We start from the raw sequence: 141,898 nt of genomic DNA on the forward strand, positions 1-141,898 counted from the left end.
TAGAAATACAGTAAGAAATTAGACAGTTTCTGCACATTTGGGGCTGGGGCTGTAGGGATGGACAAGACGTGCTGGTTCTCTCACTTCATCCTGTGGTGTCACAGTTTTCTCTGTGGCAACCCCAGGGGTTTGGGGCAAGTCCCATCTTACATTTTCCCAGTCCCAGGGTCAAGGACACATTATATAGTTACTTCTACGTAATTTAGATTCTGTAACTCTTTTTTTTTTTTTACCACAAATCCTCACATTATTTTTTTTATTAATGTGTTTTTTGATTGAAGAAACTGACAAAAGAAAGGAGATTTTCAGCTTTAATGTCTGTGGGCCCTGCTCCCGGGCTCTCAGGGGAGCTGTCCTTTAACTTTTCCCAAGGTCAGAATGATTTGACCCAACTTCAAAGCATGGGTTCTGTTTCTGCCCTGAGCACATGTTGTATATCTCTTTAGTTGACAAATAATCTTTAAAAAAGACCGTTTCAAACATAAAGGTAAGACAGCTTTAAGTTCCCATGAGATCACAGCCAGGCAGCCTTGCACACACTAAAAGCATAAAATAAAGTCTGTAACTTTCTGGAATGTCCTCGTCATGATTATTTGTAACTCTTCAGGTGAAAAAAAAAACACATATAACCCTGTATTGCATGTTCTTTGCCGGGAGATCTCTCTTCTTCTGAAGGTGCTATACCCTCAGCCGCTGTCCTCACTCGAGCTTGCATAAAACTCTCTTTCCTTCTTTTAGAAATTCTAACAGGTTTGGTCAATTTGCATTGACAAAAATAAAATGATACTGAGAAAGTTTAGGAATCTGAAGGAGAATAGGATGTGATCCATGAAGAAGGCCTTCCACTCTCCCAAGGAAAAAACATAGGTGGTAAGACAACACACACATGAGACTCACCATCTGGGGCCTAGAGAAGAAAAAGCCCATAGCTTTGCTATTGGGAATCAGTGCTCTTTTCCACAGATGTGTGCCTGTGTCTGGCAGCCCCCCACCTCCATTCTCCCCAGAAACCCCCTGAATCTCGCACACACACCTGGGCTTCTCAGGGAGATGCCTCACGTGTGGAGGCACAGGACAGGATCACCCCATGCCTTTAGTTGACTATTTTATTGAAGAACATGCATATATAGGATCTACTGTTGTTTAGTGTTGGTTGGGAATTACATGTATTTGTCATTCAAGCCCCGACAATTCTTATTTTGAAACCACATATCCTTAAGCTAAGATCAGAACATAAAGAATAAAGGCAATTAGGCATTCTGCCTTTGAATTGGGGGAAGTATCTTAGGGCAACATAGCCTACGGGGCGTAACCAAGTCAGGTTTAGAGCTGGCGGGGGCTTAACACCACCTTGTATTGGAATAACTTGGGACCACCTACAAGATATGCTCCATTCATTTAAGATATCAATACTTATTGCCTGTTGCATGCATGTGCCTGGCAGAGCTAGTCAACTGACCTATGTCACAGCAGGTTGACTGACCGAGACCGAGTTGGACACGTTTGAGGGTAACATAAAGGCCTCTGTGCATCTGAAAGATGAGGAGGATGAGGACCGGAGTTTCTGGGGACAGCGTGTTGCTGAGCTCCAGGGCTCCTCCAGTGCAGTGGGCTTCCTGGCCAGCAGGTACAGAGCTGCAGGTGCATCCAAAACCACTGAGCAAAAGTGTGTCCTCCTCCGGGAGCTCCTCTGCATGTCCTGCTTTATGTGGCTGGAGCTATTCTGCAGGGGACTCTTCACCTGGGTCAGGTATCCCAGGGGTCCCAGGGCTATGCCATGGACAGCATGAAGACCAGAGAGAGCATGGACACTTGGCCACCCCGGCTAACAATGTTGGGTCCCAGGAGATCAAGGGCTGGTTCACAGACATCTGGGGAGCAGATCCCAGTCAGCGGGAGCCCCGTCCGCAGCACGGCTGTGGCCCGAGGGTCACATCTTACACAGTGTAGAAGCAAGTGTGGGTAGACTTCCTAAATGTGTGATTACGGTGTCCACAGGACCACTGATGAGAAAGAACAGTTGACATGTAACACTGGCCATTGATTTTCCCACTTCTTCATCGTCTTCATTATCACACAATCATGCAGACGACTTAGAAGGAGAGGCATTTTACAGTTGATGTTTCTTCAAGAACATGGGTGAGGAGAAAGGAGTTCTTACTATGTACATTCTATTGGAAACTTGATATTAGGCCTCCTTTTTCTGGTCAGTTGGGAGGGGGCTTTGCCATTCCCAATTGCCTGGGTAGATAATTTCCACCCACGATGAGCTTACTGTATTCAGATCACATACTGGCAAATATGTCATGGAGCTGGCTGGTGTGTTGGGGGAGAGTGGAAGGGCATGCCCCTTTAAGGCTGGGGGTCCGTTTAGAACCAGATGGGGTGGGGGCCACACTGGACAGACAGGACCTCCCCCCGGGGGACCACTGCACACTGGTGATGTGACGGTCCTGTTGAGGCGGCTGAGAGGGTCTTCCTTACACCGAAGGGCTGAAGAATGCAGGGCTGAGGACCCAGCATGGACTCCCCAGTGTCAGAGAAATGGGGGAGACGTGAGAGTGGTGAAGTCAGGCAGGCTTCGAGACCATGGTAAGACCTGCCCGAGGACGGATTCGGACGTCCTGGTCACTCACTTGTCTTCCCTGTTGGTACCTCTCATCTCTTTCATCAAGAGACACAGGTTTTCAACCAGCCGGCCTCCTGTCGTTACATTGCTCATCTTCCTGCCCTGGAGCCTGAAGTTCGGGAACAGGTGCATTTCCCGCTCACACGCACGTGACGTTTTGTCATAACCTGACTTGTGTTTGTAAGTTCAGCCCCGCCCCAGAGTGGTCCGCATGCCAGGAGGTCTTTGATCTGCTTCTGGGTCAGCCCTCAACATCTTTTCAATGAAGACCCTATTCCCCTAGCGCCGAGAGGAAGAGGGAGGCCGTGAACCTCCTGGCACTGATAGAGAGGCCGTCCTCCCAACAAGGCTCCCTGGCCCATGTCTCCGGCAAAGCCCTGAGCGGACGTGAGAGCAAGGAAATGAGTGCTTCCACAGATGTCCTGGAAGGTGTGGGAGCACAGTGGGGGCGTCTCCCCACCTCTCTGGGAGCCGGGCCTGCAGGTGACCCTGCTCCACCTCCACCACCTATCGCTGTTAGGACAGCGATACCTTTAGCACAGGACATAGGTCTGTTCGGGGTTTGGGGGGAAGGTTGGGGTTAGTCAGCCAGGCCAGTGAAGAAGCTGAGTCCCCAGGTCTCCCTGTGAGACCACCCTGATCACATCTGCCACTCTTGGGGGCCCATTTTCCAGGAGTTAGAGTGGCTTCTCTCATTGCCAACGAGAGGTCATGCATGGTCTGGTCGGGCCCCTCTGTCTGGGGCTCTGGACACTGAGATGGCCTTCACTTGGGGTCAGGTCTGCAACTGTAGGGACAAAGGGCTGCGACAGAAGTGTGTGTATCCTAGGCTCGCCTCACAGTGGAGGGTGGGGACTCCTGACGGCCAGCTCCTTCCCCAGCAGGATGCTGGCGGCCGAGGAGCTTGAGGGGCTGGCAGAGATGGGGTGCCCGGAGGATGGGGGGGCTGGGGCCCACCTCGAGGACACAGTGGTGCTCCCGCTCTCCGAGAAGGATGGCCAGGTGGAGCAGATGCTGGTGAGTGGCCGTGCTGGGACGGGCGGTGGGGCTTCTTGGTCCACCTGCCGCTGGCCCATCCTGCACCTTAGACCAGCGTTCAGACCGCCCTGGTTTCTTCCTCCGGGGAGATGCTTTAACCCGGATAATGATTCTTGTCACCCCTCCAGGAGGGCCATGCGGTTCACAAGAGTCTTTTCTTTCTGCAACTCTGTGTCTCAGTAGATGAGAGACAGGGCGGGGGTGTAAGGGAGACCTCAGTGTCTCTGTTAACTACCCCGATCCAAGAGAAACTACGAGACTGTATGAACTTGGTTCAAAGAAAATGAGAAAGTGTCGGTGACTTCAAGTGTGCGCCCTCAGCCTCCTCGCCTGTCCCCGGAGGGGGGTCCGCTTCTCCCCACCCTGCTTCCATTAGGCCTCTGCCTGTCTCCCTCCCATGGTGCCATGTGTCCAGCGGCCGTGGTCACACAGCACAAGACCAGACCTCCCACCACAACCCCATTTATCCTAGAAGCAGTGTCACCTAAAGGGTCCCGTGGGAAAGCTGGTACACTGCATTTAAAATGCTGTGGCTTCTGCTAATTTCTGAACAGTTGATAAAATATCCACGTCAATACAACACAGGTTTTTGCTTGTGTTTTTGGGAATTCAGAGGAATTAGCCGCAGAAGCAAGGGGAGTACCTGGATTTTCTGAGTCCCAGGCCCACCCCGAGGGTGGGAGGCATCACACAGCCTGGGGTCCTCCGGAATCTGCGAGAGGTGTGGTGATTCCATACTAACAATCGAGAGAAGGGGTATCCCCAACACCACGGGGCAGATGGGGCCCCCAGTCTCGGGTTGGTTGACTCCCCGAGCAGGCAATGAGCTCAGAGGCTCCTGGACAAGACAAGAGGACGAGTGACAGATGCTCGATGGAGTCTCAGGCTGACCCCACGGGCTGGAGGGGGAGTGCCCCGGGTGACCCCACGGTGCTGCGTGGTGGGGGACAGAGGACCGTTTCCAGTTAGCTCACAGAGCCTGCAAGCAGCCGTCTGACAGCCCGTCTGCCCTTCTCTCCCCCTCGCGCTGTCCCTCGATGGCAGTGGCTGCAGCAGCAGGTGGCGGGACTGCACGAGGTGGTCAGGAGCCAGGAGTCCCAGTGGGCCGCCGCCGAGCGCCAGCTGCAGAGCCGGAGAGACACTCTGGCACAACAGAACCTGGAGCTTCGGGCCGGGCTGAAGACCTCAGGGCCCCCGCGGCCGGGAGCTGGGGAGGCAGTCACGGGCACCCTTGGCCCGAGAAGGAAGTCGGACCCTCTGGTCTCAGACGGCATTCTTGCTGTACCTCGAGGCAGCATCACGGTAAAGGTGGACACACGGTCGCCAGTGCCCGTGGTGACCTTCAGCCTCCAGGAGGTGAGAGGGCTTGCTGTCTGCTCCCCTGCTGCACCCCCGTCAGTGGCAGCCAACAAGCACCGGAGCCCCAGCACGGGCCTGCTCCCCACGGACGGCTGACAACCTGTTAGGGCCGCCGCCGGCACTTCCCGGGCGTCTCTGTTTGCCTACTGCACTAACCCCAGCCCTAACCCCACCGATGGGCATGTGGCTGGTGAACTGGACCACCTGGATTTGGGCCCCCTCTTGCTGTCACCAGAGCCAGCACACAGGCCCCCAGGGGTGCTCTGTTCGTGCACCAGGACACTGTGTGGGGACGAGATCCAGACCCCCCAGCCCCACCTCAGAGTGAGGGTCCTATGCTTAGAACCAAGTGGCAGGACCACTGGCTTCCATGTCTGGGCTGTGGGGCCAGCTGCAGGGCTGAGGGACCGAGCGGCTGTGCTGGAGAGGCTGTGGCCCAGGCTCCACTGCCATGTCTGTCCTCTGGTTCCTCAGTACGTGTCACGGTTACTCAGATCATCACAGTTGTGCACAGATGTTGACATGAAATCATGTAAATTCTGGCAAAATAAAAGTGGGCTAATTTTCAGTGGATTCGGGGAAGTGCCAATATTCTTATCTGCACTTATTGTGTGAACTTTTAAGTCTTACAGTTCAAGGAGTTAGGATATTTCAGCTGTGACACAACAATTCACACTCATACACACAGATACTCTCATTCTGAGCCCATGTGCTTATGAATTTCCAAATATCTGTTGACTCTGCGCACCGCGCTGGTGGGGTTATTCATGAGGAGAGCATCTGCACTGAGAAGGACACTCCCGATTTGAAGAAAACAGCATGGCTATGTGAGCCTCACGTCACGTCAGGTACACACAGGCTCAGAGGTAGGGACAGCGTATCAGTTGGGGATGCAGGAGAGCACAGGCCTGAGGATTAGCCGCTCTGGAAATGGGACCATAGGCTGTTCCAGCCCTCTCCCCTACCCACCTCCTGTCCTCGTCAGAGGGCTGGGCGGTGAATAACAAAACCCCACATCCCACCACAATTCTCATGCTGGTTCTGGAGTTTGCTTCAGAGCAGAGAAGCTTGAAATTTTGCATTTCGAATCTTTGATAAATTGTGAGAGACAACACTAAAAATAGGTCACATTTTCTTTTTTCTTTAATATTTTCCCAGTTAAAGACAGATAATCCAAGGAAATAAATGTGGGTGTTCTTTATCTTGTAGTGTTTAGGAACCTGGGGTATTTTGACATAGTGAGCAACCATAAGAAACAAGCCATGTTTGCAATGTGCTGTGTTCTGTGAGCATCTTCAACAGGTTGGGGGGAGAAACCAGTCTAAGACCCCTCTCCTTCCATGCCTATTTTTTCCTAGCACCTTGCAATTGTTGTTGAATGGTTACATTTTGAATTTGCCTTACAGGTACTCTACCTTCGAAGATGTGAATGTTTCCTCTGAATTTTCTTTGTGATAAATTGCCTTTTAGGTATCTCAATCGGCTTTTGGGAAAATGTTACCTCTGTCAGCTGATGAAGAGATATTAGTGAAACATGCAGGCCGCAGAAGTCATAGTGCTACTGTCACAGGACAAGGACAGTCATCTAAACATGACCCTTCTTCCCAGGTGACCCTCAGTGTTTATGATCTTTAAAAGGAAGTAGATGTATTCCCACATCTCACTGAGAAATCCTGCCTCCTTGAAGTAATCCTTGCTACCCTGTCCTTGTAAATGCAGGGATCCAGTCCTTGCAAACTCAGGGATCCAGTCCTTATAAACTCAGGGATACAGTCCTTGAAAATTCAGGATTCTAGTTTTTGCAAACTCAGGGATCCAGTCCTTGCAAACTTGGGGATCCAGTCTATGCAAATTTGCATATGACACCCACTGCTCAATACTTCACATGCCCTTCTTAATGTCCATCACTCAGTTATCCCATCCCCATACATCCCCTCAGTGACCCTCAGTTTGTTTCCAATGATTGAAGAGTCTCTTATGGTTTGTCTTCCTCTCTGTTTTTATCTTATTTTATTTTTCCTTCCCCTCCTCCCATGATCCTCTGTTTTGTTTCTTAAATTCCACATATGAGTGAAATCATATATTTGTCTTTCTCTGATTGACTAATTTCGCTTAGCATAATATCCTCTAGTTCCATCCACATTGATGTAAATGGTAAGTATTCATCCTTTCTGATGACAATTACTCCAATTGTGTGTGTGTGTGTGTGTGTGTGTGTGTGTGTGTACCACATTTTCTTTATCCATTCATATGTCCATGGACATCTCAGCTCTTAAGTTTGGCTATTGTGGACATTGCTGCTATAAATATTGGGATGCAGGAGCCCCCTTCAGACACTGTTTGTATCCTTTGGGTAAATACCTAGTACTGCAATTGCTGGGTCGTAGGGTAGCTCTATTTTTAATTTCTGGAAGAAACTCCACACTGTTTTCCGGAGGGGCTGCACCAGCTTGCATTCCCACCAGCAGCGCACGAGGGTGCCCCTTTCTCCACATCCTCACCAACATCTGTGATTTCCTGACTTGTTAATTTTAGCTTTTCTGACTGGTGTAAGATGGTATCTTGTGGTTTTGCTTTGTATTTCCCTGATGATAAGTGATGCAGAACATTTTTTCGTGTGTCTGTTGGCCATCTGTACGTCTTCTTTGAAGAAATGTCTGTTCATGTCTTCTGCCCATTTCTTGACTAGGTCTTTTTGTTTCTTGGGTGCTGAGTTTGATAAGGTAGGGATTTTAAGCAGCCACATCTTCTCATATTGTTCACCGCCTATGTCCTATGGCTTTAAAACCATGGTGTTTCTTGGGTCACTGCTATGCTTTTCCTCTATTTCCACATCGGCTTTGTTTCGGGGCCTCCATGTGGATGTTACTTGATCTCTATGGCACTTTCCTTATTCGGGTGAGCTCCTCTGTAACATAGACTGGCAGCCAGCATGTTGGTGACCACCCCAGCTTTGCATCTTCCTCATCCTTGAGAAGCCCTGCCGTGTACTCAGCCAGCATGGGGTAGCAGGGTTAATGTGAACCAAGAAGAGCCCCAACTCATCAAGATGACCCGATGTCCTGACGTTCTTTCCCAACGAGACTGCTGAGTATTTCACTCCTGAAGGAGGATCTGGAATCTGCTCTAACTCAACCATTTATTGCAAGTGGGAAAAGCTACTTTTTGGATCATGTGGGCAGAGAATCTGAAGTCCTAGGATGAACTGCATGACTCTCTGGTGCTCTTAAGAGATGCAGCCTTGTCCTTTGTTCCTCCACTGACCTGCATTAGTGACATGCACACAGCATAATTGCTTCATAAATGAATGTCTGAGTGAATCAATCCATGGCTTAGCCATAAACCATCCATTTTTGAATTGTGCAAAGGGCAGAAAAATTCTTATTATACATTTTCAAATTCAGTTTTGAGCTATTTATTTTGCTGTGGCGGCTAGGCTTTTCTACAGGATCAATCATAACTTTCCTGAATCCCACAAGAGCATGGGCTATAGAATGAGAAATGGGACATGTCCATAGTTCTGCTTTGTGGGGTATCAGAACAGAGTTATAATGGTGTAGCTCCTGTCACAGCCAGCATGATGTGTTTATGATATTCTTGGGTAAAGCGACCGTTATTAATGTGAAAGCACTCCCACATTTGCTTTCAGCTGATAAGTAAGAAGATAGAAAGAACAGAGGCAGGGGAAATAAGATCATGTGAAGATGGAGATGAAACTCTTTCTAGAAGTCTTCAAGACAGAAGTGCAATGCCTCCCACCCGGGGGATGCCCTCCGAGGAGAGACCAGCCGCATTTGTGGATGAACAGGTGACGCTTAGAAAACTGCTTATTTATACTGGCTGTATTCACAATTTACATTCCAATAACATTCCACTTAGACCTAACTAGAATACTCAATTTATTACTCAAAATAGCTTCATTTATTTACAATAATTGTATGGCGGGAACCCTGGGTGGCGCAGCGGTTTAGCGCCTGCCTTTGGCCCAGGGCGTGATCCTGGAGACCCGGAATCGAATCCCATGTCGGGCTCCCGGTGCATGGAGCCTGCTTCTCCCTCTCCCTCTGCCTATGTCTCTGCCTCTCTCTCTCTCTCTCTCTCTCTGTATGACTATCATAAATAAATAAAAAAAAATAATTGTATGGCCATAGATATAAAAAAATGGGGTCTCTTGGTATTAGCGGTAATGCTGGGGAAGCAAATGAATGGAGTTGATGCTCCTTTGCTCTGCCATGCTCAGTGCATTTCTGCATTTGAAAACACGGCTTACCTGCTGGCGCTGAGTGCAGTGCTTTGGGTGGAGTCCTGGGACTTTTTTGGAAAACTTTGACAGTTGCAAGTGGCTTTCTGCAGCAGGCAGCTTTTGATCTGAAGTGACAGGGTCGGGTTTTGTGATTGTCCTTGCACCCAGGCCACACACCAGTCATCCCAAAGTCTGCAAAAATCAAGTGGCTGGAACTCACCAGTGCCAGCCAAGGACGCAGAAGATGTCAGGCTCAAGGAGGACAGCCCAGCCGCTGATGAGAATGGTGAGCACCTCGGGGGGTGGGGGGGTCCTTCCTCTTTGCCTCTTGCTTTAAGGTATGAGCTTTTATTACATGTGCCTGCCTGAAATCTTCCTGTGGCAAGTGCTGGCAACATCCTCCTGCCTGAATGTCTTTTCTGATTCCCTTGCTGGGTCCTCAGTGTTTTGCCAGCGCTCCTTAAACCCCAGAGAATGCACACCCAGTGCTGGTTCCCAGGGGCTGGCATCAGCCTTTGCCTTTTCTTTCGGGCAGGCTCACCTGCCTGCACCTTCCTGACCCCTCTTTTCCGACTCTTGGAGGCAGAGCCCCTCCTTCCCCAGCAAGCCTCTGCTGCCCAGCAAACCCATTTTGATGCCAATAAGGTTTTTTTTTGCTTTTTGGGCTCATCTCCCATTCATCTCTGGGCCAGAAGCAGCTTAAAGGCAGAGACAGCATCTTCCCATCTTCATCTCCCGAACCTAACACTGAGATCGAGTGACATCCAATAAATATTTATTGAATGCATTTATCGAATAGTTCATGTTTCTTACAAGATCAAATGTCACTTGTTAACCCAATGTTTGTGTGACTGACCTTCTATTTGTAATCTCATGAAAAAAAAGAGAACATGTTCACTGTTGGTTTAAATTGGACTTAGAAATTACATTAGGATTTTTAAGATGTGTGTGCATTGTCCTTTAGAATTCAATTTCTTTGCTTTTTCAGGCACACGTTCATTACCTTGCAAAGGTCCTGAGGGTGGGCTTCTCCCCCCAGAGCACAGTGATGGGTCTGTCCACGCCCCACCTGGCACTGTCAAGCCACAGGTGAGTAGGGCTGAGGCTGGAACCAGCCCCCAGGACTGAGACTGTCATGCCCGCCTACCTCCTTGGGAAGAACAGAACACTAGCCTGGTTTCAAATGCCCCTACTTTCTGGGGATGGTCAGCCTTCCCAACAAGGAGCAACATTTTTTTCTCTTAGATTTTGAAGTTGCACATAATCAATACAAGATTGCTATTTTTACATCACTGAAGAGTTCTCAGATCAAAATTTATATTGTTTTTATTTTATAATTTTTAATTAAAATAGAACCAAAGGCAAATATAGCAGAAATACTTTAAGCTCTAGTGAGCAGTCCACTTGTTATGTGCTAAATTTAATAACAAATGTCAATGAAATGAAATAATTTTCTCCATGGGAGGAAATTTGGGATGTAAACTTATTTAAGATATAAAAGTAGGCAATCAGGGGAAAATAGGAAAATATGGGGCCCACTTATCTCCAGTTCTCCCAAGAAAAGCCTGTCTGTTTTGCTCTTTCCAACATCATCAACGCAAATGTATAAGCTCCTGGGATGCTTTCCTTATTAGTGTGTAACTGTTTTCCCCACGAACATCCTGGCCCAGGTCTGACCAACAAGGAGATTGGGACATAACCCTTCACAGAAACACACCATGTGGCCAGCTACCGCCCACCACCCAGTGCATGGACCCAGGGTGCAGGGCTGTAAGATGTCGGGGTGACAAGCTTTCTCCGGCTTGGAACCGCACATTTCCTGGAACCCACATGGGACCAGGGTTGTTCTCTTCCCACAGAATCCTCCTGCAGAGCCAGGACCTTCCCATATGGAAGCAGAGAGAAAACTGGAGCACAAAGAAGGAGGGACGCAGCACCCAGATGGCATGGTAGGTGGGCGCCCCTGTTTCCTAGGCCAGGCTCCTGTGCAATGTGCACTTGTGCCTTGGGTGGGACCCAGCGGCCAGGTGAGCATCCCTCGGAGGGGACTGTTGTAGGGTCTGTGTCTGCCAGTTTATTTCTAGGACATAAAGCCACACATGTTCCAATAGGAAAAATGTCTTAAAACTGATTTGCCTCTTATTGTCCTAAGTCTGTCTCAGCCTCCACATTTCAGCCCCTGAGGAGCCCTTCCGGTTGTGAAGGACACGTCCGCAGGGCTGTGGTTGTCCCAGGAAGCCGTGCAGAAGGTGTGCACTGCAGCCATCGTGTCTGGTGTCTCGTATGCACCTGGGGACACGGCAGCAGTGGTGGCAGTGGTGCTCGCAAGAGATGGGCCAGCGTCTTGCTCAACAGCCATCATTCTAAAATTGATTGATTGATTGATTGATTGATTGAGTGGGGGGAGGAGCAGATGGAGCATCTCAGGCAGGCTCCATGCTCAGAGCGGAGCCCAATGTGGGGCTCGATCTCATGACCCTGAGATCATGACCTGAGCTGAAATCAAGAGTCAGGCATTGACCCACTGAGCTCTCAGGTACCCCTCAACAGCCATCATTTTGAGCCATTTCCACTGGCCTGTGGAGTCCTCCTCAAGCAGAGAAAATATTCAAATAAGTGAGCGACAGGGAATGCTACTCGCAGGGACAGCTTGAATTCATGTAAGTGTTGTTTCTCAGTGTAGTCGTGATGCAGGTTTCTAGAGGGGAAAACCACATAGTTTAAAGGACTCACCTTACCCTCTCAGCAAGTAGGTCTGTGAGAAGGAAGTAATAACTCCTTAAATACTTATTGAGTAGGTATGTGGATGAATCACTCAATCTTAGATGCCTCAAAGGCTGTGGGGTAGGAACGCAGCTCACGGTCTCCGCCCTGAGGCCTCATGCACCTGTTGGCCCCCGTGCATTCCTCGTGCCCCCCACCTCATTCTCCCAATCACCACCACCTCCCTGTCTCTCTTGCTTTGGGTCTGTCTCTTGTGTGACTTGCACTGGATAGGCTGAAATTTGGTCATTTCTCCCTTTTTATAATGTAAACAAAAAATTATAGCTGATTTTAATATTTTTCTTGTGTGGAATGTTTAAAACATTACCCGTGCTTTTTCATTTCTGAGAAGTTCTTGTTTCTTTAAACCTCATTGGAGTTTTCATTGTGGGTTACCCAGTTAATCTCCTAAAATTGAACTGAACGCAACCTCACTTCATTTGTCTGGTTGGTCTGGGACCCAGGCAAACGAGGTTCTGGTTCAAACCTCAAACTGACGGCTGTTCCATCGTCAGCAGGTGGTGTACACTGCTGGCTTTTGCTTGATGGATCAGTGAAGTGGCTTTGAGAAGCCAAATATGAGGTTTTTAGTTCCCTGCATCTTCCCTCAGTTGAATGAACTGTATTCCTGAGCTACGGTCAAGAGTGACAAGGTCACAGTGTAATTAATAACAGCATATTTTACCATTTGGATTTTTCATATGCACAGATATTAACCCCCCCAGATCTTTTTTTCCTCATCTGTTAGTAGTTACGTGAATGGTATTTTCAAAAGTCCTAGTTCAGCCTTATGCCTCTGAAGTTACACAGTTTGCCGATTGTTGATGGAAGTCGGTAAATCTTCAGGTCAGGGTAGAATGACACAGGGATGAAAACAAATGTACAAATAGTGATTTTTATGTAGTAATGCCTGCAATTTGTATGATCTAAGATTCCCAAATTCACCAAACTCAATGATTGTGGGTTTTCTAGACTGATGGTGAATGACTTGATGATATAGGCAAGTTTTCATAACATAAACGTAAGAGAAACAGATGTGTGAGGGTAAATCGTAACATTCCTTATTCACAGCGAGATTCAGGGATGTGTTGAGGTTTGGGGGCTGGCCGAGTTCGTATTTGTGAAGATAAAACACTTGCTGTTGACAGCGCCGGGCAGGCAACAGGCACATAACGCTTCCGAATGGAGTAAGAATAATGAAACCACAAGAATCAGGCTTTAAGTAATTTTTCATGTCGGAACTTTCGTGTTTCCATGAAGGTCGTCCAGGGGCTTGGCAACGGCTATGATGTCATCCCCTTGTCAAAGGGCACCGGCAAGGACAGAGGCGCTGGCAGGAAGGCCACTGTCCTGCGGTATTTAAATGGAGACGTGAAGAAGATCTTGCCAGATCAGAGAGTGGTGAGTACAGAGTCTTCTTTCTTTTTTAGAATCTTTTTTTAGAATAATCAACGTCATTGTTTTGTTTTGTTTTGTTTTTTGTTCTTTTTAACCAAGCTTTGGGATGAAAATTCAGGGAGTTCTGAATGACCACAGAGCTCTTCTCTGGTTTCTGTTTTTGTTTTACTGGTTTTAATTAGAGGCACCTGCTTACTGCTCTGTAATTTTACCCCAGCTAAAGGCCTATGGCCATTGGCAAGGGCGGATGTTAGAATCCTGATGTAGATGAAGCCCTGGAATCACTGTCATATGTCCTTTCTCTGGCCCGAGGTAATCCCACCCCCCTTGTGTAGTAACAAGGAGAATCTAGAAGACCCCATGTACATGGTGACTTTTATGATGTCACAGTCCATTGAGTAATAGATGATACTGGTCTCATCACCTACTTCAGTATTTCAAATTCTGAACCCGGAGTCTCCTGAAGTTGTTTCTCAGCCCAGAGCCGCACTGCTGTCATTGGAAGGAGTGGCTCCCCACCTTGGTCTTTGGCATGGTCCCAGGACAGTCATGGCGGCTAAGGGAAGTCGTAGCAGGGCACCTGCTGAGTGAGTGAGCGGTGCTCTTCTCCACCATCCTTTCTCTTTGGTTTTGAGAGGAAACAAAGCCCTCAGCCTGGGGTTGCACCTAAAATCATTCTAATGATAGAGAAATAAGCACTTTTCGCTGTGTCTCGTTTTTGGAAAAATTATGCATGCAGGAAGAAAGCCTCAGGAACAAGAGGGCAGGCCAGTCCCTTCACTCTCAGCAGCACGGTGTGTGCAATATTTCCACTTTATCAGACACCTTCCCCCAGCTATTCATGGAGCCTCCTTTCCTGTTCTTGTTCCTGACCCACATAAGCTGACTAGGCCAGGCCCCCCAAACTAGGGGTCGAGCAAAATGTCAGCCTTTCAAGTTCTCACTTTGGAAACATTAACATGAAATAGATTTTTGTTTCTGTGTCCCTCTTCTGTTTAAATTCTCCTCCGTCCTGTATGGTTCAGGGCCGCTCAGCTAAGGGGAACCCTTCCTGCTTTCCCCATCACTATCCTTGTCTACAACTGCTCTTCCCCACAGTCCCTCTCCACTTGGTTGGAAACCAAAGGAGTCACACTGATTTGAAACTTCACAATTGGGCGATCAGTTCCAGAGGCTGGGCTTGGGTGTCTGAATGACATGGGAGCTGGTCTGTGTTATCTCAAGCTGCTGGCACATGCTTTGTCCGAGCTGGGTGGTTCATGCTCATGGGGCTCATGGCTCATGCTCACCATTCCTGTCATGACATCACAGGGCCTGGGTAGGGTATAGATCCCCCAAGGCAATGAGTCTGGGTGGGTGAGTTTTGGGTTTCAGATTCTGCCCAGGTGAAGGACAGGGCCACCCCATAGTCAGTAACCTCTCAGAATAAGGAAAAGTCCCAGTGTCTTCCCATGGACAGGGGAGGCCTCTCCCACCTGCAGGAAGTACTTCACTAGGTTAAATCCAGGTTCAAAATGATAACACAAACAGCATCCCAACACGGGTGTTTCTGGTGCTTACAGATTTACTATTATGCAGATGCTCAGATAACGCGCACAACCTATCCCAACGGTTTGGAAGTTGTGCAGTTTCCTAACAAGCAGACAGGTGAGTGGCACGTGGTTACCTGCTTCCTGAGTGCATGTGAGGCATATGTGCTTTAGGTAGGGATGTTAGGCTCACCTAATTGGAGCCTGTTATGCAGATTCTCCACGGCAACAATGGTCCACATAATTCAGGGCTTCAGTTACGTCGTGAAAAGCCAAGGATCCATTTGTTCCTGATTCTTATCCAATAGCTCTGAACCCACTGCTTGAGTTGGGGCTGTGAATGCACCGAATGCCTAAGGAAATGCCATCAGAACTTGCTGTCTGGGTTTGCGTGTTCACGTTCTGTGTCGGATGGGTAAACACGATGAGCCACTTGCCAGACGAATGGCATGCCACATAGCTTTACGTCTGCTCTCTCCACAGCTGTCACATTCTTTCTGAAGTTCTGAGAATTTCATGCTCTGGTTAAAATCCGAGATTTTTGGTTTTGTGAATTTGCTTCATCTTGTAACAGTTTAATTTTATCTCTCATTATGCGGAGTCCCTATTTTTTTCATATTAATGACTATGAGGGCCTGCAAGAACCTGCTTTCTAAATGGGTGGGGCACACCAGTTGGCGATTCTCCCATTTAGAGGACACTGTGTCATAGCATCCTCTTCATTGTCAAGTCACCATTGTCTCCCACCAGTGTCGGAATGTGAGTTTTCCTCTGGAGTAAACTTTAAGAGAGTGTACAATGGAAGTAGGTCATTGTCCCAGTGTCTTCCTTGTCTGTCATGGTCACCACCACCATTTGTGTGAAATAGGAGGCATTCCGTCTTCCTGAGTAGCTGCCCTCTTGGTTGAAACAAACAGAGCCCTGACCCCAGGCTGAGCTTTGGAGTTTCCCAAAGCTTGTGTTCTTGGGATGGGCTACTGCTGTGATGACGGAGCTTAGTGTCTCCCAGAGCTGGCGTGTGCAGTAGGGCCTGGCTGGTGGTCTCCTTCTCACCAAGCTGGTCTTCATCAGGTCTGCCCCACCACCACCCTGCAAGCCTTCTAAGGCTGTGGGCTGTGCCCAGATGGACCCAACAAACGGTGGAGGTTGGTCTAACCTCACAGACATCATCAAACAAAGTGCAGTGGCTTCAGGATACTTACTAACGTACAGCCACTGCAGTTTGTTTCTGCCTTTGAAAACCCAGCTCTTCTGCAGGCGTGTTTAGCACCAAGGATGCTCATCATGCAGAAGGCCATAGGTCTGTTTTTTTTTTTTTTTAATTTTTAACATGTTGTGATCAGTAAATGCAGTCATTTAGTTTAACTATACAGTGGTTATTGTTTCTGTACAAGTCTTATTTATAAAGTAGGTTGAAAGAATATGCTAGAAAATGAGTATTTTGATCTGGGTTTCATTCCTTGGTTTTCTTCTTCTACTTTAAGAAGTCTAACCATAATTGCAAAACAACCCCAAAAAACCTTAATGCCAGAATTTCCATATAAGGGTGTCTCTGCTCTCTCCACAGGAGTGGTGTTGGTAGGGGATGTATAGTCCACTGCACAAGAGCACCGTTAGTAGGAGATCATTTTAGGGAGATACTGAACTGTGGACCACAGTTAGCCACCTTTGACTCCTCCCTGAGTGACCCCAGGGGGGCTGACCTCTTTGAGTTTTATCATCGATATCATGTGGAGGAGCACCAACCCACGGACTGGTCAGGGACCCACGGGCCAGTAGGTGGTGAGTGCCAAGAACAGAGGCTGACACCCACACTGGCTCTGGATGTCCAGGGTGCCATTAGCAGTGCTGTAGCCTTGTTAGAGCTGGCCAATGTGGCAGGCGCTGCATGTCTGGGTTTCCCTCCCCCATTCCCCAAATCTCAACTGTAGCAGCTGGCTGGGGAGCTCCAGCTCGGGAAACCACGAGATTTCCCAAACTATTCTCAGAACATTTGCCAACCACACCATTAACAACAAAAGTGTTCTGTGGCCCAGCAAACAGATTTGGAAAATGTTGGATTATGTGAAGCTAACCCTTTTCCTCTCTATTTCATCTTTAGTATTGTGTTGGTAACTGGGGCTCCCTGGGAAGGGATAGTAGGAAGGACCATTCCCTATTTCATAAATGTAGGTCACCACAGAATGCTTTTTTCATGGACTATTAATATGTTCCTTAGGCTCCTTTTAGGGAAAATATGTAGTATCTCAATAAGGAGGAGGTTTTGTTGCTGATTTCTTTACTTGGGTCTTTAAAAACTCAGCAAAGGGGTTACATAGACATGGATGGCATCTCCAGCACGGGATGTGATGTGGAGATATATACTTGTATGAACACTAGGATGGAATTTGTATCTGATATTAATTTCTTGGTCTTCCCCACTGAGGTGAGGGTGACAATGCTTGGTGCTGGTTGTGGCAAAGACCAGAACTCTTTGGGTCATGCTTGTCCCTGTCCAAGCTAATCCTGAGCCAATTCTGGGGTCCCCTACTATTCTTGTCCGATGCTCTGCTCTACCTTGCTGCTAGGCCCGCACTCCAAGCACTAACCTTTTCTTCTAGACTCTATCGAGGCTGACGGTTTACATGTTAAGTGAGTTATTAATCAGAATGCCAAGGAGACCTGCCAACTCCAATATGCTGTGTGAAAATTCCTTGCAGCTAATTTCCCGTGGACTTTGGGATGGCCTTCTGTCCTTACGGCTCTGTAGCTTTGTCTCCCAGCCTGCCTCCAACGTTCTCAGTCTGGCCCTCTGCATTCGTGGAAAGCTTTCTGCCTTTTGGGTCTTGTATTTTTGTGTTGTTTCCTGCCTGGCTTCTAGCAGCAGGAATGGTTAAATCTGGCTTCTTTGCACAGGAAAACTGTCATTTTCTGATCTGGGGCCAATTTGAAACTGGATCCCATGCTGGGCCGAACGCTTCCATGCAACATTGCTAAATATCCTCCCTGACCCCTGTAAATAGTTCTGAAATTGCCTTTGGCACGATTGGCAAGTCTGGAGAGAGGGTGAAACTTCAAAAGTGCCCTCAGCAGTGGCCAGGACAAGGGTCGAGTTTGTGAACGGCCACCAACTGTCTCTGTTCAAAGACCAGCTTCCTTGTTTAATGTGCAAGAGATGTGCTTTGATTCCAAAGGCTCATTGCTTTGCATTTATGTCTTTAAACCATGACTGTGTTTTATACCGCTCAGGTGCTTCACAGATTTGTTGTTCTTTATGGATTAGTTTGGGATGGGTTAGTACTGCCCTCTGCTTTTCAGACCAATCAAATTGAAATTGTACAAAACCAAGACTTCCCCTTGTGAGGGGCAGGGTCCATTTCTCCCAGTCTGTAACCCACAGAATTAAAACCACCCTCAACATTAGCCATCCCATTAACCAACTAGCACGCAAATGACCTCCATTCACACCCAAGTCTCCTTTTCTCACATCCAGGTGGTTTCCTGCCCTTTCCCTTTGAAGGAAGTGGGATTAATCAGCCCAGGTTGGGTGTGTCAAGTACAGGGAGTACTGCCTGTGAATCCCCAACAGCGGGCAAGGAAACTTCCAGAGCTGAAGGAGCCTCCTGTTTTGTTGGCGTGGTACGAGTGTGGGTCACCAGGCATGACAGGAATGACAACACAGTGCTGCCCTGTTGGTGTGATACCAGAAATCATTCTCAGTGTGATCCTTTCCCCTTCTGTTTAAAGTGTGTTGACTTAACTTCCTCCCCTCAGTGATGGGTGTGTGCACAATATTTGGTAGACACGGTCTATATGGCTCGTATTTACTTCATTTTCAGTGTATTCAGCGTCCTGATCCCACGTGAGCTGGAGAGAAAGGTACACACTGTAACTGCTGGCATTACTTTCTTTTTTTTTTTTTTTTTTTTTTTTTTTTTTTAAAGCAGATTTAATTTTTTTTTTTTTAATTTTTATTTATTTATGATAGTCACAGAGAGAGAGAGAGAGAGAGGCAGAGACACAGGCAGAGGGAGAAGCAGGCTCCATGCACCGGGAGCCCGACGTGGGACTCGATCCCGGGTCTCCAGGATCGCGCCCTGGGCCAAAGGCAGGCGCCAAACCACTGCGCCACCCAGGGATCCCCGCTGGCATTACTTTCTATGTCCGTCCATTAGCGCAGACTTTAACTGTGCTGTTCTCTTCCTTTATTTTTTGTTTGCTCTAAATTAAAAAAGATTATAATTTATTTTAATGTGATTTCAAACTTCCTGGTTGTACAGAGGACTCCTGTAAGACTCTAACCCAGACTCACCAATTTTTAGCTTTTTGTCTTATTTGCTTTGTCATTCTCTGTGTGTGTATGTATACATGTACATAAATACATAATCATGTTTTCTGACCTCCAGAGAGTAAGCTGTATCTATCAATATCCCTTTCACCAATCATACGTCTGCATGTTTACCGGTTATAAGAGATCAGGACCATGATCTCATCCCAACTTACTGCTTCTGCAAAGACCCTATTTTCAAATGAGGTCACATTCGGAGGCATTGACAGTTAGAACATCAATATAGGAACTTCAGGGGAACAAATTCCACCCATAACAAATCCCTAGGATTTCTTTTTATTTATTCTGCTTGAAATATGAGGTGCTTCTTACACCTATGGATTTACACTTTTATATCCACTCTAGAAGTTTCATAACGATTACCTTTGATGATATTGTGTTCTCATTTCTTCTTCTGGAACTCTTGACCCATGTCTGTCTCTATCTACTTTCTCTGTCTCCTTGACCATTCCCACCTGCAGAAGCCAAGGCTTCCACCTGCCCCATCTCCACCCTCCCCTGCCTCTCCAGGCTCACTGTCATCTGCTCGTTCTCCTTTTGTTTATTTTGGGAAGTGGTCTCTGGATCTTTTGTACATTTTCCACTGAGCCTCATATCTGAGGTCTAGTGGTTAGTAAGAGAAGTGAGGAAACGTCTAGCTAATGAAAGCTACATCCCTAATATAATAGTAAGAATAGCTCTGACTTACATGGCCCTCATTATGTGGCAGGGTTTCTTCTGGTGCTTTCCATCTACACATTTAACCTTTAAAAAAATCCAATGAAATAGGCGCCCTCCCTGTCCCCATCTTAGAGATGAAGAAGCTGAGAGCATCAAAGTTTGTCCACACCCACGTGCTGGCTTCATGGACAGTCTGGCTCTGAGCCCAGAATGAATGGGTCGTCCCTCAGGATCCCAGAAGCCAGACACAATCTGATTCTACCCTCCAGAGCATTATGTTCATGTTCTTAGTTCTCTGCTTCATCTGTGGCTGTAACTCCTCTTTCCTTCCTAATACTTTTCTCTTGACCAACTTTACAAAGGTCTTTGTGTTTATTATGTATTTCAAATTACTGATTTTTGGCTTTGTTGATGCTTTATACTATAACTTTGTGTTTTCTCTTTCACAAATTTAAGCCCTCTTATTTATTATATTTTATGCTTGACTTTACTTTCTTTTTAAATTCTTAAGGTAGAAATAAGTACTCATTAACTTTTTGCTCTTTATTCCCTAATATAAATATTCGAGGCAATAAATTCTCTCTAAGCACCTCTTTGGTTGTATCCTTCAAATTTTGTTAACATTTATTTTCTTAATGCAGTTTAAGTGTCTTTTATTTTTTTACTGTAATTTTATTTTGTTTTTTGCTCATGTGTTATGTTAAAAGTGTTTTTAAAATGACTTCCAAGTGCATGATGTGTTTTAGTTTTCTTATCGCTGTTTGTTTTAATTTAGCTAAGATGTGTCAAGCCATACCTTGCATTATTACCTTTTCTTTGAAATCCCTTGTCTCCTTGATGGCCTAAAGTGTAGTCATTTTCCCCCAAATGTTCCATATGTGCTTGAGGACATTATGTATGGTGCATAAATCTGTAAGTGCCTTTAGATCAAGGGTTTTAAAAGTTGTGTTTTCAAGGATAAAGAACCCCAGAAATGAACCCACAACTGGATGGTCAATTAATCTTCAACAAAGCAGGAAGAATATCCAATGGGAAAAAGACAGTCTCTTCAACAAATAGTATTGGAAAAACTGGACAGCCATATGCAGAAGAATGAAATTGAACCACTTTCTTGTACCATATACAAAAATCAACTTAAAATGGATTAAAGACCTAAATACGAGATAGGAAACCATTAAAATCCTAGTGGAGAACACAGGCAGTAACCTCTTTGACATTGGTCATAGAGACTTCTTATTAGATATGTCGCCTGAGGCAAGGGAAACAAAAACAAAAATAAACCACTAGGATTTCATCATCATTAAAAAAGGGGGGGATGCCTGGATGGCTTAGCAGTTGAGCATCTTCCTTTGGCTCAGGGCATAATTCTGGAGTCCTGAGATCGAGTCCCACATCGGGCTCCCAGCATGGAGCCTGCTTCTCCCTCTGCTTGTGTCTCTGCCTCTCTCTCTCTCTCTCTCTCTCATGAATAAATAAATAAAATCTTAAAAAAAAACCTTCTGCACAATGAAGGAAACAATCAACAAAACTAAAAAGCAACCTTTGCGATGGGAGAAGATATTTGCAAATGATGTGTGAGATAAAAGGGTTAGTTTCTAAAATATATAAAGAACTTATAATAACTCAAAAATCAAAAAACAAATAACCCAGTTAAAAAATGGGTAGGAGGCATGAATAGACATTTTTCCAAAGAAGATATACAAGTGGTCAACAAACACATGAAAAGATGCTCAACATCACTCATCCTCAAGGAAATACTAATCAAAACCACAGTGAGCTACCATCTCATACCTGTCAGAATGGCTAAAGTCAACAACACAGGAAAGAACAGATGTTGGCAAGGATGTGGAGAAAAGGGAGCCCTTTTGCACTGTTGGTGGGAATGCAAACTTGTGCGGCCACTCTGGAGAACAGTATGGAGGGTCCTCAAAAAGTTAAAAATAGAGCTACCCTATGTCCCAGCAATCACACTACTGGATATTTGCTCAAAAAACACAAAAACAGTAATTCAAAGGGATACACACACCCCTATATTTATAGTAACAATATCCACAATTATGTGCCTACCCTGGGCCAGTGCTGTTTTCGAGCTGGATGCATGACAGTGAACAAAACTGTAAGACAGTCCCATCTTGTGAAGTTTATGGGAGGGAGGCAAGCAACAGAGAGGTACAAATAAGTAAAAATTAACACATATTAAACTCAATAGAAAAAAATAAATAAACGTAATAGAAAAAAGTAAGAAGGTCAAAAATGGAGAAAGGGAGGTGCAGGCAGAGGGTGTTGTTATTTTATACCTGGCTGTTATTTCCCATACCCTGACAGTAGGGTGATCCAGGAGGTCCTTCCTGAGGAGGTGATACTTAAGGAGAAGCAGGGGCAACATGAGAGGGAGAGAGCTACAGGGGTACCAGGCGAACAGCATTCCAGAGAGAGCAGAGCAAGTGAAATGACTGAGGAAAATCAAGGAGGCCAGCGTGGTAGGGGAGGAGTCACAGCTGTGTAGAGGAGGTGAGGTCAAAGCGTGAGGAGCTGGAGTGTGTAGAACCTGCACTTTGATGCCGAGGAAAATCCCTGGAGAATTTTGAGCAAAAGGACAAGAAGCAATTTTTCTCAGTGTGTTGAGGATTTAATTCTGCCTCTGTCACATCTGCTGGAAGGTCTGACATCCACCTAATTTCCTCCTTCGAAGGTGAACTCTTTTCTTTCCTGCTGCTTTTAGGAAATGCTGTGTCTCCCAGCCCGTTATGATAGGGGTAGTTGCAGATGTAGCTGCATTCTGTGTGTTGGGGGCGCCGTGCTTCTCAGGTTGAATGACTCACACCTTCCATAAGGTGGGGGTCCAGCCTTAGCAGGGGCCCAGTTAAATGTGAATTTTAGGAAAGCAACGAGTGATTGTCTAGCACGAGCAAGTTCCATGCAATACACATGTGGGCATACTTATTCTAAAAATCATTAGTAGTGTATCCCAAACTCAAAATGTAACGGGGTGCCCTGGCATTCCCATTCCAAGTTCAGGGAAGTCCTCAGCTGTGGTCCCCAGCAGCATGACATTCCTGCACAGTCCCCCTGTCCCTCCAGGTGCGGGTGTGGGACCTCGCCTGCTCCCTACACTCCCTGCTGCTCATCACATTGCATTTCTCTTGTCTTTGTTACATCCTGGGCGAGTTCTTTAAGATTACCTCCCAGTTCATCGGTTGTCTCTTCAGCTGAATATTACGTGCTCTTCGATACGCCTTTTAGCTTTATTTTTAAATTTTTTTTTAATTTTTATTTATTTATGATAGTTACAGAGAGAGAAAGAGGCAGAGACACAGGCAGAGGGAGAAGCAGGCTCCATGCACCGGGAGCCCGATGTGAGATTCGATCCCGGGTCTCCAGGATCGCGCCCTGGGCCAAAGGCAGGCGCCAAACCGCTGCGCCACCCAGGGATCCCTAGCTTTAATTTTAAAGATCATATTTTTCGCTTTCATTTTGGTCTTTTTCAGATTTACCTAGTCTTTTTCTGCTAATATCACTTCTCTCTTGGTTTCAATTTCTTCCTTTAATTCTTGAAATGCTCTTACATGCATTCCCTTTGGAGTCCGTTTCTGGTGGCATCACGCTCGTGGCGTCGGAGTCCTGGTGCTGCTGGCGCTTGGCCACTTGGCCATGTGCTGGCTCCTTCCCCAGGTGGTACATTCCCTCACTGTTTTCATGGTTCCAGCTGTCGGCTTGTGTTGGGCGGCAATCCTGGGGGGCTCAGTTTGGGTCCATCGATCCAGAAAGCTTTGTGCCTGCTTCTGCCATAGGCACCAGGGCGCTGCCAGCCTGGGCTCCTCTAGGTTTGCGTCTCGGGCTGGGGTGTGCCCGACTCCACAGATTCCTCAGGATGCTCAGGAAAGGACAGTTATCCTGCTGCACACCCCTTGCCAGAGGTGGATGCTTCCCAGGGCATCCGTGCATGGGCGGGGGAGGGGGGCATGACCTCTGAGAGTGTCATCTTTAAGCAGGGATGAGCTGACTCCCCGCAGAGCCACCACGAGTCCAGCCTGGGACGTGATTAGCACCTGGCAGCAGGACAGCTCTAGCTTCTGTTCTGTCTGCTTCTCAGCAGCCACTGTGATGTTTGGTCTTTACCATGAGTGTAGGACCTAATTTAAACACATTCCAGGGTTATTTTATCTGGCATCATACTTGGCAGTGGAAATGTTTTCAGAGCGTCTGACCTGCCCGGTACCAGAGTCAAGGTCATCGTTAAAGAGGCCATCACGGATGGACGAGGGACCCCTAAGCAGGCTCCTTCCAGCTGATGCTCAGCTGTATCTGGTTGGACCTTTGACCTTCACAGCCTGTCCCTTAGGCTCCGACTTGGCAAATAAGTGGACAGGTGGACGCAAGAGCAATTGCTGTCTTCAGTGACGTCCAGCCAGTTTTTGACATGGCACGTTACACTTGCTCGTTCACGCACGCCGCGTCAGGTGGCTGATTAGTGTTAAGTCGGGTCGTCTGAAAGAGAGAGGTGCTTTGTAGACCTGTGTTTCATTGTTGTCTCTCAGCCTCGAAGCCGTCAGCGGGCCCACGCGGACGTCTCCAGTGCACCACAGCACTCTCTCCGTAGGAACTCCAAGTCCTGTCGTTGTCCTGGGAGGCACGTCTGTGTCTTCAAAACTGCTTCTTGTGATTGACATTTCCGGAGCAGAGTCAAAGGCCTCGTTTTCCACTCCTGCCACTTTATAGATGCAATCGTGTGTCGCACACACGTTCTTGTCAATTCATACAGATCAGCAGACCTGTGTGTTGAGGATGCACCAGGAAGTCAGTGGGCCCAGTGGTGCTCAGCTGTGTTGCTCCGAAGAAGAATCCCATAGTCCCTTCTGGGAGATTCCATCAATATATCACAGGAAAAAACAAAACAAAACAAAACAAAAACAAAAAAAACCAACTTCTACAGGTTTTTGCTATAAAGTATTTTAATGGGTAGAATTTTTCCTCAGTTACGAGATTTGTCACCAGCATTTATTTTTCTTATGTATATTTGGTGCTGCCTCTTGTCTGCCTGCAATTGCTATTAACAAAACAAAAAGCAAATGAATATTTTATTAATTTATTTATTTTTAAAATATCGTATTTATTTATTCATGAGAGACACAGAGAGAGAGGCAGAGATGCAGACAGAGGGAGAAGCAGGCTCCCTGCAGGAAGCCTGATGTGCGACTCGATCCCAGGACCTGGGATTACGACCAGGTCGTAATGAGCCAAAGGCAGAGAGATGCTCAACCACTGAGCCACCCAGACATTTCACGAGTGAATATTTTAAAAAAGAAAACAGAAACTGATCAGTTAATAAGTTTAACATCTTTTGTGCACAAACACACGCAAACAGGGATTTATACCACATGCGTGCAATATAACCATGCTTTTGTTCCTATAATAACATTAGATAGAGCTGGCTTTCAGCAGGTTGCACAATGAGCCCTGTGGCTCCCAAGGGTTCTCTCTCTCTCTTTTTTAAAAATTATTTTAAATAGGCTCCACATTCAACGTGCGGCTTGAACTCACAATCCTGAGATCAAGAGTTGCATGCTCTACCGACTGAGCCAGCCAGGCACCCTTAAGGGATCTCTCTGTCTCTTGCATGAGGTCGGAAGTCACCATGGTCTATGGAGGCTACTGTGCAGAGAGGCCTGGATCTCTACCACGTTCTCTGGTCTGAGAGCCCAAGTCGCTGTGAAAAAGTAAAGGTGAAGGTTGACAACAGTTACTCAAAGGCATTCAGAAGCCCAAGGTCACCTGCCGTGGGTTTGATGATTACCTTCTACCATGGAGCCAACGAGCATATGGAAAGAAAGAAACATTTTAGCTGGGGGGATAATTTGAACAAAGTTGGGAGAATATAAATTTTGTGTTCTAATGAGACCCAAGGAAATTAATCTGCCTGGAGCAAGATTATCAACTATAAATAAAAAATGATAGAGCAGGATACGAAACCAGGTCTGGAATACTAATGCTTTGCGGAGTGGGTCACCACAAAATATGTTTGAGCAGCTGAGAGATGCAGCTGGGACATTAGGGAGATTCATATAAAACGTTATATTTATATAAAAGATTATATAAAACATTAAAAACGTTCTTTTTATAACGTTTGTTCTACAGAAAAACATCACCCCGATGGCTCAAAGGAAATCGTGCTTCCAGATGGGACAGTGAAACGTCTGAGTGATGGACGTGAAGAGACTGTGTTTCCTGATGGGACAGTCGTCCACGTGGAAAGGTCAGTGTTAGGACAGGTTGTATGGTCAATAATTTCTTTAGATTATTTTAATTTTTGTAAAGGTGTAGGTATTTGTGTGAAAGGATAGAAAATGATGTCACTGACCCTGGGTGTTGTCTATGACCTTGACTTGGCTCCCTGTGTAGAGAGCTGGAATCTAGGCACTGACCCCTTCTCTTCCCTGACCTTGGCCATGCTCTCCTGGCAACCTCAAAATATCTGGCTTCAGCAAATGCCCCATCAGATCATGTTGGAAGCCCGAGTCCAGGGCAGGACACAGAGGAACAATTAGAGACTCACCGATAGGGCGTTCTCTCCCAGGGCCTGTTACCTCCGAACGCCCGATGTGTGTGGGGGCCAGACCCGAGCCGTCCCCACCTGGCAGCCACCTGCGGCCCCACAAGCCCTCCTGGACGCTGTAGCACACACACTTGCCACTTGTCTCCACAGCACAGTTGGCATGAGCTCTGGGTCACTTTTCTTGTACGATTCTTTATCACAGTCCCGTCACCCCCCTGCTACCCCTCCTCCCTCCTGCCAGGTAGAGCTTCCAGCACAGGACTTCAGGTGCATGAGCAGACCCGCCACCCCGTCCTTCTCCCTCGCACTTTTCCTCAGCCCAACTGAGTCTCGGTCAACACCCTAAACCCACTGTGTGCCTTCCCTGCTCTGCCCCCTCATCCACCAAGATCTGGAACAAGGATTCCAGACCTGGTCCTGCTGCCATGTGGCTCCCTCAGGTTGCTCTTGGGCAGCACCGGCCACCGTGCAGGTACCAGGTTGCTCTCCCCACTACCAGGAATGGCGACAGAACAATCATGCTCAGCAATGGGCAAAGGGAAATTCAAACGGCCGGGTTCGAGAGGAGGGAGTACCCCGATGGTACTGTCAAGATTGTTTACTGCACGGGCTACCAGGAGACCCGCTATGCATCCGGGTGCGTGAAGATCAGATATGAGCCTGGAAACATGGTCCTGGATGGAGGAAGTAGGTCATCCCTCAAAACCCAATGTTGCGTGTGACTTCCCAATTACATTTGTTTTTGCTAAAACAGACACAGGAAACTAACAGTATATTTCACTGCCCCCAATGATAGAGAACACGCAAAGCTTTAGGACAACCTAAGTCATCCAGAAATTGTGAAGGAAGAGACACCCCAGCCCCCAGGCTCCCTGGGCAGGACAGATGGTCAGATCAACACTAGTTGGAGAGCAGGGCTCACCAAAGAATGCATTACAGGACCCCCAGAAAGGCTGCCTCCTCTTTGCTCATCACTAGAGCTTGCTCTACCCTGGGACAGCCCAGTGGGGACAGAGAACAAAGCCGGGTGCTCAGCACGGCAACCCCCTTGGGCCCACTGCTTAGAGACACTGGCGGCTCTTCCTCTGCGCTTTGCCCTGTGCCCTCCACGACCTCTAACCCCCATGACCTTGATGAGTAGGTAGGAAGACAGTTCTAGTCACAAGTGAGCCCATGGGGAGCCTGACCCAGGGTCAGTGCCATGTGGGTCTCAGGGTCCATCACTGCGCAGGCAGTAAATTCCCTCCTGAGACACATGATCTTTTGGTCCCAAAGTCAGAACGATGACCAATTAATGCTTATTTTTTATTTTGTAGGACGCCTAGAAAATAAGCAGCATTTTGGCAGTTAGTGGGTTTTTACACTCAACGTGGAGAATCCCCCGGTCACAGGGAAGGAAAATCTTGGAAAATCTCATCATAAGATGTGGGTTTCTGTATGTGTTTTCAACAATATATACTCGTGTTTTTCTTTGATGGACATGAAAGGTCATGTTTTCGTGCCAGTAGTTATTTCAGTCCAGTGTCTATCGTGCCCACATTACTGGGGTCATCAGTATGTCAGTCACGTGTTTCGAGTGACCCAGGGACAGTGTGCTCTTGGCTCTAAAGGAATAAGGAGGCTCTCCGTGTGCAGCTGCCCTGGATGGATGCCTTTTCCTTTCCGATGACCCACGGCGAGGTCACTTGTCAGATTAACAGGTAGAACTAATCTGTTATGGAAAAGCTGCCTTTGGGTTGCCTTTAAAGAAAGAAAGAAAGAAAGAAAGAAAGAAAGAAAGAAAGAAAGAAAAGAAAGAAGAAAAAGAAAAAAGAGTGAACTTGCTGCTTGTTTGATTTTGAATCAACTTACTCCAAGAATTTTCACTGAAGCAAACAAGACGGGCCCTGCGGTGCGAGACAGAGGGGACGGAGCCTCATGTGTGCAGAGAGCGCGGAAACTGACACCTGTGCAGGTAGACTGCGTTGAGGCGCCAGGTGACGGGCCTGGCCGGCGCTTTCCCGTGTCGTGTGCCCAGCTCCCTAGTAGTCTGGCGGCTGAGGTCTGGAGCGGGAGGAGGACGGATTCACGGGGGTGCGCGGCCAGCGGGACACACTTGGGACGACACACTCCATGCTGCACCTGCCGCCAGCTGGATTTGCCTCGGGTTCCTCACACCTCCTTAGAGCTCCGTGCGAGGTGTGCAGTCTGATGTCCACACATGTGCCAGCAGTGTATGAACGCAGGTGGTCAAAACAGCAGCAGGAAGCACCCCTAGAACAACTGCAGTGAGCATCCGGGGCTGGGAAGGCGGACGGCTTGGCCCAGGTCCTGGGGCTCTGGAGGGAGGGACTAACAAGGACCCAAAGCCTTCCAGGCGGATGGGAGGCTCCCTACGTCATTCTGCTGTGCGTGCAGTCTGGTCACCTTGTTTCCCAGGATCGCAGTGAGGGTGGGTAACAGAAGATCAGTGATGGATTCCTCCCCTTTGTAACCTGGTGTTGCCTCAGAAACACCAGGGTCCCCCATCCATGCAGCATCCCCGGGGGCTCCGTGTGTTCCAAAGGACAAAGTCTGGGCTCAGATCATGGCACCCAAGCTCCATCACAATCAGGCCCTATCCGCCCTTCCTGACTCTGCCCTCCCACCTGCCAGAGCCCTCTCCCTGCACCCCTCCCCGGGTTGGGCCCCTTCCCCAGGACCAGCCCCATCTCATCCAAGCTGTCACTGTCATCCTTCAGAGGCCAGCGTGGCCACCGCTGCTCTGGGGAGCCTTCCATGATCTCCCTCCCAGTAGTGGGGCAGGCCCCCCAGTCCTCTGTCCCTTCGCCCCCAGGCTCTTCCCCAGCTGCGTTCCCACCACTTACTTACTGTGTCCCTCCCCAGGGCCCAGAGCGAATTGGGGTGGACACCAGGCCTCTTACATCTCTGACCCCACCCCCCCCAACGGTGATGATAGTGCCTGCAGATTTGGGAAATTAGTCCTGGCATAAGTGAGCAAGTCCGTAACATGACCCACAGTCGTCGTGACTCTGAGTATTGTTGGCTCCCTGTTTCAGGAGAAGGCTACACGCACCAACATTAGCGCTCGGTTTAATGCCCAGTTTATTCAATGTAACTTTAAAACTACTTTTTCTTGAGCATTTGAAGATTGGTTCTAATTAGATTAGATTTCCTTAAATAAACATGCATTTATAGATTTAGTGCGGCTGATTCTTTACAACAAACACCTCACAAGAAAGACAAAATCGGGAGGAGCAAGATGGCGGAAGAGTAGGGTCCCCAAATCACCTGTCTCCACCAAATTACCTAGAAAACCTTCCAATCATCCTGAAAATCTATGAATTCGGCCTGAGAATTAAAGAGAGACCAGCTGGAATGCAACAGTGAGGAGAGTTCGCGCATCTATCAAGGTAGGAAGACGGGGAAAAAGAAGTAAAGAAACAAAGGCCTCCAAGGGGAGGGGTCCCGCGAGGAGCCGGGCTGAGGCCGGGGCGAGTGTCCCCAGGACAGGAGAGCCCCGTCCCGGAGACGCAGGAGCTGCACCGACCTTCCCGGGGGAAAGGGGCTCCAGGGAGGTGGAGCAGGACCCAGGAGGGCGGGGATGCCCTTGGGCTCCCGGGGACACTAACAGACACCTGCGCCCCGGGAGAGTGCGCCGAGCTCCCTAAGGGCTGCAGCGCGCACGGCGGGACCCGGAGCAGCTCGGGGGGGCTCGGGCGGAGGAAGAGGCTCCGCGGAGGGGGCTGCGGGGCGGGAGCAGCTCGGGGGGGCTCGGGCTTGCAAGTTCCAAAGATAAAGAGAAGATCCTTAAAGCAGCAAGAGACAAGAAATCCCTGACTTTTATGGGGAGGAGTATTAGGGTAACAGCAGACCTCTCCACAGGGACCTGGCAGGCCAGAAAGGGCTGGCAGGATATATTCAGGGTCCTAAATGAGAAGAACATGCAACCAAGAATACTTTATCCAGCAAGGCTCTCATTCAAAATGGAAGGAGAGATAAAGAGCTTCCAAGACAGGCAGCAACTAAAAGAATATGTGACCTCCAAACCAGCTCTACAAGAAATTTTAAGGGAGACTCTTAAAATTCCCCTTTAAGAAGTTCAGTGGAACAGTCCAGAAAAACAAGGACTGAATAGATATCATGATGACACTAAACTCATATCTCTCAATAGTAACTCTGAATGTGAACGGGCTTAATGACCCCATCAAAAGGCGCAGGGTTTCAGACTGGATAAAAAAGCAGGACCCATCTATTTGCTGTCTACAAGAGACTCATTTTAGACAGAAAGACACCTACAGCCTGAAAATAAAAGGTTGGAGAACCATTTACCATTCGAATGGTCCTCAAAAGAAAGCAGGGGTAGCCATCCTTATATCAGATAAACTAAAATTTACCCCGAAGACTGTAGTGAGAGATGAAGAGGGACACTATATCATACTTAAAGGATCTATTCAACAAGAGGACTTAACAATCCTCAATATATATGCCCCGAATGTGGGAGCTGCCAAATATATCAATCAATTATTAACCAAAGTGAAGAAATACTTAGATAATAATACACTTATACTTGGTGACTTCAATCTAGCTCTTTCTATACTCGATAGGTCTTCTAAGCACAACATCTCCAAAGAAACGAGAGCTTTAAATGATACACTGGACCAGATGGATTTCACAGATATCTACAGAACTTTACATCCAAACTCAACTGAATACACATTCTTCTCAAGCGCACATGGAACTTTCTCCAGAATAGACCACATATTGGGTCACAAATCGGGTCTGAACCGATACCAAAAGATTGGGATCGTCCCCTGCATATTCTCAGACCATAATGCCTTGAAATTAGAACTAAATCACAACAAGAAGTTTGGAAGGACCTCAAACACGTGGAGGTTAAGGACCATCCTGCTAAAAGATAAAAGGGTCAACCAGGAAATTAAGGAAGAATTAAAAAGATTCATGGAAACTAATGAGAATGAAGATACAACCGTTCAAAATCTTTGGGATGCAGCAAAAGCAGTCCTAAGGGGGAAATACATCGCAATACAAGCATCCATTCAAAAACTGGAAAGAACTCAAATACAAAAGCTAACCTTACACATAAAGGAGCTAGAGAAAAAACAGCAAATAGATCCTACACCCAAGAGAAGAAGGGAGTTAATAAAGATTCGAGCAGAACTCAACGAAATCGAGACCAGAAGAACTGTGGAACAGATCAACAGAACCAGGAGTTGGTTCTTTGAAAGAATTAACAAGATAGATAAACCATTAGCCAGCCTTATTAAAAAGAAGAGAGAGAAGACTCAAATTAATAAAATCATGAATGAGAAAGGAGAGATCACTACCAACACCAAGGAAATACAAACGATTTTAAAAACATATTATGAACAGCTATACGCCAATAAATTAGGCAATCTAGAAGAAATGGACGCATTCCTGGAAAGCCACAAACTACCAAAACTGGAACAGGAAGAAATAGAAAACCTGAACAGGCCAATAACCAGGGAGGAAATTGAAGCAGTCATCAAAAACCTCCCAAGACACAAGAGTCCAGGGCCAGATGGCTTCCCAGGGGAATTTTATCAAACGTTTAAAGAAGAAACCATACCTATTCTCCTAAAGCTGTTTGGAAAGATAGAAAGAGATGGAGTACTTCCAAATTCGTTCTATGAGGCCAGCATCACCTTAATTCCAAAACCAGACAAAGACCCCGCCAAAAAGGAGAATTACAGACCAATATCCCTGATGAACATGGATGCAAAAATTCTCAACAAGATACTGGCCAATAGGATCCAACAGTACATTAAAAAAATTATTCACCATGACCAAGTAGGATTTATCCCTGGGACACAAGGCTGGTTCAACACCTGTAAAACAATCAATGTGATTCATCATATCAGCAAGAGAAAAACCAAGAACCATATGATCCTCTCATTGGATGCAGAGAAAGCATTTGACAAAATACAGCATCCATTCCTGATCAAAACTCTTCAGAGTGTAGAGATAGAGGGAACATTCCTCGACATCTTAAAAGCCATCTATGAAAAGCCCACAGCAAATATCATTCTCAATGGGGAAGCACTGGGAGCCTTTCCCCTAAGATCAGGAACAAGACAGGGATGTCCACTCTCACCACTGCTGTTCAACATAGTACTGGAAGTCCTAGCCTCAGCAATCAGACAACAAAAAGACATTAAAGGCATTCAAATTGGCAAAGAAGAAGTCAAACTCTCCCTCTTCGCCGATGACATGATACTCTACATAGAAAACCCAAAAGTCTCCACCCCAAGATTGCTAGAACTCATACAGCAATTCGGTAGCGTGGCAGGATACAAAATCAATGCCCAGAAGTCAGTGGCATTTCTATACACTAACAATGAGACTGAAGAAAGAGAAATTAAGGAGTCAATCCCATTTACAATTGCACCCAAAAGCATAAGATACCTAGGAATAAACCTCACCAAAGATGTAAAGGATCTATACCCTAAAAACTATAGAACACTTCTGAAAGAAACTGAGGAAGACACAAAGAGATGGAAAAACATTCCATGCTCATGGATTGGCAGAATTAATATTGTGAAAATGTCAATGTTACCCAGAGCAATATACACGTTTAATGCAATCCCTATCAAAATACCATGGACTTTCTTCAGAGAGTTAGAACAAATTATTTTAAGATTTGTGTGGAATCAGAAAAGACCCCGAATAGCCAGGGGAATTTTAAAAAAGAAAGCCATATCTGGGGGCATCACAATGCCAGATTTCAGGTTGTACTACAAAGCTGTGGTCATCAAGACAGTGTGGTACTGGCACAAAAAGAGACACATAGATCAATGGAACAGAATAGAGAACCCAGAAGTGGACCCTGAGCTTTATAGTCAACTAATATTCGATAAAGGAGGAAAGACTATCCATTGGAAGAAAGACAGTCTCTTCAATAGATGGTGCTGGGAAAATTGGACATCCACATGCAGAAGAATGAAACTAGACCACTCTCTTTCACCATACACAAAGATAAACTCAAAATGGATGAAAGATCTAAATGTGAGACAAGATTCCATCAAAATCCTAGAGAAGAACACAGGCAACACCCTTTTTGAACTCGGCCATAGTAACTTCTTGCAAGATACATCCACGAAGGCAAAAGAAACAAAAGCAAAAATGAACTATTGGGACTTCATCAAGATAAGAAGCTTCTGCACAGCAAAGGATACAGTCAACAAAACTCAAAGACAACCTACAGAATGGGAGAAGATATTTGCAAATGACATATCAGATAAAGGGCTAGTTTCCAAGATCTATAAAGAACTTATTAAACTCAACACCAAAGAAACAAACAATCCAATCATGAAATGGGCAAAAGACATGAACAGAAATCTCACAGAGGAAGACATAGACATGGCCAACATGCACATGAGAAAATGCTCTGCATCACTTGCCATCAGGGAAATACAAATCAAAACCACAATGAGATACCACCTCACACCAGTGAGAATGGGGAAAATTAACAAGGCAGGAAACAACAAATGTTGGAGAGGATGCGGAGAAAAGGGAACCCTCTTACACTGTTGGTGGGAATGTGAACTGGTGCAGCCACTCTGGAAAACTGTGTGGAGGTTCCTCAAACAGTTAAAAATAGACCTGCCCTACGACCCAGCAATTGCACTGCTGGGGATTTACCCCAAAGATACAGATGCAGTGAAACGCCGGGACACCTGCACCCCGATGTTTATAGCAGCAATGGCCACGATAGCCAAACTGTGGAAGGAGCCTCGGTGTCCAACGAAAGATGAATGGATAAAGAAGATGTGGTTTATGTATACAATGGAATATTACTCAGCTATTAGAAATGACAAATACCCACCATTTGCTTCAACGTGGATGGAACTGGAGGGTATTATGCTGAGTGAAGTAAGTCAGTCGGAGAAGGACAAACATTATATGTTCTCATTCATTTGGGGAATATAAATAATAGTGAAAGGGAATATAAGGGAAGGGGGAAGAAATGTGTGGGAAATATCAGAAAGGGAGACAGAACGTAAAGACTGCTAACTCTGGGAAACGAACTAGGGGTATTGGAAGGGGAGGAGGGCGGGGGGTGGGAGTGAATGGGTGACGGGCACTGGGGGTTATTCTGTATGTTAGTAAATTGAACACCAATTAAAAAAAAAAAAGAAATAGAGCCAAAAAAAAAAAAAAAAGAAAGACAAAATCGAATGAATAATGAGCCTACATTTTGCACGCTCCTGCCTCAGGTCTACCCTACAGCCAGGGTTATTTTTTCATTAGTCCATAATTAATTTTCATGCCTTCTTAGAATTATTACTGTATTTTGTATATGTTACTATATTTTATCTTTCTTAAAATTTTTTACTTTTAAAAAAGATTTTATTTACTTGAGAGAGAAAGAGAGAGAGAGAGCTCGGGGTGGGGGAGGGGCAGAGAGCATCTCAAGCAGACTCCCTGCTGGGGAGGGAATCCCATGTGGGGCTCGATCCCGAGATCACGACCTGAGCCGAAATCAAGACTCAGATGCTCATCCAACTGAGCCACCCAAGGAGCCACATCATGTTTTAAAATACTATCTCGGGACACCCGGGCAGCTCAGTGGTTGAGCATCTGCCTTCAGCTTAGATTGTGATCCCAGGGTCCCGGGATGGAGTCCCACCTCAGGCTCCCTGCTTGGAAACTGCTTCTCCCTCTGCCTATGTCTTTGCCTCTCTGTCTGTGTTTCTCATGAATAAATAAATTAAAAATCTTAAAAAAATAAAATACATACATCAAAACAAGTTTTCCTCAGTTTCTGGAGGCTGTGTGCACACATTCATATACACACTGTTGGAATCATCCCTGTTAATCAAGACAAGACTCCACCTGGTGCCTGCCAAAGGTTCTTTTTTTTAATTTTTAAAAAACATTTTATTTATTTATTCAAGAGAGATAGAGCACAAGTTGGGGGGTGAGCAGAGAGAAGGAGAGAAGCAGACTCCCCCCTGAGCAGGGAGCCCGATGCGGGATTCAATCCCAGGACCCCTGGATCATGACCTGAGGTGAAGGCGGACGCTTCACTGACTGAGCCCCCCAGGTGGCCGTAGGACAGAGGAGTTTTGGAGACAAAAAGCAGAGAGCAGTGCATGGAGCTCTGAATCTGGATGGAACATGCCTGCTGCCAGTTCTAGAGCTCAGAGCCTGACGGACAACTCTTGTTAAGGTTATGGGTGTACACAGCTCTTCCCAAATACATGTTGTTGTTCTGCTTCACATTGAACAGCCCCTTGATCCACTAGGATGTCTCCCCAAATGCCATGGGCCAAGGGTGTGGGGAAGGGGAACATGTCTGTCCCACTTTCCTGTCTGTGGCCCTGAGCTCCATGCATGCTGTACCACAGGGATGTACACCTGTTCCTCGGGGATGCTCACCTGTCCCTCAGAGATGTTCACCTGTTGCTCAGGAATGCTCACGTGGGCTGTAAGGACGCTCACCTTGGCCATAGGAACACTCACCTGGGATGTAGGGATGCACACCTATTCCTCAGGGATGCTCACCTCTTCCTCAGGGACGCTCACCTCTTCCTCAGGGACATGCACCTGTTCCTCAGGGATACTCACCTGGGCCATAGGGACCCACACAGTCTCACAGGTGTGCAGCCTGCCAACCACCTGGTGCTAATCCTGAACCAGAGAGACTGAAAGTTTGAGGGGAGCCAAGCCGACTGCCTCCTGCCCTATTCGAGCGGAACTTGTCTCTGTTAGATCCCTAATAAGCAGCCGTATTCGCCTGAGTTCTGTTGCTTGGAAGTCAACACTTAGTCTCCTGCTGCTGCTGAAACAAATCTCTACCCTCAGCGGCTTGCAGTTCTGGACGTCCGAATTTTAGTGGTTGGCGGGGCTGCGTCCCGGCTGGGGCTCTCGGGGGCACCTGCTTCCTTCCACCTGCTTCCGCAGCCCGCCTGTCCTTGGCCCGTGGCGCCCTGTCCCCCACCTCCAGAGCCAGGACGCACAATCGGCCCCTCTCTGACTCTGCTCCTGTTACCGCCCCTTCGCCGTGTGAGATGACGCGTTCACAGGTCCCCGGGATTAGGATGCAGAGATCTTTGGGGGGCATCGCTGCCAGCTGCAATGCTGCATGAGAGAAGACAATTAAGTGACATTCCATGTGAACGCGTATGACGCCCACATGGAGTATGTATGTATGACATGTATGTATGTATGTATGACAGCATGTATGACAGTCCGGAGTCCTACACAAGTTTCTGATCCAGTGTGGTGAGTATCTGAGACCAAAGATGTCCTAGCTCCGTCACTCACTCGGGGGCCACCTGCCTCTAATGAGCAGCTCTGTGGCTCCTGCCTGATGGCGCTGTGCATGCAGTGACGGGATTTACTGCTGGATGTTTCCTGCCCAGAACCCCGGCCTACTCGTGTCCACTGGGGACACCCCTAGGACTGCTGGAAACCCCTCAGCCTGCCATGTAGTCGGCGCTCACCTGAATCTGGGCTTTAGTGACCCTCTGTCACGTGTACCCCTGTGAGGACCCATCTCCCCAGATCAGTGTCCTCTTGCCAATGGCATCCTCCACTGGACGGGCTCCAGGGTTCTTGGGAACAAAAATACTCTCTCTCCTGAGACACCTTCCTTGACATCACGCAGTACATCCGTGACCTGGCAAATCCCCTCCCAAAGCACGTGGCGTGTGTTTCCAGGGCTTGAAAGCTAGAAAAGCGTGACCTCCGTACACAGCACCAGGACAACTATTTGAAATGCGATTCCAGCGTATTATTCCCTATTTGGGGTAGGTGGAGTTTTGTAAAAGAGAAACTGACATTGAGGTGTTTGGTTAAATCAAAGGCAAGATGAACGCTGCACTTCTGGTGGGAAGGAGGCGGCTCGCGGTACCCGAGATCCCCAGGGGATCTGCATCTGCGGGTCTGCATCCCTGCGTCAGCGCCGTCCGGCTCTCTGGACGCTGATCAGCAGAGAGACGTACGTAGAAACGTTGGAAAAAAACAAAAGAAAACCTCCTTACAAACCTGAAAAGAGACCCCATCAGGCTTGAGGGTGTCCAGCTTGTGTAGTCTGTGCAGATTTGATGATACAATACTCCCCAAAACCAAACCATTGTCAGTTTTTTAATGAAAATAATATCTTAGTTATTTTAAAGCTCAAATGTCCTATAAATGAATCGTGCGTGCCCTTCATTTAGGGACGCTGCACCGGAGGGGGGTGGGGAGGAGCCCGCTCTTCGTGACCCCGCATCCCTTCCCACTGGCCCGCCAGCCCTCCAGACCTCGGCCCGGGGACGCCCTGGCATCCTGTGCTTGTCAACACGGTGCCATCTGGCTGTGTGGCTTTGGAGCGCGTCTGTGGTTCCGCAAGGAGCGCCGCGGCTGAGCCAGGCGCCCCGCCGCCACCCCCGCCCGGTCCCCCCGGGTCTTCTAGCTCAGGGGCAGGGAGGGGCCTAGGAGGGCCTCAGGAAGGCATGTCCACCCCGGCTTAAGGCACTGATGTGCTCTGCACGGCTGCACCTTCCTGGATGCCTGGCCCCGGGCTCCCCGCGCTCTCACTCCCCGGGCTCGGGGGTCTGAGGCGACAAGGGTCCTGAAGCCCAGTGCCCGGCCTCTGGGGGCTGCTGTGGGCCACGTGGCGGGAGCCTGTGCTCTTCCTTCCGTCTGGTCCTGACCGTGGGTGGACCCCAGGCCGACGCTTCTCTTGCCGTCTCCTGCGGCAGGTGCTGCCCAGCATCTGGCGGTCACCGGCAGCCTCGGTTTCCCCACATCCCCCCGTCTGGCCAGCCTTCCCTTTTCATAGGCAAACCCTGCCTGCGGCTGCGAGGACCCCTGACTCTGTGGGCCGTCCCTCCACCCTCTCCTCGAGGACAGTCATCTCCTGCTCCCCAGGGCCTCTGGGGGGACCTGAGGGTGCTCCTGCCCCCCATTCCCAGGATAAGGGGTACCCACGGACCTAGGCCAGCCCTGTCATCCCCCTGCTGCTCGGCGTGGGCCAGGGTCTTCCCTGGATTTCTCCAGAAGAGAGAAGGTATTTCTCTCTTTACCCTCTCACCCTAAAATGAGATGTCAGACTGAACCCAAGAGACTCGGGAAAGCAGAATGTAGCTGTAGGAGGGGTGAGCGGGGCAGCGGTGAGCCCAGCAGGGGAGGGGATGGTCCCACAGGGACCACGGAGGTCCTGCCCCATCCTGCCGGAGCCCGTGACGCCCCTTGGTCCCTCGTCTGCCGCTCTCAGGCATTGTCCTATTGCAACGTCACCCCAGAAATTCACTGTAGGGAGACGGTGACGGCGGAGAGTGAGTCCAAAGCTAGCATCTCAGCAGAGGCCTCGGGACTTGGCTGGCGACACGGCCTCCCTTCCTGTCGGGGTCCACCCTGCAGCGAGCTGAGGGGCCTCCCACACGGGGGTCGGGGGCACCAGCACACACAGCTTCCAGCTGAACCTGCGAGTCGGATCGACAGACAGGAGGAGCCTTCGAGAAAGGGCAGCTTTTGGAGATGGCGGGCGGGTGGGGGTGTCCCCCTTCCTGCCCGTGTCCCCCTCCCCCTGCAGGCCAACACCCAGGGTTTGTCCCCTTCCTGCCTGTGACCCCTCCCCCTGCACCCCACACCCAGGGGTTTGCATCCATCTTGCCCGTGTCCCCCTCCCCCTGCACACCCACACGCAGGGGTTACCCCTTCCTGCCCGTGTCCACTGCCCCCCTATATGCCCACGAGGGCCCCAGGCTGCAACCTGGCTGTGCCCTACCTGTGGATCGGTTTCATCCCCGTGAGAGGCTGGGCTCAGCCATCTGCCCTTACGTGCTATCTAGCAACTTCCAGCCCAGGGTCCCCGCAGGTGGGAGGACTTGGCAATGGGGGCACCCTCTCCCACAGTGCTTTCCAGCCCAGTGTGACCTCCATGGCACAGGAGCTCACTGCTTACTTCCCCATTCCATCCAGAAGATTCTCATCATGACCTCCCATGCCCCTACGTGTTGGTCTTCCAACCTCGAAGTCCGGGGCAGATGGCATCCCGTTTGGAAATGCAGTAGGAACCTTCACCTTCACCTGCAAGACCTGCTCCCTCGGAGATGCCTCGGAGTCGGAGATCGCTCGTGGCCCAGGCTCCTGTACTTACATTTTCCCAGAGCTTCTTCTCTCCTGGTCCTTTTCTGGTAGGTGAGTCTTGGCTCTTGTGTCCACTTGCACTGCCGGCTCTGTTAGCACCCAGTCTGGAGGATCGGCAATAAACCCCCCAAATCCCCAAAGCTGGGAAACCCCCACCTCCTATTCTTCTTGCGGCCTCTCGTGGGACTGCCTCCTTTCTCCCCTGGGAGACTCTGTGTGCTGTGTTTGTACTGTCCCAGGTGCTCAGGTTCACACGCAGTGAAGGTGCAAGGACATGTACACCCATTCCAATCTCCCAGGAGTGGGAGACCAAGGATCTTTAAAAAAAAAAAAAAAAAAAAAAAAAAGAATGACCACATACCTCCTGGAGAAGTCTCTGGACTATGCAGTTTTGACTTTTCTACCCCAGCAAGACTACGTTTGTTTTCCCTCCGTGTCCCTTACACAACTGTGCACCTGCATGCAAACTCAATGCACATACTGTTTCCTTTTGCTTTTGAAGTCGACATTGGCCCATTATAACTTTGGTTTAATTGGCTCACATTCTGCTGTTTGAGAGATACATACTGCCGAGACTGTGCATGTTTGTCCTGCCACATGGTCCACGGCTGTAACACTTCAAATGCTCAAAATTATCTTTCCTTAATAGCACACACCTCACTCATCTCTGCAATGCTCATCCTCCCATCAGAGTCATTAAAACCTGGCTCATGGTGAAGGAGTGAGTACTTGAAGACACGGAGGGGGTGAGAGCTGACCTCTGATTTGCCAGTGGTGGCAGACGCGTGGTTGGTCGTGTTAGAGCGCACCTCAACTTTTGTGGAAAAGAACTTATTCTTTCTCTGCCAAATACTATAAAGTAGAAACCTGAAATACAAGATCAGAATGGTCTTGCTGCTCTTTGATTCCTACTTGACTCCTTTAAATCTTTCCTGGAACGAGTCTGGGAACACATAAATGTACTTACGCATGAAACCAGGCAATGAACAAAATATGCATTACAGCCTCATGCCAAACCTAATGGATTTTTTTATCCTCTTTTTTTCTGAACCATTCAGATTAAGCAATAGGATTTTGTTAGCCATTCAGGGGAGCCTGCAGGTGGCATCAGAGCCCGTAATCATATGTTGGCAACAACAGCAATGACTTTCTTATGTTCTCTTTCTATGGCTGCATCACCCTCCCTGTATCCTGCGTCCCCAGACTCAATGATTTCTTCTTGTCTATCTTAAATTTGTTTTGCTTTAGCCTTTTTTTATTGTGGTAAAATAAGCATAACGTGAAACATGCCATTAGTGACATTTGGCACATTCACACCGTTGTGCAGCCATCACCAGAACATTTTTGTCTTCTGAAAGGAAACCCCCTACCCACTCGCTGTCACTCCCCTGCCCCCCACCCCGGGCCTTGCAACCACCAATCTGTGTTCTGTGTCTGTTGATTTGCCAAGTCCGGACATTGTCTGTATATGGGATCCTACAACATGTGGCCTCTTGTGTCTGGCTTTTTTTTTTCTTCACTCCGCATAATATTTTCAGGTAAATGCTGCAGCTTTTATGTCTAAGGACTCTTCAGTACTTGCTTATGTGGCAGGAGTGGTGGGGACGCAGCTGGATCTGGAAGGTTCTGAGATCCCATGCTGGGATGGGAACCTATCAGTGAGGGGGGCCAGCCAACAGGGGGCCACTTTTTAAATATGGTTGATGGCTGCCCCCAGTGGGAAGCTGTGTGGTACAGTGTCTGAGTTAGGGCCCAGGACCTATGAATGACAGAGTCATTTGGGTATTTTGGGGGAGATTTTCAGCAATTGGCCTCACCTCAGATGACTGATCATGAAGTTGAGAAAAATAATTTTCAATAAAAAATGGTGTATTAAAAAACAAATTTTTTTTTTGGCTGGGTGCAGTATACTTTATTGATGGTACATGACAAGGTAGGGCTCCCCAAGCCCCTCCCCTTCCTCAGGGTCTAGGATGTAAATTGGAGGTCAGGAGATTCTCAGTGTGTTGGGGGATTAAGTTGGGGCAGGGACTCCCCAGCAGCTGAGGGCCTCTCTCTTCCTCTTGTTCTTGCTGGGGCTGGTGGTCCAAGAGGCTCTTACTCCTTGGAGGCCATGTGGACCATGAGGTCCACCACCTGGTTGCTGTAGCTGAATTCATTGTCATACCAGGAAATGAGCTTGACAAAGTGGTCATTGAGGGCAATGCCAGCCCCGGCGTTGAAGGTGGAAGAGTTGAAGTCACAGGAGACAACCTGGTCCTCAGTGTAGCCCAGGATGCTCTTGAGGGGGCCCTCCGATGCCTGCTTCTCTACCTTCTTGATGTCGTCATATTTGGCAGCTTTCTCCAGGCAGCAGGTCAGATCCACAACTGACACATTGGGGGTGGGGACACGGAAGGCCATGCCAGTGAGCTTCCCGTTCAGCTCAGGGATGCCCTTGCCCACAGCCTTGGCGGCGCCAGTGGAAGCAGGGATGATGTTCTGGGCAGCCCCTCGGCCGCCACGCCACAGCTTCCCAGAAGGGCCATCCACGGTCTTCTGGGTGGCAGTGATGGCATGGACGGTGGTCATGAGGCCCTCCACGATGCCGAAGTGGTCATGGATGACTTTGGTGGTGCAGGAGGCATTGCTGACAATCTTGAGGGAGTTGTCATACTTCTCGTGGTTCACGCCCATCACAAACATGGGGGCATCAGCAGAAGGAGCAGAGATGATGACCCTCTTGGCCCCACCCTTCAAGTGAGCCCCAGCCTTCTCCATGGTGGTAAAGACCCCAGTGGACTCCACAACATACTCAGCACCAGCATCACCCCATTTGATGTTGGCGGGATCTCGCTCCTGGAAGATGGAGATGGACTTCCCCGTTATGACAAGTTTCCCGTTCTCAGCCTTGACTGTGCCGTGGAATTTGCCGTGGGTAGAATCATACTGGAACACGTACACCATGTAGTTGAGATCAATGAAGGGGTCATTGATGGCGACAATATCCACTTTGCCAGAGTTAAAAGCAGCTCTGGTGACCATGCGCCCAATACGGCCAAATCCGTTCACTCCGACCTTCACCATCGTGTCTCGGGGACGCGGCCGGCACAGCACCAGACAATGTGGCTGTCTGTCAAACGGGGAGGAGCAGAGAGCCAAAAACCAAAAAGTTAACCTTTGGCCTTTTTGGTAGTGTTTTCACCTAAGAATCCTGAAAAGACTGTTCTAATAATCTTTTCTCATGTTTAAATAAGTGTACAGTATAATTGTAATATAAAGGATTTCTGAGCGCAGGCAACAGGCTGGGTGGTGTTCTCCCAAAAATCGGAGGAAATTAGTCAATCATATCATATAATTTAATCACCGCCTGAATGTGTTCTGCTTTGCAGAATCGTTGTATTTACATACACACCCCATCAGGTCCCAGTGACGTGGTCAGAGTGCTGGATGCAGAGGTCAGGGGCTGAGCTGTTGCTGTCTCTGGCGAAGGAATCCCTGGTTTTCCCCAGACCCTGTCACCTTTTTGTTTCCATTTCCAACATGTGGAAATGTTGCTTATTCTTTAGTTTCTGGAGCTTTTGAATTATCCTTCTGACATTCAGTCCATTCCTAGAAGCTCCAAACATAGCTTCATTGAAGGGAAAAATGAGAACAAAGTTCCCTGCCTGGAGACCCGGCACTTTGCCGTTGTCCAAGGGGACGCACGGGGAGATGCTGGTCTTGTCCGCGCGTGACTGAATGAGTGACATGAATGGAATGATCTTCTTGTGGGGCGAGCGTCTGCCCTTTAGCTTTGGCTTGGTTTTGGGGGCTTCTCTTGTTGACAGAAGTAGGTCTTTCTTCCTGCTAGTCATTTCCCTAGGCTGGGAGGCATGCTTATTTTCAGGGCATATTTTTACAGCTTTCTTTACAGCAGATTCGTCCTTAAATGTTCTACTCGTGAACTGTAAGAGGGACTCACAGGGAAGAGCACTGCAAACCTTGTTGAATCTGCCCGCATCCAGCTTCGTGAGGGAGATGCTGTGGCTCCCCTTTGCACCATCACGACATCCCGTCCTCTCGTTTCTCAGACCCTGCAAGTAAATCAGTTCAATGGTGTCATGGATAAGTTTCCTCTTTACCGATATGTCCGCTGAACAATCTATGGACAGGGCAGGGCTGAAGTTGACCTCTAGAAGCCATGGTTTCAAGTTGTCATCAATCAAAATATCAAACCCAAAGAGCTCAAAGCAGTTGGCTGCGAAGGGGACCAAGGGTGCGATGGCGAGCACCGTGAGAATAACCACCTGGGTGATTTTCTGCCACAAAAGCAGGTCATCCACATCCCAGCTGCGAAGGTAAGAGAAGAACCTGCTGAGGGTCCACTTGCAACCGTGACCGATCACTTCTTTGATTTTCTCATACGAGACCCCGGATTTATTGATGCTGCTGTTGGTCAAATGGGCATAGTTGTTCTGCAAATTACTGAGGTCAAACTTTTCCGTGGCAAACCGCACTAACCCTTCCTGATAGATATAAATGGTCAAAGGCTTAAAGCCGGTGACACAAACGTAGATGCGGAGGTCACATTTATATCTGCCCACAAGGAGGGGGTTGCAGATATATTTCTGTACTATATATGTATCGTCAAAGAGTAAGTCTTTAATGTCGCTGAAAATGATGATCCCCTTCCCACGAGAAAGTTCGGCAGGCTTGCAAATCCAGTAGCTGTGCTTGGCACCCAGCACGTGCTTCTCCCTAAAGTACTCGGCCACGAACTTATTGTAGTCATTGGGCATGATGAATGTCAGTGGGATGAACTCGTACAGCGGCGTGCCGTACATCCTCTTCATGTGCTTCAGGTGTCTGGCCAGGTGGTCCTGCCTGGTGAGCTGGGTGGTGCCTGGGTGGTGGTTCAGCCGCTGCCACGGCTTAACGTTGATGTGCTCGGTCATCCGGAAAGACGACGTCCTCCAGTACAGGTTCCAGTCTTCCACGTTCTGCTCTCCTTTATCAAATTTGTCCCACCCACGCTCCAGCAGGACACTCTGCACCACTTCTGGCGTGGTGTCGTCCACATGAAACACTGGTGGCTTCAGGATGGGCCCTGGAGGTCTGTCTTCCACCATCAGATAAGGCTCGCTTTTCTAAAAATTGATGATCACAAAAGCGTTAGCAGGTGGGTGGGGAGATCACAATCTCAAGGAGCTTTCACATAAAAGAGTCCATGTCCCATGGCCAGCTGTTTGGTCTGTGCCTTCCCTCACATCATACGGTCTCCCTGGATACCCACATTTCCACTACGCCTGCGAAAACTGACCTACCCCTCCCTGCACATTCCGTCTCTCCAGAGCTACCTGCCCATTTATTCCTTTTAGTGACATGTTCAAAGTGTTGGCAGTCACACCGTTGATGCTGCTGAGGGCCGCTCTGCTCTGTGCCTGGAGATGCAATGAATCCTGTTGGCCTAAAACCCGAACATTCTTTAGAAAAAGCAAATGTCACATTTTGCATTATTTTGAATTTTAACATGGAAAAAAGTGTGAGATGCTGGCATTACATGATTAGCAGGTGTCCCTTGGCCTGAGAGGCTCAAGGAGCTTAGACCAGACACCTATGATGACCACCAGCCCCTGCCTTGCATCCCCAGGGTCAGAGACTGGGTTCTCTCAAACACATGCTAACTTGCAAGAAAAAATAGGAAAAATTTGAGTTTTAAAAAACTCATTTTGTAAAAACAATGATTATGTCAAGATCATGCCTCACATTTTGCAAGATACATCAAAAGTGCACACTCAACAATTTTCCGAAATTTCAAAGGAAGAAAATAAGACCGTTTTTGAGAAAATCAAAACTGATGATGAGGCATGATGTTTTGTTATGACCTAGGGGGAAAAAAAAGTCTTAAGTCTTGGGTGGGTGGGGGGTGTCCATATTCTGAAGTCCTAAAACAACAAGCTCATCAAAAATTCCAAGTTCAGGCAATTTCGACTTGTTTCTTTGACAACATTAGGATTGTTCATGCATAATTTATCATCTAAGGAGGCAAACATAACTTACTTGGTGGAAATTCTGCAGTGTTTGAGAGATTTTGACAGATGCTAAAGGAGTAAACTTTGACGTGTACTGTATGTTCAGTGAAGTCAGTCTGACCAGAGAGAAGGTGGGTGGGAGGGAGGCCGGAAGGGAGAGAAATCCTGCTTGCTCACCCTTTTTTTTCCAGATTTGAAACTGAGAAGAGTCAAGGAGTGAAGCAGACACCTTGTTCCCAGCGACTTTGTTTCCGAATCTGAAGCCAACCGTAGAGAACAGCTGGCCTCTGGTCCTGAGGCTGCTAACAGGCTGGGGCGGTGGCTCCGAAACAATGTCCAAAAGAGCTGTGAACACAAGCAGCGTCAACATGCCTTGCCGGTGCTGTTACTGCTTGGACCAGGAGGAGCGCACAGAGTTTGTAAATGCGGCACGGCTATGAAGAAATCCAATCTTGGCGATCCACAGCAATGTTTGCAAACCATGTTCAATGACACTAATAGGTATTTTAGCAGAATGTGTGTGTGCACACACATGTGAGGGGTGGAGAGGAGGAAGATCCGGAGTCACAAATAATTATGGAAGCTGGATGAGACACAGTGGAAAGTGTTTTTACTCTTTCCAGCTCCAAGAAATATGCCATCTTTCCTCCCAAGCTTATTCGATCATGAAGCCCTCTTAAGATTGCTGTTATATCAGCTACCATTTCACAAAAGCGGAGTGGGAAATACTGAGTCAGGCAAACCAAACTGATTATTGTCCAATTTCTGGCAGTCTCCACCCTCCCAGCCCTGGAGGCTATCAAGAACAGTGTGGCATTGTGGTTGGAGCCTTGTTTTGTGGGGAATCAGCACTTGGTGGCTAAGAGCCTGGCCTCTTTCCCACCCCGCAGGTCAGTGGACAAGAACAGATCTGAGATGCAGCTCTCGAGGCCGGTCTGCAAACCCGGGTTCCCCCACCAATCAGTCAACCTCTGAGAGGTGGTGTTATAGAGTTGGTTTAATGAGAATTCGGGTACTTTGTAGGGCTGCTTATGCAATGCACCCACTGGATCCCATTTCAGCTAAGTATCTGTCTTCCTGTTAAAATTTCATGGAGAAATCAAATGCATCACTAAGAGTTTTTTCTGGGGCAGCCCTGGTGGCTCAGCGGTTTAACGCCGCCTTCAGCTCAGGGTGTGGTCCTGGAGACCCAGGATTGAGTCCCACTTCAGGCTCCCTGCATGGAGCCTGCTTCTCCCTCTGCTTGTGTCTCTGCCTCTCTCTATGTCTCTCTATGTCTCTGTCTCTGTCTGTCTCTCTCTCTCTGTGTCTCTCATAAATAAATAAAATCTTTTAAAAAAAAGAGTTTTTCTGCTCAATAAAAGTTCTTCTGGAGCTGCTGACATTTCTCCATCCTGCCTCTTTCAGACTCACGGATGCTGACAACAGCAAGTAGTTCTGACTGATTAAGAAAAGCCTGTGGGACGGGGAGGAGGCACAGGGATGAAAAACGGGTCAGGGATAAATTCGGAAGCCCTCCCTGGGAGAGCGTCAGGACCGGGTCTTTGGCGAGAAGAGGCCATCACGGGGGAGGCAACATGGGTGGTGGCTGAGTGAAGAGGAGCCAGCAGAGGACCCTCCAGGATGAGGCTTGGTGTCCAGGCTCCTTCCCGGTATTCCGTGGTGCACATGCCAGCTCCAGGGCTTTGGCCTCCGGTAGGTCGGAAGGAGGAGGTGCTGACTTCAAGGTGAGTGAGGATGTTTTCACTCTAGGTGAGACAGCGATGGTTGGGGGCAAAGCCACCTGCCCGAGGAGACTCGGACAAAACCTGTGGCACATGCTCTTGGGGCCTGGAGCCACAGGGCCTCGGCTCCTTTCTGGAGCGGGCCTCATGAGCTGACCATCACACCATGGTTGCATCTAGAAGAGATGGCTTTCCTCGTGGGTAAAAGTGAAGCTATCCACGGAGGTTTTCATAATAACCCATTTTCTTCCTGGCCTGAGCTGAGGGAAAGGAAGTCCTCATCTGTAGGAGGGAGGAAGGTGACGAGGTGACACTGCTCATGGCCACGGCAGGACCAGCCTTGGGAAGCTCCAGCTCCAGCTGTGGCCATGTGGTCCATGGATGTAGGAGCACCTGCGAGATGCACGTGTCCTTTCCCTGTGTTATGGTGTCCAGAGGTTGGCCTCCTGCTGCTGAAGGAGGAGGTGAAGGGGGAGAAGAAGGTGGAGGTGAGGGGGGAGGAGCATCGAACTCCAGCAGAGGGTTGGAGGTGTCTCCTCCATGGGGTGACACCACTAAGGCTGTTTGTGTAGGCGGGTGGTGGCTCCCGCTGTCACCGTTCCCTCATGTATTTTTGTATACAATTAAATACCCCGTGACCTTAAGAGGAGGGGCAAATCGCTGCAAGGCACAGGGCCTGGGGGTTGAGGAGGGAAGCAGGGAGGCCCTGCAGAGGAGGTGAGAAACACCCAAGACCAGGCCAGGGAGCAGGAGCTTCAGAGGTGCCAAGAGTGATCAGGGCCTGGAGGTGGGGCTTCGGGTCACAGGGCGGGGGCCACAGGATGGGGGTCACAGGGCAGGGGCGACCGTGTGTCCTGCAGGGAAGCGGCATCTCGAGCCTCTGCCATTGTAAGGGGAGGAGGCTTTGTATTTCATTACATGCGTCCGACCGTCTGTCCTGGCCTTGACAACCGGCCTGTTTACACCAAGGAGCCGTTGCCCTGGGACCAGCAGGGAGGTGGGGTCCCTGGCACCCAGTCCGCACACCTGCGCTCCACGCACACCTGCGGTGAATGTGCTCCAGCCCGGGTTGTGTGGGCTCTGCATGTCTGCGCTCAGGCCAGGAGGTCGGGGTGCTGTCGCTGTAGGTGCCCCCACCCTGGGGTCTCTGGCTAGGTCTCTACAGGGCCCTGCTCGCTGCCCCTTCCTGGTGTGGAAATGGCCACACGCCTGCCTCATCCAGCAGAGTAGGAGGTCATGAGGTCAGGGCCGTCTTTAGTGTCTTTCTGCATCGGCTGCCCTGTTTGCAGAACAGCTGAACGAGCCAGCAAACCAGGCGGCGTCGGGGCAGGGGGAGCATGGGGGTGACATTTTTTTCCTATAAAATTACAGGAATGCAAGCCGTCGTGGATTCCTCCTCCTTTTCAGCCGAGGGTAAATAATCCGAGTACAGACAGGTAGAGGATTCCTACTCTATTGCTCATTTCTGCCTCAGATTTCTTCTCCCTTTTTATAACATTATAACATCCCACGTATCTATAGGTCAGGAGCCAAGAGGTTTATGGCTAACTTACGTTTCTCTGTCTCGAACCCAAAATTCAGTGGAAAATTCTATTCCCAACTAAAATCGACATCACCAAATCTGACATTTTAGTGAATAAGCACTAGATCTTTCCACCTTCTGAGTGTTTAAGTCAGTAACTATGTGTTTAAACGGGTATTTGGACTTGAAAACTGTGACATACAAGCTGTATGGGCAGGAAATTGAAATGACTGTTATTATAATGAAATTAATTAAAGATACAAATAACTCATATAATAACAGCGGTGCTGGGTATTTTATTTGCACAGGCAGGGAGCCCTGGCTGTTTCCCAAAGGCATCCATTTATATTAATTGATGCTTGTAATAAATAATTAAAATATTAAGTTTGGTTCACTGTACTGATATTTAAAAGGCGAAGTAATGTACAATTCGGTGTAAATATCATATACAAACACACACATATGACATGAAAATTTAATATGAAATTGTTAAATATTTAAAAATATTTGCCATTTGTCCAGGGCTGGAGTGGAGGCCCTTGGCAACACGATTGCTGCAGCTCTAAACCTGAACACAGGTGGGACTGCTGGTCAGAAGGGCTCTCCTTACCCTGAAAAGAAGCCACTTAACATTGTCTCCCAACTTGAAAACACTTTATTTGGAATACAGTTCTCCTCCGCCCTGGGCAGTCACGCAGACATATCACGATTGGCCCAGAAATATATCAAAGTAATAATAATTACTAATAATACGTACACCCTGCCAGTTCACCGCAGAGAAATTGTTACCTCTGTACAGTCATGTTGGTAGAGTCATGCTCTCCCACCTGCCGCTCCGGACGCACTCTCCGGTGGGAGGCTAAGTGTTCCAGGTGTAGCCCCAAGGAGGGGCCTTGTGACGTGGGCACAGCCTTGGCAGGTGCACAGCCATAGATCTACAGACGCAGGAAACGGCGCGTCTGTCAATGAGGCTTGATGGATAAAGAACCCCTGTGTGGCATTCCAAGGTTAAGGTCAGGCTCCATGTAGAAACTTCCAGAAGGAAACCAGAACATCCTGAGCCAGTCTCCGAAGGGGGAAGGGTCCCCCGGCCCACAGGACGAAGTCCACATGCTTTAGGAGAGGGACAGCCTGTGACTGGGAACGTGGCTGGAACATTCCTAGGGTGCAAGCCCTCGTTGGATGGAAAACATCAACACACATTGCGACAGAACCACCATCTGACGACTCCGTGTGTGAAGCAGGAACAAGAAAAGGCCCAGCGAAGCTGGTGATGTGCAACTGGAGACGCACAACTCAGGGCAAGCCACGTTCTTGGCTCTTCCTCGGCTGGACCTGGGCCGATTTCACCAGAGCATCAGCAGCATCGGAGGAGCAGCAGCTACCCGGCTCTTAGAAGCCGCACATCCAAACGTATGACTGGGTCATTACTATAATCCTGGGGCTTTGTGGTCTCCTGAGTGTGGCTCAGCCTTGGTCACAGGGTCACACAGTCCCAGCCCACGGAGGGAGAGGCTTCTCTTCCCCTGACCTCAAGGATGTCCCTGGGTATGCGGGGCCCCACAGGAGGGACATCAGCTGCATTTAACGTTGCCATCGCTACAGGACCAGGGAGCCCTGAGAACGCCCCTGCGGGCCCCCAGCTTCTCCGGAGGACTGGTTCCCACGGATGCTAGCTCCCGGCACCTGTACACCCACCAGAGTGCTAATTCTTCCATCTTCTCCCTTGCAACCTGGGACCTCAAGATACAACCAGAGCCTATTCTCTCTGCGTGCACTATCTTTTCACGCATTGACTGCTTTGTGGGACCAACAGCCCCAGTGGCTGCCTTCCGTGTGGACCGGGACCCCGCAGCAGTGCTAGGCCCTGCAATCGAGCACCATGCATGGCTGTCATCATTGGATGGAGGCAGGAAATATTCCGAGGTCAGGGAGAAGGATATTCCTTCTCAGGTGACCCTAAAATTTGACACCGCAAATTTCAGAACCTTAACAATTAATTTCAACAGCATCTTCCCTGCTCTCACTTGGGATTACTAGGGACTTGCTATACGCAGCCTGTGTGTCCTTGTGTCCCACGTGAAAATGTGGTTTTGTTAACTTTTTTGTTAACTTGTTTACCATCCATGGTCTAGCCTTCAGCCATACTGTAAACATCTAGAAACGTCCGCCGTCCTGCTGGGTGTAAGTGCTGCCCATGAGACTGACACTTCACACTCCTCAGTGAGGTGACTTTCAAATTTAGAAGTGGTTCACACATTTTTATTGACTAGCAAACAGCAGTGGCTGTGGGCTCCCAGGGAGGCGAAGCCAGGTGGTGGAGGAGGGACTGTCCTCTGCAACCATTTTTTTTTTTTTTTTGGAAATACATTACTATTACCTTAAACTCAGAACAATTTTTACTTATTCTAAGTCGATGCCCCTGAACTATTTTTTGCATTAATAATAGGTTGTAATTGATGATTAAAGCCATCAGTTCCCTGGGGGCAAAGGCCACATCTGATGACACCTTGCACCCAGAGTCCCAAGCGTCACATCCATCTGCAACAAGCCCTGATGGAACAGAACTGACTCAGAGTAAAAATGTCCATTGTCCCAGGACTTGCAGAGCTGAGCCTGTCCCTTTGTAAACTGCACATAGGAAGGCAATGTCCTGTGGTGATTTTTTTATTTCCTACTGGAAAGCCTTCAAAATATCCTGTCTATGTCTGAAGGCCACACTTCCTAGCATGGCATTCAAGGCCTTCCCCCGAGTCCTCAGCCTCTGTTCAGCTGAAACCCCATCCCAGCCCTGACTTCCAGCTCCACACATGTCCCACACCAGGCCCCTGCTGTGGCCTCCGTGCATCCCTACTTCATGTCCCCCGCTCCCCTCCCCTGGGGCCCACGCCCTTCACACTCACCTTAGTGAAGGCTGCTCCCCTTACATTGCAGCCATCTGCATTCCAGGACATGTCTTGCTCTGCTCCAAAGCCTTAGCGTCCATTAGATCTTGGAAAACTCAGGCTGCTCAGGATGTTTGGCTTGACCCCTCCCACCCACTCCCTATGGGATGCCACAGAGTGCCCTCCTCCTGCCCACCTGTCACACAATGGGCTGGCCCTGCCCTTCCTATTGCTGTGGCCTTGCACACAGTAGGCACTCTATGTGTTTCCTGGACTGAAAGTGTGTTGAAGCCACACAACCCAGCCAGGGACTGAGTGCTATTCCCCTGGAGTCACACGGAATCTGGAGCGCAGGGGCCCCGCCGGTCAAAGCGCACGGTGGCTGGTCCTGGCGGCCCTGGCCCCCTGTGCTTTCGCAGACGGGTGGGTCCGGGGATGGAGGCCCACACTGCGGCCCCGTCCACTGCTGGGCGTGATGTCCATGCACTTGTCCCTGAGCCCGGCTCGGTGTGAGGAAGGCAGGCCCTGCTTCCAAGGGGGTCTGTGGTCTGCCTTCAGCCACTGCAGAGCCCAGGGGCAGAGCTGGAAGCGCCATTGCTGGTGGCTCAGTGATGCAAGCCTGCTCTCCTCACAAAGGGGGCACATCACCTCAGGAACTCAGGGGCTGAGGGCTTCAGAAGCCCATGGGAGGTGGACCCGGGCTTGTCTGTGTCTCGTCTATCTTCCTCTCAAGGGTTTTCTTCCTTCTGTGGGGACCACACTCAGCCCGGAGCTCAGGGGCCCCATCAGCTGCAAACCTGAGGATGCAGGGCAGCGAGAAGATGCAGGTGGGCTCCCCTGGGGACTGCCTGGGATCTCCTCGTGCTTTTCCCTGGTGGGATCTCAAAATAAGTCATTTCCACAGAAAAACAGGTGAGTTTCCAAAATGAATCTTTATTGTTCCTTTAAGCCAGTGTACCCCTGGGATCCCAGTCGGCCCCGTCCTTCCCTCGAGGCTGTGCGCTGCCCCCACACCCGCATTCTGTCCCCTGGGACCTGCTCGCCCCACCTGTGGACTTTGGGACGACACCAAGAGAATCCGCCCAGGATTTCTGCGTAGAGGCACCTCTACGTGGGATCTTTGTACTTGACTCACTCAGGCTCCGGCATCTTACTACTCTGTTGATTAATGTTTAATGTTTCAATGCCAAGTATTTAATTACAGACACTGTTACACCCTTGCAGGACCAATAAATTCCTTCACGTGATATATAAAACTGCTCAACACAACAGCCGGAGACGTGGGCTACGCCGTGCCAGGCGCAGGGAAACACCACAGATTTCCTAATTAGCAAACCAAGAATAAAAGTAATTCATTGTCTGCAGCCTACCAGGCATTTTTCTTTTTTGGTTTGACGTGTTCAGTCGTTGTTAATTATTTACTGTTACCCTGCAGCCATATGTGCCGGGAAATAATATAAAAACAGAATGATGGAGCCCATCCCCTAGCTGTCTTCACGAGCGTCAACGACGGTGGCGTTGGCTGTGATTTCAAGTGATGCACAGACGCAGGGTTGGCAATCCAGATGCAAGTTAGGATTTCTAGGCCGAAATCATCTAGTTTAGAGAGCTACAAATTCTGAATTCGTTCATTCGTTTAAAATTGTCCCCTTCAGTTCGAGATGTTTACGTCAGTTTGCGAGATTACTGGTAACTCAAGCAGTAAAACGATGCGGGGCGCACTTACCAGATGAAACATGTTGGCTTCGTCCAAAACAAACACCGTGAGCAAACTCATTTCCCCAAACTATGTCTTTTCCACGTTCTTCCCCTGGGTGGTGTCTCTGAATTTCTCACTGGGCTCAATTCTCCCTTGGATGGTGTTGCAGTGGGATCCTGTACCCCTCTGACATGGAAGGCCTAAGGGAAGCTGAGAGCCTCCTAGTGGCTGACCACATGGACTTTGGGCCTTGGGGTCAGAGAAGGGAGCCAGAGGAGCACCCCATCCCCGCTGGGACCACTTGCACTATTTCCCGGGGTTGGGGCTTGCTATCTGAGGCTCTGGGACCTCAGCAGTGTGCGCTGTTCATGGTGTCAATGGAGTCTCACCTTCAGGTGCAAGTGTTCCTTGCACCAGGACACACTCAGCTCCTCTGATAAGATCTAGAATAAGCTGAGTTCATTATGATGTTTAAATCTAGAACTTTGGCAGAGTCCAAGGAAACATTGAACCAATAAGTAGACTTTTCCCTTTCTTTAATACCTCAGTCCTATCCACCAAGTGAGCACCGAAACTCATCCCCCATGTGATTGATGGAGAAAGAATCTTTCCATCTTTCAAGCCCAAGGTAGAACGATGTGAAAAAGAGCATGATCAACGGGAACCTGGAAATCTTCCCCGCCCCTGCAGATCTTCCCAAGCAGGGACCAAGCTCTTGACACTTTCCGATTAAGATTCCCTGGAAGCTACTACCCCTAGCACAGCACCTGGTTCAGTAGTAAGATGGTGAATATTTACTGAGAATGGACTTTCATCGGTTGCTATGATCACTTCAGTACTTCTTGAAGGACGTTTACAAACATGATCCTTTTACAATCAAATGGAATCAAGAGAGAAATACATATAGTTAGGTATAACAAAGAATCCATGGTTTGGAAGTTGTTGCCCTCAGAGGAAGTGATAGAATTGATCCCCATGGGGCTCCATGCGGCAGGTGTTCTGTTTCCTGCTGTGGGTGTTGGTTATATGGTTGTATCCAGTTTGTGAAATTTTATCAAGCTGTACTTGTATAATTGTACATTTCCTGTCTTTATTTTAAAATTCAACAGAAAGTTCTGCAAAAATTAAGTGCATCTATCTTAGTTGAAGAATAACATCTGGAGTCCCTCAGCAGCTACGCTTTTTAGTAGAAAAACAACCGGGAGTTAAGAAATCAAGTTCTGTCCCATTTCTTTAACTAATCGGCTCTGTGACCCAGATGAGTCTTTAACCTTGGTGATTATTCCTGCGTTTCTCATCATTATCACCTAAGGAATTTGAACTAGAATAAACTTAATGCCCAACATTTCAGCTGCGTCACAATCCTCGGCCCCCACATCAGTCTCTAGCTGCTGCTTCGCTTCCGGAGAGAGTCTCAGGAAAGGACTGGAGATCCCCCCACCCATCTTCACTTCTCTCCTCTGGTTGAGCCACTTGGTTCAGGCCTTCATCTGAGCTGCTCTGGCCACAGACACAGGTGACGTTGTTTTGCCAAACCAGCGATCTGTTTCCCACCACCATCTGATCACATCCCCCAGCAGTGGACACCAAAGCTGACCTGTCGTTGAGACACTGTCACTAATGGGCTCTCCTGTGTCACTCTTTCAGGGGTCCTTGTTTGTCCCACTGGTCATTTTCTTCCTGGCTCTTCCCCTTTGCCCTGACCTCTAAAGTCGGAAGGTGCAGGGCTTTGCTTTTCAGGCCCCCTCACCCCGTCAGTCTCCTTCCGAGCCATGATTTTAACAGCCTCTCTATGGTGCTGACATCCCCGTTTCTCTCCCTCCCTAGACATCCCCAGATTCCAGCCCCAGATGTCCCACTGCCACTCACCAGAGCCACCTGGATGTCTGAGAACATTAGACCTCACATACCAACACCAGGCTCTTGATTTCTGCTCCAGGAACCTGCTCCTCTGGCAGGCTCCTCAGTGTAAGTAAGTGGCCACTTGGCCTTTCTGATTCTTCGGTGATTAAAACTTGGGGACCTTTCCTTCTGCCTCAGCATATCTCATAGACCCTGCCTTGCAAGCACATCCCCCATCTGAGCCCTCCACACCTTTTCCACTCACAGCTCTGGAAGCCTCCCGGCTACCAGCTGCTGTCCTTTCTTGCTCAAAAGATTCAACAACTTCCTAGTTCAATGGCTTTTAATTCTTTGTCTTTTTTTTTGTATATATATATTTTTTTATTGGCATTCAATTTGCCAAGACATAGTATAACAATTCTTTGCCAACAGCCAGAGTGAGCCTTTTAAAATTAAGGCATATTGAGACACTTGGGTGCCTGGAGGTTGAGCATCTGCCTTCAGCTCAGGTCCTGATCCCGGGGTCCTGGGATCAAGTCCTGGATCAGGATCCCTGCAGGAAGACTTTCTCCCTCTGCCTGTGTCTCTGCCTCTCTCTATGTTGTCTCTCATGAATAAATAAATAAATAAATATATTTAAAAAAAACTGAGGCACATCATGTCACTCCTCTCTCTTGTGAATTCCGTACTGGGGTGAATAGCATCCTCTGCAAATTCGTGTCCTTCCCAAAACCTCAGAATATGAGCTTTTTTGGAAACAGGATCATTGTGGGTATAGTTAAGACGAGGTGAGGCTGGGTAGGGTGGGCCCCCACTCAATAGGCCTGGTGTCTTTCTCAGAAGAGGAGAAAAGACACACAGACAGACACAGTGCTGCTGTCACAAGATGTGAAGCCCAGGCTGGAAACCCTCACCAGCCAGGTGAGGATGAGGATGAGGGTAAGACCTCGAAGGCCTTTGGCCCCAGCTCTGGAGTAGGTTCTAGTGTCCTGCAGAAGGCAGCAGAGTGACCCAGCCATCCCTGAGCATCCCCCCACCCCCTCAGGGCCTCCTAGATCCCCTCCCCCATGTGTGCACAGGACCCCATTTCCATTATACGCCCCACCTCTGTCAGGGGTCCCGGTAAGCAAACTGCCATAAAACACCCTCCTCCCCGGACGTCTATCAGCCGTTGGCTGTGCCTGCCTATGTTCCTCATTCAGGGACACGCATGAATATCCCTTTACATGTTAGGACCTAGAAACTGATTCTCCTTGAAAACCCTGACAAATCTTCTTTCATCCAAGATTGATGATTATATAATCTGTGTTTTTTTTTTTTGCCTTGGCTACCAGTAGACTTGGGCTCATTTTAGCAAATTGAAGGGACTCTCCAGTAGCCATAAGCCTAAATTTCTGACACATTGCTCTTTATTAGGTGGTTTTAACATTGTTATTTCTACAGTTAGCATTTTTCTTTCAGCTATCTCTCCAATTTTCAGGGAGTTTTTTTTTATATAATGTATTGTAACACACATCCATACATTATAGATTTTTTAAGCCTTGCCCCTATTAATTACTCTGAGCAAGTAACAGAAGTATGTGTTTGTTGCTGAGCCCTGGAGTTGGGTCAAGAGAGTTAGGATTGTTGGATCAAACCCAGTCAAGGTTTGTAATAACTCCATGAAGGCCAGGGATGCTTGGGAAGTGCTATCTTTTAACCTTCATCCAGGGGATGGACACCACATCGCACACAGCACTTCATGGTGTTTCACAACAACACTTTGTCTTAATGATTCCTTATGAAATGAGATAATTCTCATTGTATAGAAGGAATGCTAACAGCAAGATTAAATCATTTACTTTCTGCTACAATTCTGGCTTCGCGCTAGCACAGGTGAGGCCAGAAGTACTGGTGTGACCATGGGCACTGGCTGTCATCCTTCACCCACTGACCAGGCAGAGGAGACCAGAGCTATGGGGGGTTCTCTGTCCAAGCCCTGCACCAGGGTTCTGGGAACATTCACAAACTCTTCCCATCAAGAAATTCAAAGCATGAAGGGAAAAGAGAAGACCTGCATGTCATAGACAATCTTTCAGGGAGAGCCAGGACACCCAGGACACCCAGCCGAGCAGCTGGTTGGGCACATGGGCAAGTGCTGCCCACCGAGAACCTCCACTAGCACCAGCCAAATGCTCCCCAAGTGACCACAGGCCGTGTGTGCATCAGGGTTGACCTACAGGCCGCCTGTCACTCAAGGGGCCTTGGGCTCCTGGCAGCAGAGTTGTCTGGCACACTTTCCAGTGAGCATCAACCATAACAAACGGGATCATGTGCTCAGGCATGTGACCCCAACTCTGGTGACCCCCTTAGCCTTGAGTGAAAATTTTCAAGGCAGCAATATCCTTGCTGCAGGGACACTGGAAGATACTGCACTGTTTCCCTGTCCCCGTGGTATTGAGGCGAGGGTGGTCTTTGGGCCTAAAGTCCAAGATCAGGCCCTCTGCTCACATTCTTATCTTTGAGTGTCTAAACACGTCAAGCAGGCCCCTCAGGGAGGGAGGGTCGAGCATCCCCAGCACCGGTACTGAGAGTCCAACCTTTGCCTTTTATGTCAGGTCAGCCCATCCCCCTCCCTTAGACACTCGACAGCATGCTGCCCTTGGGTCAGGAAATAGTCAATGTCACCAGTTACCAAGGACACCTCCTCAGCCTTCCAAAAAAAAAAAAAAAAAATTAAAAACAAAGCAAAATAAGATAAAATAACATAAAATATCAGGATTACTTGCATCCCCCTGTGTCTGGGCTCTGATGCTGGATGCTGGCTTGGACAGGTGTCCCTAGAGGTTTCTGTGAGGCTTTGCTTATACTTCCTGGCTCTGCTCTCAGCCTGAGGGTCTTTTCCCAGATCTTTGACCTGGGCATACTCCTCAGTGTCATCTGTGTCTCAGCAGATGCCTGGTGGGGTTAGGAAAATCTGGCCCATTATCTCCAGGATACTCTTCAAGGGCTTCTCTGGAAGACATGAGGGATTCTTAAGGAAGTGAGATTGCCTCACTTTCAAAGGCTCTGAGCTGAGAGAGTAACCAAAATCAGTTCCAAATCAGCCTATCTTAACCTGATGTGCATCCAGAAGACACACATCGTTTATGTACAAAATCCTAAACCTCGAGTTGGAGGGACCAGGCTTGTCATCTACCCCTCACTGAGGGCCTTCTATGCAAATACCTATTGAACTTTGACTTTTTGTGAAATAATCCAAACTCCTTGTTTGGAGATGGTCAGGTAACTTACAGGCAAATGCAATGCAAGGCAGCCTGCAGTAAGTGGCAGAAAAGGGGAAAACCACAACACAAGATTCAGAGAACATAAAAACTCACTTTTGTCAAAATCACTGAAGGCCTCAAGTAGTTATGGAATTTTGTTTGATCCTAGGAGAGCAGAAATGATTCACATGGAGACACAAAAGGGAGGCCTGGCCCTCAGTTCAGAGTAGAGGAGAGATTAGGAAGATGTGAAGTAGGTGATGGGTACACAGAGGCAGTGGAAGAGTGGGTGAACCAGTTGGTGGGGAACCACAGGGCCTGCCCCTGGTCCAACAGACCGAGGAAAGAAGGCCGCTGAGGGCCAGCTGGGCCTGGAAGACAGGGAGGAGAAGCTGGGGACTTGAGGGGAGATTTAGTTGAGGGTGAGTGACATTGGAGAGGCCACATACACATTAATTCACAGCAGCTGAAAGTTTTATTCATTCGGCGTATCTCCTCAGTAGGCTGAAAACTGAGGGCCGTGTCTGAGTCCCCACCACATCACCAGCATAATGGGTTCAACTAGTATTGAATGAAGGAGGGGGTGAGGGGGCCAGGGTCTGGCTGGAATTTCATAGACCAAGGAATGGGTGAAGAATTCTTTGAATTATTGACAGACTTTCTTCACCATGAATGGAACATTCACTAAGTACCTGCTGGTATTGTATCCCGACACTGCAAAGGTCAAGGTTCAATTGAGGGAGATGCTCGTACAAAAAATAAATACAACAGAATGTAAGTTGCATTGGCTTGTGAGGACAGCCCACATAAGCTGGGTGCATTGGTGTGGGGGGCAGGAAGGTTGTCAAGGTGGAGGCAGCCTGTGAGCAAAGGTCTGGAGCAAAGTGCCCTGGAGAGGAGCCCGGCATCCTCCTGTGGGCCTTGGGACTGGACAAAGCTCTCCTCGTTGAAGGGGGCAGGGTACGAAAGGTTTTAAACAGAAGTTTGACCTGATAGAACTTTGCTGAGAGGCCTGGAAGAGTGTCAGGCTGGGGTGCAGGCTGGAGTCAGAGGGGGGTTGTCCACAATAGGAGGTGCAGAAATGTGCAGAAGGGCCACGTTCATGGGACGTAAAAGGAGAAGCTTTGGTGAAGACCAAGGACTGAGGATGAAAGGTGAGCACCGTGCGGTGAAGAGGGAAAGGAATACACAGCCCGGGGACACCAGCAGAGGTGCCAGAGGGTGCTGAGCTCCGGGGAAGGGAAGACGTCTCCGAAGGAGGCAGAGGCCAGCATTAGCAGCTGGCTAAAGACGACGAGGGTGGGAATAGACTCTTGGTAGATGTAGATTCTGATCAGAAGGTGTGCATGTAACAGGTAACAAATTCGCCCATGGTCCAGGCTTATCATCTCGTCAGCCCTGCAGATTGTAGTCTACAGCAAGCTGGCTCCCTTATCTGATGACTGTGGTGTGTGTGAGTGAGGTGAGTATTTGGGATAAAAGTATCTGAATGGGAGAAATGTTGATAACATCGTTGCATTTATTTAGAAACTCGTAGTTTATAAATTTCAAGGGACATAAACTCTGGTTTGGCTTTGTCACTCACTGACTCTGGGAGGGAGCCAGCTGACTTGCCTGGTTGTCAGTTTACCCAATTATAAAATTGTACTGTCAGACTTGTTATTTTTACATCCTTCTGACTCTTACAAACAACAAGCACGATGAGTACAACATGAACAGGTGGAAGCTGTTGGTTCTACCTAAGCCAGTTCCCATTGGCTGATTATGCACTCAACTTTCTGCCTTTGTGCTGGAGATCATGGATTCCTTCCTGCACACTCGCGATCTCCACTGGTGACGTGGTGAACTGAAAACGTACTAGAATAGAAAAAATTATGGTAGGTAACTATGCTGTGTCTTCGGGATGGCTAAATATTGCTGACACCATTGTGAGGAAGCAGCTATAAACTCTGAGGCACTTCAGGTAGAGCTGTCTTGCCGACACAGAGTTCCTGTGCTGCAGCGTGTGTCACCGTCACATGACGGTCTCTGTTTCTGCCTCCTCTGTTGGCTTTGTCTGTTCTGCAACAACTGGCCTGCCCGGGTTCTTGGCCTCCAGGTACTCAACAATCCCGTACGCCAGCATGGTCAGACTCAGGACGCCCAGGAGGATGTAGAGTTTGATGTAGACGCACAAAAATGTGCTGTATCCAAATGCGATGACGAACCCAAGTGCTTCCCACAGGCGGTAATTCGCAAAGGCAGCCTCCTTGTTCTTCTCGAACAGGACACCATAAAGAACTGCAGAGGACACATGGCATGAACATGTTGCTACAAAACCTCAAAGGATTTTTTTTTCAATTATTGGTGAAAACAATGCAGCTTTCCTGCTCCCCAATTTTCTCGACAAAATCAGGAAACATGTCCTTCTTAAAAAATTATTAAAATTATTAAAATTATTAAAATTCTTCTTAAAGAATTATTTCATGTTTATGGAAGTCTGGAGACATTCTTTAGCGGCGAAGAACCATCATACATAAAAGAAACAGAGTTCAAGCAATGTTAGCACTGGCAAGAGCTCAGGCCTGCCGATCACTTGGTGTGTGAGTGCGCAGAAAAGTAAAGTGTTGCTTAGAGGATCGACCTGTGTCAGATGAGGCATGGCTCCTCACTGGAGACCAAAAGCAAAGACAAACACAAGCAATCCTAACCCCCGGACCTCAGAATGTGACTATGTTTGGAGACGGGGCCTTTAAAGAGGTGATTAAGGTAAATGAGGTCATTAGAGAGGGCTCTCATCCCAAGACTGGTGTCCTTATAGGAAGAGGGGATCACAGCACAGATATGCATAGAAGGATGACCATGTGGGGACACAGGGAGAAGGCAGCTGTCTACACACTCAGATGCGAGGCCTCAGCAGAGGCCAACCTGTCCACATCTTGGACCTCCCACCTCCAGAGTTCCGAGGAACAAGAATGTCTGCTGTGTCAGTCGCCCATCTGGTTGTACTCTGTTGACAGCCCTAGCAGGCTAGTTCAGCCTGATAAATGCTTCTAGAGGAAAGTAAATGGTTTCTGTTCCAGTTTGTAAGATGGTAAAATGTTTGATATAACTGCAAGCTCCCCGTCTGCTGGCTTGTGTGAGGTGACCCATGTGTAGGGGAGTTAACAGCCAGGAAGCTGAAAGCATTCAGCAGAGAAGTGTTGATTCCCGGGGCCGTGCTGAGCATCCCAGCTGGTGCCCCGTGCTGGCCCATCCTCTCTCCTCTCCTGAGCTGCCCCAGCCACCATACCTTCCCCTCCAGCCAACGGACTTGCCTCTTCACCAAGAACACCTCTCCTTGTGTGCTCCATCCACCATAGCCCAGAAAGGGCCCTGCACAGAGGCTTCACTCTGCTTCCGTCCCCTTGGGGGACTTCACTCCATCATGGAGCCCCTCTCCAGAGCTGAACCTTCAGCCTGACTCTCTTACCTCCTCTTCAGCCTAGAAACAAAGCCAGCTCTTTCCCACATGTCACACAAGCTGGATTCTGGTCCTCTTCATCCCTCTACCAACACTCACTGTCTGTCTACACCTACTACATGGCAGTCACAGCACTGAGCTCTGCAGACATGAACAAGGCACGATGTCTGCTCTCAAGAAGCCCATGGCCCATTCACTGGACTTGGGCTCCGAACATTTGGATTCCCTCTCAGTGTGACCCATCTGTCCCATCTGGACTGTTCACTGCCTTGTCTCTCAACAGCTTCAGACTGACCCATTTCCTCCTTTCTTATCTTACTCTGCTCCATGTTACTCCCACATTTCTGCTAGGACTATCTTTGTAAAATGTAAATATGTCACATCACTCCCACACGGAGAAGTCTTCAGTGATCTGGCCTGGCTATGGGGTAGAAGAACAAGCATCTCATCATGAGGGCAGGTGCCTCTGTGACCTGACCTTGTCACTCCAGCTCATAGCCTGTCATTGTTGAGCATGCCCCTCAATATGGCCCCACTGACCCACTTCTGTGCCTTGTGCCTTCACATGTGGCAGGCCCTGTGTGAAGTCCCCTTGCCGGGCTTCTCCAGTGACCCCCCCCCCCCCAGCCAGTGATTCTTCAGTTAGTTAACATACAGTGTTATATTAATTTCAGGTGTACAATATAGTGATTCAACACTTCCATACAACATCCGAAGATCATCAAAAGTGATGATTTAATTTCTCCGTGATGACATCCCACCAAGCGTCCCATTCTTATCAAGAATAATTCCAGTGCTCTCAAAGAGTCAGCAAAAGAAACTATTGAATGACCACATGGACCAGTGGATGGACAATGACTTCATGAATGTAGCACCAATAGGTAAAACCCCAAGCCAATGTCCTGTGGAGCTACCATGAAGAGAGCTGCTTATTCTTCTTCTTTCCTTCTAATTATATTACCCAAAGCCCACCCTGGGAGAGAGTCGAGGTAACACAGGATGTGCAATCAGAGCAGAACGAAGCAGGCAAAGGTGCCAGGTTTGTCCGTGAATGAGACAATGAGTAAACCAAGATATCACTCCTGTAGCACCAGGAAGGATGGACAGCGAGCCCTCTGTCTGCCCCCAGCCTCAGGGGGACCAGCCATCATCTGAGCCATGACCAGAGCTTGTTATTCCTGGGGGAAGCTGAAGTCTGAAAAGATGTAGGGATTTTGCTAGGAATGCCCTTCCTGCATGGGCAGCTGTGGGAGGGAGAGCCCACATGGAACTTTCTCATACATTCCTTTACCAGCTTGCATCCTGTTCTTGCCCTTTATCCCTTGCCTCCTCCCTGAATTTCACAGGGGAGGGATGTAGGGTAGAGGAGCCTCTCCAGCACTGGGGGGAAGGTTTGAGGCCAACAGCAAGATCTCTTGCAACCCTGCTTAGAAATTTCAACACTGGGCAGCCTGGGTGGCTCAGCAGTTTAGCGCTGCCTTCAGCCCAAGGCATGATCCTGGGGACCCGGGATCGAGTCCCGCATCGGGCTCCCTGCATGGAGCCTGCTTCTCCCTCTGCCTGTGTCTCTGCCTCTCTCTCTCTCCCCTCCTCTCTGTGTATTCTAATGAATAAATAAAATCTTAAAAAAGAAAAAAAGAAAAAAAGAAATTTCAACACTCAGAAGGTTCTTGGCACTTGGTTACTCAGCTGTCTGCCTACCATGGGAGGAACTCAGGAGGGTGAGGCCATCAGAAATATGTAATATCAGATATACATCATAAACCACATTCATGTGCTTGGGAAAATGAGAGACCATTTGGAAGGCTCAGAAGAAAGTGCCCACGTGATCTGAGTCTGTGAAGTGCCCACCTTAATAAAAGTCCACCGACATTGTAAGTCTAATAACAAGATCTGGGATTTAGTAACTCCTAAGATTATTTTAAAGATTTCTTGTCTTTCTACAGATAGCCAACAGGTAAATGAAAAGACGTCCATCATCAGGAACTGCAAATCAAAACCATGATGAGATACCATCTCACACCTGTCAGAATGGCTAAAATCAACAACATAAAACAACAGGTGTTGGCGAGGATGTGGAGAAAGGGGAACCCTTGTGCACTGTTGGTGGGAATGCAGACTGGTGCAGCTGCTCTGGAAAACAATATGGAGGTTCCTCAAAAAGTTAAAAATAGAGCTATCCTAAGATTCAGCAATTGCATTACTGGGTATTTATCCAAAGAATACAAAGTACTAATTCAAAGGGGGGTACATACATCCCTAGTTTATAGCAACATTATTTAAAATAGCCAAATTATGGAAGGAACCCAACTGTCCACTGACTGGTGAATGAATGAAGAAAAGGTGGTGTTTATATACAATGGAATATTATTCAGTAATAAACAAGAATGAAATCTCGGCATTTTTTTAATGATAAGAGGGCCAGAGAAAGAGAGAGAGAGAGAGAGAGAGAGAGAATCTCAAGCAGGACCTACACCTTGTGCAGAGCCCCATGCAGGGCTTGATTTCACAATCCTGAGATCATGATCTGAGACAAAATCAAGAGTGGTTTGCTTAACCAACTGAGCCACCCAGGCACCCCAAAATCTTGCCATTTGCAATGCTATGGATGGAGCTAGAAAAGATAACGCCAATTGAAATAAGTCAGAGAAAGATAAATACTATATGATTTCACTCATATGTGAAATTTAAGAAACCAAACAAACAAGCAAAGAGGAAAATAAGAGACAGAAAGAGAGAGAGAGAAACTAAGAAGCTGACTCTTAACTACAGAGAACACACTGATGGTTACCAGAGGGGACAAGGGTGGGAGGTAGGGTTAAATAGGTGATGGGGATTAAGGAGTGCACTTCGGATGTTGTATGGAAGTGTTGAATCACTATATTTTACACCTGAAGTTAATGTAACACTGTATGTTAACTAACTGGAATTTATTATTTTTTTAAAAGCTTTTATTTATTTATTCATGAGAGACACAGAGAGAGACAGACACAGGCAGAGGGAGAAGCAGGCTCCATGCAGGGAGCCTGACATGGGATTCGGTCCCAGGTCTCCAGGACCATGCCCTGAGCTGAAGGCAGCACTAAACCGCTGAGCCACCCGGGCTGCCCCCAACTGAAATTTAAATAAAAATTAACTGACTAAATAAAGATCTCTTGTCTTTCTTTAGAGGATGACACTTAAAACTGGATCCATAAATGAGATGCTAGTGAGGAAAATCCATGTTTGAGACACGATGGCTATGAGCGGTGGGTGTTTCTATGTTCTGTGGCCAACAGGCGCAGCAGTGCTCTTAGCAGGTGCAGTACCAGAGTAAACGCACCCCAATTTCATGAATATTCTAGTAATAACTTCTAGTAATACGGCAACACTAACTTTAAGCTAATGTGTGGTTAATGGTCTATAGGTTGATGTCTTTAGATTTCAAGATTAAGTTTAGATTGTGATGATTATAAATTACCAAATTGGCCTTTTCAGGAAATTACAATCTGGATCCGATTTTAATCCTAACATAAAGAAAGCAACACATTGGACAGCCTGGGTGGCTCAGCGGTTTAAGCGCCTGCCTTCCGCCCGGGGCATGATCCTGGAGTCCCAGGATCGAGTCCCACGTCAGACTCCCTGCATGGAGCCTGCTCCTCCCTCTGCCTGTGTGTCTCTGCCTCTGTGTGTGTGTGTGTCTATCATGAATAAATAAATAAAATCTTAAAAAAAAGCAACACATTAATTGTGTCAAATTCCAACAGTTGCTTAAGGATATGGTGGGAAGAATGAAGAGAAAATAAATACTCTTAAGGAGAAAAGGAAAGGAGGTAAAATAATATTTCAACAATTCTGAAGTCACCTCACATGTAGACTAGGCTTGAACAAATAAGCAATGTGATGTGCACAGTAGGAGCCAAGTTTCTCCTTGTCAGAGAAGGAAGTCACAGATCAGCAAAGGGAGGGCTAGAATGAACCTGTGGTGCTCGAGAGGAGTCGGGGACCCCAGTGTGGACCTATCTTCGCTTAACTTACCTACAGACAGGCAGATACAGAAATACAGACACACAGGGATCCCTGGGTGGCTCAGAGGTTAAGCATCTGCCTTCAGCTCAGGGCGTGATCCCGGGGTCCTGGGATCGAGTCCCACAGCAGGCTCCCTGCATGGAGCCTGCTTCTCCCTCTGACTGTGTCTCTACTTCTCTCTGTGTCTCTCATAAATAAATAAATAAATACATACATACATACATACATACATACATACATAATGAAAGAGTCAGACGTGTGTGTGCCTGCTTTGTCCCCTGGAAGCCTTGTCCTCTCAGATGCATCTCAGATGCAATGAGCATGCCCAGCACTCAAATCTTATTTTCTAACACTGTTATCCAATAAAATGAACCCAGGGTCCTTGGAGAAATGGCTGATGGTACTGCTGGCCCAGGAGAAGGATCTGGAATAGTTTGTAATGCCAGCAAGCTGGGAAGTACTAAACCAATAATAGATGGGTATGTCAGAAGGACAGAGGTGCCAACAGAAAGATCCCAATGACCAAAGCTGGAATGATTAGAATAGCAAAGTAAGTAACGTAGAACCGGACTGTGACCTAAAGGATGTGATGAATACATGAGCCCATAAAGATGAAGACAAATGGTTAAATAAAAACTAAATAAACTGGGGAGAAGGGACAAATATTCCTTATGAAGGAATTATACATAATGGATATACAGATTCCTCCTTCAGCAGATGGAGATTAATTATCTCTCCCTTGATTGTTGGCTAGACATGATGACTGGCTCCCCAAAATTGGCAGTAGAAAGGGAAGAGCAGCACTCTGTACTGGAGGTGCCAGGCTGACCAGGGATCGATCATAGAGTCAGTGACCGATGTGATGAGAAAAGATGAGATCCCATTTCACTCTGGGGTCTTCCTACCAAAAACTCATAACTCCAGCCTAATCATGAGAAACATCAGACAACCTCAAATTAGGGACAGTCTCTAAAATGCCTGACCAGTATTCTCCAGAACTGTCAAGGTCAGGAACAACAAAAAATAAGAGAAACGGTCACAGATCAGACCAAGGAGATGTGGCCACTCAATGTAATGGGGACCAGATGGGACCCTGGGTGGGATACTGGGTGGGATCCTGGGTGGGATTCTGGATGGGATCCTGCGTGGACCAGGTGGGACCCTCAGTGGAACCTGGATGGGATTCCAGGTGGGATCCTGGGTGGGACCCTGGGTGGACCCTGAGTGGGATTCTGGGTGGGACCCTGGATGGGATTCCTGGTGGGATTCTGGGTGCGACCCTGGGTGGACCTTGGGTGGGACCCTGGGTGGGATTCTGGGTGGGACTCTGGGTGGGACCCTGGGACACACAAAAAGGGAAAACTGGAGAAAGCCAAATAAAGTCAAAAGTTTAGTTGAGTCAAGTGCCAACATTAATTTCTTAGTTCTGACAAATGTACCACTGTTTTGTAAGATATTGACATCAGAGGAAACTAAGTCAATGGTATATGGGAACTTTCTATACTGTCTTTGTAACTTTTCTGTAAACTCAAATTATTCCAAAATAAGTTTATTTAAAAAGAAAAGAGGGCAGTCCCGGTGGCACAGCGGTTTAGCGCCGCCTGCAGCCTGGAGTCTGATCCTGGAGACCTGAGATCGAGTCCCGTGTCAGGCTCCCTGCAGGGAGCCTGCTTCTCCCTCTGCCTATGTCTCTGCCTTTCTCTCTCTCTCTGTCTCATGAGTAAATAAATAAAATCTTTAAAAAAAATTTATTAAAAAGAAAGAAAGAAAGAAAGAAAAGAAGCCTTAGCCCCCTGGGTGGCTCAGTAGGTTAAGCCTCTGCCTTTGGCTCAGGTCATGATCCCAGGGTCCTGGGTGAAGCCCCGCATCAGGCTCCCTGCTTAGGGAGCCTGCTTCTCCCTCCCCCTCTGTCCCTCTCCCTGCTTGTGCTCTCTCTTGCTCACTCACTCTCTCAAACAAATAAATAAAATCTTAAAAAAAAAAAAAAAAAAAAAAAAGCAAAGAAGGCTTGCTCCCAGCCTCATCCTCCCCAAGAAGGCACCGGTGGGAGTGACCAGAGACTGACTCCTGTCCTTGCATGGGGGTGTGAACACGTCATCAGGCCGTCTCGTTTGCTTGGGAAGGACAGGTTATATGAACCGGGCATGTAAGAGAGGCAGGTTTTCTGTGTTTATCAACCCGGAACAGTCCCTTTGGCAGCTAGCAGGGCAAAAGAGTATTTTTAGACCAGACATTCTGAATCTCAAACGCAGTTGCCATGGCAACGGCACAGGGCTTCCCTGAACTGTCAGAGCGAATGAACAGACCAGAGCAAGCGGCCCAGATCGGTGGCCCTGAAGCCTACGGGAGCCCCAGGGGATCGTGGAGCGGCGGTTGCACAACCCTCAGCAGGAAGGAGGGCCGGGGTGGCTCGGGTGGCACCGTGTTCACTTCCAAGCCAGGTTTTCAATTGAGAGGTGATGGCGGGGAGGAGGGTCCCGTTGCCTGAGTTGTGTTCAGCCTCACTGGCTAGGAAAGGACGTGGCTCACCTCGCGTATTCTCTCAAAGAGACACACGTTCAGGGAGAACAAGACGAGGAAGCCAACTTGTGCTATCTAAAAAAACAAAAATGGGAGAGGGCTGCTCTTGGGGGGCAAGGTGGCAACAGCTACCCCAACATTTGCAGCCTCTGTAAATACAAAGCCCCCGTGGGTGCGCCACGCGGCCGGTGGCAAGCTCGAAGGGAGCCTGGCGCAGTCCGCCTGCGGGGGATGCCGTGATTGAAACGTAGCTCAGTGTTGGGGTAGGATGGCCACGAGCTCAGACTGCAAAAGAAATTCTCAAATAATGCAAAGATCACATTTCCCCAACAACTGAGTTTTCCTTGAAAAAAAAAAAATTTACTTTTTGTTTTTACAAAAAGACAGAGATAATCCATGTTAACTTAGCACCCCTGATTCCGTGCGTTCAGGCCATGCACGGTGCAGAGCGGTCCCGGGGGGTTTCACTGGACCTCACCTAACCTCATCTGCACAATCCTGACGGGCTCTTCTGTCCTCGGCAAGACGAGGAGAGTGACAGCCATCACTCCTGTGTCTCAGCGAGGGAGAAAGCCAAGCCTTTTCGCTGCAGTGGCCTGAAACATCCAGGGGATTGCTGCACCAGGTATTATGCGGCCACTTACTCAGCCCCTTACCTGACTTGTAATGTGTAAATACTTGAAAAATTCCCAGGGGCTCAGAGGTGTCGGCTACGGCTGTCGGGGGCAAGCTGGCACATGCACGTGTGGTGCTCGGGACACACCGGGTGTCTCCCACCTGCATGCGGAGGTTGAAAGAAATTCTCTTGTGATGCTGCCTGCGTGATGGGACCTGTCCCTGGTTTACAGTTGGGGACCGTCTACAGAGCTCACGTCCGTTTGTCTTTACCAATCCTCCATGGGGTCAGCACTTCTACTGGAGCGACACTTCGAGCCCAGCCCTGCCAGGTGCTGACCTTGCTCCAACCACTTGCGATCACAGCCCTGATCGCACACGTTTGCACACGCCTCAGAGGTTTATTAGAGCCACCTGCACGGCTGAGGCGGTGGGGAGGCTGCAAAGCCCGGGCCCCTGGGGTCTGGGTGTGGGTCAGCAGCCAGGCCTCCTGCCCTGATGTTGCCTGCGGGTTGGCCTGGGTTGACCCAGTTTTTAGCCCACACGTGTTTCCCAGAGCGGGGCTGGGTGGCATGTCACCTGGGGACAAGGCTCTCCTTGGAGCCAAACCCTGAGGCCCCCAGCACCCCTTCCTGTCCCAGGCAGATGGGCCTCTGGGGACTCAGGGTTGTCATTTTCACTCTCCCCTGCCAAATGGAAGCCATCAGTCACCTTCTGGTATGCGTGCCACCCACACCCCTGCTTCCTGCCTCTCTTCTACTGGTGCCTCTGACACCCCCCTGCAATGGCTCATCTCACCTCAGAGAGCAGGACCCACAGCGGACACAGGTGCCCCCCACACACACCCCAGTGGCTCGGCTACTGCTGCCTCCCACAGCAGGCCTCCCTGGGGGCAGCCAAGCGCCTGTTCTGATCCCCACCCAGCCTCCTTGGCCTCCCACTGGGCCTCTACTCCTAGGCTTAGGCCCCTCGCCCCTAACCCGGGCCACCCCTGCTGTTCTGTGCTGCATGGTAACCACGATTTTCCTCCTGCAGGTGGCCCCTGGCTTAGTGGGACAGTGCTGCTCCGTGGACAGCACCCCACCCTGAACCCTTAGGTGCAGCAGCCCAGCATTGTGTGTGCGTCCCTGCTGTCAGGGCCAGGCCCCCTGACCCCTGTGCTGTCACCTGCCCGCCTCTACTTTGTCTCTCCCACTGCGCGTCCCTGGGGCGCCTTGCGGCCCGTAGACACCACTCGTGGTTTGACTCCTGGTGGCCTTCGTGTCACGCGGCACCCCGTAAGGCCGGCTGGTGCCCTGTCACAGCCTCCTGTCCTCTGTTTTGTGGGTGGCTGGGTCTCGGGCTCTACACATGCTCACGCACGCTCTGCCCTCTTGGCTTGCCTCAGAGACTGCCTAACCGGCCGCCCGGCTGGCGGGCTCAGTTCCGGAGCACAATCCCCAGGACTGACGGCACCAGGCACGCAGTGACCGCAGTCACGCCGTCTGTCACGTTGTCACTGGCTGGCTCTCCGTGGGAACCCTGCTGACTCCTCTCCCCATGGTGACAAGGCCCCCGTGGCTCTTCACCCCCACTCCCGTCTCTTGGTCTGCATATAAAGGGCAGCCTTCGTCTGGCCAACGGGGACCCCTCTGTCGTCCTGTCCCCCTCATTCCTTGTCCTCATGTCCTCATTCAGCTCCCCTACCTTCTCCTTCCCCAGCCGCTTGCCATCCTCCCCCATTCTTAGCATGGTCCCTAACTCTGAACCCAAATGCAATCATGGAGAGCAGTGAACCCTACCAACAACCACGCCTCAGTGCTGAGTGTTGTCTCTCTGCCTTTGCTCATCTGCCCTTTGTACCCCCATCCTGGGGACACTGTGCCTGCAGCCACACGTCCCACCTACCCACCGGCCCCTCGGCTTCCTGCTCCGAGCTCTGCCTCCACCTGCATCTCCTCTCCTGCTCTGTGCTGTGGCTGCCTCGATGCAGATCTGTCTCATCTTCTCTCAGGACATGAGGACGAGGGATGAGGGGGACTGTTAGTGCAGCAGCCCTTTGTCCCCCCATAACCCAGTGGGGCTGACCTTGTCGCTTCCCACTTGTACCTTTTCTGTTGCTTGCACTGACGGTGAGCAGAGCCGGAGCCTTCCCTGGGCAGCCTGGGCCCCCCTGAGGCCCCCAGTCTCACCACCTCACCCAGCACCTAGCCCAGCCTGTGCCCCCAGCATGTTCAGCTGCTGTGGCCAGATTAGTTGTGTCCACCAAATTCATAGGGTGAACCCTAACCCCAAGGTGACGGCGTGAGGCGATGGGGTCTCTGGGGGCAATCTAGTCTTGAGGCAGAGTCCTCCTCAATTGGATTTGTGTCCTCATAAGCTCCATGTCCCTCCTGCCCCAGGAGGAACAGCGAGAAGACAGCTCTGTGAACCAGGGAGCGGACCTCACCGGACACGGACTCTGCACCGTGGGGTCAGCCTTGCAGCCTCCGTCCCGGCACCCCGGCCTCCCCTGGGTGCCCCAGCAGCCGCCAGCCTCCTACACAGCAGCCCCGCCCGAGTACAGCCAGCCAGGGTCTGACTCAGGCCTGACCCCAAATGAAGCCCCAACTGCCCCCAGCTCAGTTCCCAGGGCACCGCACGCCCCGTCCCACTGCCTCCAGTCGGCTGCAGTTACAGGCACCTGCTCGCTCTTCCACGCGGAGGTCCCACACCTCTGTCCCCATTGGGCCGGGGGTGCCTCGAAGGCCTCTCCAGCCCCATGGTTCCAGCGCGCAGCACATGGCCACATCCCTGCTCAGGGACGCTCCGCAAACAGAAAGCCGTGAGGAACCTGACATTCTTAGGAAAGAAAGTTGTATCCGCAGGTGATTCCCTCCTTTTGCATCGTGGGACTGAAGCTGGCACCTAGAGCCACATCCCCCTCTTGCCTCCTGCTCTAGCATCACTAGGTGGCACGACACTTCCCCACGTGGCCCCGGGACGGCAGGCCCTCTGCCCACCATGTGTCCCCACGGCTGGCCTAGGTAGGGACCCCCAAGAGGGGACTCGGGAACAGGACACTCACCGTTGTTTTGTGTCTGCCAGACGGCATCAGCCACACCCCAGAGGCCAGAAAACACGAAGAACACGGCCAGCTGGTCGGGGTGAGGTTTCCACAGCAAGAGGGCCACGATGCAAGACAGGTGGGTTACCGCACCTGTGCACACGGGGGGCAGAAACCGGGATGTGAGCGCAGCCCCAGGAGGCTGGGACCCCCGATGGTGAAGGAGCCTCTTTGTTTGCTTCAACAGGTAAACAGTGTCTCCTGGAAATACTCCAGCCTGGCAGGGGGTGAGCCTCTGCAGACCCCTGGGCCCCCACCATCCAGGCCGGGCTCGGGGTGATGAGCCCTGCTCCCTGCAGGGAGTGTCACGGTGCCCCGGCTGAGGAGACCCCAGAGTAACAGAAGGAGGGGGGTTGCAGCGCCCCAGCCTCTCCCTGAGGCTCCCCAGCAGGTGCGGAGGTGCACGGAGGGGCCGGCAGAGGCACCCAGCTCACCCGCCTGATGCTACCCCGGTGGCTCGTGAGTTCTGGCCTGATTCCCGTGGACACCGAGGCCTCTATTACTGCAATGTAGCCCAAGAACAGCTCTGGGCGTTCCAGAAGCTGCTGACAGGGAAGAGGGGAGGTGCCTGTGGCCTTCGCTGTGTGCCTCAGGCCTGTCACAACACTCCCTGTTCCTGGGTTTCCGCATCTGAAGTGGGCAGTGGCCACGCCACAGGGCGATCGTAGGGAAAAGATGGGAAAACCTACGCGGGTGACACGGCCCCTGGTCAGCTCATCACTCTCCCTTCTCACCGTGTCGTCGCCGCAGACACCTCAGACCCTGACTGGGGGGCCGGGTAACTGTGTTGCCAATGCCCTCGTTTCTCATTATTCACCCTGTCTCTGCTTCTTCTTTCTTCCCAACAGAGACAGAGGGTGACGCGTGTACTTGATGGGATGAGCACTGGGTGTTCTACTATATGTTGGCAAGTTGAATTTAAATAAAAAAATGTAGAAGGCAGGAGGGCGGGTCACCTCCTACAAGGAAGCCTCCCCGCGGTGCACGGGCGCTCAGCCCCCATGCACTCGCTCCTGAGCGGAGCATGGCCTTTCTCCCGCCCCTTGGTCCCCATTCCCGCCCGAGTCTGGCCACGGGTTGCCTACCCAGCCCGTAGAGGGCCTTTCTGCCCGTGTACTGGGACAACCTCCCGTAGAGCACGGAGCACAGCGAGTTGGTGGCGGAGAAGCAGATCATCACGTAGCCGACGAAATGGATGCCCAGGGCGCAGGTGGTGTAGGACTGCGGGAGGAAGCACAGGGGGCGTTACCTGGTGGCTCGGGGCCCGGGGTTGGTGTGGATGTGGGGTTACGGTTGACACTAACATGCGGTCTGCCGTGGGACAGCCAACGTGCTGGACGGGCCCAGACTTTCATGGTGGCCTCACGGCACCTGGCGGAGGAGGAGACGCTCATGCCCGGCAGGAACCCCCAAGGACACCTGCACAGAAGCGTCCTTGCGCATCCTTTGCCTATGTCGCTCTCCTTAGGAATTAGGGGCTAATCTGAGCAATTCCTAGTGGGGCTGGTCATTTCCCGTTCTGCACACCAGACGGTTAGCAGAAGGTGGGAGGGATGAATGGAACAGGTGGAGCACAGAGGATGCTTGGGGCAGCCACTCTGCGTGATCCCAAAACAGTGGACGTGTGTCCTGATACTTCTGTCCAAACCCCCGGGGCCGCACAGCACCCAGAGTGACCCCTTACGGGGGTGATGATGACATGCCGTGGCAGGTTCACCGGCTGGAACCAACGCCCCCTCTGGGGAGGGACGTTATAATGGGGGAGACTGTGCATGTGTGGGGCTGGGCCATATGGGGCTCCTGACACTTTCTGTCAACCTTGCTGTGAACCGGAAAGAGCTCTACAAATAAAATAAAATCCTAATAGAAAATAAGCAAATGTGAAGAAAATGAAGGGAATCTCTGCAGAGAGAAGAAGAAAGGAGTTCTCCTGCGTGGGACTGCGGGGTACAGAGGGCACGGACCTCTGCATGGACCCAGTGCCCTCACGCCCACACCGGCCGCTCCCATCCCCGGGAAGAATCAGGACAGACACACAGATGGGCAGGCTGGACAGGAAGCCCCACTGCTCTGGGACGGCAGGGGCCATGGCTGAGGTCCCACTCCACGTGGAGGGGACGTGGCCAAATGCGAAAGGGCTGTTTTGTCATTTCTGTCATTGGTCTTTGGAACTCCAAGACCCTCCAGCAAGACAGTCCCGGGAGCAGGGGCTGCCGGAGAGAATCTAGGACCCACGAATCCTGCACGGAGCGTACATGTCCTAAAAGATGTTGGTGGCGACCTGAAATTTGAATTTAACTGGGCATCTTGCTAGTGTGGCACGTCTACCAAGGAGGGAGCTGCGGTAGGCACGGAGTGGGAGACGTTTCCTGGTCAAGGAAGGACAATCCTGGAGGAGTGGACTTGTCCTGGCTCTGTGGCCCCTTGGCTGCCCCAGGTCCTACGTAGCACTTTCTGGAAAGGGGATCTCTGCTCTCTAACAGCCTAGTTTACGGCGTCCCTCCTATGGCACCTTAGGAGGGTCTTCAGGAAAGGACAGCACAGGGGCAGGGAGCCGTGGAAACAGAATCTTGGTGAGCATGCCACGGCCACGAGGGACAGTGGTGGATGGTGGCCCTGTGTTCCTGATGTGCCAGCCCCAGGAGACAGGTGTCCCTCTGCCAGCCTGCCCCCACGAGGCCTTCCCTATGCACGAAGTGGGCAGGCGGGCATCTAGAGAAAGACAGGGCCACAGTGCCCCAGAGCCACATCCATTTCCAGATTGAAATGCACAATTTGAAAACTAGCATGAGAAGGAATCCCAGTGTCACTCGGTGTAACTCATGGGTTTCACGTTTTTCCCTAAAATAAGGGCATAGGGTGAGGTGCAGGCAGGCATAACACAAGGAAGTGTTACACATGATGCCGCACAGCTCAGGCCCTTTCCCTAAGGACACATCTCAACCAGGAGGTGGGCCCTCCAGACAAGGCCAAGCTCCAGGGGGTGGAAGTAGCCTGGAAGCTGAGATGCTGAACCATAAACTCTGCTCTCCCACGGCCGGGAAGGGCCTGGCGCGCCCCCAGCAGCCCCCGCGACATGCAAACGCAGGTGTTGGGTGCTCTCGTACGTACCCTGGTGTAGTCGCCAGCGAGGAAGGCTTGCTCAAATCCGCTGTACATCGGCAGCAGCACCAGTAGGCGCAGGCGCTTGTCTCGAAGGAGCTTGAAGGTCGACAGCAGGGTGGACCAGAAAGATGATTTCTTCTCTCCTTCGCTTTTCTGTTGAGCATCTTTGATGGGCTCGAGAAATAAGGCTATAAGCAGGACCGCCAGGACACCACTCCCTGCAGGGAGGACAGAGGGGGGGTGCTGGGGTGCTCGCAGGAGCCGGGAAGTCCTGGCTATGTGGCACTGATTTACTTCCTTCTCCCCTTTGGGGCATCTATTTCAAATATCCTCATTTAAGCCATGAAACGAGGCTGCCGAGCCTGACCAGGGCCTCTGGCCTGCAGCACAAACCCCGCGAGGCCCTGAGGTCCTCGGTGCCCTCAACCGAGGCTGTTCCCTTGTCCTCACCCTCAGGTAACTTCCAGCAACAGCTGGGCTCCCTTCTCAGGATTTCGAGTCCCAAAAGGTTATCCCTTGCTAAGCTTTGTGTTTATTCCAAATGTGTTTCCCCTAATGTCCTGCGGTGGGAACTGGGTGCATGCATTGCGGGGCGTCCCGAACGTGAGGGGATGTTGCACATTCGAAGATGGGAGACGAAGCAACTCTAAATGCTAAGGGGGACCCATGGGGAGCAGCTGGGGAGTTGGGGTGCAGGGCTGCGCTGTTTTCAGAGGGGAAGGCGGAGGGGGGCGCTGTCACATGTGCTGCTCTGTGTCCAGGAACTATAGGCCACAGGGGTGGGGGGCGACTGGGGGCCCAGGAGGGTGGGGAGGGATGCAGGGGGGGCTTTCCCTTTCACAGCGGGTGTGCTTTGAACCACATGGATGGGCTGACGATGCAAACACATTTTATTCAAGGCAAAGATTCACGTCCCCGTAGAGGGGACCCTGCGCGTTCACAGTCCAGGAGGTGTGACCGCACCTCTTTCTGTGCCTTGCGCCTCTTCATTATTTGGATGGAGGGCTAGTGTTTATTTATTCCTTTTCATCTTTACCAAGAAACTGTCTCATTCCTTACTGGGCTCGTGATAGCTGCGTATCTGTCCCTGGTTCCTCCTCTCTGGCAACGCGAATGACACCCAGCGCTCCAGGAGCCACAGGTTCATTCAAGAGCCTGATGCTTCCTTCTCTGAAAGGCAGTGGAAACCCTTCAGAACAGCTTTAAGCCACGATGTCTAGTCCGATGGGTCAGACCTGTCAGCCTCTAAAGGTGACTTGAATTATTTTTTCTCTTTGCTTCATCTCACCAGCTCATGTGACACAAGGTCCGTCCCACTGCAGCCCATGGGCCGGGTGTCCCCGAGACTGCCAGGTCTACAAAGCAGCTCTCTGCCAGGTGGTGGGCAGAGCTGGTGAAGCCTGACCCCATAGCCCCTCAGTGGGCTCCCCCCACAGATGTGACAGCTGACTTCTCAGCCTTATTGCTGTCCTGCAGCCACTGTCTTCCCGGCTAAACACAATCCTTCTCCCCAGGTCGGTACAACTGCATTTTGACAATGCTCATTAAACACCACGTGGAGGTCTGCTGAGCTCGTGCCAAGGTCACACGTGGTCACTAGTTTTCTCGAGAGCCATAAGTGCCACCAAATCATTAGAGCCGCCCTTATGGGGTCTCAGGCACCTCAATTGTGAAGCAGCTTCCAGAACAGCCCATCCATAGGTTGTGCGTAATCACATGGAGGAGTCGTGTCAGCTCCCCAGGGACTCAGGACCATGGCCTCCCACCGTGGGCAGGCACACGAAGCCCTCAGGACACGCATTATCCCAGGACGAGAGCCACAAGGCAGTCACGAGAGGTGGATCATGGTACAGAAACCACATTTTTGCTAGGAAAAGTAAAAATGTGTGTGTGTCCAGAGCTGTCCCGTGACCCAGAACCTGCCAAAGGGGCATGAATGTGCTGGTGTCGCTCATCGAATATACTAAAGAGAATGGCTTTGCAAGGAATATCATCCTGAGGACAGAGGAAATCATGGAAAATTACCCTGGGGAGTAGAATTCTCTTTTCCTGGTTCTCCATTCCTTTTATGTGTGTGTCTTTATGGTAACATGGCCTTGCTTACAGAAAGAAGACCCATGAAACTCTGCAAGGAAGCCAGGATCTGAATAATAAGAGAGTTTCTCCCCGGAACAAAGGCATGGTCCCTGTTTCACATAAATGTCCAGACCGCGCTCCCCTAAGCTGCTGGATTGTGTGAACCAGGAGGTGGGCATCATGTGCTCTGGGTCTGGGGTGGCTACTGGGAACCACAGTGGGGACCCATGTTGCTTTCATGCAGGGGGACGCTCAGAGGGCTGCGTGTTGATGAGGGGAATCTCACACAGGAGCTTAGGGTGCAGAAGATGCATTTCTGTGGCCTGAGCTGTGCCTTGAGACCACAGCACAGTCTCAATCCTCACCATTGTGACTTCGGAACAGTATTTTTAATTTAGTTAATAAAAATATAAGCAAGCACATGTAGCTACTGGCCACTGTATTGGGCTTCGCAAAAGAAAAATGATTCTATCATTATAGGAAACCGTCAGACAGCCCTGTTCTGCTGTATTGGATTTCGTACGAAAAATACCAAAGTACAACCCAGCTGAACTCATTTTGCAGGAATATTTATACTTTGGGAAGATACTCTTTTTCTACACATACCCGTGTAGATGCCCAGCAGGGTGTAGATCAGAGTCTGCGAGGGACGCTGGGTGCTGTTGGTGGGCGCTGTGGCCATCAGGCAGTCGCTGGCCCCACAGGACAGAAGCTGCTCCTCTGGGATGGCCTCTGTGCAGTTGGAAGCAAAAAGATGATGTGAGAATGTGGGGAACTGACAGGATGAGGGGCGGGAGGAATGAAATATGTAGCTAACAAGAGCCTGGACACCCTCAAAGCAAGGGTGACCATAGGTCAAGAGCATGGGACATGGGTTTGTTTGACCAGCTACCTCAAATCACCCTTCCCCTTAGGCGCACATTTTAAGACCCTGGACAAAGGTGTAATAAATGCTAGTTGCTTGTTATATTACTTTCTGGACATAATGAACATGCTCAACGTTTCCAGAAGAATCAAGAAGAAATAAGGTACATTAGAATAGGTGTCAGAACTGCTGGGTTCTCTTTCAGATTCCACGACCTTGGGTAGGTCATTTCACACCCCTTCTGAGTGTTAGTTTCCCTATCTGCTGAAAGAATAAAATGTGCACTGTCAATGACTCTCAGACCATGTCTGAGGTGCTGGGGAGAGGGGGGAAGATGTCATGGAAGAAAGAGCATTTGTCATAATAGAAATTTCATCACATAGAACTCTGAAAGTCCCCTTCGACTGGTGAGAGCCACAGCCCAAAGAACGAGAGGTGGTTTGGAGGGAGGTCAGAGGTCGAGGGAGGCGAAGGAGGCTTGCAGGGCTCTGGGGATGCCTCACTCCTCGGAGTCTGTGTCCTGGGATCACTTGGAGAATTAAGCTCACTTGCCTGAATGTCATTAAAAGTAAATCTCTTCACTCCGTTTCACGCCAGGTGTGTTGTAGACTGACCCTTAATCTCAGTTTCTGTTGGATTATTGATAGCAATAATGAGTAAAAATCAGGTATCCATCAACCCAATGGTTTCCCTTCTTCAGATGCACTTAGCAAGTGATGGCATCACATGAGAAAAAGGGGAGGGAGGATTTTGGAGTTTCCTAAAGGTGGACTTTATAGGGAAGAGCAGGACCGAGGACCACGATGCAGAGATAGGACTAATCCTGATTAGAGTCAGGAGTCAGTATGGGAGAAAGTTATTCAAAATACAGTGTGATACTAGTTTCAGGTGTAGAATTTAGTGATTCAGCACTTCCACACATTACCTGGTGCTCATCACAACCAGTGCCCTCCTTAATCCCCATCATCTATTGAACCCATATCCCTACCCATCTCCCCTCTGATAACCATCTGTTTGTTCTCTAACATTGGGAGTCTGTTTCTTGGTTTGCCTCTCTTCCTCCCACCTCCATGTTTGTTTGTTTTGTTTCTTAAATTCCACACATGAGTGACATCATATGATACTTGTCTTTCTCTAGCTTGTTTCACTTAGCATAATACTCTTTAGCTCCAGCCATGTCATTGCAAATGGCAAGATTTTGTTCCTTTTTTATGGATGAGTAATAATCCATTGTAGAGAAAAGAATAAAATAAATCCTTTTGATTAGAACCAATATAAATCACATGTTTGGGAATCCTATAGATATTCATACACATTACAAATCTATTTATTAACTCTGAGAGATTAGAATTACAATAATTTGATTTCATGGGAAAAATAAATGTAACATTTTGTATTGTCTAAGACATTTTACGAAAGGCCAAGGTGCTGAATAGTAGTAATCATCAACAAATAGATGTTCCCTAACTGTTCATATGGATGAAACAGCATTAGTGTACAAAGGCCTCACTTCTACTATGAGGAGTTGGAATAAAAATAAAAATGGAATAAAGGACTCTAAAAAAGAAAAAAAGAGAGTCAGGAGTCAGAACCTTCCCCTCCTCCCCCCACCCCCCTAAGAATAAAGGTTGCCTGTGAGCACTGAAGAGATTTATTTCCTCTGCCCTTGGTTTAAATCCTCAGACATCCAAGGGTGCAGACATAAAACAGATACACACCTTATATCCGTGTCTGGGCAAGGGCAAGGAAAGATGTGAGTTAAGACACCAGCTGTCAAATGTTGACATCAGTTAAGGGTCAACTGGTCTTATGTGAAATGTTTAAGACTCTGGACAGTGGATCAGTTCAGTGGGATGATAAATCAATCAAACTCATTCTTAGTCTAAAAGGATAGTGATGGCTCCATGAACCCGAGTTCCACTGGCAGTGACCCTCTGTTTCCTCTGGGCTCTGCTCTTCAGGGGTTTCCCCCTGGCCCTGGGAGGGCAGGACCAGAATGGTTGGGGCCCTTGTGGACGACAGACCCTCAGATCTACACAGACCATCCTGGAGAACAGCTGGGAACCAGGAGAGGCTGGGCCACAGGCAGGTGAGAATCACGTCTTCAGGTGGCTCACCTGCTCTGGTCGTGGAATAAAGATGTGTGTAAATGGGATGGGGGACCTTCTCAGGTGCCATCACTGACCACCGTTTTCTTTTACCTTGAGTGGGTGTCTGGCCAAACACCAGTGATGAGATCAGGTTGCCCCAAACACCGGATGACTGGAATATGAGAAAGAAGATGCCAAAATACTGGTTCACCACGTCTCTGCCAACTTTTCCCACATTCTTTGCTTCTGTGTTTCCCATGATTGTGAGGTACGTGCATTGGGCGGACCACAGAGGGGCAGCCCCAAGGCCCAGCAGTATGGAGGTGGGAATCAAGGTGTACCTGAAAAACAAAATGCTTACCTCTGTGAAGAAGGAAACACCATGCTTAGTCCCCTGTAAGCATTATTATGTTTATGGATTGGCTAGATTGATGGATTCACCATCCATCAGACTCAGATAAATGACCAAACCCAGCACCATTTCTGATTCAGGTTCATTTACAAGAGAGAAATTCATTGCCTGTGAACTTTGCATTTGAAAGCAACTACTTATAAACTGGGATTACAAGTAAGGCTGTATGGTTTCTGAGTATTTCTAACAGCTATACCTTTAAAAAATGATTTATTTATTTATTGAAACAGTGATTGGTTGATTGGTGAAAACTCTATGGCAATAAGAAAAAGAAGAATGTGAAGTCACCATAATCTTATGTCTGGGATGTCAATGGGCATCCCTCCAAAGAGATGCTTGACAGGTGTGTTCTTTTGAATAAGAGTGTGGGGCCAGTGCCCTTAGAGCTTGGTCACTGAGAACCCCTCTCATGGGCCCCTGCACGTCTAGTTCCAGCCCTGCCACGTCCACTTTCTGTGATGATGAGGGTGTGGTGGTGGGTCCATTGGTCACATTCTGCTAAGTCTCCTGAAATGCACCCTGGACATCTTCTAGCTTTCATCACTGTGGTCACAAAAGGGCCCTGGGACAGAGAGGGAAGCTCAAGGCCCAGAACAGGCCTGAGGGGAGGTCAGGCTGGGACTTAGGGGAAGAAATGGGCACAGCAAAATGGACAGAGACATCTTGATGGGAAAAAAATGGGGGAAAAGCCTCCGTAGTTTCCTATCCTGGAAACAGAGAGGAATTTTAGGGAATGGCACTCATTTTGAAGTGGGAGCAATGGGGTGTCATTGGGCACGTCCAGCCATGTGCGCCCGAGCAGCTGGGCCTGAGGCATGACCCAGAAGCGGGGCGTGAGCTGTGTGGGCCGTACCAGCTGGCATAGAAGTTGCCCAGGGAGAAGGCCACGTAGCAGCACATGGAGACGACGATGGTCCATTTGCAGCCAAACTTCTTAATCAGGAGCGGCGGGAGGAACATGGAGGACAGAAGTACCCCGCCGTACAGCGTGCTGAGTGCTGTCACGCCCAGGCCTTCCTCTCTGTACAGGCTGCTCTGTGGGGACAAAACCACCCTGGTCAGAGGGGCCCACCGCCAAGGGGAAGAGCTCTGGGTCACCACTAGGTTCCTGAGACAGCCACAACAGGCTTCCTGTGGCTTCCCAGCTGACAGGTGCGGCGAGAGTGGAAACTAGCACAGTCCCAACAGAGAGGGTCAGCTGCTGCCAGAGACTCTGAAGAGGGGAAGCCTGAGGCCCAGGTGCTGGACACTCCAGCACTCCAGGCTTCTCTCTTCTTTCTCTCTTCCTTTCCTTCCCCACCCCTTGGGGTGCCCTGACCTTCCTTCTTGTCCTCGCTTTCCAAAGGGTGCTCAAGTGCAGATAAAGGGTCTCCAAGGGCCCATGGATAATGTGGTCCATGGAGACCTCAGCTTTGATCCTTTAGCTAGAATTTCATCTAACGCCTAGCACACACACCCTTGTGACCCAAGATGTCACCCCAGCTGACAAAGATCCCTTGGAACATGGGAAATTGTTCTGTTTTTTCCAAATCTCTCCCCATGCCTTGCCCAAAGCAGGTACATAACAGTATATTTGTGGATTAGTTGAAACTGAAAGTAACAACAGCTAATCCCATGAAAATTCTGAAATCTTGTTAGAAGATAGAAATTGAGTGTTCATTTTCCATGATGTGGGGGTTATCTGGAAATTTCTGCTTATGATTCTTGTTGCCAGAAGTGTGGAGTGAGAGTTGGTTCAGCCTGAGCCTTTTGTTTCCTTAACACAAACGTATGAAATCCCGTATTACTGAGCTCAGCTCCTCCATGTTAATGACAACCGTGCAGCACTTCTGTGCACTGGAATTTCTCTTCTAGGCATGGTGCTGCTGCAAATCGGCAAGGTATATTAGTCACTCATAATCTAATTCTACTGCAAACCACTGCAAAGGAAGACAGATCTCAGTAGACAAAGTGGGAATCAAATTTTAAAAACAAAGGTCTTTTCTATGTAAATGGCCACGTTCAGTCGCCTGTATCTGCATGTGTTAGGGGAGCAGGCCTGCAAAACACATGTATGAGGATAAGTATGTGTGCATGTGGAATTTGGATAATGCAAGACCTGCTTATATAAGCAAGTAGGACATTCACTCAAGTCATTCAACAAATGTAGCCTTAAGCACTTACCAGTACAGGCTCTGTGCACTGCTCTAGTGAAACAAAGGAAATTATGACAGCCACTGCCATCCGGGAGTACATGGTGGACAGGAGCCGACAGGGGTCAGTAACACCAGCAAACAGGCCATTGCAATAGGCCTGAGTCCTGCAAGGGAAGCTCAGGGGCCAGCCCAGTGGAGTCAGGAAGACTGTCTAGAGGGAGTGAAGGCCAAGTGAGATCTGGAGGATGAGAGGGTAACCTGAGGAAGGGTGGGAGGTGATGAGTTTTCATGGGCCTTGTCCTCAGCTGAGAGGCAGCAGAGAACATTGAGCTGCTTTGGCCAGAGCCGTTAAGCTCTTCTGGGGGAGTGAGGCTGGGCAGCCTGCCAGACTAGAGCACGAGTAGTCTCGGTTCAATCCTGGGGAGTAGGGTTGGATCTTTAAACCCATGGAGAACCTGGGAAGGGAGTTAAACTGGAGGTTAGCCTGAGCCGATGACTTTCACTCACAGAGTTACCCATCCTATGTGCTGTCAGGGGGACATGGTCATGGAGTGGTGGCCATCCTCCTAGCATCATGGACTCACACAGGCATAATGCGGTGCCTGCCACAGCACCAGAGCAACACATCCGGGGACTTTGGTTCCAGGGGTCAGGGAAGGGGAGAAGGGGGTGACATCCAAGTGGAGATCTGAAAGACTAGTAGGAGGTCACTAGCCACAGGAGTGAGAGGGCCCAGCTGCTGTAGGGGGAGGCTGTGTAAGTGCATGCCTGGGTCCTGGGGCGAGTCTGGCTGGGACCTTGGGGATCCTGGGACCGTGTGCGCCGGTCAGATGAGAGCTGAAGGAAATGACAGGGACAGGCAGATGCTCCCAACATCGTGGGGACACAGCCAGGCCTAAGGTCACTTCTGTCCACGTCATTGCCTTCTTTTGCTTAGCTCAGTCCTGACTGATGGAGACAACTGTCCCAGTGAAACCATATTGACATATTCTGGATCAGCAAGCAAAGAAATATGGCAAGTTAGGGCTGGGACAGAAGGTAGGGAAAGTGGATGGGTGAGATTGTTCCATGCCAGAGCTGGAGGTCTGGTTCTCGAACTTCTCTGGTCTTCCAGAAAGAGGGGACCTCAGCAATGGTCACACATGCTTCTACACCCAAGGAGCCCAGGTGGACTGGGGAGGATCTGGGTGTGAAGGGGGTAGGGAGCATCTGCTCTCCCTGGGCTTCTGCCCCACAGCAACTACACTTCAGAAAAAAAAAAAAAAAAAAAAAAAGTAACCGTCTGGGGAAAATATAGCAAATCTTCTAGTAGGCACATGTGACATCTGCTGCAGCCATTTAGAGAGGCCCAAGGAGGAAAGAATGCCATGGAGTTCAAACTGACAGAAACCAGCTTGGCCAAGTTCACTGTTTGGCCTAAATCTATACAGTCTGATGAAATCTGATAAATTCACATTACTACCCAAACCACAAAGCCAAAGTCATGAAACCATAGAATTCACAATGATTGATCCTGTGTCTCTTCCTTTAACAGTCCAAAGGCAAAGAAAGTCTTATCACATCACTAACCCAGGACCCACACCCCTCATCCAAGGGTCAAGCACACAGTCAGCTGGAATGGGTGGGGCTGTGCGTTGCAAGCTCGCACATAAAAACCACTGTTTGACAGGATTTGGGAGTGAATTGGTTAATGAGAAATCCTACATTCCTCATCTTCTGTGACCAAGGAGATTCTTGGAGGCCAGGAGACAAATGTCCATTCAGAAGTGTTCTCACTTACCTGCAGACTCTGCAGACCTCCGTAGGCTGTAAAGAGAAGCAGAAATCCAAAAGAAACCACGAGGACATTCTTCAGGCTTCTTTCCATTATGCTGATTAAACGTTTCAACCATCAGTGGGCACGTAGATTCAGAGCTCCCTGAAAGAAACCAGTCGGGATACAGGAAAAGCAATCCATCCCAAGAAGTCCCAGGGAGTGACATTCTCTCTCTCTCTCGTCTAAGTGAGAGGCGTGCAGGTCATTAGGGCCACTGTGAGTTAATAAACCTGGTTATCACTGACACCATGAGGCACCATGGGGGTTGTTATTCATTCACCTTCTCTGTAACCTGCAATAACCACTTTCTAACAGGGCAAAAGATTAGGACTTTTATCAGCTTGTAAGTGGTTGCACTTGTTCCCTATTAATTTCTAGAAGATATAATCCTTACAGTGAAACAATGATTTTCATATTATAGACATATAATACAATACATTACATGTATAATATAATTACATTATATATACGTATAATGGTACCTTTTCGTATTAAAAGAAATGGTCAGTGGTGCAGAATGTGGATATACTTCAGTCTTAAAGAACAAAATAGAAATGTCAGCTTCAAGATATATATAGCTCAACTTCTGAAAACAACTTAACATGATTGTGAGAACCAAGGGCCAAAATATGGGTTTCTCAAAGACTGCATGATTTTACAACACTGCAATAATTAAAAAAAAAAAAAAAAAGACCACACCTCCTGAGTATAACATTTTACAATATGCAAAGCACTTTACATGCATCGTTTTGTGTTGCCCCAAAGTAGAGCTGTGATAATTATCATTGGAACTCTCGGATATTACCAGACAGGGAGCTGAGCTTCAGAGCAGGTCACAGATTTTGGATTTTTGGAAGACAGCAGTGCTGTTCAAGAGAACTTTCTGCACTATCCATGGCAACCACGGGCTATATGTGGCTATTGAGCAGTTGAAATGTTGCTAGTGCTACTGAGGAACTCAACTCATCACTGCACTTAATTTTAATTAATTTAAATTTAAATAGCTGCCTGGCAGTGGCTACCATATTGGGCAGCACCCATCTGGCTTTAAACAACTTACCCCGTATCTCACAGTTAATAAGCCAAATCACTGGTTTATCCAATCGTTTGTTCAACTGTTTTTTTCAATTGTTAGTGAACTTTATGTTTGAAGATTGTTTCCTAAGTTCTGTGAAGTCAGTGACTTTTATTTAGTTTGGACCCATAAGAAAAGCCTTGCGGTGTTGGTGAACATAACGTGTTGGTGACGCCACTCATGGGAGCATGTTATTCTGTTTGAAGAACATGATAAAGCCCTTGCAGCTTAATTTATTCTTGTGAAAATAAAATCTTTAGGAAAATAATGGTTTTATGTACTGAAAAAATGTGGATAGTCATGCTTAATACAGACATGCAAACAGCATAGGCCAGTAAAAGACACTAACATGGAAACAAATGAGACCTGTGGGTTCAAACACTAACCTGCCACCTCTCTGCTGGGGAGTCTCAGGGAAATCACACCACTCTCCAAACCTGCCTCCTCTTGAAAAAGGAGAGTTGCAAAAGTTCAAGAAGCTAATCATTGTGAAAGCCCTGGATATCCCTAACACAGAGCCATCACCAGGAAATGTTAATTGGCTAAGATGACATTTTAACTTTCAGAGAAAATATCACTTGCGTCAGTTTTTTAAAAAATATAATACTTAGCATAAAATGGACTTTTTCACACCAATCTTACAGATCAATGAATTCTGACTTCTTTATTTTCAGCAACATTCTAGCTCACTTCAGTTCTGGTCTGTCTACAACTATTCGCCATTGATGTCCACTGTAATCTTACAAGACACAACTGAGGTTTTCTTTTGTTACCCACTGTTGAAACGTACCAGAACCATCTTCTGGGATTTGGGGACTCTGGGGAGCGACCCCAGGGAGCTACCCTTCTGGCTCTGTCTGTGTTTCTGCAGCGAAGCCTCATTGTGCTCCGTCTTTGCAAGCCACATCCATCCCTGTCCCTCTAGCTGTCTTTCTGGGAGTCAGGAATTTGCTGGAAAATAATTGCTTTAATCCTATCTGCTTCTACTGTCCCTCCTAGTTCTTCCCTTTTATCTGTTATAATAGTGAGTTTTTAAATGAAAAGTATTTTACAATCTGCCTTGGCTCTTTAGCAGAACAAAATACTCACCCCACCCAGTTTTCATGAAATAATTCACATACATCACTGTCTAAGTTGAGGTATAGGGATCCCTGGGTGGCTCAGCGGTTTAGAGCCTGCCTTTGGCCCAGGGTGTGATCCTGGAGTCCCAGGATCCAGTCCCACGTTGGGCTCCCTACATGGAGCCTGCTTCTCCCTCTGCCTGTGTCTCTGCCTGTGTCTCTGCCTCTCTCTGTGTCTCTCATGAATAAATAAATAAAATCTTAAAAAAAAATAATTTGAGGTATGCAGCATGGTGGTTTGATTTACATCTATTGGAAAATAATTACCACAATAGATTCAGCTAACATCCAACTTTTCATATAAGATACAATAAAAAGAAAATGAAAGAGAAAAAAAAAAACACTTTCTTGTGATGAGAACTCTTAGAATTTAAAAACTTTCCTATATTTCCAAGACATAAATCCAGCGGTATTAACTATAGTTATCATGCTTTACCTCACATCCCTAGTAATTATTTATCTTATAACTGGAAGTTTGTACCTTTTGACCACCTTTCTCCATTTTCCCATCACCCTCTATTTCTGGTAACCACAAGTCTTTTTTCCTTTGATTTTGGTTTTTAAGTTTTTAAATCTTATTTTTTGAGATTATATGTATAAGGGAGATCATACAATTTTTGCCTTCCTCTTTCTTATTTCACTTAGCATAATGCCTTCAGAGTCCATCCATCTTTTTTTTTTTTTTTTTTTAGGAGGAATGGGTTTCTTTCTTTTCCTTTTTTTTTTTAAATTTTTTATTTATTTATGATAATCACAGAGAGAGAGAGAGAGAGAGAGGCAGAGACACAGGCAGAGGGAGAAGCAGGCTCCATGCACCGGGAGCCCGACGTGGGATTCGATCCCGGATCTCCAGGATCATGCCCTGGGCCAAAGGCAGGCACCAAACAGCTGCACCACCCAGGGATCCCCAGAGTCCATCCATCTTGTCACAAATGGTAGGAGTTCCAAATTTTTATGGCTGAATAATGTTCCATTGTACCTATATACACACCTTATCTACCCATTCATCCATCAATGGACACTTAGGTTGTTTCCATATCTTGGCTATTATAAATAATGATGCTATGAACATGCAGGTGCAGGTATATTTTTGAGTTTAGTGTTTTCATTTTCTTTGGATACATACCCAGAAGTGAGAATGCTGGGTCATATGGTAATTCTATTTTTAACTTTTTTTAAAAAAATATTTTATTTATTTATTCATGAGAGACACAGAGAGAGAGAGGCAGAGACATAGGTGGAGGGAGAATCAGATTCCATGCGGGGAGCCCGATGTGGGACTTGATCCCAGAACTCCAGGATCACACCCTGAGCCAAAGGCAGATGCACAACCACTGAGCCACCCCGTGGTCACCTAAAAATAAGTGCCCCTATTTTTAATTTTTTGAGGAAACTCCATGTTGTTTTCCACAGTGATTGCACCTACCTACATTCCTATCAACAGTGCATAAAGGCCCCTTTTCTCCACATCCATGCTAGCTTTTGTTACCTGTTGTCTTTTTGATGATGGCCATTCTAACAGGTGTGAGGTAATATCTCCTTGTGGTTTTGATTTATATTTTCCTGATGATTCGAGAGATTGTGCATTTTTACATGTACCTGTTGGCTTTTGATGTATCTTATTTGGAGAAATTGCTATTCAGGTCCTTTGCCCATTTTTGAATTGTTTTTTGTTCATTTGTTTGTTTTTTGCTGTTGAGTTATACGTGTTCTTTATGTATTTTGGGTATTAACCCCTTATCAGATATATGGTTTGCAAATATTTTCCCCCTTTCATAGCTTTTCTTTTCACTTTGCTGATGGTTTCTTAGGCTGTGTAGAGCTTTTTAGTTTGATATAGTTGCACTCATTTATTTTTTGATTTTGTTGCTTGTGTGGTAGGTGTCATATCCAGACTTCACAGCCAAGACTCATGTCAAGGAGCTTTATTCTTTATTTTATTTTAGGGGTTTCATGGTGGCAGTTCTTATATTTATGTCTTTAAACCATTTAGTATTAATTTTTGTGAGTGGAGTAAAATATGGGCCCAATTTCATTCTTTTACATGTGAATATCCAATTATCCCAGCACCATTTTTTGAAAAGACTCTTCTCTCCATTGAATATTCTTGGCTCCCTTGTCAAACATTAGTTAATTAATGTTTGGGTTTATTTCTAGGTTCTCATTTCTGTTTCATTGTTCTATTCATCTGCTTTCATGCCAGTACCATACTCTTTCAATGACTATTGTTTTATAGTATAGCTTGAAATCAGGAAGCATGATACTTTCTGCTTTGTTCTTAGGATTTCTTTGGCTTTTGGAGGGTCTTTTGTGATTCCATATAAATTTTAAAAGTTTTTTTTTTCTACTTCTGTAAAAAATGCCTTTGGAATCTTGATACAGACTGCCATAATTCTATAGATGGCTTATGGTAGTATTGGCATTTTAAAAATATTAATTCCTCCAATCCATGAACATGGGATACTTTACCATTTATTTGTGTCTCCTTTGATGTATTTTATCAAGCTCTTGTAGTTTTCAAAGTACAGATCTTTCATCTCCTTAAATTTATCCTTAAATATTTTATTATTTTTGATGCTATTTTAAGTGGGACCAATTTCAATTATTTCCTCTCCTGAAAATTTGTGGTTGGTGTATAGAAATGCTACTGATTTTCATATGTTGATCCTGCAACTTCACTGAAATCATTGATAAGATCTAATAGTTTCTTGATTGAACCTTTAGGATTTTCTATATATAAGATACTGTCATTTGAAAATAGAGACATTTTACTTCTTCCTTTTAAATTTGTATGTATTTATTTCTTTTTTCTTGCCTTATTGCTCTGGCTAGCACTTCTAGTACTGTGTTGAATAGAAGCAGTGATAGTGGGCACTGTTGTCTTTTTCCTGACCTAAAGGGAAAGTTTCAACCTTTCACCATTGAGCATGATATTAGCTATGGGCTTGTCACATATGGCCTTTATTATGTTGAAATTTTTTTCCATGCTTAATTTGCTAAGAGTTTTTATCCAGAATAAATACTGAATTTTGTCAAGTGTTTCTGCTTCTATTGAAATGATTATATGATTCTTTTCTTTCATTCTATTAATGTGATGTATCACAATGCTTGATTTATATATGTCAAACTATCCATCCTCACATTCCAAACAGAAAATCCTATTTGCTCATGGTGAATGGTCCATTTAATGTGCTGCTGAATTCGTTTACTAGTACTTTGTTGAAAATTTTTGCATTGATATTCATCAGGGATATTGGCCTGAAGATTTTTTGTTTTTTGTTTTTTTGGTAATGACCTTTTTTGGATTTGGTATCAGGATAATGCTGACCTCATGAGTTTGAGAATGGCCCCCCTCCTTTGATTTTCTTGGAAGAGCTTGGGAAGAACTGGTGTGAATTCCTCTTTGAATGTTTGGTAAAATTCACTGATAAAGCCATCTGGTCTTGAGCTTTTCTTTATTGGGAGATTTTTTTTTTAAAGATTTATTTTTATTTTTTTTATTTTTTATTTATTCATGATAGACATAGAGAGAGAGAAAGAGAGGCAGAGACAAAGGCAGAGGGAGAAGCAGACTCCATGCCGGAACCCCGACACGGGACTTGATCCCGGGCACCAAACCGCTGAGCCACCCAGGGATCCCCGGGAGATTTTTGATTAATGAGTCAATATCCTTCCTAATTTGTCTGTTCATAATTTTAAACTTCCTTATTCAGTCTTGGTAGTTTATAGGTTTCTTAAAAAGTTTCCATTTTTATTAGGTTGTCCAGTTTGTGGGCATGTAGTTGCTTATCATAGACTCTTAAGATCCTTTGAAGTTCTGTAGTATCCATTATAATGTCTCATTTCCCATTTATAATTTAGTTGATTTGGGTCCTTTTTCTTGTTTCTTTGGTTAGGTGGGGCTTTGTAAATTTTGTTTATCATTTCAAAGAACCAAGTCTTACTTTGGTTAATCTTTTCTACTGGTTTTCTATTCTCTATTTCATTTATTTGTACTCTAATCTTTATTATTATTTCCTTTCTTTCTAACTTTTGTTCAGCTTGTTTCTTAAGGCATAAAATTTTGTTGTTATTTGGGATCTTGTTTATTTGGGGTCTTGCACTCCACAGGTTCCAATATGTAATGTTTCCATTTTTGTTTGTCTCAAAACACTTTTTATTTCTCCTTTAATTTCTTCTCTGATCCATTGCTTGTTTAGGAGAGTGTTGTTTAATTTTCATGTGTTTGTAAATTTTCCAGTTTTCCTTTTGTTATTGATTTCTGGATTCATGACATTGTGGTCAGAGAAGATACTTGATTTAATTTCAATCATTTACAATTTACTAAGACTTGTTTCGTGGTCTAATAGATAGTTTATTCTAGAAAATGATCAATGCGCCTGAGAAGAATGTGTATTCTATTGTTGGATAGAATCCTCTGCATATGTCCTTAGGGGCCATATGGTCTATAGTGTTGTTCAAATCTGTTGTTCTCATATTGATCCTCTGTATGATCTCTCCATTGTTGAGAAGGGGGGCATTAAATTCCCCAGCTATAATAATAGTATTTCTGTTGATTTCTTATTTAAGCTCTGTTACTTTTTGGCTTTATATATTTAGGGGCTCCAATATTGACTGCAGAAATATTTACAATTATTATATCTTTTTGATGTATTGGCCCTTTTATAATCATTTAATAATTTTCTTTATCTCTTTTTTAACATTTTTAGTTTAAAGTTTATTTTGTCCAGTGTAGGTATAGCTACTCCTGCTTTGTTGTGTTGTTATCATTTGTTTGAAACGTCATTTTCAATCCCTTTACTCCCTATATGTGTCTTTAAGGCTAAAGTGAATTCCTTTTTGAAAACATATTGTTGGATCTTGGTTCTTTATCCATTCAGCCATTCTATGTCTTTTATTTGGAGAACTCAATCACCTTAAAGTAATTACTGATAAATAAAGACTTACTCTTGTCATTTTGTTAATTGTTTTCTGGTTGCTTTATAGACCAGTTGTTTCTTGTTTCCTATTCTGCTATCTTTTTTGGTGTGTTTTAATGTCTTTTGATATTGGTATGCCTTGATTTATTTATCATGTTCTTTTGTACAATTACTACAGGATTTTCCCCTGTGGTTATCATGAAGCTGACATAAATTATCTTAAATTTATAACATCTTATTTTAAAATGATAATGACTCAACCTCAAGAAAAGTCATAAACTTTATACTCTTACTTCTCTTCTCCTTCACATTTTAGCATATTGTTATTGCAATTTACATTTTTTTATTGTATAACTAATAACAGACTAGTATAGTTATGGTTATTTTTAATACTTTCATTTTTTATTACTTTTAAACTAGAGTTGTAAGTGAATTATGCACCACTCCTTCCATATTGCAGAATCTAACTATGGCTGTATATCTGCCATTACCAGTGAGGTTTGCACTATCTTTTTATGTTTTTACTGATATTAATTAGCATTCCCTTACTTCCATTCAGAGAATCTCTTTAATATTTTTATTCCTCCTTCATTCCTATAGGATCACTTCACCAGGTATAGAATTCTTGGTTGACAGTTATTTTCTTTCAGTATTTTTTAATATGTCATCCCATTTTCTCCTGGCCTAAGAAATCTGCTTCTAGTCTTACAAGATTTCCTTTGTATGTAGTTTCTCTCTTTTCTTTTGCTGTTCCTAAAATAATAATTCTTCTCCTCCTCCTTCACCACCTTCTTCTTCTTCTTCTTCTTCTTCTTCTTCTTCTTCTTCTTCTTCTTCTTCTTCTTCTTCTTCTTCTTCTCCTTCTTCTCCTTCTTCTCCTTCTTCTCCTTCTTCTTGTCTTTGACTGTTGATAGTTTAATTATAGTGTTTCTCAGTGTAGTCCTAAGTGGGTTCAACCTATTTGGTATCCTTTGGACCTCATGGATCTGGATGTCCATTTCTCTCCCTAGGTTTGGGAAGTTCTCAGGTATTGTCACTTTAAATATGTTTTCTGTTCCTTTCTCCTTCTCTTGTCCTTGAATTTCCCTAATGTGAGCATTATTTCATTTCAATGTGTTCTATAATACCCATAAGCTTTCTTCATTCTTTCATTTTTTTTCTTTTTGCTCCTCTGACTGAATAATTTCCAATGTTCTTTCCTCCAGGTCACTGATTGCTTATTCTATATGGTTGAGTCTACTTTTAAAACCTACTGAATTCATCAGTTCAGTTTTTGTATTTTTTGACTCCAAGATTTCATTTGTTTGTTTGTTTTGATGGTTGCTATTCCTTATTGAACTTTTTATTTTATTCATACATTGTTTTCCTAATTTTGTTTAGTTGTCTGTCTGTTTTCTTGCAGTTCACTAAACTTCCTTAAGAGGATTATTCTAAATTCTCTGTCTTATACTTCATAGATCTTCATTTCTTTAGGGTCAGCTATTGGATCTTTATTAGTTTCCTTTGATGTTATCATATGTACCTGATTTTTCATGATCCTTGATTCATTATGTTGGTATCTATACATTTGAGTAATTGGGCTCCTCTTCTAGATGTCACAGGTTTGCTTTGGCAGAGACAGTTCTCCAGTCAGTTCAGTTTGGGTTTCTGGGTGTGTCTGCTGGTAATGTCCTTGGCAGATGAGCCCTGATATTATGGTCTATTTTTGGAAAGGCAACGTTTCCAGCTCTGTGGATGAGACTTGAAGTTGTGCTATTGGTTGAGAAAAGTTGAATAGGGCTGCTAGTTTGGTTCCCTATCCAAGAAGCCGTAGGATGGGTTCCACGGTTGGCTGGATTCTCTGGTTGAATTTACAAGATGGTCAGGACTGGGTAGTATATTCAGTACTAGGTAGGGCTATGAATTAGTGGCAGGATGAGAGCCTGTATAGCTCATGATTTGGGGACCTGAATCAGGCTAGAATTCCCTGGTCATGTGAGGCCCCTGATTTTGTTTTGTCAGCGGGGAAGTCATTGACTGGGCTTTCCATTCAAGTGCCACTATATGTAGGATTATTGAGGGCTATGCAGTTTCCCATATGCTTTGGTTAAGTTGCTTGGTCCAACAGGCTGAAGGCTGTACTCAGTGACGAGCTGGGCTGTGAATTCAGTGGCAGGGATGGCCAGGAACAGTAGGAGAAGCAGCTCTAAAGCTGGCTAAGTTCTTTTTTTCTTATCTTAACTCAAGCCAACCCACACCCCAAGTTCCCTGGAAGAACAGGGAACTAGCTTTGCTCTGCGAGCTACCAGTTGTGCTTGCCCTTCTCTCCACTCTAGCACTGCTGGGTCACACAGCTTCCAGGAGTTGTCACAAAGCTTCTGGTTAAATGGGCCTGGAAGACACTTTTCAAGGTGGATGCGGCAATGTCTCAGCCCTGGCCCCCCCACACACACACCATGCCTTGATAGGAAGAGGAAAAGCTTCTCTTAATTTCCCAAACAAGCTCTCTGGTTGGGAGGGTCTGGGAGCCACCCTGGGACTTGACCATGTATTAATTTCCCTGCTTATGTGCAGCAGGATGGATCTGTGCTTGGTACTGGCTTTGCTCTGGGGGCAAAAAGCTCTGCCTGATTGCTTCTCAGCTCATGCGCAGCTGTGCTGCACAGCTTCCAGGAGTTGTTGCCAGTCTTTCTGGCCAGATGGGGCTAGAAGGCACTCTTTGCGGGGGGGGGGGGGGGGGGGGGCTGTCTCAACCCCTGTGCCTGAGAAAGAGCTGCTCCAGGCTACTCTCAATTTCCCAAACAAGCTGTCTGGCTGGCAGGGGCTGAGAGCTACCCTGGGACTTGGCTGTGTATAAATTCCCCTGCTTGTGTGCAGCTCAGGAAGCATCCACATTCAGTACTGGCTTTGTTCTGGGGGCCATCAGCTCTGCTTGCCCGCCTCTTGGCTCGAGCCTGCACAGCTTCCAGGAATTGTTGCCAGCCCTTCTGCTCGAATGGGGCTAGAAGGCACTCTGCACAGTGAGTGGGGCTGTGACTCAGCACCTTGCCTGGGCAGGGGCAAACTGGACTTGAGAGAGGGAATAATTCCTGATTTGAGGCTCCAAATCCCGCAGATCCTCACCCTACCAAGTTCCCTGGTCACACCGTACCCCTGACCTGGTTTTGCAGTAGAAGAAAACCTTCGTGGAGATTGCTACTTGGGTACTGCATGCATGAGCATGGTCTGCTGAGGTCCCAGTGCTGGTTGTGGTAAGCCGTACCCTCCCACCCACGGTCAGATTTCCAGTGGTCCAGCCCTGCACATTCCCTGCAATCCCGACAGTATGAAACCAGATTAGAGATGCCCACAAAATGACCCACAGTGCTGGGGAGGCTAGTTGTTACCCCAGGTTCCCTTTCCCCACTGGATGATCCAGACTTCTCCGCGTGGTGCGGTGCTGGCCTAGGGAAGAGGCGACGTGGTCAACATGTGGCTGTGTGGCTGCTTCTCTTACCTGGCTGATGCAATCTGTCCTGGCCTGTGATAAGCAGACGGTGTGTCAGCCTCACTCCGGGTTCTAGGATTCCCTCAGGAGTGTTCTCCAACAGTCGTTAGTTGTTCTTGTGACAGGGAGCCAAGGCAGGGACGACCTATGTCATCATCTTAGCAATGTCACTTTCCCAAAATATTTCTTAAGAGATGTCCACCAGGACTGTGCCCAAACTGTTCATGTGATGAGGACGAGTTTAGTTGCAGCCACAATGCTTTCCTCGTAACCAGAGGGCCCCAGCCTCAGACGTGTGTGCCCACTAATTGACACATTCCTGCAGATATGTGGTTGGGACCGAGATGAGAATGGGGAATTCCAGAAACCCGAAAGTTGTCTTGACTTGTTGGCCAGCTTCAGCATTAATGGAAACGCCTAACTGGATATGTGAACCTGGGCCAGCGGGAGCCTCAAATGGCTGAAGATCTAGGTATAAATGGCTCAAAATACCAATAAGCGCTTCATGCCTTACATTTAACATCAATACCTTATCACTTGGATAAAAAAAAGATGGTTTTGTAGATCTGTTTGAATCCTCATGACCACTCACTGGGTATTCAGTGAAAGACCCAGTGTCTGGCTGAAGGCTGAGATTCAAGGTTCTAGATAGACTCAAGAGTTTGGCAGGCGGGGGATAGTACCAGCCACTAGATGCCGCTGTTTCGCCAACGCTGAGCTCATCAGAAGCTCCCAGAGGTGTGAGTTCTAGAGGATCACAGGTTAACATCAGCAAAAACCTCCTGCTGAGAAGCTAAAGATCACTCTCAATTCCAGGGAAGTCTCTTCAGTGATGGGCTCTTTTGAAGAACTTACTTAGATAAGCAAATTAATATCAATTTTCTTGACATTTAGACCTGATATCTTTGTTAATAAAAACAGCACCACACAAATTCAAATTTGTCCCATTCATTAGTTATACTTTCATCTAGTAAAGATGAGCAACGTATTTGTAAGGAATGGAGCAAATTATTGCTCACATTTGGCATTCTTACACTTTGAAGGTTAATATATTTGGTTCCTTTTCTTTTTTTTTAAGTGAGACCAATTTATATTCTCTTCTCCCTGGCTTCAGCAAACATTCTGTTGATCTTGTAGCAAGTGTTTCAAAGTAGCTGAAGCTTTAGAGGGGCTGGCCGGCCTGCTGGCCCATGGGTGAGGACCCACCTGGCCACAGTCCTCTGGAGGCAAGTGGGAGTCCTCCTGGATCCAGTCCTCCCTCAGCCGAGGCCCCTTCAGCTTTATCAGAGAGAGCGCAGACCTTCCTTAGGACAAACTCAGTGGAATCAGGGCCCAGAGAAAGACCTGAAATATTCCAAAATTTTTTTATACTCACAGTGCTCCCGAGGCACATCAGCCCTGGGAGCCGTGGTGAGATCCTGGTTCTTCTCTGTCCCTGGGGTCCCTCGCATGCTTTTCCACTTGGGCCACACAAGCGGCCTGACTGCAGCCTGCATCTGTGGCAGGAATCTGCAGACCCTCCCTTTTCCCTTGAAGGGAAAGACCAAGCCCCTTCATCTTGTCCCAGACAGGAGACCAGCGGGCCACGGCGAGCACTGGGAACGCCCTTCACATGCCCTGCCAGCACTGCAACATGGACTGAGTCAGAGAGGGGAAAGTCCTCATGCCATACTTGCATATTGGGAGGGGGTGGGGTGAGGGAGGCGCTGGGTTAGTGCACACTCCGGCACACGCACACAAGCATTCTGTTCTCCACATTCCTTTCCGTCCAGTGGCCCTTCTGCTGGTTGAGCAGCCCGGCCACCTTCTGCAGGCAGTCAAGCTACTTGCTGGGGCCTGGCCTGTGCCAGAGACAGTTCTGGGTGCTACGGCCACCACACTGACAGTGGGCAGGGGTCCCTGTTCCCTCGACAGTTCAAAGCCACTGAAGGAAACAGATAGTAAACCACGAAGCAAATAGAGAAATCACATGAGTTCGGGGGGGGTGCACACTGTCCCCCAAATAAAGCAGCTCACGTGATAGAACCTATGGGGAAGGTGACGGGGCGGCAGGTACCACTCACACAGCTGCCCGGTTCCACAGGTGTTGACCCAGACCCACCTCATCCCCACAGAAACTGAAAGTTCCAGCCTGGCATCTTGTGAGCCCAGGGGACCAGAGTCCGACGCCCTCTGGTTGAACCGGGTCCATCTCTTTGAGCCCTGGGGGCCACTAAGACAGCTGGACCTGTCCCTGGGGCAGCCGAGGGCCAAACACACATTTGACCTCAGTTCCCCAACTCGGGCCAAGTGGTGATTACACCTGAACGTTCTGGGTAGTTTTCAACCCATTACTTTGTCTGCACAGGTAATGCTGCAGGGATGTTAAAAATTACCTTGGTAAATCTCCAAAGATAATTCTGTGCCTTTGATCCCACAACACACAAATATCCACAAAGCTTGAATTCCGTCCCCAGACCAAGTAACGCCACGCGTGTCGATTTTACCTAGTTTTGTGCCTCCTTGGTCCCCGTCATCATCGTGGCGTAGGACTTCTTAGATCTCGGAGAGTGCTGGACATTTCCCCGGCTTGCTCTTTTTGTGAGTGTGTTGGGAAATCATTCACAACACCTCCTTCGCTTCAGTAAGTGACACAACCTGTTTGCAAATGACAAGTCCCTGGGGCTGCTTATCTGGGAACTACTTGACTCTCAGGGAAAAGATCTGCCAGCAAGATTTGGAAAGGTAGGCTGGGAGAGAGCCTGGCGTGGCTGAGAACATTTTATAAAGACTCCTACTGAAGTCTTAGTTTTCAAACAAAAATAGCATAAGCTCATTTCAATGAAAAAAAAAGTCATCTCGTGGAACTTAAGAAACAACAACAACAAAATAACAAATAAAAAGAAACAAAAGCAAGCAGATTCTGAACTGTAGAGACACACTGGTGGTTGTGGGACAGGAAGAGGGAGAGAGGGACGGGGAGAGGCCTTGACGGGAGTTGGGGTGCACACAGGGAGATGAACACTGCGTCGCATATGGAAGTGTTAACTCTCTATATTGTACACTTGGAACTAAGATAACACTGTGTGTTCATTATACTTCAATGAAAAATTAAGAAATTAAAGGAGTTAAAAGAAAAAAGGAAAAAGCATACACACATGTGGATATGTGTATGTGAATATAAGCACACAGAAACATACATGTGCACACCTACGTACAGTGAGTCTACAAGCAGACTCACACCAAACTGTGGAGGCCGAGAAAAAATAAGGCCATCCCACCTAAAGTTTAGCATTAACACAAATACAGCCATCTTAGGCCCCTGTGAATAAGAGCTGAACTTTATGGGAAAAACTGCAGAATGTCCTCAATGTCCTCAGCAGAGAATCCCATATCAGAAAGACAACAGAGCCCACTCCCGTGGTAGAAAGCCCCATATTAGAATGAGAACAGAGCTCAATGCCCTTGAAAGCCCACATCAGAATGTAAACAGAACTTGAGAAATTCTTCCACCCCTTCTGAAAATCCCCTAGACCAGCCTATAAAAAACCCAGCTGTAACCCACTTAAGGGTTCAAGTCCCTGCTCCGCTGTGTCGGGTATACTTGGACCCAAGCGTGAGCTTGCTAATAAACCCTCGTGCGCTTGCATCGGTGTTGGCTCCTCGGTGGTTTCTCGGATTCGCAATCTTGGGCACAACACAAACCCTTCTCTGGATGACAGAAGTGTGGAAGGAGGGAGCGTGTGTCCTGTACTGGAGGCACCTGTATACTATTCTCGTATTTTTAGAAAAAGCATTTAATTTTAAAAAGAATGCAGGTTTTTAAAGGAAAATGGATTTACATAAAGAATTTTTGTTACAAAGAACTCTAAACAGGGGCACCTGGGTGGTTCAGTGGTTGAGCATCTGCCTTTGGCTCAGGGTGTGACCCTGGGGTCCTGGGATCGAGTCTCACATCGGGGTCCCCACAGGGAACATGCTTCTCCCTCAGCCCATGTCTCTGCCTCTCTCTCTCTCTCTGTGTCTCTCATGAATAAATAAAATCTTTAAAAAAAAAAAAAACCTCTAAACATTAAACTAAAACTCCAGATTACATTTAGGCCTCTGATTTAATCATTAACCTAGTCCCCTCTTAGCTTCTCTTGAATGTTCTCAGGCCCCACCTGCTCCCCAAGCCAGTGGTTTACAAAGCAAATGTAAACAGGCCACCAGAAACCACCGGAGCTGCCAGCAGCCCTACTCACGCTTCCTGTGTTTCCACACGAGCCTAACTCTCCGTCCTGCCCCGCCCCGCATGCCGAGCAGGCCATCCTTTGGAAGCAGGCGATCCTGCCCCTGTGACCCTGCTGCTCCGTGATCGCTTATCCCTGAGCTGGTCCCACACGGGATCAGCAGCTCCTTGAGCCTGGCCTGTCTGTGCTAAGCTGAAAAGAAGTGAGATGTGTGGTTGGGCCCCCGGAGGCAGCCTGGCAGCCAGCTGCACAGAGGGCTCCCCACATTCTGCTACTGTTCCGAGTCCTGCTCTGCACTGGCCACAGACAGACGTGCGGTGGAGAGAAGACAGGGCCCCCTCCCCAGACGGCTGGGGCCTGCTCTCAGGGGTGGCCGGCATGATCAGATGGTGCTTTCTGCCCCCCGAGGAACAGAGCCCCCCTGTCTGGGAGATAAACCACGTCCCTACTTATGCTGTTCAGTCAAGAAGCAGCTCCTGCCCCTCTGTGACAGGGACGCGCAGTGGGACTGCAGGCCACGACGGGGTGGGGAAGTACTCTTTTGCTCTGTGGAGGAGAAATCAGGCTGATGATGTGTTTTGAGAACCCGGAGGGATTGTGACTCACAAGGTGAGTAAGAATTCTGTGCTTACAGCGTGGGCCTGGGTTCGGCCAGTGGGGCTGCATGACGGGCGTTCCCAAGGAGGATGCCCAGCTGCTGTGAACCCAAGAACCTCTGCACGGAGACGTCTCCTGAGAGTTCTTAGCCAGCCGAGAGAGGGTAGTGCACCTGCTGGGGCGGCTGGCCTTCTGAACTGGACAGCAGGTGGGCCCCTGGACTCGGGACCGAATTTTCTTGGGAAAATGAGCTGTGTGGGGGTTCTACAAGCAAAATTGGGTTTTTCCAAGTAACCCCTAATATCTTGGTTTTTAAACATGTTATGTTCAGCCTATGTCATGGTATTTGCTATATCCCTGGTGGCCATGGCTTGAGCTCTGTTTTGTGAAGTGGGATGGGAGCAGGGATTTAAGGGGCGGTCACGCTCCTGGCCTTCAGACAAGTTTCTTACCTGCATCTTTCCCTTGCCCCTCAGCAGACTGGATGGGCCAAGCAGCCCTTTCACTGCCTCCCCAAGGCGGTTCCTTTGTGTTCTGAGAGCTGCATGTTTGACCCCTTCTCAGCAGCTCTTTACTGAGCACCCACTGGTGCTGTCACCGTGCCGAGGAGCCTCTGGTCCTCCAGGTCTACCGCAGAAAATATGATGTACAGTTTAAAATAAACCCATAGAAAAGCCTTCCTCTGCTGCACTCAAGGTGGTCGGGGGCTTGAAATGTCCGTGCACGTCCTGCAGCCTCATGGGGGCTCTGGCGTCTGGAGGAGCCGTGGGTACTCTGCAGGGGGCCAGGCGGGGAAGCTGGGGAGCACCCGGGGTCTGGCCATCTGCAGCCAGGGGGCCTGGGGTCTGACCGGCGTTTGGCCCTGTGTTTATACTCTGCATGCAGTAAATATTTTTGGATTTAGAACATCGATTCTACCAGAATAAGAGAATGCATAACTTGTGAGCGTAACCTTCCCAGAAGGGACTGAACATTCTGTGAGTTCCACTATAAAGTCATTTACTGATGTGGCCTGGTGTCCGGAAGAGCCAATTTATTGAAACTTTTGCAAGCCCCTGTGCTTCTGGCATCCAAAGTTAGGATTGGTGTCACTTACCGGAGCTCTTCCTTATTACCACACGCTTTCAATAACTAAGCAGCTATAACTTCTCTTTCATCTTAGTGAGGGGTCTCTGAAACCTTGTCTCTTGTCCTTCAGACCCACTCCCAAAGAATAAAGATAGGTGTGTGTATGCATGTCTCTATGTGTGTGCTTACGTGTATATGTGTACTTACATGTGTGTGCACATGTGCATATATGTAGGATATATATGTAGGGGTGTGCATGCATGTATGAATATGTGCACACAGATGCATGTGTGCATGCACAGATGTCTGTGCATGTACATGTATGAGTGTGTGCACACAGATGTGTGTGTAGGTGTGTGTACGTGTGAGCATGTATGGGTATGTATGCATGCACATATATGCATGTGTATTGTGCATGTGTGTGTGCACATAGGTGTGTGTGCATGCATATCTGCATGAAAGTGTGTGCATATTTGCCTGTGAGTATGTATGGGCATGTATGGGTGTGTGTGTGTGCATGCACGTGTGTGTGTGTGTGTGTGTGTGTCAGTGTTTACCCTGTTCCTCCCTAGCTGGTAGGCAATGAGGGGAGTGAGGGAGCAAGCATAGTTCAGGGCTGGGTTTATTACACAAATGATGTACTCCGGATATACCGCCAAGCTACCTGTTTCTCTTACCACCTCACCTACCTTCACTTTCACACGCGAGTCCACACATCTACCTGGGATTTGGGCAACAAGGAAAGCTCCCCATCAACCTCACGGTCCTTTGTAAAATATGCTGTTTTTCAGTGACAACACGGAACTGTTTGCCATGGGAGCACAGGGCCGGTTATAAAATCCCCCAGGAGAGGACTTGCCGTGAGGATGCCCCCATGTGACATAGATGAGACAGTGGTTCACTTCCTCATGACCCCCAGCACACTCACGATGACCGCTTGCACCTGCGCTGAGGCAGACCCGGCCATCCCCTGCCACCGTCTCAGGTCGAGCGGCTGAGCGGGAGCTGTGTGGCTCCCCAAAACCAGCTAGATGTGGGGAAGTCAGCTCCGATCAGCTGACCGGCTGAGGCTCCTCTGAGCGTGGATGCCTGTTGGTGGGGTGCCCATCCGAGGCCTGCCTGCTTCTCCCCAGCAAAGTCCAAACCCGCCACCTTGACGACTCCGTGCACACGGGGCACAGCGCTACTGCAGCCACCAGAACAAAAACTGTCCCAACCTGTTTGGTGCTTGGCTGTGACATCACATGCGTGTTTACACGCGAATCCAATGGTAAGACTGGACAGTGTCTAATTCCTCTTTCTCAGGACATTGGAGGACCAGCATCTGCACTTGGAGGTAGACTGTTTCCTCCCGGGAGTGGGGCTAAGCCTTCTCCCTAACCGAAGGCTAAAATGCCTGTCTCCCCAAGAGCGGTATCAGGAGGTCCCAGGTCACAGGAGGTGCACGGGAGGGTGAGCAGCCCCGGCGCAGCTGTCCCTGAGCCTTGTGAGAGCGCCACTGTTAGGGCGACTTGACCTGCAGGAGGAAGGCAGCCTCACCGTGGGGGCCAGGACCTCCCCCGCTCCCGTGTGCCCTTCTAGCAGGCAAGCCTGGGCCCCTCCAGGAATGTGCCCTCACCACAAGCCGACCATGTGTGAAAATGCACACTTCTTGGAGTGTTAGCTGCCCGACCTGGCTTGACCATTGAAGTGGCCCCCGCCGGACGCCTCCATCTCTAACGCGCCTCCCTGAGTGTTCTCGAGTGTTCTTTGAGTCGAGGGAGCAAGTGTTGGAGGCCTGCTCTGGTGCCAAGTCTCCTGGTCGTCTTTTATTGAAAATGAAGTCGGCCACCTTATCGTGTCCTGCATGCATGCCAGTTCCAGCTCCTGGTCACGGAGGATGTGGGCCACCTTCTTCTGACCTAACTTTGCACGGGCAGCTCCAGGGGGGCAGGATTGATGGCTACTGCAGCCTCCCGGGGCTCCCCTTCCCCACCCTGGGATGACCTCCTGGTGGAGTTACAGGGACTTCAGCTCCAGTAGAAGCCTCTAGAGAGTGGGTGGGTTTGCAAGGGGCAACACACAGGGCTGGTGTTCACTTTGGATATGATTCCCAAGCTGGCCCATCACAGCTGAATCTGTGTTCCCTACTGTCACCACCTCAGTGAAGTCAACGTGAGGGCCCTTTGATGGGCATGTCCAGGGCCAGCCGTGATAGGACGGGTTGCCAGATTCAGCTACTGCTCTACTTCTATAGCAAGAAAACTCATTTTTTAGTTTTTTCCTTCAATTGCATCCCTAAGCAAAGGCTGCTTCAGTTCTGACAGTCCCAAAGCAAAATTCTTAGGACAGAAGGAGGCAGATTAGGACCAGCCTGAGTCAGATTTCCACCACCGGTCTGATTTCACCCGTGGGGTGGGGTGTTCAGGGAGCACTCACCTGGCACGAGGCCATCCCTGTGGCTGGGACACGGCCGCCCGGGGAGAGCATGCATGGTCCCAGGGCCAGGCGACACCCAGCTGGCTTCCCCTGCAGATAGACCTCGGGAAAACTCTGATCCCCGACCTCTGTGTGTGAGGCCGGCGGGGACGGCTTCCCTTCTCGGAAGAGTCACGTTTGGATTCTCCCAAGGATCTCTGTCGGGGGAGAGCTCATTATACCAGTTCTTTCTTCATTTATCACTCAGCCGCCAGCGATAGTGGGGCCTGAGGAATGTCTGCTTTATGTTTTCAAGCACCAAAAACATACTATTAACTTACTTGCAGTATAACTTTGCCTCAGAGAATATTCTACCAAGAAATCCTGTTTCTCTTCTAAGGTTTGAATCCTCAATCCCGGGTGCGCCGTCTATATTCCCATTGGACCCAACGTGCTCACGTCCTGCACCATCAGTGACCTCAGTGGGGACTGTCATTGGAAGCCCCATGTTTATCTCTGGTCTGAAGGCAATTGTATCTGCCTCACCTGGAGTCCTGCCTGCAAACGTGATTTTTCCTGCAACCCTCTGGCACTGTGCGACCCTGCCCCACTCGTGTCCACTAGTGACGGCCGGCCAGGCTGCGCCACGGCTTCCTCCCACCAGCTGCTTCTGCGAGAGCTTGTCGCATTTGGCAGCTTCTCATACTTAGATCCCTGAGTGCTATTTACTCATCTTGGAGGGCGTATTTACTGTGTGCCAGGAGCTGGGGGAGGATCCAGACACGCTTTCTGGGCATTAGGGATCCAGGGAGGAAACAGCTTTAGTTGTCCAGATGTGCACAAACTGGCTCCCAAAGAACATCCAAATCCGGCCATTGCCAAAGGCATAGAATTTTCAGGGATCTTTGCCTTTCCCTGTCCCTCTCCAGGAAGGTCTGGTGAGGGATTTCAAGGTTTGCTTTTCAGCTCAGGCTCACTCTGCATTTTCTTGGAAGGCCCAGCCAGGAAGGAATACTGGATTCCCACCAAAATGCCTCAGCTCACCCGGGACCCTGACCCTGGGCTGGCCCTTTGGAGTTGTCCAGCCAGGCCTGGGAGGGAGTGGGGGTGGGGGTGGCCTCCCAGGCTTGGGCCGGTCCTCAGAGGGCGGCACTCCCAGTGGTAGGGACAAGGCCACTGTCGGCTTCATCAGGCTGCATTTACTGCCTCATCCCTCCTGATAAATAACAGGTGACATAAACTGAGCCAGCTGGTATTCTCAACACTTGCAATTTTTTATGTCTATAGTATAATTTATAATGTTTAACAAAAGCCTGTTGACACCTCCATTGAGATGCTGTGCATTTATACACTAATACAACATGATGTCAGCACAGACTTGCGGAGAGGCCGGGGTCATGCCAGAGCTCAGGCCAAGTTCGAGATGGAAAGTGCGTTACAGTTACTAGCCCTGGTCATTTGATCTGTGGACCATCGCAGGTGCTCATCTCCGGAACCGTTAGTGTGAAGCCGGCCTTCTAACACTTTCATTGTTGGATAAAAGTTAGCATTTGACGATTTCCGTTGTCTCCAGGAGAGGCGATTGTTGCTCCTGTTGCTCCTGTTGGAGAGGACATCCTCCAAGTCATTCTGTTTCTCCTGCGGGTGTCCCGTGCGTGCATCACCTAAGGCTAGGCTTGGCGCTGAGGACCGTGAACTCCACTGACTCACCCCAGAAACGTTCCCTCCTCTCTCAGCTTGGGGGCAGCTCCTGGGTTGTCAGGGGTCTGGGCTCCTTCTGTCCTGTCCTCACCTGGCAGCTCACAGTCACTCTCTTTCTGGCTTCAAGAGCCACCCAAATACCCTCCACACAGCAAGGAGGACGAGAAGGCTGACCCCTGCCGCCCAGGACCTTCTTGGATGCTCTCCTTTTCACAGTCTCTAAAGACCCAGAGAGAAAGATTTTTTAACCCCCAAAAAGGGCCCAGCAGCTTCCAGAATCTGTTCCCAGTGATAGATTATGTAAGTCATTGTGGTTTCCTGTCATCATGGGGTGTGAGTCTGGGACTACTCCTCACCCTCCCAGCCACGCCTTCTTTGAGACGCAAGCCAGATGTCACCCGGTGCCACACAGATGTGGGTGCCACAAGGATGTGGGTGTCCACCCCAAAGCTGGGGAGCTAGGGCGTTCTTGCAAAGAGTCTGAGCCGTGGCTGGTGCAGGAGTTGGAGCCAGCCCTGCGTGTCCCTGGCAGCCCCACTGCCCAGATGTCCCCAGGCTGCACTGCCCACCAGGGGCCCCAGGCTTAGACGAGAGGGTGCCGGAAGTGTTTTACTCAGTGTGGCAGGTTCAAAGCCTGGGTCCTGAGTGGGCAGTGCAGAGGTCCCCAGCATGGGTGCCCTGTCAGAAGCACCTTCACCCCTGGTGTCTTTGTGGGCAGGAGCCTTATATCAACGTCTGCTGACTCTGCCTGGAAGTCCCTGACCACTCGGGTCTGGGGGACAGCCCTGCTGCTCACCGTGTGCATGCTTCTATGGCTCAGCAGTGTCTGTGCTCATCCACTGGGCATTGGTAAAGCATGATTTCCAAAAACATAAAATCATAACTCTCATGCAAATTTTCAACAGACACGTATCACAGATTTTATTCACATCATTAATCAATGGGGGAGCCAGACTGTTACAACTAGTTCAAAAGAGAATTGGAAAAACAGAACACATACAGCTGGCTCTTAAATTGGGGGGGGGGGGTTGGGGCACCAGTCCCCTGCCCAGGTGAAAATCTAGGTATAAATTTTGATCACTCACAAAGCATACTAACAGCCTGCTGTTGACCAGAAGCTTTACCAATCATGTGGATGGTTGACTATCACATATTATACAAAATATAATTCTTTTTCTTATGACAAAGTAAGTTAGAGAAAAGAAAATATGAAAAGGAGAAAATATATTTACAGTACTGCAATTATTGAAAAAAATCCATATATATAAGTGGATTCATGCAAAGCTGTGCTGTTCTAGGGTCAACTGTATGTTTATGTGTGTGTGTATACATATAGCACAAATACACATACAGAAATACAGTCAACAATGTTGAAGTAAATTTTCTTTTTTTTAAAGATTTTGTTTTTTGAGAGAGAGAGAGATCGAGAGAGCAGAAGCCAGAGGGTGCAGCAAGAGGGAGAAGGAGTAGCAGGCTCCCCACTGAGCTGAGATCATGACCTGAGCTGAAGGCAGACACTTAACTGATGGAGCTAGCCAGGTGCCCCTGAAGTAAATATTCTAATAGATGTGAAATCGGTTAAAATATCTAAGAAAAAAATAGCATTGGGGGTGATCTTTTCTACAGGAAATCTTTGCCTCTTTACTGAACAAAACTCATTTTGCTTTACTGTGGACAAAAATAATTTGCATTAGCATCCATTTTCAGTAAGTTAGCTTATTATCCCTGCAGACTTGTACAATCGTAGAGTCAGTAAAAGATCGATCCATGAGGCACACACTCCTGTAGAACCACTCCCGACGGCTTACACCCAGTCTCAGTATTTTGCTGAAAGGACACCAGACCATTTGTTTGTCTCACTGCTAAGTCTGGGCAATTTTTCCTGCCAGCAGCTACCTGGCCAGGTGATTTACATAGATTATTAATAATGTTCTTACGCCAATCCTAGGAAGTAGAGGTGTTGCCCCACCTAGCACATGAGCAGTATAGATGTAGTGAACTTACAGTTCCCCAGCCAGTCCTATGTCTCTGGAGAACATAACTAGTACAAAGATATTAACAGTCAGGTGACCAACAGTTGGTAGAGGTAGAGTTTGCACCATACCCGTAGGCATGCTCAGAGTAACAGAAAAATATGGAATAACAGTATGAATTTTTAAAATAAGGGCAGCCCGGGTGGCTCAGAGGTTTCGCGCCTGCCTTCAGCCCAGGGCGTGATCCTGGAGACCTGGTTTCGAGTCCCACGTTAGGCTCCCTGCATGGAGCCTGCTTCTCCCTCTGCCTGTGTCTCTGCCTCTCTCTCCACTCTCTGTGTTTCTCATGAATAAATAAATAAAATCTTAAAAAAAATAAAAATAAAAATAAAAACCATTTGTGAAAGAAGAAAATGAAAGCGGAGAGCTAGCAATGAGGGCTATTAGATGGTAGACGAAGGCCCAACCCCAAAAGCAGGTTTCCTGACCACCCGAAAGCTGCTTCTCTGCTCAGGGCTCTCCTTGCACGTGATTTCTGTTTTGTCAAAGACATTCTGCTCTTCAGTCTGTGAGACCGACCCATGAAGGGCACGGGTAGGGCTGGGCCTTGGCAGTCTAAGGCAGAGAGTGCAGACTCTGACCTCATGTCGGAGCCTCACCTTTTTTCTAGCACACTGTGTCACCTGCACAGTTACAGAGGTTTTTTACGGCCTGCAGATATCCGTGGTCTGAAGTCTCGAGTCACAGACTGGCTTCTGATAACCACAGGTGCACCAGAGGACCTAGGGGACTGACCCACACGGGGTGGGGGCATGGCGGGGGCATTAATCGTGGCTGTCTTCCAGGGGTCCTGGCCTCAGGCAAAGCCCCTTGTCTTGTGTGACCTCCTTTAGGCTTAATGAAAAAGAAGTGTTTATAAAAATGAAGTATTCTTTCAGAAATATAAAAACTAACTCAAATAGTTTTCAAGTATGTGTGATCTAGGATAATCTTCAGTAGATAAAAACTAGTTTGCATTTTATGGCTTTAATTGAAATAGGCATGTCTTCAGAGTCATTGATAATCAAATATAATGTGATGTACAACTTTTATTCTACCTGAATTTACTGAAAGTCAAGTGCACTCAAGTTTCTTCTCTTCCAGAATTTGTCAGCAGGAGAAATAACTGAAGATGACGGAATGTCTCATAATGTCTCATTAAAATTTTCATGAACAATCTACCTATAACCACTAAGAGCTAGTAAATTAAATAGATATGAGATAAAAGTCTCCGAACATACTTTTCAAGAATAATTACATTTTATGGTATGTCTACTTAAAAATATTTTCCTAAATCTTTTTGGTAACTTGGAACCTTAAAATTTTAGTGAATTAAATGGTACAGTCACTAAATACCTTGATCTTTTCCAAAGAAGTTGAAATACTGAAATGCAGATTATCTACTTTTAGAGAGGAACGGAAGCTATTTGAGCCTATTCGTAAACATTTTTGCATAATGTTGAAATATTTACTATGAGCAAGAATATACTTCAGGAAATTATGAGATGTATTTATAAACCTGCCAATCCCCAGAATCCCAGTGTAACAGAGTCCACGATTTTTTCTTGGCTTTTAGTGAAATGAAGGATGTTAAGGGTTAAAATGTGGAATCACTACGTATAATTAAAAACCACTAGAAATAATCAGAGTGAAAGAAAAACTCTGTCTAAGGGAAGTAGACTGCCTTTTCATGAGGAAAGGTGTGAAGGACAGGTTTGTTTTTGGCGTTGTTAAGGAGAAAAGTGAGTAATTCTGTCCCAAGGTGGAATGACTAGCTGTTCCAGAATGAGGAACAAACCCTGAATGGATATAAAGACATTGTAGAAGGTTTGTAGAAAAGGAAACGTGAAAAAGGAATTTTGCATGTGACCAAGCTGGCTGAGGTCACAGCGGATTTAAGTCGTTAAAGAATGAGTCTTGCTATCAAAGTACATGGGCGCAAAATGAAAATTTGTTTTTCTCTTGTTAAGAGAACAAAGTTTTCTTGGACGATTGGTCTGCTTTTGATAAGAGATTGTGAAATGGTTTTCTTTACTTTTCTGGTAACCTGCCTGGAAAGCAAAGATTGCCTTTGTCACCAGAGTGTCCTGACTTCCCATCCTTGTCTGGTCTTTGAGTGTGTGGGATGACGGGTCTGCTCCACAAAGCATCTGAGTCTTCTTCATAACGGTGTAGCCTTCTGTATTTGCCTTTAGCAATAAGTTTGGTTCTTTAGATAATTAAGCATTTTCCATGTCTACATTCAGCTGGGTTCAATAGATAATTAAGCATTATTTCCATAATGACCTGTGATCCTATTTGATCAAATGTTCAAACTTTCTGACATTTTGACAACTGTCCCAAATCTAGCTCTACATGGAGTATTTGTGACCTCAGACTAACTTGGAGATTTCCCAGAAGGTCCCTGGCCGAAGAAGAGATGTCGAGCCAAGCACACCTACGCAGCATGTCGCTTCGTGAGGAAGCGCTGTCGAGCAGGAGGTGATGTAGCCGCCCTGGGTTACGTGGGCTTGGATGCTCGTTACCAGCCTAGGAACCCAGAAGCTGTCTGAGCTTCGTAGAGCTTTGTCAGTACCCAGCTTGTCCACTTACGATCTTCATTTGCTGACCGCCACAGCAATAACTACATTTCCTTATCAAATGCACTCTTATCATATCTTTAATCATAGCCATTTAAAAATAGCCTTTTTGCCATTTGCAGCAACTGCTTTGCTCTGATGTTTTGGCAAAGGTGCCTCATCTTTGCAGAACAAGACTGGACTTGAGCCTCTCTGCAGGGGCCACACCAGGTCCCACCACCACTCAGGGGGCAGCCAAGCCGGGGACTTGCACCTTAGGTCCAGGTCTCACAATTAGAAGGGCTCCTTGAAACACTGGGAACTCTCACCAGCTACAGACCTCGAATTAAAACTGACTAGAGAGGTCACGGCTCTCCCAAGGTCACAGATGCGGACCTTCATCCTCAACGTGAAGCCTTTATTCCTCCCTTTGCTTTCTTGCTATTTTATTTTTCTGTCTGTTAATGCAAGGAAGACAAAGCTCCCTGAGTCTGGTAGCCATCGCTGAGTCCCCCACCAGGGCCGTTGCTGCGTGACAGAGGTCCCTAGGCTTTCTTGCGTAGTTGGTTTTAGATAACAGGTTGCTTTAAAGTCCGTATCAGATCAGTCCACCTGCTGTCCCCGGATCCAGCCGCTAGTGTCCTAGCAAGCGCAAGAAATTGACAGACTAGCCACTTGGCCAAACCAGGCTGATGCCCCTTTGGGCACAGTCTTCAATTTATCTGATACCAGTTGTGTGTCTGTATCCCTCTTGTGGCCGTCGCTGTGGCCTCGCGTGCGCTGTGTTCTCTCCGGGTCTGAAGCCGGAGTTCCCGACCTTGGCAGGACAGCACAAGGTCTCATGCACGTAGAGAAGCAGAAACCAGTGAACAGCCCAGCAGCTATTCAGACCTGGCCTCGTATCCTATGAGTCTCACCAGAAGACCAGAGCCACTCAACTCGGATGCACCCTAGAGTGGCGCTAGTGCTAAAATCTCGGTCAGCCCCTCACGTATGGAAGATAAGAGGAGACAGAGATTGTTAACTTTATTCCTCAAGGAGGCCAGGTGGGCGCAGGGCTGCCAACCGCTTTTGGTCTGTTGCTGCCCAATTGAAATCAATGTTGCTCAAATCAACTCGTAAAATGGTTCCTATGCCTCAGTTTACCTTGTGTCTTCCTCACATGGCTCTTCAGGTTCTCCACCTCTGGCAGATGCTTGATAAATCCAGACGGTGGGGAGGAATAACTTATCCACCTTATACAACTTCCAGTTTTATTATGCAGATTTGCTAAAGTTGACATTGTTCAATCGCCCAGAGGGAAGGAGGAGAGGTCTGAATTTCCAGCTCTCCTTCATAAAAATGATGCTTGACCTTGGATCGTGTAGGGGAGAAAGAAATTTCTTCCTTTACCCTCCTAAGCTCTCAGCTGGAAATCCCGAGACAGGTTTACAAGGGAAAACCAAGCACGTGTGCATGGGAGACACCCAGGGAGAGTGGCTCAGAGCTCGGGCTTAACCACCATCATTAGCTAAAGACAAGAGGAAGATGGGGTGGGGCGAGCAGTCGTGGGCAGTGGCCAGGAGCCAACGCGGTGAGGCTGTTGTCTTCTCCACTGACAAGATCCTTGTGACTGCGTGTCCTCTCTTCCTAATGCAGGAGGGAGACAGCCCCACAGATGGAGATCTCCTTTACAAATATAATTGTCCCCTACAAACAGGCAACTTCTCTGTTTCAGAGTTTCCCCGTAGCTGCTGTTTCGCAAAATAATCCTTGTGCCAAAGAGGCATTTTTGGGGTGGTGTGTTGTGCAGCTGTTCAGTGGGGACTTTCTGGTACCTGTGTCCCCTGCAAGCTCCAGCCCTCGTTTGGGGTCCAGACTCACCCTGCACACAGGAGGCCCCGCCAGCCCCATCCACCCGCTGCACAGAAGCATGGGCCTGGGCAGGTCCCCACACATGCCCGGTCTGGGAGTCCAGGTCCCCAGGCACTCCGGGCCTTGCAGTTTGTTCTCCCGGGAGCTGGTGTGACCCCAACTGCGTGCTCCACAAACACAACTGCTCATGGTCTGCAAACCAAGCCTGCCTCAGGCTTTCTTGACTCTCTTTAAGACTGGAATGATTGTCATTCCCAAACGGCAGGACCAAACCTGTGGGGAGCTCCTCCTTGCCTGGTTAGGCACATGAAGACTTTTGAGGAGAAACCTCAATCAAAGCAGGGAATAAAGCTTTGAATGGCACAGTTTTGTTTGGATGTAAGGGTGCCCCCTGCCTTCGCTGGGGACAGCAATTAGGATGCGACCATCATGCATTTAGCGCTTTCCCCGTAGAGCACACAGCTTTCATTCTCATCAGCAGGTAGGAGTCTGTCCCCGTCCTGGCTCCATACTCTGCAAGTCCTGCAAGGGCACCGTCCGTCGGCATGAAGGGGCCCATGCGGGCGGCCACAAGGCTGCTCCCCCAGGCAGGAGATTATTCTGCTGAGGGTGGGACCCGGTTCTCTGCTTCTCAACATCAAATACGCAGCTGTCTCTGTAGCTTCCAAGACAGAGGAGCTGGATTTGCAGACCCCAAACTAGTGGGTGGCCAGGAAAGGCCAGGGCAGGAGCTGAAGGACATGGCCACTGGGGTTCGTCCAGTGCAAACGTCCAGTGCACAGCTTTCTCGAGCTCACGACGGCCTCTGTTTTCTTGGACTTGTCTGAGAACGTGTTTTATTCCACGACTTCACCATAAATTGTGTGTTGCCGGGTATTAGTTTTAAGGTATTATTCCATGTGGTCTTATTTTCCCAGCTTCAACCAGGATCCTTGGGCATCTCACCCAGGCCAGGGTGCCGTAAGCTCTTGCAAACACTCCCCTCCGCTGCCTCTGTGGCGATGCCCTGCCTGAAGCAAACTATCCAAATATTTTCTGCAGACGCCCTGTACATCTTGGACACATCGTTAGGGTCCCACTCAGAACAGAATCAAGGGGAAAAAAAAGTACAGAATCAAGGAGAACGTTTTCTGATTCCTGGAAGCCCGTAGCCTAAAATGGTCACGAACACAGGACAGGACGTTAGCAACGCATGGCAAATCTGAACAGTACGACCCGTTCTGTGCACAGTGTCTGTGTGTGAACATCTGAAAGATGGTTTTCAGGAAGAGTTTGAGCCTGGGGGGCCCAGTGACACCTCCGGCTGGGTGTTACTGAACAGACGGCCCCCCAGGTCCCTGAATGGTCCCACGCAGAGTGAGAATGTGTCAGCAGTGTCAGGAAAAGGCCTCCTTTTTGAGTCTTATGAAACTTCTTAGCTTTGGGGAAAAAAGTTCTTATCTTGCCTGCAACTGATAATATTCTCAAATTCCTGCAGCGGCAATGTTCCTGGAGCCCATCTTTGTGCCCTTTGCCCTGATCCCAGAGAATTTAGCTCAGATCCAAATTGAAAGAAAGACGCCTCTTCAGGGTACTAAGGCCCGTGGCTCCAGGGAGCCCCATGTGTGTGCAGAGTCCCTCAGGACTGAGGCTGGGCCGCGAGCCTCCTGAGGGCCGTGTGTCCCCGTGGTCTCAGTGGGAGGGAGTGCATGTGTAAGCCAGGGGAAACCGGTTGGTTTGGCAAGTGTGCACACTTCTGTGACTTCCCCAGAGCCAGGCCATGGCTTCTGACGGCTCAGAAGACACTAAGAATGGGCCATCGGCCCGAGAAGGGTGAAACCCCAGGGCAGGGGCCGCACTGCACCTCTGTGAGCTCCGGGGCTCAGGGGGCCCCACCTTGGCCCGCCCTCGCTATAGGAGCATCCAGAGCCGAGGCAGCAGAGAGGCATATGCAGAAAAACTCTCCATCCTCTCCCCATGAGGAAGGGCAGGGCGATTCTCAATTCAGGACAAGTGCAGACTTGCCCCAGGGAGGGCACCTGAGGACACACAGAGCCAACCCCGTGCACTTGCACACGGCCCCTTCTCCCCTGTGCACGCCGCCCTCCTCCCCCATGCACACCACGCCCTCCCCCCTGTGCACACCACCCCTTCTCCACTGGGAGCCCCGTCCCCCACCCCCATGCACACCACCCCAACCGGTCATACCGCCCCTCCTCCCTGTGCACACAGCCCCCTCCCCTGTACACCCCTCCTCCTCCCCCTACTGTCCCCTGTGTATTTGCCTCCCCATCCATCGCCCCCCATAGGAACTCAAAGCCCCTCTCTTCGACTGTCCTTTGACAGAGATGCTGCCGGAGCCCAGATTCTAACAAACCTCCAAGTTCCTCATCCCGGGCTCCCCCATGACCCCTGTCCTTTCTCTCCTGTCCCTCTGTCTTTGCTTCTGCAGGGCTTCAGCAATGACCCTAAGATGGCAGGCTGCGTGGGATGTCCTGGGGACGGGGAGTGGCCACCAGGGGTCAGCACAGCCCACGTCTGGGGTGCGACTCCTGGACAGCCTTCTGTGTTTTGGGGGCAGTCTTGAGAATCTTCTGGAAGAAGGAAAAAGATCCAAAGGTTTTAGATGGACGGATAGAACCCTCACAGAGCCCGACATCCTGAAGCAGCAGCTGCCCCCGCAGTGACCGACATTCCCCCAGCCAGCGGTTGACCCACAGACAGGGAGGAGGCGGCGGGGCCAGCCTCTGGTCCTGGTCCTGGTCCTAACAGGGAGCCCCAAGAAAGGGGTTTTGGCAGGACAACGGGAACTTGGCACACGCCAGCTTCACAAGACCCACATACACAGACAGTGTTAGCCCTAGTGAGCTTGTCAGAGGGTGTGAGGGATCCCCTGAGTGTGTGCAGGGTGAGGCCACTCACCAGGGTGAGGCCAGAGGTGCCAGAGGTCATCCATCCAGCCACAGATGAGGCCTGGGCTTGAATCCCCCCACCCAGGTCTGCATCCACGGTGGAGGAAGAGATTAACTGCCCACCCCCCTGACAGGGTAGTTTACAGGACGTAGCACCAAATGGCTTTCCCATGGAGCCAGGACACAATGTGTGAGATGGAAGGACCACGGGGTAGGGGTGTATAAGAAGGGCAGCAGAAGGAAATGACCGTGATCTGTAACCAGGCTGCAGATGGACACGTGGTCACTGCACCTGGGAAGTGACCCTGTCCTGAAACCAGGCTGCAGATGGACACGTGGTCACTGCACCCGGAAAGTGACCGTGATCTGTAATCAGGCTGCAGATGGACACATGGTCACTGCACCCGGAAAGTGACCCTGCCCTATAACCAGGCTGCAGATGGACACGTGGTCACTGCACCCGGGAAGTGACCCTGCCCTATAACCAGGGTGCAGATGGACAGGTGGTCCAGTGTGTGTGTGATGCACATGCGGTGTACAAGTACATGTGTGACATGCATGCGCTAAATAGTGCGTGTAATATGTGTGCAGGGTGTGTGTGATGCACATGCCGTGTACAAGTGTGTGACACGTGTGTGGTGTATGGTGTGTGTGTGACACATGTGTGGTGCATAGTGTATGCATGATGTATGTACAGTGTGTGTGTGTGAGATGCACATATGGTGTATAGTGCGTGTGTGATGCACGTGCAGGCCTCATGGCCAGTGGGAGAGCTTCGTGCGGGAGGACCACTGTGGATGGAGTCGAGGGAAGCCAGGCACCCAGGGAGGGGCCGGGCAGGCGGGGGCTGGGCGGGGGTCCGGGTGCCCGGGTGGCAGCCAGGCAGGTCCTGGGGTCTGCTGCGCAGCACAGCGACCGCAGTTAGTAGTACCGCTCCGTACCCTTGAGTTGGCTCGGGGAGTAGATGTTCAGTGATCTCCCACAGGAGAAACAGAGGTACGTGGGTCTGGGGATGAAGGGTTAATGAGCTGGAGTGTGGGAGTCCGTCCCCGCAGGCACCCTGTCACAACGTCATGCTGTGCACGTCACAAGGACAGTTTTCACTTGTCATCTATTCCTCCACGAAGTTGAGTAAAAATCAATTACTTTTTTAAAAACGGTGGGTCCTGCTCCAGGGGAACCGGGCCAGGGGGCTGGGGGCGTGGAGACACAGGCTGGGTGCCAGCCTCGGGGCCCGCGTGCACATCCCGCAAGCACCCGTGCCCAGTGATCCTGCCCGAGTGTGAGCTCTGCCAAGACGCGTATCACACTATCACGGTGACTCGCTCGGGCTCTGCTGGGAGCAGCGCCATCACCCACACCCTCGTGGGACTCGAGCCCTCCCATTATTCGCTGGAGGTCCGACAGGGAGACTCATTGGTCCTGGGTTCTGATTTCTCTCCCACTCCCTGCACCAAATGAAATGGGGGGAGTACCAGTACCCGGGGACCGGAGCCGGGCACCCCGATGCCCGGGGGGCCCTCCCTCACGGAAATACCCCACACGAGCAAGTGTAACAATATTTATTAACTCAGGAGCTGAGTGAACTAGACAGAGGGACAAGCTGCCTCGAGGTAGGGAGACAAACACTAGTCTGGCCCCCAGGAGGCCAGACCCTGGCCACGGAGCACCTGGAGCTTTCATGTCCTTCGATCTTGGCCTGACCCCAGCAGACAGGCCTCACTGCTCCCCACCCCATGTGGAGGAGAAATCGAAGCCCCCCCATGTGTTCAGGGCCGTGTTAGCCCCCCAGCACAGAAACCCTCCTTTCTCAGTGCTTATCCAAGGGAGCTGGCAACGCCATGCTCCTGGCTGGTCGGTGACCTTCTCTGAGGTCATGCTGGGGTCCCTGGGTGTCCCCACCCTTCCACTCCTCCAGGCCACAGATTCCGTCTACCCCCCCCCCCCATTTGGCCAGAGAATGAGGAAGGAGAGGCAACCTCCCTCTTTCGGAAGGTTCCAGAAGCTCCCAGCCAGCAGGAGCGTAGGCTCATCTGTCTATTTCCCATCAGCCAAAATCAGGGCCGTGGTCTTGCCAGGCGTGGGGAGGCTGAGGGGGGAGAGTGAGGCCCACAGGGGGCTGTCAGGGCCGCACACCCAACCTCGGTCAGCCTGAGGCTTTGCCCATGCTCTCTTGGACCCCAGCGTCCTCCCCTAGAGAGGGGAGAAAATTTAGGAATGAGAAGGAGAGCACCGTGGATGAGGTCTATGAGCACCCCAGCCGGGCAGGGGTCTGAGGACGGCTGTGGCCGAGGAGCACCTCCCGGCACAGTGGGCACCTGGCACCAGGCCCCAGACATCAAGCTGCAGCCTCACCCTCCCCGTCCTCCCTCCCCGTCCTCCCTCCCTTCCCATCGCACCCCTGCCAGTGGGGTAATTTCGTGAAGCGGGTGGGAACACAACAGGGCAGAGAGGGACGTGCGGTGAGTGAAAGGATGGTTTGACCGCCTCGGCCGGACTCCTGCCACAGAGGGCAGCGCAGCCTCCGGCTCCAGTGAACCCCGTGTCACCACACCTTCCAGGTCAGTCTCAAACACGGCTGCGGGGCCCGAGCGGCCTCCCAGGGACCTGGAATCGGCAGCCGTGGCCAGGGCTTCCTGAAGACTGCGTGCACACTGGCTCTCCCAGAAGGCCTTTCCAAGCAGCTGGTGAGTGTTGGACCATTCCAGTTTGTGCTCCTTCCCTCGCTGTGCCCAGAGGCCAGGGAAGAATGTGCTGGATCGCAGCAGCAGCGAAACAGGGCAAGCCCTGCCGAGCGCTATTTCCCAGCTAACAGGCAGGGAACTGGGATGTATCCAGCTGAAGCCCCAGTCCCGGCCTCTGCTGCCCACGTGGTGACAGGCAGGAGGCCCAGGCCCCCTCCCTCCTGGCTGAGCTCCCCGTCCCCTGCGCAGAGGCGGGGAGGGCAGGGCAGCTTCCAGACCCCCAGGTCCACGTCTTCAGGGAGCTCGAAGCCAACACGAGGCTCTCCAGAGCCCAGTCGGGGTGCACACCCGCTCTAGACCTGAGATGTCCATGGAGAGAAGTAAACAAGCCCCTAAAGGCCACGGGCCATGTGCTGCCCGCAGAGTCCACTCATCTCAGCAGTGGCCCACAGGGATCTGACCTGGAGGGCGCTCATCGGACCCTCCCTCTGCCCTGACACCCATGACAACAACCTTCCCTCCTGGCCCGATAATCACAGATTTAATCCTTTGCTTGGCTCAGAAGTAATCATTATTTCAGGCTTAAGAAGTCTGGACCCAGCTTATTAACATGCCGTTTCTGCTCTAAAACGGAGAATCCAGTAGCTGTCAAGGAGGTATGGTGTGAGGGGCCTCCAGAAACGTCTCCACTCATCCCTGAATTTTTTGTTTTCTGAGATCTCCCCATTAGAAAGATCTCCCCATTAGATCTCCCCATTGCTGCTTGTTAGACCTTTAGGCTTTTGTCTTTTTAAAAGTATTTTATTTTGTTTTGTTTATTTGTTTATTTTTTAGAGAAGGAGAGAGACAGAGGAGGGGCAGAGGGAGAGGGAGAGAGAATCCCAAGCAGGCTCCTCTCCCAGCACAGAACCTGACTCGGGGCTCGATCTCAAGAACCTGAGCTCATTGGGCAGCCTGGGTGGCTCAGCGGTTTAGCTCCACCTTCAGCCCAGGGCCTGATCCTGGAGACCCAGGTTCGAGTCCCCACATCAGGCTCCCTGCGTGGAGCCTGCTTCTCCCTCTGCCTGCGTCTCTGCCTCTGTGTGTGTGTGTGTGTGTGTGTGTGTGTAATGAATAAATAAATAAAATCTTAAAAAAAAAAAAAAAGACCCTGAGCTCATGACCTGAGCCGAAACCAAGAATTGATGCTCAAACCGACAGCCACCCAGGCGCCCCTGAGCTTTTGTCCTTAAGAAGTCCCGACAGAAACAGCCTTGCTGCCAAGGACGGGGACTCGGTGAACAGCCACCTGTCCATGTTCACCAGACTCACACGCCTCCACCACAACAAATATGTCACGCTGCTCCTTTACGATCTTCGGATGGATTCATAGACAGCACAGCACGCCTGTCTAAAAAGCAACCTAATAAAATAAATAAATAAACAAATAAATAAATAATAAATAAATAATAAATACTTAAAAATAAAAAGCAACCTAATGCCTTCATTTCTAAATGAAGGAGAAGCAGAAGGAAAGTAAATGTGGTTAAGGTTTGGCGTTAGCCTGACGGTCCGTGGGCGCCCAGACTAGACCTGGCTCTGGCTGCGTCTGGGACAGTGTTCTCCCATGAGACTTGCATTTGAATCTGTGACTCGCTGAAGCAGATGGCCTCCCCCTCGTGAGCAGCCCTCGTCCAACCTCGTGAGGGCTGGAGAGAACAAAGGCAGAGGAGAATGCTCCCTCTCCCTCTGCCTGGCTGTGGCACTGGGGCTTCTCCTCCCCGCCTCTCCTGCCCTCGTGCTGGGGGTTCCACCGCTGGCCCCAGGTCTCCAGACGGCAGGTCGTGGGACTTCTCAGCCTCCAGGACCACGTGAGCCAACGCCTCTCATAAATCTCCTCTCCCGGATAGCTTGATCTATACCCTATTGGTTCAATTTCTCCAGAGAACCTTATGTGATACTTCAATAAAATAATGTGCATTTTTATAGCTGAACACCTGGGTACAATAACGCAGAAGATTCAATGGTCGCCAGGTACAGTAATCAAAGCTGCAGACTGACACCAAGATATCACATGGTGACTCACATAACGCACATTAGTGGAAGTTCCAAACAAAGCCCACTGCAACCTGCCTTCAAGTCAGGTGGTTGTGCATTCCAGGTCTGCTCAAAGCATGTTAAGGTCGTGCATGAAGAGTGTGGTTAGTGGGAAACAGGCTTTGATTCTGTGCATTTCTTTTTTACGTTTTTTAAAATTTAAGTTCAATTTGCTAACATATAGAATAACACCCAGTGCTCATCCCATCAAGTGTCCTCCTCAGTGCCCGTCACCCAGTCACCCCCTCCCCCTGCCCACCTCCCCTTCCACAACCTTTTGTTTGTTTCCCAGAGTTAGGAGTCTTCCATGGTTTGTCTCCCTCTCTAATTTTTCTCACTCAGTTCCCCTCCTTTCCCCATAATCCCTTTCACTATTTCTTATATTCCTCATATTAGTGAAACCATATGATGTTTGTCCTTCTCCGATTGACTTACTTCACTCAGCATAATACCCTCCAGTTCCATCCACGTCAAAGCAAATGGTGGGTATTTGTCGTTTCTAATGACTGAGTAATATTCCATTGTATACATAGACCACATCTTCTTTATCCACTCATCTTTCGATGGACACCGAGGCTCCTTCCACACTTTGGCTATTGTGGACATTGCTGCTAGAAACATCGGGGTGCAGGTGTCCCGGCGTTTCATTGCATCTGAATCTTTGGGGTAAATCCCCAACAGTGCAATTGCTGGGTCGTAGGGCAGGTCTATTTTTAACTCTTTGAGGAACCTCCACACAGTTTTCCAGAGTGGCTGCACCAGTTCACATTCCCACCAACAGTGCAAGAGGGTTCCCTTTTCTCTGCATCCTCTCCAATATTTGTGGTTTCCTGCCTTGTTAATTTTCCCCATTCTCACTGGTGTGAGGTGGTATCTCATTGTGGTTTTGATTTGTATTTCCCTGATGGCCAGTGATGCGGAGCATTTTCTTATGTGCTTGTTGGTCATGTCTATGTCTTCTTTGGAGAAATTTCTGTTTATGTCTTCTGCCCATTTCAAGATTGGATTGTTTCCTAGGTGTTGAGTTTGATAAGTTCTTTATAAATCCTGGATACTAACCCTTTATCTGGTATGTCATTTGCAAATAAATATCTTCTCCCATTCTGTGTGTGCAGTTAGAAGCAGGTTTTCCACCCGTGGGAATATCCTAGCGACAGGATAGTTAGCATCCTGCATCCCGCTCCCCACCACCGCCACCAGGCCCCTGAGAACACAACGCCATGCCAAAAATGTCCCCTAGGAGGAGACGTCACACCAGTACAGAAGCATGACGATGAGCCACAGCAGGGGCAATGCTGGTCTCCAGGAGAAAAGGATGAACAAGGAGAAAAGACAGTGGGATGCTGCAGGGGAAGGTGGACAGACGTCTCAGGGGGACGCAGGCCTCAGGGGTACCATGTCACGTGTGGAAGTGATGCTGCCCCTAACTCATAAATGTGAAAGGGAGTCATGACACAGATACTGCCCACTTCCCATTCATGGCCACAACTGAGTGTGGGTTCTTCTGCCATCAGCACCCACAACTCTGCACCCAGACTGTGCCACACAGGCACCTAAAAATGCCTAGGAAGGGAGTGGGGGGACTCATTTTTGTGTTGAAACAGTATTTATAAGGTAGGGAGAAATGGCAGGAAGAGGTCTGTCCCATCCCTACTTGGGGGATGGAAGGGGGACCTGGACTTATGCCCCACAGGCTTGCTTTGGGATCTTTCGGAGAACCTGATCCCATTCCATTCGCCTGGGACTGAGGTTCTTTCTAAGACATCTGCAGACCCAAAGCATTAATCAGCTTCATCTCTCCAAAAGCCCTAAATAGAATTTCACAGCAGGCTTTAGATCTCATCTACTTACAAATTCTTAATCAGGAAGAGGGAAACTGGGGCCATAAAAAAAAAAAAAAAAAAGGTAGAGAACTAGCAGTTTCAAAAAATCTACTAATTATCAAGTGCTTTCTATACACTGTCCCACTGAATCAACAAAAAATTCCTTCTGTAAAGATCAAGGGAGGTAAGTAACTTGTCCTGAGATGCACAGTCAAGGAACTGCCATGGAATGATTCCATGCCCACTACCCTCTGGAGGAAGAACTAATTCGAGACCAGGACCTCTCACAGCTCTTCACGGTGCTTCCCATTTCCTGGAGCTGAAAGATACACCTAGGTTTAGGCAGAGAATCGTATGTTCTTCAGCTATTGATATTATGGAACAGAGTAGCAGTAGACTTTGTCCTCCATTGTTCACCTTAGGACAAGTGAACTGAGCAGGTCATCTTCATTTTGTGTGTGTTTGTGTGTGTTTGTGTGTGTGTGCTTTGTTTTGGGTATTTTTTATTTATTTTTATTTTTTAAATTTTTTTCTATGTAGTTCAATTTGCCAACATTTAGTGTAACATCCGGTGCTCATCCTGCCAAGTGCCCCCCTCAGTGCCCATCACCCAGTCACCCCAACCCCCCGCCCACCTCCCTTTCCACTACCCCTTGTTCGTTTCCCAGAGTTAGGAGTCTCTCATGTTTGTCACCCTCACTGATATTTTCACTCATTTTCTCTCCTTTCCCTTTATTCCCTTTCACTAATTTTTATATTCCCCAAATGAATGAGACCATATAATGTTTGTCCTTCTCCAACTGACTTATTTCACTCAGCATAATACCCTCCAGGTCCATCCACATCGAAGCAAATGGTGGATATTTGTCTTTCCTAATGGCTGAGGAATATTCCATTGTATACATAGACCACATCTTCTTTATCCATTCATCTTTCAATGGACATTGAGGCTCCTTCCACAGTTTGGCTATTGTAAGGATCATGGAGCAGGCTTGCCAGAACCAAGGACTTGCTTCCGGCTCCCTCCTTCTTCTTCTTCTTCTTCTTCTTCTTCTTCTTCTTCTTCTTCTTCTTCTTCTTCTTCTTTCTTAAGATTTATTTATTTATTCATGAGAGGCACAGAGAGAGAAAGAGAGAGGCAGAGACACAGGCAGAGGGAGAGAAGCACTCTCCCTGCAGGAAGCAGGCTCCACGCAGGGATCCCGCTGTGGGACTCAATCCCAGACCTCAGGATCATGCCCTGAGCTGAAGGCAGATGCTCAACTGCTAAGCCACCCAGGCGTCCCAGGGTTCTGTTCTTCAAACGAGTGTGAGGGCTCTGAGCTGTCCCTACCCCAGGGCTGACAAGCACAGAGCAGCCCCCGTCACTGCCAAACAGTATGCTGATCGTTTCAAGTGGGGGTTCAGGATGCTCTGGAAAGCCAGATTCGACCTGAAAAGAAGTTAATTCAGAAGCAGATTCTTTTCACTAAGCTGAGAGTCTACTGAGGATATTGCTAAAAACAGCAAGCAGAAAAGTCCTTTGATGATAAATGTCATTTTTTTAAATATTTGAAATGCAAAGAATTCAGTTTATTTTTTTAATTAAAAAATTAAAAATAGTGATATGATTATATCAACAAAAATACTGCCATTTCAGTACTTGAGAGTAGCACCATATATCAGAATCCCAGAATATAAAATACGTATTGCTATCATTATTATTACAAAGGGCTTTGGGATAAATGTAAGTTTTTGATAGTTCTTGAAACCCATCCATCACCACAGCCTCTTTGGATGTCTCTCTGAAGCAGATCACAACCTTAAATTTGTGACATAATAAGGAAAGGAGTTGTTCATAGCAAAAAATCTACACCTGATGGGTTTTGCTATCTTCCAAGTAATAGACAACCCCAAAGCCTCTGCCAACAGTGCAAGGAAAACACGGTGAGAAAATGGGGGTGAGGAGTGCTCTGAGGGTCAGTGTTTGTCTCTATCACACCTAGAGATTCTGGTTCTGCTTCTCACTGTCAACTTCTGGGATTTCTAGGATAATAGAAGATGAAGAAGTTTCACAGATGTGTAAATACTACGTGCACACCTACCTGAAATGCCAAGACCCTAACCCTTACTTGTGTGCCCTCCCTCCATGTTTTCCTGGGGACTCAGGGATTATGGGAGAAGAAATACTTTTCTCCCTTTCTTTATTTGATATCTGCTGCTGCATAACAAATTACCCCAAACTGATTTACCCCAAAGATACAGATGCAATGAAACGCCGGGACACCTGCACCCCGAAGTTTCTAGCAGCAATGTCCACAATAGCCAAACTGTGGAAGGAGCCTTGGTGTCCATCGAAAGATGAATGGATAAAGAAGCTGTGGTCTATGTATACAATGGAATATTCCTCAGCCATTAGGAAAGACAAATATCCACCATTTGCTTTGACGTGGATGGAACTGGAGGGTATTATGCTGAGTGAAATAAGTCAATCGGAGAAGGACAAACATTATATGGTCTCTTCATTTGGGGAATATAAAAAATAGTGAAAGGGAATAAAGGAGAAAGGAGAAAAAATGAGTGGGAAATATCAGAAAGGGAGACAGAACATGAGAGACTCCTAACTCTGGGAAACGAACTAGGGGTGGTGGAAAGGGAGGGGGTGGGGGTGACTGGGTGATGGGCACTGAGGGGGGCACTTGACAGGATGAGCACTGGGTGTTATTCTATACGTTGGCAAATTGAACACCAATAAAAAATATATTTATAGAAAAAGAAAAAAGAAATTACCCCCAACTTTGCACCTTAAAACAGTAAACGTTTGCTATCTCAGCATCCACAGGTCAGGATTAGTGTGGCTTAGTGTGTGGCTCTTAGAGCCCCTCCTGAGGATGAGGTCAAGGTGTCTGCCAGGCCCACAGTCACCTGAGGGCTTTACGGGGATGAGGGAACTGCTTCCAAGATGGAGCACTTGCATGGCTCTTGACGGGTCACCACAGATTCCCATTGGCAGGAAGTCTCCATTCTCATCACACAGGCCTCTCCCTGGCGCGGCTTGAGTGTCTTCACAACATGGTGGCTGGCCGGCCCAGAGTGAGGACTATCAGGAAGAGAGCAAGGGGGGAGCCAAATGCCTTTTGTGATTAGTCAAGGAAGTGATGTACAGTTAGCTCCACCATTCTCTACTTGTCAAACACAAATCACTCAGTCTGCACACAGGTCAGGGCTATCAGAGAATTAGTGAACGTGCTTTGAACTCATCATCCCTTCTATGAAGACTCTGCTGTAGGACTTATGGGTTTTTCATTCTTAGTGTAATTACCTCTTTAAAAAAAAAAGAACAAGGATTGGCTGTACCATGAAAATTCGTGCATTTGGCTTTTTTCCATTTTGTGGGTAAATCAGGCTAGGGGATTAGGAACCAGATTTTGAAACTATATGCCTTTGTTTTCAATGATAGAGTAAGATTTTTCTACCTTTGACATGGTGAGTATTGCTGTTAGGAAGTGAACATCCCTATAGTCCTTACTGATCAATTTGGGGAATTCTGGGGTCTTTGTTTCTAAGTATTCTCAATACTTAAGGAAGGATTCATTTGGTTACCTTAGAACGGAGGCCAATTCATTTTCTGAATGTTTACGTTTCCTAATTCTATCAGAATATTGAAGCTTATGCAGCCCACATCTATAAATTGTGGTTTACTTTAGGAAATGGGCCTGAGTAGTAATATGGCTTAATTCCCAGCTCTAACCTTAAAACAATTCCATAACCATCAACCGAGCATGACTGATATAGAAAGAGAAACAATGGGATCTGAGGTTTACCCACTGGAACCTCTGTCATTTTAGGGTGGGTCATCCTTGGAGTCAAAATTGGTCTGAGTTTATAATCATACCCTATAAATTAATCAAGCATTTGATAAAGTATGCAATTGTATAAATGTACAGAATGATTTTTGGCAAAGAATGTGCAATCATAAAATGCCCTTTCTACTCCACTTGCATTTACCACGATCCTATTCATATGGATAATTGCATGTCTTCCAGCAAAAAAATTGTAACTCAGCACATTTACTAACCCACCAAGGACAGCATGTAAGCCTAAATTGTGACTCTTTAAAATGATCAGACCAGGGCATAGTTACAACCGAAAGGCAAATGTGAGAGTCAATTGAGTTGAAATTTGGATAATTAAAGCTTTTCTAGTTTAAAAAAAAAAAAAAAACATTTTAAAAAATGAGATGCTAATTATTTCAAGTAATCATCATATCTTCTGAAATCGAGTGGAAGGGCAGTTTGTGTGACAACCAGAAGAAATTATAAAACAAAGGAGCTGAGGGAATGCCATCCTGCTTGGGTGGGCCTGCTAATCTAAGGAGGGGAGGCTGAAGGTACGGTCTCAGGCATCGCACCTGTCTGCTGCACTGCCCAGAGCTCGCTGCTTCCAAAATAATCTGGTTCCAACATGCTTTAGAGTCTGGTTTCAAGTTTTAAGGACATGTTTTGGGGTTTTTATCCTGAAATTTTACCTAGAGTATGGATGGGTCAGATCTTCCTCATCAGCCAGAAAGGCATTTTTGAGATGGCTTATCATGAGCAATTGAACAGAAAATATCCTTGACAAGTGTGGGGAATTCAGCCCCAGAAGAACAAAAGGGAAAGGCAGGAGAGGAAGGGGGAAGGGAGAGCAGGGGGGAAGGAAGGGGAGGGCTCTAAAGCAGGGCTTGGCTGGCACTGGCTCAGCGATAATGTTCTCTGATCATAGGCCAGTGTTCCTGTCTCTCAAGCAAGAGCCAGGAGAGGCAAAGGAAGGAAAACCAGTGGACAGAAATGCCTTCCCCCCTTGGGCCTAGACACCCCTGGTACCAATGCAGCCATTGGGGGATTAACATTTTCATAACTTCTTCCAGGCTGCTGCATTTTAAAGAGCACATCTCTTGACAGATGCCTTGGGTCCTTTCTGAAAAGACTGTAGCATGTAATTCAAGTAGCTAGGTTTCATCTAGCAACACAAGCACCTCGTGTTGGCTTCTGGTTTGTGTCTTTTAATGAACAACCATGCTGGGATGTCTGGGTCTTTGGTTTTCATTCCTGTTTCTACTATATTGCTCTGGGGTTGAGGGGGATCTGTGGTCCCTCACAAATCTGTTTTCACCCCAGAGTCCACGTCCTTGTTACCTCTACCTCTGAGATACCTAGCAATTTAGTGATCCACAGGACACATAAGGGAAGAGTTTCAAGTGACCACAGATTGGAATGAATGCTATTGGCATGAGCTGTTCCAGCCTGAAGCAGGGTTTCTAGAATCAGTAACATTGGGACACATTTTGTAAAAGAAAGCTAGTCTAGGGCAGCCCGGGTGGTTCAGCAGTTTAGTGCCTCTTTCAGCCCAGGGTGTGATCCTGGAGACCCGGGATCGAGTCCCACGTCCGGCTCCCGGCATGGAGCCTGCTTCTCCCTCTGCCTGTGTCTCTGACTCGTGTGTGTATGTGTGTGTGTGTGTCTCTCATGAATAAATAAATAAAATTTTTTAAAAAAAGAAAAGAAGCCTAGTCTATTTGGTGTGAATCAAAGGCACCCAGGTTACATATCTGAAATAGGGTGATAACAAAAGAGCATCAAACTAGGACCCATAAAGTCCAGCTTTTACACTAACAATTCTGTGACCATGAACAAATAGCTTATCTCTCTGAGATTCAGTTTTCTCATCTGTGAAATAGGGATATTACTACCTCTCCAGGTGCAATAGGCTGGATTATTAATCCCAATTCTTCCATCACCTATAAAGGATTACTCTCTGCCACAGGATTTATCAGTTTTCTCCCCAGGAAGGTGAGATTACATGTCCCAGGCCATTGATAATTGAGCAAGTCCATGGGACTTGTCTGCCAGTGAATCATGGGCAGAAACGTCAGGGTACCAGCTTCAGGAGGAGGCTTCAGGGGTTCTTAAAGGTTCCTGCTAACTGTTTTGTGCTCATGAGAGAGCTCCACCAGAGAAGAACATGCTCTGATGAGCTGCTGTCCTTCAGCTGCAGCCCCAGAATAACATGTGGGGCACATCAAAATTCAGCTTACAGCCTGGAACCAAGCCACCTAGCCAACTCAGCCAAAACCAGTGCAGATGAGTCAAGCCACTGTTGATCTAGAGACCCATGAAAGTGAAAAACAATACTTGTTCTTGGAAACCACTGAGTTTGGAATGGCCTATTAGCATTATCATGATAATTGCTGACTAATATGCTAGGCCTCTCACGGATTTTTGCAAGGTTCTCATAAAACAACCAATATGAAAATGCTTTATAAATTGCTTTTAAAGAGTACTCATCTGGAGTGAGCTCTCTGTAAAAGAGAAACTTTTGATATTGCACTTAGAGGAGTCCCTGGCACAAAACAGTATCTCAGATTGAACTGAAAGATGGATGGGTGGTTGGATGGATGGATGAATGAATGGATGGATGGCATCATGAATGGAAGAAGGGATGGATGGATGGCTTCATGGATCGGTGGCTGGATGGGTTCCTTGGATGGATGGATGCATGGATGGATGGATGCATACATGCATGCATGGGTGGATGAAATAAAATATATATGTATTAACCTTGGAAATTCTGCCATAGACAATTTTATCTTGGAATTAAATCACCCATTTCTGTTAAATATCAATACCCCCGGGAAAGAGAAATTTTTGTTTATCATAATATTTTAATTTGAGGATGTTCAATGTTAGATACTCGGAGTGATTATAGAAATTGTAGATAATCAGAGGTGAAGAGCAGCAATCTAAAAGATGAGTTTCCCATTTTGGCTCATGGCTAGTTTATGTAGAACCTTTGCAGAGGCTTTGGGAGTTTTACTAAAACTAGCATTCTTCCCCAAATTCATTGTGTTTCATAAAGTACATGCACACAGATACATACTTAAACACACACACTGATGTAGTCCTATGTACACTTAAGCTGTATCTGTGTGTCTATTTATTTATTTTCTATGTCAACGCAGAGAGATGAGACAGATTTGTTGGAACAGTCAAGTAACTGATACGGTTTCTCCCCTGATGCTCTGCTCTGGGAGGTTAAATGCAGAGTCTTGAAGGAATTATTTGAATTGTTCTGAATCTAAGCTTCAATGAGGCATTGCCCAGAAATGTGGGCCAGAGCCTTTGTGTCTAATGCCGGTGGTAGGGCCTCAGGCAAGAGATAAATTAAGGGAGTTGGGCTAGATGAACTCCAAATTCCCTGAAATTTAATCATTTTTGGTGCTTATAATGGTAAAAGAAGTAGTGTGTTTCCCTGAATCACTTGGTGACGGAAGCAGGCTGGTAGAGGCCTGGCCCCACCAGTAGTACACCATCCCTTGAAGGAGTCACCTTGAGATTTTCAATTTCCCAAACTGCACGGTGATGGCTGCCACGTTCACATCGTTCCCCTTTTCCACTGCTCCAGTGCCTGGGAAGGGTGTTGAAATGGTTTATTCAAGCTTATTGGCTAAGAAACCTGCAGTTTTCGGAGAAGTGAATGTGGCATGTTGTGTACACGGCTAAGAAAGATTTGCCTCATGGCCTAAGAACTGAAGGAAGCCACAGGCAGGTATGATACATTGCTTCTGGGTGTTTATTTTAGTTTGTTTTGTTTTCTCAGTTCTTTTTGTAATGGTCAAAAGTTTCTCTAAACTCAGATGTTCCTTGGGGACAAATGCGGCCATCTGGATGTGTTTTGCAAATGCTCTGACCTTCGCCACATGCCAAATGGCATCCAGGCCAGCCAACCTTACTCATGCTTCAAAGGCAGACAGGTGGTGGCTCAACTCCTCGTTGGCTGCTTGGGATCCAGGGGCCATTTGTTCCCCTGTTTGGGGCAGCAAGGACCGTTTGGAGACCTCCTCAGTTATGGCAAGGTTCACACGGTGCCTCAGCCACACTCTTACAAACTGTGCTTTATTTATATTTTCCTGTGGACAGTGAAGCTGTTCATTCATTCAGCCATTCACCTGGAGTTACTGTTGTTGGTGGTAAATAGGACACAATGACCCCAGCCTAGGCCCTGGGTGCAAGATGAGGACAGGAGGAAGCACCATCCCTGGGCTCTCCGTTGTCCTCCCTGAGACCAGCATGTGCCCTCACTGCTCAGAAGGTCCACCCTCACCTGTGGCAGCTGAGCTAGTACTGTGCCCGCCCAGGGCTGCTGGATCTGCCTGCCTGCCCATACCTTTCTGAGTTCAGAGCAACAGGTCAGGGATGCGGATCCTAAGGTAGACATTGCATTTTCAGGGCATCAGAGCATGTGGCCCGGGTTCAGAAGCTCCACTGGAGGTGGTCATGAGAAGGGCATTTGTTGCGCACCCGCACTCCCCGCAGCAACACCTGGTGGGCAGCGAGGGCTGAGCCTGTCCAGACCCAGAACCACGGGCCTGATGTGTTTGGGAAGAAGGCCAGGGCCTGTCCTTTGGGCCAAGGATGTCCTGCTGCCGTCAGAAGGCTATCCCTCTTCCTTCAGGCATGTAGCCTGCCACTCGGAGCCCACCTTTTCTGTCTGCTGGACAGTGTGGCTCAGGACGGCTGCCGGGAGGGTGGGAGCCCGAGTATAGCCCAGGTGCTGGGGGCCTCTTCCCAGCTCAGGGCCCGGGGCGTTGCTGGGAGATGGCAGGTGCACAGACAAGGAGGAAGGCAACACAGGAGAGGATGGCAGGACTCCAATGGGGCTGGGCAGCCTTGAACTCCAGCCCCCTGGCCCCTGACTCGTGGAGTCCGCCCTAGCAGGTAGGGAGCCCTTTCTCACATCCCCTCTCCACTGCTCACTGTGGAGCATGGTGAGCTGTGGCACGTGCCTGTATCACAAGCAGCATGAACGAGTCACCCCATCTCCCTCCAGAGACTCAGGCATGGCCACACGGAGGGAGGTGCATTAAAACCAAGGACTTCAGACCTTCGGACTGAGTTGGCACTGATGATGTGGAACAGAGAGCGCAGTGGAGATACGGGGCTCTGACCCCAGCAGAGACCTGCTAGGCACGTGGCTTTCAGCTCGAACCTGCCCCCAGCAACCCCCAGTGTCAACAGGGTGAGAGTAACAGCTCCTGGCTTGTTTAGGGGATGCAGTGATTGAAACACAAGGTGCTGGAAATAGCCTGGGTCTCAGAGAACACCTGGTAGGTGCCCCTGCCATACCTCCCTTGGCCCCTGCATGTCCCCCTGACGGAGGGCTAGTTCTCTCCCCCCCACCCCTCTGCGGTCCTTCCACCTGCCCTCCTGCTGATGCCTCATGAACCAGTCTCTCCGTGCCGTCCAACTGCATACCAGCCCAGCCTGGGCCCTGGCCTACAGACCTGATCCCAGCTGGCCGGTCTCCTGTGGACACTCAGGTCTTGGTCTTTGTCCTACAAGTGGTTCTACATCCGAGAAGAGGCACAAGGGCAGCAGGATCCTAGGAGACACAGCTATGATGCTACCACGCATGTCGGAGCACAGACCCCTTCAGCTAACCCTATTCAGTGCACAAAACTATTATTACAGACACTTAGAGATGAAAACTAAGACCCAAAGGGGGTAAGTCATTAACTAAGGCCACACAGCACAGGTGGGACTTGAAGTCAGCCTCTCCCAACCCCAAAGCCTGCATTAGCCATCAGTCCCCAGACGTCACTATTTATCCTTCACCATGGACCCCATTCCACAGGGCAGGGCTCCATTCCCTTGTTCTGACAGCTTCTCAGGATCCCAGCATCTGTCCTCTCCCTCTGGGTGCTGCTGACACTGAGTTTGTAGTAGGGGGGAAGCATCTGCCCTACATGCACAGCAGCCAGGGCCCTGGGACAGGTAAGGAAGAGCAGACGGGCACATTCACGTGCCCAAATATGCTAGAAAGCAAATATGGCCTCACTTTTCTTCTGGGCAGCCTATCAAATTTTTTACACTCAGATTTTCTCTGCCCAGGAAGAAACCAAAAATGTTTACTCTGGGGCGGGGGTGGGGGGGGAGGTCATATAGAAGGAATGATCCTCTCTGAGCCTGGCCCTATGTCTGCAGGGAGCCCCATCCTGACAGAAGGTGACATGGTGATGAGGAGATGGGGTGGTCTGGGCCACCCAGGGAACTGCAGGAAGGTGAGCGTTTTTCAACCCCTGGGGTTACTGTTCCTACCACAGAACTTCTTTTATAGGGTTTCGTGGTGCCTGGGTGTCAGGGGCCAGACTTCCTGCAGAACCGTGAGTGTCATTTACGGTGTAGACATTTCACCATTGTGAGCTTGTGGGTCTGAGTCGACCACAGTGTAGATACAATAGGAGGCTAACGATTTGTATGGTAAACAAGTTTAATAGTAAAAAGGCTAATATCATAGCTGAAAACCTTAGAATAGATTTAAGCCAAGAATTTCGGGACTAAAGCACTTACTAATATTTCCCCGAGCCTGGGTGCTGGGTCACTTAAGGCTGATACTTGGTTTAGTTACCGTGTTCCCCGCAAAACAGAGCCCTCTGACCTACTTTGCCACGACTGGGCATCATCCTGACAAATCTGTCCCACAACCGGAATAGATTTTCACTGAAAAGTCCTTGTGCTGTGTTTATGAATTAATATCCTCTCCTTGTGGTGAAACTTTTTCTCATCAAAATATTACAGATGAGCAGCGTTCCCTCATTGCTGGAGTTTAGCCGTTTTGCTGGGGACCCTAGGGGAGGAGTCTGCTCCTCATCTCATGAACTGGTCTTGGTCCTGAGAACAGATCAGTTCAGTTGAACCGTGGTCTCATTTCAGGAACAGGTCCTGCAGGTGAGCTTTCAAAGTTCAGGTAGTTAATAAGAGGCATTCCTACCGGAAACAAAAGAAAATTACAGGTTAACGGTTAGAGCAAATTATAAACCCAGTGTCAGCATCCTTGATTGCTGCTGATGAGAAGGTCCCAGGTGTAGGGCTGGAAACATCCTCAGATGGGGTGGGAGCAGGCCCTGGATGGTCTGTAGTGGGATGTCTCTGGTGATCCTTCTCCATGGCTCATCTACCAGCAGGCACGAGATTGTGTAAACAGGTGGGCTGTTGTGGCAATGTCTCTGAGGTATGCCTCAAGGGGTCAAGCCTCAGTTTGCAGGGTCTAGGGAAGAAAGACAATTTTTGTTCTCAGTGATCCCCAGTCAAAAGAATGGGAGAAAATTAGAAACCTTAGTTTGGGGAATCAGAGCCAGATAGTCCAGATATTTGAGGAAACCGGAAGAATTCAGGACCTGGCCCAGTTTTGTAGGCAAACAACATATAAAGACAGTTAATCAGAACTAGAGTCCAACATCCACAAAAGTGTGTTACTAAAACATAGTTTTTCTCTCTAAAATCAGCCCATTTCCATCAAATATAGGAGGGACCAATGACAGACCACCTCATAATGGGCCATATTGACCTAAAAGTCATTTTGAGCTGAAGGCAATCAAAGCCCTACATGCTCAAGAGAAATTTTGGCCCTTTCTTTAATGACCTAGAAGAATCTCAGATGAGGGTCTTTCCCAGGGTAGGATTGGTACCAGTGATCAACGTTCTCCAAGTGACCCATCTGTATGGCAGGGCGAGCATCTGATTCCCAAACACCTGCTCTTCTAATGAGCCTGTCAACTGTGTTCCTTCCCACTGGCCTCCCAGACCCCTGTCCCCTCTCCTTCGTTCAGAATGACACATCTCTCTCATTTTACCTGACTGGCTCTGGAGCGTCCATGTGGGTGTGGATTCCCCACACCTACACCATTACATTGGTTTTCCTCTGTTAATCTGCCTCATGTCCAGTGAGAAGGACCATGAAGGGGACAGGAATTCTTGCTCTCAAACAATAGCCAAATTAAGACTAATTTGTTCATAAAATAAGTCCAGTTTCAGCAGACTTGTCCTAATTATTTACATAAACACAGCAGGAATAGTGGATGACCATATAGGTTTTTAAAAATCTGCTTTGCTGGTACTTTTCATAAGGAGTTTCAGATCAAGGCTCTAAGAGCCTCCGAAGGCCGAGAACCAAGCCAGATATTTGCCATTGTGCATTTGGAGGAATTCCTCTCTTCTCGAGGTCCCTCAAATATCTTGAGGTTCCTGAGCCTGCCAGGGAGTGACCTCCTTACTCAGCTGGTGAGGCTCCAAGGTGCCAGGGTGGTATTTCCCAGGGGCTTCTCTGGCTCCATCAAGTCAACCTCAGTTCCCTAAATCCGTCTGGTCATATCTGAGTCTATCCATGTCTCTCTCAGATATGACATCACAGTCAAAGCCTCAGTGACATGACCAGTGTTTCCAAGGGTGCCCAGTTACCAGGAGAACAGATTCTTACTGAACTTATGCTAATAATTCTAATCGTCATGGAAGAGAGATCACCCACTGAGAGTTTCTGAGGGTTCTGGTAGGGAGAAAACTCAAACGTTTCAATTTGTTTACAAAGGAATATTTTGTCAAATGTCTGTAAGTCATAAAGACCTTAAGAGACAGTTTCCTTGAATCTGGAAGAGCCAGCATTAGAGAACCAGCAATGCTTGGAATACAAGTCCCCAAACTATCATCATCTTCCTCAATTCATTCAGTCTTATATTACTAATTCTTGAGTTTGAATGCAGTGTTCCTACAAGTTGTACAAATTCTTCCTCGGTTTATTTAGTTTTACGATCTTAAGGGTATCAGAAACCTGTGTGTGTCATAAGTCCTTTCTACTGGTCTCCTTCAAGCCAAAACATGTTTGCAAGAGCATCAGAGTAAAACAGGAACTATAAGTGACAAGTCTCAAAGACGGCTGCAGTTAAAAATCTGAGGAGAGTTCATTATAAAACAGGTGACAGGGGAATCTGATTATTTCTGTGACACATAACACTTCAATAATTAGAATTATGTGTGATGACACTGTATCAGAATATGTCAGAACTTTAGGAATTTCATATTAATTTCTGGAGCAGTATATTAATTATATTAATAGCACTCACCCCTCCAACATAGCCCAAGGTTTCTCATCACTTACGTGACTATGTTTCCCTGGTAATTTAACATAACAAACAAGCCTATTTAGTTGAAAACACTGTATTTAAGATTTGAGTTTTAGAAAAAAAAAAAAATTTGAGTTTTAGGAATTTAAAAAATATCAGGACGTTTAAAGCACATGCATAAATAGGATCACACAGCATTGCAAATTTAGTTTGCAAATTTAACTACCTATTATCCAAGGTGACAATAAGAGATTCCCAAGGCAAATAGAGTAGGCTACCTGGTTGTTAGCAAACTGCCTTTTAAACCTTGAGCAAATTCAACTTTCTTAAGTAACCAAAGATCTGATAAAGACAAAACATACAAACCTTGTGTTTCTAGGTAGATTACATTTACAACAAAGAAAAACCTTGTCCAATCATTTCTCACTAAGAGGAGACCAATAATCTAAGAAAACTGTCGTTTTAGCAGAGAGAAAAACCAAATTCTAGTCTTATACCAGAGTCCCTTTAATATTAAAGCTCATTCATTCCAATTTTAGTCAATCCTGATTATGCATAAAATTCATTTCCAAAGATTCTTTTCTCACAAGCTTTCTACAAGTTTTTTACATTTAGATTTTGTCCCAAGTTTTCCCTCTGTAAACCAGTCTCATTTTGTGACAAGGTTATTTTCTTTTCCCTCGACAAAAATGTGTTCCCATTCTTCACATCCTGTCTCCCTTTTATTTTAACCAAAAACATGTATCTCACTTTCCCTGCATACAAGTGTTCCCTTATTATTTCCAGTAGTTTTAATTATGTTCATTAGAATTGTTAACTCTTAGTAACCTTAATTTTTAGCAAAAACTGAGTAGCAAGCAATTGTGAACGGTTATATCAAAATTTGCCAGAATGGCAAATTTATGAATATATTTCATAATTTTTAGAAATTATGCTTCTTCATAATATAATCTTTCAATAGAGTACCAGGAATGTTTATTAACAGTTCCAGATACCTTTAATTTCTCTTGCATAAGAAGTCAAAAGTGGATTAAACCTACGTGTAGCAGTAAATGAGCCTATGTTCAGTACTTTATCTTATCTGGGAATGATCTAGATATTTAATGACTACCCAACATGTAATTTACTTGGAAGAACTCTGGAGTTTCAGGTTGCCAAAAAAAAGATTTGAGGAAACTATTTAAGTAGACATAAATATTCTGAAAAATTCATAAACTTTCATCTTACTTACATCTTTCCAATGCACTTGTTCTTAATAATTATGTTTAGATGAGTCAAAAAGCTGACCATCATGTTTAGCTGCCTCTCTTGCTGACAAATTCTGCAGCAGAGCTAATTTGACATTTAGTAGATGTAAGTAAAATAAAAGTATCAGTTTTAATGCTGACAACTCTAAAAACACACCTGTTTTAATTAAATGAGTAAACTTCAATTAGCTTGACTTAGTAAATATATTCTTAGATCACATGAGCTTGGGACTTATTTGGACTCATTCTATTTTTGAGAATTCATATGAGTGCTTAATTTCCTTTAAGCCAATGAAATACAGCTCTTTTACAAATAATTTTGGCATTACCCTCCCGTGGGTGAGAGCACCACACACCCACAGCACATACAGACACACACAAACGAAAACCTCATAATTATTATTTTAAACGTTTTAGCCAGAGGGTAGGTATGGTGATGCAGTGCTCACTAATTTATAAAGGAACAGTCGGATCCAGCCTGGTTTCCTGGCAGAGTGAGTAACATAAGTTCACCTGCTTGGAAGGCTAACTCTTTTTTCTACTAACATTTGTAGAGAAGACACTTAAGATTTGTATTTTTCCCTGCTCAGTAATCTCATGGAAGCTAGATTTTGGACAAGGACACTTCTATAGACATTTGAATTTTTAAAAGTCCTTTTTTTCCTTCTTGTCTTCTGCCTTGGGAATAGGGAATGATGTAGATTCCCAGAGGTTACAAGACTCCTGAGATGAACAGGAGATTCGGGGATTGGCACAAAGGACAGATGGAAGGGCTTTGAATTGTTTCCCATTTCACAAAGATTTGTTGGTAAGGACAGTTGCTTTTAATCCTTCGAGCAAATGCAGGGTCACCTAAGTGACAGCTCTCTGAGTTTCTTCTCCCGGGGTGGGGGGGCGGTGACCGTCTGGTTTTGACCTGGGGGAGACGACCTCATGGACGTTCCTGTCGGGCTCCGAAGGCTTCAACGTGGCAGGCATTCATTGTGCCTTCATTGTGGCAGCAGGAGGGCTCGACCCCAGTCCCGGGCATCTCTTGGAGGGACACGAAGAAGTGCAGCAGGAGGACATACCCCTTCAGGAGCTGATCACTTTGAGCTCAATTTCGATACTGTTTCAGAAAGTGTCTTATCAGTTGCTGACATAGATGGTATCTTGTCAGCGTTCTTCAGGAAGCTTCTAAATACCAATCAAATTATGCATCACACTCAGTGGTTCAGTTTACCAGCTGGCTCTCTGGAGTTGGGTGTGCAGACACACTAATGAGGTGTTTCAAAGGATCTGCATTTAGGCCATTCCAGTGCCAAAATCAGCCTCAGTATAATTTTACATTTTGTTAGAGACTTGCAAGTATATGATCTGCGTGTACTGAACGAGGGCGGCGTGTTGGAAGGTGGTTCTGCATCCCATTTTCGAGCTGGGCTAGCAGGTGTGATGCCCTGCACTACCCAAGGGGTTCCACTGTGGACCTCTCGCCCCTCCCAATGTCACCCTGGAGTCAATTGACAGCATTTTGTGTCTTGGTCTCCTCTGGATTTAGCCTGGCTCAGTGGAAAGTGCCGGGGGCTTCAAATGGCTGATTCTTCCACATGCCCACACAGCCCCTAAACTATCTGGGGACCGCTGCAGGGTGTTAACCCCTGTACTCTCTAATGGAAGGAGCTAGTGCCCCTTGCCTTCGGATTCATTCAGGATCTCATTCACAGAGCTGTAGCAGCAAGCGTTCAAACAGGCAGTGTTTTAAAGAATTTTTCGTTTCTGAGGTGAGTATTCGATCCCCCAAGAGCCCTGAAACGGATGCTTTATGCAGAATGACATAAAAGTGGCGTCCCTTCCAAGAAGGTGGCGTCCCTTCTGGGGTCCCTTCATAGTTGCTAAATTATTGATTAAACAAACAAACAAAAAACCTCCCAGCAGGCTAGTGAAGTGCAGTGTCCCTGGACTCACTGAGGACAAGAGCCCGGGGAACGGGACCTGAGACTGGTCTGCTGAGCCGCTGGAGTTTGCCAGGCACATGGACTCTGCAGAAGGGGCAGGGTCTGCAGGGCTGCAAGCAGTTCTCCAAGGGACACGTGTGCGTCCCGAGGTGCAATCTGTTGGGTTGTAAAAATGAAGGTTTACTGATTTCCACGGAGACACGAGGAAGACCGCGAGATCATCTCGGTACGCTGGGTCTCTCCTACCCGGTTGTTCAAAAAGATGGTCTGCACGCCTCCGCTTGGCTGGCTTGTTGGCACTTCCTGTCCTGGGTTTTCCCCTGAGGTCACTTGAGAGGGCCACAGGGGGCTGACATGGGTCCCCTGTTGTAGTCTCCATGCATAAATGTCATCTACTGGGGTGACAGGTTAGGGCTTACACGGCCCCATCCGTTCATGTGACTGGGACAGAGGTGTCAGGAAGCAGGCCCGTGGGCCCCAGCCACTGCCAGCTGTGCAAGGTCGGGGCGGTGCGGGGATGGGGGGGGCAGTGGGGGGGCGTCGGAGGCTGAGGAGAGAAAATAAAGTTGCCTACCTCACAATTTCTCCAGCACAGGTGGAAATCTGAATTGAGAGACAGAGGATTTGCTACCCTCAGCACATGGAGAGTTCTAGGATTTGGCTCACTTCCTCTACAAAGGAACCAGAGTTGGATTTCAGTGAAATCATGAGCCAAAGTGAACCCAAGCTTTGAAGCAATGGGTCCGAACAGCTGGGCCCCACAAGCCTCTCCAGTGTCACTGCAGCAGTGCTCAGAGCCCCCTGGTCCCGGGCTCGTGTGGGGGTCAGGGGAGTCGGGGTTAGCTGGCCTGGGGAGGGCCTGCTCTCCTCAGTGGGCAGCTCGGGCCTTCCTATGGGCTGCCTCCCAGAACTCCCTGACTTCTCACACAGGACGGCTGCCGTCTGGACTCCCACCCCTGCTGTGCCACATCTGGCCTGTGCCAGATGCCTGCTGCTCGCTGGGGAGCCCCAGGTGAGGTGCACCTGCCTGGGCTGGGGACCCAGCAGACAGCGAGCAGTGGTGTCCTCGGAGCCCTCAGCACTATCAGGGGTGGCCCGGGCCTCCTACACACAGCTCCTGCCAGCCGAGTGCAGAAGGGAGCCAGGCTTCACTGAAGACGGGGTTTCTTCCTTTAATGTTTATTTTTCAGCTTACTGAGTCATAATTGATACACGGACATCACACTGGTTTAACGGGTGCCTCTCGATGAGTTCAGACAAACGCAAACACCAGCGACACCATCACCATAGGCGAGCTCCTGAGCCTCCCTGCACCTGCCGGAACGTGCTCGTGTGCATGAGCCAAGTACATCGACCCGGGAATGTACCGTGTCAGCCTCTTGTGAGGCGCACAAAGCATTGCTAAGAGCAGGATACCGGCAGTGCTTACTGGGCCTGCACACCTGAAGCTGCATCCCTGCCCCTTCCCACTCCAGGCGGCTGCAAGTGTCCTTCCAAAGTGCAGGGAACCAGAGCTGCCCTCGGCGGTTCCAGGCTCCCTGGGTGCGGGCGCGGTGAGGCCTGGCCCCGGTGGAGCCTGTGAAAGTTAAGGTAAGGGTCAGTGGCCGCGCAGGCCCTCCACGGCTCTTGAAAAGCTTCACGGGTATCTCCCAGGTGCATTGTCCGCATCTGCTGCTGCTAAGCTGAGCATGGGCCTCATGGGGTCATGGCCTCTCCCTGCACGGTTCTTCCTTGGTAAAACTGCACTATGGTTACATCCCATCACACGGAAGTCAGCTAAAAAATATGCCATCCATGACCCACCGGAAAAGACGTTCTATTAATGGAGAGGTCTCATGAATCGTTTCCATGTGTGTGTTGGTTGCAGACCTGACCCGTGGTGCTAGGAGGGTAGGGTTAGAGTGAGGAGCCTATCATGTTGGCACAGCCCTCCTTGTATCCGTTTGTAAGCTATTGATACCTTAATTGTGCCCTGAATTCCATAAACACCTGGTTTCACACATTCTAAAATAGCGCAGAAAATCACACAGACTCTTGTCAGGAGGGTGTCAACCTTATTCATCAGTGAGGTCATTATTTATAAATTAGACCATGATCGCCCATAAAATGCTTAGCTCAATGCCTGGCTTCTGATATGAATTCAAAACCGTTAGCTTCAATGATCTATGATTAATTTTTTTAAAGATTTCATTTGTCCATTCATGAGAGACACACGGAGAGAGGCAGAGACACAGGCAGAGGGAGAATCAGGCTCTCTGCAGGGAACCCAATGCAGGACTCGATCCCAGGACCCCTGGTCACACCCTGAGCCAAAGGCAGGCACTCAGCCACTGAGCCACCCAGGTACCCCAGTGATCTATGATTAATATTGAAGTTGATTTACTCCTGATCTTCCTTAACTTTTTATTTCTTTTCATGCTCTTTGTTTCTAATGCAGCATGAGGTTGGCTTGACAGGCTCCCTTCCTGCACCCTTTCTCTGCAGGTGACGTGTGCTCACAAGCATAAGTGGATATACTGGTCTGCCAGTGGGGCAGAGTGCACAGAGCTAGAGTGGCCTTTGGAGCCTCTGTCCACACTCCTCCATACGTACTCTGAACACCGTTGTCCCTTCCCAGAGACCTGAGCACCCTGGGGTCCAGAGCCCTGCAGACCAGCTGCCTGAGGGAGCTGTCTAGCAGATGCCCCATGAAGAAGGCAGGGCTATTGATGTAAGCCACTAAGATTCCAGGATTGTTTGTTACACAGCCAAACACTAACTAATGTATGTGGTGACACATATTGACTTTGTTCAAAATTCAGAAGTACAAAAGTGTTTATGGCGACAAATCTCTTTCAACCCCAGCCTCAGCTTCCCAGTGTCACTGTCCCAGGACAACCAGCATTATTATGATAACAACTCTCAATGGCTGTACGTCTGTCTGTCATTCTCAGGAGAGGCATTAAAAACAGTGACAGTGGTGTGGTCTCTGCAAGGAATTGCGAAGTCATACAGTCAGCGATCAGTAGCGGATCGCAGTTCAATAGGTATTATCTAGAGAGTCCCTCTGCCCCACAGCTGCCCTATCTCTACCTGCTGGGAAGGAAAAGGAAGGAAAGAGGATTGTGGAGAGAGAGGAGAGAGAGGTGGGGAGAGTGGAAGAGAAGAAGAAGCAATTAGGGATCGAGATCGATGGGGAGTGTGCTTTGAGCTGCTTCAAATGTGAATCTCGGGTTATTTTTTTTATGTAATAATCATAGCCTCCGTCTAGCTAAATGCTAAGTAGTTCACCTTCTGATGGATAAAATGCACCTCTGTGCTCACTTTGTACTGGAGAGTTTGGAGCGTCGGTCCCTCCTCTCTCAGCGCCGATGCAGGCGAGCTGCTCCCCTGCCCTGGGAGGCAGGCTGCCCAGTGGGTTTGCAGGTTGGGTCCAGGAGCCGCTGCTAATTCTGCCCCCCTTGTCACCCCCCTCCTCATTGTCTGTCTTTGGGTCTTGCATGTGTATGGATCTAGAAATCATTTCTGCAGTGGTAGCCTGGAGGATTCACACCAGCTGTTTCCCCCCATGCCACAAAAGACGCTAATGAGTGGCTTTAAAATAAAATCTTCAGAGGCCAGAGGAAAAGAGAAACAAGCATGGGCAGATGGTGTTTCTCCACTTGCAGTAAGATTCCATGACGAGTGTGGGAGGGTGAAGGTCTATGAAGCCCTTGTGTGCCCATGGCACCAGGGTGTCCTCTCACGCTGGCCCAGTGTCATCAGATGTAGTAGCCAACCTTCTGTTCGCTATTTCCCGTCCACCTTTATACCCTGACCCCTCACCACGCACCTCACCTTGGGTGCTTCCCATTCATCATTATACCCTGACCCCTTGCCATGCACCCCTTCCTGTGATGCTTCCCATCCACTCTCGCACCCTGACCACCATGCACCTCACCCTGAGGTGCTTCCTGTCACTCTTACACCCTGACCTCTCACCATGCACCTCACGCTGGGTACTTCCCATCCATCATTATACCCTGACCCCTCGCCATGTACCTCACTCTAGGGTGCTTCCTGTCACCATTATACCCTGACCCCTCACCATGTACCTTACTCAGGGCTTGACCTGAGCTCAGTGGTTATGCGACCATGTTCAGAATTTACAGAAATCATAAAAATTAGCCCTTTTCTATCACCTTGTCCCTGGACCCTGTCTCATGGTCCCAGTTGGTTTTCTGGTGAAATCAAGATAAAAAATATGAAAAGGTTAGAAAAATCATCCCACACCTAGCAGCAGATGCTCTTTATGGAAGAAAATGGTTTTATCTTCTCAGGTTATCTGGGACAAAATAAGTCTCCCAGTGCCTGCATGGCCGATGATGTCATGGCATCAAAAACATGATGTCGAGGCCCGAGTGTCCTGTGTGTGGGGACCACCCCCTACTTTCTGCCTCTATGAATTTGCCTATTGCAGGTGCCTCCTGCAAGTGGATCATGCAATATTTATTTTTTTACGTATCTATCTGGTTTATTTCACTTAACATAATGTCCTCAAGTGCCATCCATGCTGTAGCATGTTTTCTTAGTTTGAGTTTCTATAACAAATACTGTAACAGGGTGGCTTAAACAGAAATTTCTTTCTCCCAGTTCTGGAGGCTACAAGTGCAAGAGCAAGATGTGGCCGGTTTGCTCCCAGGGAGCTCACTGC

At 48.3% G+C, this 141,898-nt stretch overlaps 4 protein-coding genes and 3 long non-coding RNA genes across 13 annotated transcripts; 4 read left to right on the forward strand and 3 right to left on the reverse strand.

The window, feature by feature from the left end:
- Positions 1–3,164: 3,164 nt before the first annotated feature.
- On the forward strand, positions 3,165–27,970 carry LOC140635687 (T-complex protein 10A homolog 2-like). 4 transcript variants are annotated; one of them, XM_072830685.1, is made up of 12 exons: positions 3,499–3,646; positions 4,712–5,023; positions 6,497–6,634; positions 8,676–8,834; positions 9,438–9,555; positions 10,258–10,358; positions 11,129–11,218; positions 13,293–13,433; positions 14,993–15,077; positions 26,082–26,199; positions 26,999–27,186; positions 27,816–27,970. In XM_072830685.1, the coding sequence occupies exons 1-12, from the start codon at positions 3,515–3,517 to the stop codon at positions 27,848–27,850; spliced, it is 1,617 nt and encodes a 538-aa protein (XP_072686786.1). In that variant the 5' UTR covers positions 3,499–3,514; the 3' UTR covers positions 27,851–27,970. The 4 variants fall into 4 exon arrangements, 3 of the variants coding, with proteins under 3 accessions (XP_072686797.1, XP_072686808.1, XP_072686786.1); XM_072830696.1 differs by lacking the exon at positions 26,999–27,186 and having other exon boundaries at positions 3,165–3,646; XM_072830707.1 differs by lacking the exon at positions 4,712–5,023 and having other exon boundaries at positions 3,496–3,646.
- Positions 27,971–41,516: 13,546 nt separating this feature from the next.
- LOC140635714 (glyceraldehyde-3-phosphate dehydrogenase-like) lies at positions 41,517–51,869 on the reverse strand. Its single transcript, XM_072830749.1, has 2 exons — positions 51,743–51,869; positions 41,517–42,712 (listed from the first exon to the last, which is right to left on the reverse strand). Exon 2 carries the CDS (start codon positions 42,664–42,666, stop codon positions 41,698–41,700), a length of 969 nt encoding a protein of 322 aa, XP_072686850.1. The 5' UTR covers positions 42,667–42,712; positions 51,743–51,869; the 3' UTR covers positions 41,517–41,697.
- TTLL2 (tubulin tyrosine ligase like 2) lies at positions 42,669–51,869 on the reverse strand. Its single transcript, XM_072830716.1, has 2 exons — positions 51,743–51,869; positions 42,669–44,708 (listed from the first exon to the last, which is right to left on the reverse strand). The coding sequence occupies exons 1-2, from the start codon at positions 51,791–51,793 to the stop codon at positions 43,098–43,100; spliced, it is 1,662 nt and encodes a 553-aa protein (XP_072686817.1). The 5' UTR covers positions 51,794–51,869; the 3' UTR covers positions 42,669–43,097.
- A 144-nt stretch (positions 51,870–52,013) lies between these two features.
- Positions 52,014–63,392, forward strand: LOC140635719 (uncharacterized). Of its 2 annotated transcripts, none has more exons than XR_012033065.1 (4): positions 52,014–52,636; positions 52,949–54,939; positions 55,251–55,391; positions 62,627–63,392. It is a non-coding gene; the product is annotated as an uncharacterized lncRNA (long non-coding RNA). The 2 variants fall into 2 exon arrangements; XR_012033064.1 differs by lacking the exon at positions 62,627–63,392 and adding an exon at positions 55,698–55,872 and having other exon boundaries at positions 52,015–52,636.
- UNC93A (unc-93 homolog A) lies at positions 60,010–100,054 on the reverse strand. Of its 3 annotated transcripts, none has more exons than XM_072830727.1 (10): positions 99,921–100,054; positions 97,747–97,897; positions 84,644–84,781; positions 81,582–81,763; positions 80,428–80,657; positions 77,968–78,093; positions 75,292–75,503; positions 73,266–73,401; positions 72,142–72,273; positions 60,010–60,790 (listed from the first exon to the last, which is right to left on the reverse strand). In XM_072830727.1, the coding sequence occupies exons 3-10, from the start codon at positions 84,728–84,730 to the stop codon at positions 60,525–60,527; spliced, it is 1,371 nt and encodes a 456-aa protein (XP_072686828.1). In that variant the 5' UTR covers positions 84,731–84,781; positions 97,747–97,897; positions 99,921–100,054; the 3' UTR covers positions 60,010–60,524. The 3 variants fall into 3 exon arrangements, with proteins under 3 accessions (XP_072686828.1, XP_072686843.1, XP_072686835.1); XM_072830742.1 differs by adding an exon at positions 96,467–96,604 and having other exon boundaries at positions 97,747–100,028; XM_072830734.1 differs by having other exon boundaries at positions 99,913–100,022.
- On the forward strand, positions 82,989–84,925 carry LOC140635727 (uncharacterized). The gene is made up of 2 exons (XR_012033075.1): positions 82,989–83,116; positions 84,398–84,925. It is a non-coding gene; the product is annotated as an uncharacterized lncRNA (long non-coding RNA).
- On the forward strand, positions 99,456–112,864 carry LOC140635723 (uncharacterized). Its single transcript, XR_012033074.1, has 3 exons — positions 99,456–100,276; positions 108,351–108,512; positions 109,596–112,864. It is a non-coding gene; the product is annotated as an uncharacterized lncRNA (long non-coding RNA).
- Positions 112,865–141,898: the final 29,034 nt, after the last annotated feature.

This window comes from Canis lupus, chromosome 1, assembly GCF_048164855.1.
Source record: "Canis lupus baileyi chromosome 1, mCanLup2.hap1, whole genome shotgun sequence".
Lineage (NCBI taxonomy): Eukaryota > Metazoa > Chordata > Mammalia > Carnivora > Canidae > Canis > Canis lupus.

What these genes read in the sequence shown, in the direction of transcription:
- UNC93A (XM_072830727.1), bottom strand. Translation starts at nt 84,730, where the DNA reads ATGGAAAGAAGCCTGAAGAATGTCCTCGTGGTTTCTTTTGGATTTCTG. An exon ending in TCGCTGGCGACTACACCAGG is followed by an intron (nt 73,402 to 75,291) that starts GTACGTACGAGA and finishes TTCCTCCCGCAG; the next exon opens with TCCTACACCACCTGCGCCCT. An exon ending in AAAGGCCCTCTACGGGCTGG is followed by an intron (nt 72,274 to 73,265) that starts GTAGGCAACCCG and finishes CCGTGTGCACAG; the next exon opens with GTGCGGTAACCCACCTGTCT.
- LOC140635714 (XM_072830749.1), bottom strand. Translation starts at nt 42,666, where the DNA reads ATGGTGAAGGTCGGAGTGAACGGATTTGGCCGTATTGGGCGCATGGTC.
- TTLL2 (XM_072830716.1), bottom strand. Translation starts at nt 51,793, where the DNA reads ATGTCCTGGAATGCAGATGGCTGCAATGTAAGGGGAGCAGCCTTCACT. An exon ending in GGGGAGCAGCCTTCACTAAG is followed by an intron (nt 44,709 to 51,742) that starts GTGAGTGTGAAG and finishes ATCAATTTTTAG; the next exon opens with AAAAGCGAGCCTTATCTGAT.
- LOC140635687 (XM_072830685.1), top strand. Translation starts at nt 3,515, where the DNA reads ATGCTGGCGGCCGAGGAGCTTGAGGGGCTGGCAGAGATGGGGTGCCCG. An exon ending in GCCAGGTGGAGCAGATGCTG is followed by an intron (nt 3,647 to 4,711) that starts GTGAGTGGCCGT and finishes CCTCGATGGCAG; the next exon opens with TGGCTGCAGCAGCAGGTGGC. An exon ending in CGCAGCACCCAGATGGCATG is followed by an intron (nt 11,219 to 13,292) that starts GTAGGTGGGCGC and finishes GTTTCCATGAAG; the next exon opens with GTCGTCCAGGGGCTTGGCAA.